The sequence below is a fragment of the Peromyscus californicus genome, unplaced genomic scaffold (genome assembly GCF_007827085.1).
Source record: "Peromyscus californicus insignis strain IS unplaced genomic scaffold, ASM782708v3 Scaffold_14__1_contigs__length_90479793_seg_2, whole genome shotgun sequence".
Lineage (NCBI taxonomy): Eukaryota > Metazoa > Chordata > Mammalia > Rodentia > Cricetidae > Peromyscus > Peromyscus californicus.
The window spans coordinates 51,601,834-51,746,012 of record NW_026294436.1 but is presented as its reverse complement, the minus strand read 5'-3'; the positions used below and the strand labels follow the sequence as shown (position 1 = coordinate 51,746,012).

At 44.5% G+C, this 144,179-nt stretch overlaps 2 protein-coding genes across 3 annotated transcripts in view; both read right to left on the bottom strand.

Moving 5' to 3' along the window:
- Tada1 (transcriptional adaptor 1) overlaps positions 1-9,574 on the bottom strand; it is a 14,861-nt gene extending 5,287 nt beyond the window's left edge. The window contains exons 1-4 of one of the 2 annotated variants that reach the window (XM_052737490.1): positions 9,377-9,574; positions 6,566-6,657; positions 5,948-6,013; positions 1,347-1,444 (exon numbers count right to left, since the gene is read on the bottom strand). In XM_052737490.1, the coding sequence (XP_052593450.1) occupies positions 1,347-1,444; positions 5,948-6,013; positions 6,566-6,657; positions 9,377-9,450 (330 nt within the window). In that variant the 5' untranslated portion in view covers positions 9,451-9,574. The other variant, XM_052737491.1, reaches the window with a different exon arrangement.
- Positions 9,575-63,611: 54,037 nt separating this feature from the next.
- Ildr2 (immunoglobulin like domain containing receptor 2) lies at positions 63,612-124,683 on the bottom strand. Its single transcript, XM_052737486.1, has 10 exons — positions 124,374-124,683; positions 108,328-108,660; positions 107,461-107,580; positions 90,004-90,060; positions 86,931-87,077; positions 85,744-85,920; positions 77,088-77,201; positions 72,718-72,931; positions 71,097-71,784; positions 63,612-69,752 (listed from the first exon to the last, which is right to left on the bottom strand). The coding sequence occupies exons 2-10, from the start codon at positions 108,656-108,658 to the stop codon at positions 69,717-69,719; spliced, it is 1,884 nt and encodes a 627-aa protein (XP_052593446.1). The 5' UTR covers positions 108,659-108,660; positions 124,374-124,683; the 3' UTR covers positions 63,612-69,716.
- Positions 124,684-144,179: the final 19,496 nt, after the last annotated feature.

The window sequence follows — 144,179 nt, the reverse complement described above, 5'->3', positions numbered from 1 at the left end:
CTGGAGAGATGGCTTGGCCATGAAAGGCTAGACTCACAACCAAAACTACAAAAAGTAAGTCAAGCACAAATGATGATAAATTCACACCTGTTACATGGTGAGTTAAGGGGCAATGGCTGTACACACAGCGGACTGTTGTTGGGCTTTTTCAAACAGTCTTGCTATACCTAATAACCTAGACAGGCCTCAAACTCACAATACACCTGCCTCAGACTCCCAAGAGCTGGGATTACAGCTGTGTGCCTACAGCCATTTATTATATTCAATTAATACCTTAGTGCTCACAAAATGTATGGCCTAATGCTAAAAATAACAATCAGGAGGGACTACATAGAAAAGTCACAGAAGTTTAATTGTAAGCAGATTCTGAAAGTATAGACATATAATTAATGCTTCAGTTAGGACTTACAAAGCCTAACTAATCAAATGATAGTTCTGACAAGTATTTGTCCTAATGCGATAGGACAGAAGCAGCTCTATATTGTGACTGTTTGCTTACATTCCTAACACACAGCCTTTGTTCAATTTGTAAACATTTCAGCATTCCTATGAAATTTATATACTCCACCATCACTGGGAGTTGTTCCTGGTACCTTTGAATTTGCAGTGGAGACAGTCTCCATGTATACATTATAAAATAATACTGGCATTTTTCCATTTCCTAAGTATAAAGCTGTCCCATACCCAACACATTTCAAACCAGGTATGCCTTAGAGACAGGGAAGAACCCCCAGGTTGAGTAATGTTATTGACACACAGCATAGAACAGGCAAGCCTAGGATGACAAACCTTTGGGAAACTTCTCTTCCTACCTGAAAACATATATTCCAACAGGTTTACAAGTTTATAACCATATGCTTTATCGTCTCCATACTGATCTCTAAAGGCTCAGAGCACAGCCTTTATCAAAACAAGCCTACCAGAGGCTCCAGGCTGACCCCTGACCAGGAGAGAACACAAGCCCAGCTTCCAATCATTGGGGACTCTGAAGTGCTAATCACAACACTTCCATGCAAATGCTGACAAGAATACATTGTAAGATGTATTTACAATCTCCCAGTACTTTTCCTTCCTAACTCATATTTTTCAACTCTGCTGGTGATATTTAAAATCACAGCTACTTAGCCAGGTATGGCGGCACATGCCTTTAGTCCCAGCATTTGGGAGGCAGAAGCAGGCAGATCTCTGAGTCCACGGCCAGCCTGGTCTATAAAGCAAGTTCAAGAACAGCCAGGGCTACACAGAGAAGTCTTGTCTCAACACTCCCCACCTCAAAAAAATTACAGCTACTTTATCACACTAGTACTTAACCCCACAGTTGCTAGCTCTATTGGAGAATTACCTACATCAAATTTCTGACGAACAGAAGACAGCTTTTTCTTGCCCTTGGGTTTTCCAGGCTTGGCTGCAGAGCCCCCCGTCCAGGGCAAAGATCCAGCACCTTCTACAAAACAGAAAAACAACAGCCACAGTGAAAAAGACAATAACCTGAGTGGAAAATGAAACAGCTATTGTTTTTTTCATTTGGAGATTAAAAGCATGGACTAGTCAGGTAATGAAAATTTAAATAATGAAGCTCAAATCTGAATCTTCTCTACTTCTCTGTAAATGAAATTATAACTCTCAGCAGGGCAATGGGCGCATGCCTTTAATCTTAGCACTCAGGAGGCAGAGCCAGGCAGATCTCTGTGAGTTCAAGGCCAGCCTGGGCTACAGAGTGAAATCCAGGACAGACACCAAAACTACAAAGAGAAACCCAGTCTTGAAAAAAAAAAAAAAAAAAAAACAAACAAAAAGAAAGAAAGAAATTAAAATTCTCAAATCATTGTTTTTCTAATTATAACTAAAATTATTTTTTGAGGAAAGCAAACTTTTTACTTTTTCTTTTAATATGTTCGAGCATGTGTGTGTCTTTGGGTTTGGGTGTTTGTGTGCACTCGAGTCCAGAGGCGAATGTCCAGTATTTTCCTCAGTCAATTCTCCACCTTATTTTTACGGCAGGGTCTCTCACTGAACTCGAGCTGGATGCCGGCTGAACTAGCTGGCCAGCAAGCCCCTCTCTTGTTTGCCTTCCCAGTGGAGATGATAGGCAGACGATTACAGGCAGATGCTGCCAGGCCTGGCTTTGACATGGACTGCAGAGGACCAAGTTCAGGTCTTTCTGCTTCCATCTCCCCAGCCCTATATTTTTAGTTAATGTTTTTAGGGGGAGTTTTAGCCCAAGTTGGTGAACTGGACACATGTATGTATCTCTTTTTCAAAACCTGGCTAAAAATAAAAGTAAAGGAAGGCAACTCACATGAAATAAAGAAATGAAGTCTTAACAAGTTCCAAGGTAGACTAACAAGGTCTTACAAAGCTTAGCCACAGAAGTGTGACCCTGCAAGGACAGGCAAAGAAGCCTTAACAGAGACCCACCAGAAGAAAGGAGGGCTTGGTAAGCCTAAAAGTCATTATTAATGCAAGGCCTATGTTCAAAGATCATCCATATACATGCTTATCCTCATTGCCATGGACTAGGTTCAATATGAAATAAAAATGTGGGGGAAGATTTAATCAAAATATATGCATTATGAAATTGTCAAACAATTAAAAAAAAATTTTTAAATGTGGTACTCCTTGTTCAAGATTCTAGAACATTAAGACAGCACTGGTGAAGTACCAAACAAACCATGTGTAGGTTTCTGTGCAGATGCAGTTCACACGCCCACAAAGCAGCTCTGCTCACTCTCATGGGACGGCACACAACAGGGTACATGTGACAGATGAGCTGGGTGGGGAGGAAGGGAAACAATTCTTCTCAAGTCACCTGCTGAGGTAGGCAGTATGGATGCTGGCTTGCTAGAACGAAGCTTTCAGCATATACCCCTTCCCAACAGCTGGCTCCATCAGCTCACTCTAAAGCAGGATCTCCACAGGTTTTTGCAACATACTGAAATGGACAGCACTGAATAGGCACTTGATCATATTTGGTACTATGGAATATTTGCCAATGGAAGAAACACACTCAAGATTTTTTGGGGGGGGAGGTGGGGGAGAGACAGGGACATAACCGAACAGCAAGTGAAAGAGATAATCAGTCAGGGGTTTGGCTTGTTCTCAGAACAGCCTGATTACTCTCCCAAGATCAGCAGTAACTAGCATGGAGGCACATGATCCCAACACCTTGGAAGGCAAAAAGATTCCAAGTTCAAGACCAGCTTGGGCTGTGCAGCTGAACTTTGGCATACTATTCCACCTCCCCAAAAATAAACTCAGGAGTTCCATGCAGCAAAACTCTTCATCCAGAAGAGAAAAAGACAAACAACCAGGAGTACTAAGATGCAGTAATCTATCTTGCTTCTGAAGATTGCTACTCCAGAACTTCCCATCAACTCACAACCATCCACAATGAAATCAAAGATCCCAACATTTAACACGGGTAGCAAACTACATCCAAACAATAGCACATGAGTAAAAAAATAAAAAATAAAAAAACAGCCAACTGAACATGCATAGTTATTGTAGACATGAAAAGTAAAAAGACTGACCATATCCATTTGGTATCTCCAGTAAAGTGTAAGAACACATGTATCCATCAAACAAGAAGACAATGCCATAAAAGCTGCTGAATTCGAGAATATATTCAACAGAAAGCCTAGGGAAGCTGAGGAAGTCTCAAAGGATGAGGGTAATGAGGTAAAGAGACAGACACTGAAGCCAACGTCTCCAGAGACAAGTGTAACCAACGATGAGGGGCACTGGACGAGTCACCGTAAGAACGCACTGGGATGTGGTGTACTAGTAAGGAGCAGCCTTCACCAAGAACTTTCTGGGCTGAGTTTTTTTAGAACTATGAACATAGTGTTTAATATTTATTTATTAAAAAATTACACTTGGAGCCAGGCGGTGGTGGCGCACGCCTTTAATCCTAGCACTCGGGAGGCAGAGGCCAGCGGATCTCTGTGAGTTCGAGGCCAGCCTGGGCTACCAATTGAGTTCCAGGAAATTACACTTAGAAAAAATATCTCCAAAATAGTAATTTCAAAGAAGTACTCCTCCAAAATAGTTTTTAAAGTTTTTTGAATATGTACTTCTATGTGTGTGTGACAGGGTGGGGGGAGGGGGAGGTAATGTGTACATGATTATAGGTGCCTGAGGAGGCTGGGGGCTGTCGATCCCCTGGAACTGGAGTTATAGGAAGCTGTAAGCCATCTGGCCATCTGATATGGGTGCTGGGAACCAAACTAGGGTCCTCTCCAAGAGCATTATGTGTTTTCAACTGCCAAGCCATTTCTCCAGCCCCACCACCAAAATCATCTTAAAAGAAAAAATAATACTCATAATTGTAGTAACAGGTTACACCAAGGTTTGCTTTTTGTTTTTTCAAGACAGGGTTTCTCTATATAGTTTTGGTGCCTATCCTGGATCTTGCTCTATAGACCAGACTGGCCTCGAACTCTGATCTTGATCTCTGAACAGAGATCCGCCTGGCTCTGCCTCCCGAGTGCTGGGATTAAAGGCGTGCCCACCTTTCTGGGCTGAGTTTTTAAGGTTTATTTATTCTTATTTTATGAGTATGAGTGCTTGCCCACATGTTCATATGTGCATCACAAATATGCCCGATGCCCTCAGAGCCCAGGGAAGGCATCAGATCCCCTGAAACTGTAGTTACAGATGGCTGTGAGCTGCCATGTAGGTGTTGGGAACTGAACTGGTCCTCTGCAAGAGCAGCCAGTGCACTTAACCACTGAGCCATCTCCCCAGCCTCAGTTATGACCATTTAATGGGTTAAGAGTTTTTGTCTTGTTCTGTTTTGGTTTTGGGGGATGGTTAGTAATGCTCTGGGTAGGGGAGTAACCTGGGTTCTATAGTTAAGTGATTCCCTAAAGAAACCTACTCCTGCAATTCAAACTGGATCCTAGGTACTGTCGCCACCGCCAGCAGAAGGGCTGACTGCAGGGACCTGAGGAAGCAGAACAGACAGCTCAGGAGCAAGCTGCTGTGGAGACAGCAAATGGAGCAAGGACACACAGCGAGGAAGATGACCCAGAGAAAGACGGTCCCGCAGCACTGAAGACCGCTTCTGAGCCAAGGCTACCTTAAGTAGACTGGGCCTGGGGCAAATTTGTAAGTTTTTGTTTTGTTCTGATGTCTGTTTTTGTATCTATTAAAGAGGCTAACAACACCCTGAAGGATGGCTGTTTAGATTAAGTTACCTAACATGCCGTACTCAATAAATAATATTAATTTAGGATATCCAGAATCACCCTAGGCTTGACCAAAAAAAAAAAAGTTGACAATCTACAGAGGCAGGAAGTACCCCTGAACCTCAGTTTTTAACAAGGTCCCAGACAGCTTTCTCACAAGGGAAGTTTTCAAAGCACTTACTTAACCTTTGCCTTACTAAAACTGGCTGAAGGACAAGTGTATAAACAAGTGATGTGCGCCTTAGCACCCGCAAGTTCTACCTAACCGGTTACACTCAGTCCTCGCCAGCCTTCTACCAACGACTTGCAGAGGTGAGCTCTTCCCTCCCAGGGGCTGTTCTGCGGAAGCCCAGTGGAAGCCCAGTAGAAACCCAGCAGAAGCCTAGTAGAAGCCCACTAGAAACCCAGCAGAAGCCCAGGTTTCTACAGATCTCATCCCCAGCCTCAGGAAGGTCCCCTCCTGCTGCCCATGGCCCTCCTCCCTGCCTTCATCTTCTGAAGCCTGGCTCCACCCTCTCGTTACCTCACCTATAATGTAGCAAGCTGAGTGGGGAGTAAAAGGAGTAAATATGAGGAAATCAGCAGTTAAGGGTGCGCGCGTGCGCACGCATACAATAACTGTCACCTACATAACTTTTTTTTTTTTTTTGGTTCTGGGTAATTCAGAGAACCTGAGCGGTGTCTGACAAGGAGGCCACATCCCAATGCTGCCCTGCTTTGCCAAGTGATCCACACTGGAAACATTCCCACTCCCTTACCTGGTGTAGAAACCAAAATCTGACAACGTGTGAGGATGGCCAGGAGGAAATCATTGTGAGAATGGACTAAAAAAAAGGAAGGTTGTCACAAGTCAGACAGTATTTTCAACACAAGGAAAACATTAGTCTAGCTTGTGAATACTTTAAATGTTCCCCCCTCCTCTCTCTCCCATTCTTTACAGTTAACTTTTTTTTTTTGGTTTTTCGAGACAGAGTTTCTCTGTGTAGCTTTGTGCCTTCCCTGGATCTTGCTCTGTAGCCCAGGCTGGCCTCGAACTCACAGAGATCCGCCTGGCTCTGCCTCCCGAGTGCTGGGATTAAAGGCGTGCGCCACCACCGCCCGGCTACAGTTAACTTTTTAAACCAATATTAAGATTATGGCCGGGCGGTGGTGGCGCATGCCTTTAATCCCAGCACTCAGGAGGCAGAGCCAGGCGGATCTCTGTGAGTTCGAGGCCAGCCTGGGCTACCAAGTGAGTTCCAGGAAAAGGCGCAAAGCTACACAGAGAAACCCTGTCTCGAAAAACCAAAAAAAAAAAAAAAAGATTATGTGACCCACCATCAAAACCAGAAGTCCTCATTGTAAATCTGGGGAAACCTGGAGAAATGAAGACCTACCATTGTCCTGTGTGAGGAGTCTGTGGGCTTCCAGGTCGAACTCTTCTTTGCTGATCTTCTGCTTGAACCACAGCTTTAAGTTGGCCCAGTATCTGCAGAAGGAAAGACTATTAAAAACCGCACACTTCTGCCTCTGCCCCCGGGTTTACTCAAGCTGCTCCAAACCCCCAGGGAAGAAAAGTTTATAGACCCCAGTGTCAGTGGTTGAGCTGTGGGAAGCCTCCCAGAGTTCCTCCTGGGAAGACCCAGTATCATGGCATGTAGCTCGTCTGTCTAGTCAGCACTGTAGAAGGGGGCAGACACTCCAGACTCCTGCAGAGGCCGCAGAAGTCTCAGAAGAAACCCACCCCTTCTTCGACACGCTGGCCTTGGATTTACAACCTCCAGAGCTGTGAGAAAATCAATTTCTGTGGTTTAAGCAACAAGCCTGTGGCATTTTGTCACAGCAGGCATAGCAAATGAACACGCCCAAGAGGCAGAAGACCAACAAGAAACATCCTTTCTCTCTAAAGGAGGCTGGTGTGGACTCAGGGCTGACTCCAAACAGGCCCAGCTGCGCCTTTCCTTCTCATGGTCATCTCTTTAAAGGCTGCCCTCCAGAACCCTACATGGGGTCTTCCTTCCTAACTGCACTTTTCCAGGGAGGAGAGTGGTCACCTGTGCTCTTTATTACTCTGGGTGCCATGCTCCCCTTCAGATAAGCTCAAGTTCTAATCTAAGCGGCAGACAAACTGAGTTCCTAACACCACCAAAAAGAAAATGTTCCTGGATATGAGAAACAGAAAGTCCTTGGTTTAACATTTGGACTGCTGGATAAATAGTAAACGGTTCACATCCATGCACTCTGTATAAGCTTCATTTACCCACTACCAAGGATCACATTTAAATGGTCACAACGTTCAGTGCAAAGCAAACTGCTTAGGAGGAAATATAAGAGACAAGCTTGTAAAACAAGCTTAACCAAGAAGCCGTTTTTAAATGAATGAGGACTGGAGACAGAAATGTAGAACAATCCCATACAATTCCAAACCTCATCATGAACTGTATCCCTGGCACAAAGACCTGTGGATTTCACATTACAAAGCAATAAAATTTAGATTCAGCACCCATATTTGACTAACAGCACATGGAGTGTTGGTCTTTACAAATGGAACAGGAGAAAGCCGCTAACTTCAAAACTATTTCTGTCGGCCCTGAATTTACCGTGTGACTGATGCATGTGTGATTCTGGAAGGTACAGTAGCTAACCAGAGTGAAAGGCAATCATATACACAAGCCATGTCCTTCAAATTAAGCACCATGTAAGACTATTCACTTGCAAAACCCTGTGAGCACTGTGTATGGCTAAGAGACAATCCCCCTGGTGTGCTTTTTAAATGTAAGTTTTATCACTCAGCATTACAAAAGCATAAAGCCATTCTAATAAAGGCTAAAAAAAAGCTGTCATTTTTACCTATTAAAATAATTTTTAATTTAGTTTCCTCCTTGCATCTCAGAGGGTCCTTCTGTGATACAATTTGGCTGCCCATGGAGCTTGGTGTGAAGGTTTTGAGGCAGGATGAGCAGACTGGAAACATAAAAAGGAAAAAGAGTCCCTCACCCCAGCCAGCTGAAATCAAAAATTCCAACACAACAATATCTGCCTTAAGACCTCTTTCTTCCTTCCAGGCTGTAAACCTGCAATTTTCTAGGCATCCCAACAGAAAACCCCTTGGGCAACTTTAATGGCTCCTGGTTTTTTACTTTATCAGATATAAGCCTGTCCAACTCACCAGCAAGAAGAGAAAAAAAAAAAAAGAAAGAAAAAGAGAGAAAGACAACCACTAAAATGCATATGCTAAGACACTTAGCTGTGACTCTCCATCCTACGCCTACACCTTATCCTTTCCCTGAGCATCTCCTTTAACTCTGATGCTTACAATCTACAAGTAATAATAATGATTTTTTAAAGCCTCTTACTAAAGCGGGGCTCGGGTGAGAGAAGCCCGCACCCACGCTCTTGAGTGCGCTTTCTTGAGAGCCTTTCTATCAACAGACGCCAGCTCTGCTTCACGGCTGCTCCAGACAATTTTCTGCATCAACGCCAGGTTTGCCGGAGTTGAGGTTCCCCAACAGACTGGAGGCACTTCCTCGGGCTGCGGCAGGCTGCAGCTTACGGCGCTGTCACTCTGTTCCAGTCACTGCTGGCAGTCTGGCTGGGCGCCTGGGGGTCCTTTGCAACCCCTGTGCAGCATCACACAGCCCTGGTCCCATCCTTGGTCGCTGGCTTGTGGGGAATAACTAACCTCTCTGGGGTCGGTGTCCTGTCTATCAGATGGGAGTAGTAACCGTGCAGATCTCACACCGGTTTGGAGGACTAGATAATACGTTTAGAGAGCTGGAAAAGGCGTCCTACAGCCGGCTAGGCTGCCGTCCCTGTGGATGCTGAGGTTCTGGGTGACCGACTGCAACTGGGGTCTGTGCCGAACCCGCTTTCAAAGCGCTTCTCAACGCGCCCCGCTGGCCCCGGAGCACCGCAGGCTTCCGCCTCCAGGAAGCCCTCCCGGCCCCCCGGCTCCCCGCCCCGGCGCACCCCAGTTCCGCCGACTCCCCGGCATCCAGGGCGCAGCTCCCGCCCCACGCGGGCATCCCCGGTCTCTGGGGCGCCCGGGAGGCGGTCCTCCTCCAGCGCCTCGGGTCCTCGGCCGGGAGCCGCGGCGGCCGCAAGGCGCCTCAGGCCTCCGGGAGGGGAGGGAGTCCAGGGACTACGGCAGCCCCGGGCCAGGAGCACGCCCACGCGCAGGCCCCGAGGCCGGCCCCAGAGGCTCTTACTGTTTCACGTTGTCCCCCAGCGCCTCGCTCAAGTTCTTCTTGGCCGCCTCCAGCTCGCTCACAAAGGTCGCCATTGCAGCGCGCGGCTCCCTCTCTCTCGCCCGACCGTAGACCGCGCGGCCACAGCGACCCGCAACCGTAAGATCAACCCGGCGGAAGGCCTGCGCTCGGGACTCGGCAGGCCCGACTCGACTTGTCGGCCCCGCCCCCTGCCGCTCGGGAGACGTTGCGTTTGTTTGGTTCCCGGCCCCGCCCGTCTTACAGTCGGGCGAGCACCGGGCCCAACTCCGTTCGCCAACTTACCCCGCCTCCCGGGTCACGTGACCCGCTTCACCTAGTAGGCGCGTGCCCAACCTACACCCGCCCGTCCGCCCGCGGCGGCGGCGGCGGCGGCGGCGGCGGCGGCGGCGGCGGCGTCCCGAGCCCGGCCTCGGCCGCCAGACCCCGCCCGCCCTGGCCGACAGGTCGGCGCGGAATTCCCACGCCTTCCATCCAGAAGCAAGCGCTCCGGTCGCAGCGTGCGTGCGCTGTCCAGTGGATTCTCTCGCCCTCGTTTCTTCTTCTGCCGAGCGCTCAGCACCTACTGCGGTGTGTAGTCGGTGGATCTCGTTTTCTGCCACCCGCCACGCAGACGTTAAGTTCCCTGAAGGCAGGCTTCTCTGTGGTTCAAGTACTGGACATCCGACATTTGCTGACCAAAAGACAAAACAATTCCCAAACGGGAAACCCAAAGCTCCTAGCGGGAGGTGAGAGGCGGGGACAGGGGGACCCCCTGGAATCTCAGTGGCCGGCTGGCCTGGCCTACGGTGGAAAAATGCAAAGACAGCCTTTTTCAAAATCAAGGTCAAGTGGAAGGACCCACACACTCCAGCTTGACCTCTGACCTCCCCGTGCATGCTCAAATTCACACACGAATACACACACACACACACATATGTGTGTGTGATATATATATATATATATCAGATACACGAAAACCATAGCTATGTTCATTTTTCAACTTTTTAAAATCTACTGTAAATTCTTGTATTATTTTTTGCCTTTTGTTTTCTTGAGACAGGGTTTCTCTATGTATTCCTGGCTGTACTAGAACTCTGTATATAGACCACGCTATTAACTTTGCCTTAACTTTTAGTGACAGCATATTTTTTTAAGATTTTATTTTTGCCGGGCGGTGGTGGCGCACGCCTTTAATCCCAGCACTCGGGAGGCAGAGGCAGGCGGATCTCTGTGAGTTCGAGGCCAGCCTGGTCTACAAAGTGAGTTCCAGGAAAGGCGCAAAACTACACAGAGAAACCCTGTTTCGAAAAACCAAAAAAAAAAAAAAAAAAAAAAAGATTTTATTTTTATGTGTATGTCTTTGTGAGCGTGAGCGTATGTCCCACGTAGGTGCGAGTTCCCCCTGAGGCCAGAGGAGGAATCTGGAACTGGGTGCTAGGGCAGTGCTCTGGTCCTCTGGAAGAGCAACAAGTGCTCTTGATCCCTGAGCCGTCTCTGCAGCCTGGTAATAACACAAGATGTATGCAATGACTTGTTTCCTGATTATTAAACTATTTTTTTCTGTATTAAAAGCAATACTGTGACAAGCATCTTTATGCAGAGTCTCCTCATTTGGAATTATGACTTAGGACAGAATCCCATAAAAGAATCATGGGACCAAAGGATGAGAATATTTATGAATGTCTTGTTTCTATGGTCAAGTGCCTTTCAAATTTTAAAACAGTCCTACAGATAATCAAAAGTAAGTCCCAATTTAAGCCCACCGGCCTTTCATGTGCTTGCAGAGTTGGTTGGGCTGCCCACTTTTCTTCAGGTGCATTAAATGGCTACTGCCATGCACCTGCTACACATCCCCTTTCATTAGTGTGGGTATGTCTTATTGGAGGCAGGTAATACTACTCTTACATATTGCCTATTTCCTGCAGTTTATTTCCATAGGCCAATACAGTACAAAGGGAAATTCCCACCAAAGTTTACAATTATTTTATTGATTTATTTATTTACATGTGTATATGTGTAGGGATTTGAGGGCCACAGCCCATGTGTGAGGTCAAAGGACAGCATTCGGGACTCAGTTCTGCCCTCCTACAGTGTACATTCCAGCAGCTGAACTCACATGATCAGGCTTGGTGACAAGCACCTTTACCCGCCATTTCACTGCCTGAGTTCTGTAGCTGTTTTACTTACACATTCATAAAAACTTGGCCTCTGCTTATTTCTCAGTGTTTGGCATTCTGTACAGCACCGTTTTGTTTGGGGTTGGGTTTAGCGATTGTTTTTGTTTTGTAAGAACACAACATGAGATCAACTCTTATTAACAAAGTTGTTAAGTGTGTGCACAACAGTGTGCAGCAGACCTCCAGAGTCTATTCATCGGGCTGGACTGAAACTATGATTACTAACTGCCCATTTCTCCTTCACCCGGTCCCTGCTAACCTTTGACTCTATGAATTTGATTATTTTAAATACCTCCTATGAATGGAATTGTGACTTGTCTTTTTTTGTGATGGTGGCTTTATTTCACATAGTTCGCACTCAAGATTCAACTGTGTAGATTCACAGTTTGTAGAATGTCCTGCCTTTTCCAGACTAAGTAGTATTTTGATATATATACATACCTCGTTCATCTGTCAATGAATGTTTAGGCTAGGCCACATCCTAACTATTGTAGCTATTGCAAGTAGTGACTTTTAGGCTAGGCCACATCTAACTATTGTAAATACTTGCTTTTAGGCTAGGCCACATCCTAACTATTGCAACTAGTTACTTTTAGGCTAGGTTACATCCTAACTATTATAAAGAGTGTTGTCTCTCCCTGAGCTCTATATTACATCAGTTATTTTTGGATAAATGCCCAGAAGTCAGATCCTTTGACCATATGCTGTTTCTATATTTAAGTTTTTGTGGAATCTCCAGCTTCCCAAGTGACTACATCATTTTTGCATTCTCACCCCAAGACTGGGACTCCAGTTTCTCCACATCCTCACTGACACTTGCCTTGTGTTTGCTGTCGATGGACTTGTGAGCTGGTCCAGCTGTGGAACCTGTCAATTATTCTTTCTCCAAGAAAGGCTGCTTGGTTTCCTTAAGACTCGTTAGAAACCACTTGCCCTTTACAGTGCCCGGTACAGGAGAAACACTGACTTCTCCATTTCACTAACAGTTTAGTGCACCTCACTGGCCATCTTCTCTACATGTTGTCACTAAGTGTGTGGGTTGTTTCCATTTCAGACATCAGCAGCTCTGCTCCGCAGGAGGGACCCTGACCAATCAGTAGTGATATTTTATTTCCTTGTCAAATTTACTGTGCTGTTAGCTCTCATTTGAAAGACTTACAGGGTATAATGCAGCACATGGTACATGCACATGTAAACTAAACGTGATGTCTATACATAAGATTACATGGTGGTATTTAGTGGCTCATACTCAATACAAATATCTGGTAAAATCAAATACTTTAGAGGATTCTGTATAATGTTCTTCTGCATATGACTGTATCAAACAATAGGTTCTAATATAGTTAAAAGTTATAGACAGGTTATATTGGGCCCTAGTTAAGTTTTTGGTTTAAAACAAGTTGAGAGACATACCAACACCACAGAAAGGTCAGAGGCGGGGTTTGTTTTGTTTTTGTCTGGTTTTTTGTTTGGGTTTGCATCATGGACCTTGTTGGCAGTCTGGTGATGTCTTTGAAGTCATTCTAAGACTAATGTTTTTAAATGCCTACATCCATATGTTTACACTTGACACGGTTTTACTGAAACACAGTTCTACCACAGACCCTTTAGAAACTGTGTACCCTATAAAGCTTTCAGACACTTGTCTTGTTCTACTTAAGCTACTTGCCAGCATCCCATGTGGCTTAGATCCTGGAACCCTAGCTAGGAGCGGGGAGGGGACGAGGAAAGGACAGACACACACGTCCAGAAAAGCCTGGGTCAGGTTTGGTTCTCATACTTTTGAAGACCAGAAGTCCATAATCAAGATGCTCATAAATCTGCTTTCTGTGATTGCTCTTTCCCTTGCTTGTAGATTTATCTTCTCCCTGTGTCCCAGCCTTTCCCCAGTGAGTTCTCAACATGAGAGAAAAACAGGAGGCTGGTGGTTATTCTTGTAAGGACACTTGCTGGTTGGCCTTTGTCAACTTACAACAAACCTAGACGTATCTGGGAAGAGGGGGAACCTCCATTGAGAAAATGTCTCCATCTGATTGCCTGGACAAAGTATAGGACATTTTCTGACTAATGATTGATGTAGGAGGGAGGTCTCAACCCACTGTGGGCAATTGCCACTCCTGGGCAAGTGGTTCTGGGTGGTGTAAGAAAGTGGACTGAGTCGGGCGTTGGTGGCGCACGCCTTTAATCCCAGTACTCGGGAGGCAGAGGCAGGTGGATCTTTGTGAGTTCGAGGCCAGCCTGGGCTACCAAGTGAGTTCCAGGAAAGGCGCAAAGCTACACAGGGAAACCCTGTCTCGAAAAACCAAAAAAAAAAAGAAGAAGAAGGAGGAGGAGGAGGAGGAGGAGGAGGAGGAGGAGGAGGAGGAGGAGAAGAAGAAGAAGAAGAAGAAGAAGAAGAAGAAGAAGAAGAAGAAGAAGAAGAAGAAGAAGAAGAAGAAGAAAGTGGACTGAGCAAACCACGAGCTGAGCAAGCCACGAGGAGCAAGCCAGTAAGCAGTGTTCCTGCATGGCTCCTGCAGGACACAGGAGTCTCTGTGCTCACAGATAAGTGGAACCTATAATGTTAAGTACACAGGGTTGTTCCTTCAAGGGAAGGAATGCAATACCTGTTACCCACTCAGAAGGCTGGGGGTTGACATGTTGCCTGGTCCTTTGTTCTACTGTGTCATTAGAGACTTTGCCAACACCAGATCCTCTCCAAGAACCTTCTCATAAATTTGTTTTTCCAAGTCAATCTATAAACCTTCCTTTATGGACTTTACAAAGGGTTTCAATGTAGTCGCACACAATTATACTTAGTTTAATTTGTTCCTCAAAGAGATGTATGTGTGTTTTGTTGTGAACATGGGATTGAGTTGATTATCAGCAGAATAAGTTTTTACCAAACTGTGCTGTGCTTAAATATGCCTAAAATAAATTACTAGGGGTCAGATTCTTGAGGTTTGATCCAACACCAGCTTCTGAGCACATGAAATTAACTTAATTATCACCAGGGTATTTTTCACCAAATTGTGTTGTGTTTAAATATGCCTAAAAGAAACTACACGGAATCAGACTCTCAAGACTGAACCTACAACTGACCTGTGTTGAACCAATTGCCCAAACTGCCTTCTTGCCTCGCTGAAGATCATCCCTCTGCAGGCCTTGGAGAGAGCATCCCCACCCTAACCCCACACCTCCCTGAAGATCATCCCTCTCAGGCCTTGAAGAGAGCATCTCCACCCCACCCCCATGCCTCCCTGAATATCATCCCTCTGCAGGCCTTAAGGAGAGCATCCCCACCCCAACCCCAACCCACCCAGCAAGTTCCTGCCTCCAAATCCTGCCTTGTGTTCCTGCCCCGACTTGCCTTTGGGATGGACTACAATGGTTAATCTGAAATAAACCCTGTCCTCCCCAAGATGCTTTTGGTCACACAAATGTGTCACATTATATCATAGCAATGTAGAGCAAACTAAGACAGACACTAACCCTAGCATATCAGAGACCCACCTTAATGACCTCATGTAACCGTAGCTAGCTCCCTAGAGGCCCCATCTCCAAATATAGATAACCACGCTGAGGGTTTGAGCTCCGCCGTCTACATTTGGGGACATGCAGTGAGTTTATGGTGGAAATGATTGCAGTTTTGGTTTCCTTTTCTCACTCTCAGAGGCCAGTTTCTAGGACTGAGACATGGAAGGCCCCTAGGGATTTATAGAATAAAAGACTACACAATCCCCAGCACTGAAAAGTAAGCCTGTCTTCCAGATCTGTCCTGTTACTATTGTGATCGTAGTTAGCTTGATCAAAACATCTTCTGGATTTTTGAGTCTTAAAGGGAAAGGCATGATCTCCGCACGTTGAGGTTATTAGAAGTCAGTCAACCACCCAATCCTGATCCATTCCAAAAAAATGCAAAGAACACTACAAATTGGTGAGTCTTTTCTGTGTTCTTTAGGGTATCATATGAAGTTTTTCCTGCCAGCCAGCGAAAGGGAAGCAGAGATGCACTTGCATTTTCTCAGCTAATGGGGCAGAATGTGGGGTGAGCTGGGATGCCAAGTAGCTTCTGAGGACACAGACTTAGCTAACTGCTGTGGTTGGGGCTCAGCATCCCCCAGGGGCCCACATGTTAGAGGTTTGGTCCTCAGCTTCATGCTACTGGGAGACGGTGGAAGCTCTCGGACATGGGGCCTTGTGAGAAGTAGTTAGGTCACTGAGTGTGTGCCTTTAGGAGGGATACAGGGTCCCAGCCCCTTCTTCATCCTTTGTGTTCTCAACCGTGAACAGTTTTGCTCTACTATGAACCATGTGCCACCCTTCCTGCTAGCCCGAACGTAATGGACCAATTAAGTATGGACTGATGTCTCCAAAGTTGTGAGCCAAAATAACATTTTGTCTTTTAAGTAGTTGGTGTTTGGTGCAGTAATAGAAAACTGATTAATGCACCAGTTGTAAGCACAGACCCTTAGGTCTCTCAGACTGTGTCTGAGAAGTCAGTCTCAGAAGCAGCTTTCTACTCCACCTTCTCACAATGGAAGCCTGGCAGCTCACATCTCCTTGGTGTGGTGATATTTTATTTGTGCTGGAATGTGATCTTCTCTTTGTAAGTTAATAAAGTTTTCCTGGAGATCAGAGGTCATAGCAAGCCATAAACAGAAGTCAGGCGGTGGTAGCACACGCCCTTAATCCGATCACGTGGCAGGCAGAGTCTCTGTGTGGTCAAGGACACAGCCAAGCATGGTGACACATGCCTTTAATCCCAGTACCAACCATAGAGACCTGGAGGTCTGTATAGACAGGCAGTGATGAGGAGGTAATGTGGCTGGGCTCAGAGCCAATGAGAAGGCAGAACAGCAAGGTAATAAAAGTGCAGGTTAGACAGGAGGAATCTCTCTCTTGGGAAGTGACAGCAAGGTGGTAAGTTAAGGTTAGTCTGTGGCTCTTCACTATTTCTCTGATCTCTTTGGCTGTTACCCCTGTGTTTAGCTAAGACTATTTAGAAATTCGTCTACACCTCAGTCCTACACGATAGTAAAAACACCACCATCTTCAGGGACGCTGAGCAGATGGCATCAAGAGCTCCAGGTAAAGTTGTCCCTGGACATGATAATGAAAGATATTTATGAGGCCTTAAAAAACTGTTGCAAGCTAAGTTGTTAAACTGCACCTATTAGAAAAGAGCTCTTTCCTGCCTCTAAAACATTTGCAGTGAGCTAACACCGAGACTTGAAGAAAGCCATAAACACTAAAGCCACTGTTCACCGTGTGGGTGAGGGCTACAAGGTGCTCAAACATGCTCTGTGTGGTGATGGTGTCAGTCACTAGGAAGTCGTCTGGCAGGGGGATAGCCCAAGCTTTCAAACTGCCACGAGGATTGCTCGTGATGTGGGAAGACTCTGCCAGACGCAGAATGAGCCTCTAAAAATCACCTTCCAGGGAAGGAAAAGGCCCCTGTTTGGCCCAGAAAGATGAACTGCTTTCTGGTGTTCCCCAGGAAAATCTAACCTCTGGGAAGGAACATGGTAAATGAATTTCACAAGATTTGGTCAAGGCTCATTGACCAAAATCAGGGAGGCGGTTTGCTGCCTGGAGTTATAGCTGTGAGTATATGGAACAGCCTTGCCATCCACCTGCTACTGAGTTCATGTGTCCTTGAGCGCTAGGACAAAAAAGTCACTCTTACATTTCTGATTGGCTTCTTGCTTAATTTCTTTTTTAAAATTGGATTACTTCTATAAAGATGTCTTCTTGTCTGTTTCTTTCCCCCGTTACAGTGTCCACTTTATTTCGTTACAGTACTGGAGAGAAAAGAGTGTAGTGTTAAAAGGCAAACTCCAGGGATCTTTTGACTGAGGTTGAGTTTGTGTTTTCCTATGTTTACTGTTCCTTAATCACTGTGCCTCAGTTTCCACATCTGCAAAGTGGAAATCATAATATTGCTTACCTGAGGATTGTTGTAAGAAATTATTCTGACAGATAAGCATTCATGTAAGTTCTTGGCACCCTATGAGGCACAAAATAAAAATCAACATGTGGGACCCGCAAGATGGCTCCGCAGGGAAAGGGGCTTGCCACTAGACCTTTGGACCTGGGTTCAATTCCTGAATCCCTCGTGAGGGAGGGAGAAAACAGACTCCCACAAGTCGTCCTTTGACCTTCACACAAACACAAGGGCACACATGCACCCACACAGACGCATATTAAGGTGAACATAAAAAATAAAATGTAATAAAAAAAAAGTAATCATTGTTAACCCTCTACTCTTTTATCCCAATAGTCCCACTGAAGATTTTCTGAGATGTTTTATGTTGTTTATTACATTGTCTGCCAAAAAGAAAACCCTGTCCTGAAGTGCGAGTTCTGGGGTTAATAGCTATTTCCTAGAAGGAAAGACAGACTCACAGTCCACAGTCCAGTGCTGAATGAACCAACAGGAAACTCCCGGCCCACAACTCCGACTGGGCTAGCTGGTGTCTCCCCGGTAGCCACCAGGGGGCGCTGCTTCCTCACCTTTGCTCCGGGATGCGCAGATCCTGGAGAGGACCAAAGCTCTCCAGCCACCTCCGGACCCAGGATGGCTCCAATGGCCACCAGGCGTCTCAGATGAGACTCCAGGAAGCCCTGTCCTTTGGACTAATACACCAGGCAATCCAAAGATGAATTTTTTGTCAGTCTTTCCAAAAATAAGAATCCTGGAGTTTAACTCAAAGCTGAATTCTACAGGAAGAAATCGAACAATTATTCGTATTTGGGAACAACCTAGAAGAGGCTTTGGTCAGTTGAGTGATGAAGACTGGCGCCTACAGAGGGGGTCTTACATATGTTGCCCCACGTGATGATGGGAAATAGCAGAAGCCTTTGTGAGGGCTCATTCTCATCAGGCCCTGTGAATAGAGATAACACATACTGATGTCTACAGCGTCACTCCCACTACCCCAAACTGTACCACACAGTTTAAACTTCTGTTATCTTTGTGTCATAGCTGTCCAAGATTATACAACGAGTGACAGGAGTACACTGGGGAAACTGAGTCCGAATGACACCAGAGTCCACTGACTTATCTCCTCTGACATTTTAACCAAGCCAACAGTGGTTCATATCTGCCAAGCACTACACTGACTACAGTCGTCCCTCAGAGTTCACAGGGGACTGATTCCAGGATTCCCATAGAAACCCAATTTGGAATTGAAGTCCTTCATATAAGGTGGAGTCATATTGGCATGTAACATACACATCCACCAAATAAACTTTAAATCTGGATTCCTTATAAGATGTAATATAATGGAAACAATAGGTGAATAATTTTCCTACCGTATTGTTTAGGGGATTAAAAATAAGAACATGTCTTTACTGGTCAGTGAAGGTTTTTTTTAATCCCTGCCCGTGTGTGTGTGTGTGTGTGTGTGTGTGTGTGTGTGTGTGTGTGTGTGTGTGGTGGTGGTGGTGGTGGTTTGAATAAAAATGACCCCCATAGGTTCATGTGTTTAAATGCTTAGTCATTATGGAGTGGCACTGCTTGGAAGGGATTAGGAGATGTGGCTTTGTTGGAATAGGTGTGATCTTGTTGGAGGAGGTGTGTCACTGGGGGTGAGCTTTGAGGTTTCAAGGACCCAAGCCAGGCCCAGTGCCTCTCTCTTCCTGCTGCCTGCGGACTCTGGTGTAGAACTCTCAGCTACTTCTCCAGCACCATGTCTGCCTGCATGCTGCCATGCTTCCCACCATGATGATAATAGACTAAAACTCTGAAAACTGTAAGCCAGCCCCAATTAAATGCTTTCCTTTATAAGAGCTACCCATGGTCATAAAACACTAAGACTGAGTGTGTGTGTGTGTGTGTGTGTGTGTGTGTGTGTGTGTGTGTGTGTGTTCGTTCATTCCTGTGTGGGTGCAGAGTGTGTATTTAGAGATCGGTGGTCAATCTCACATGTTTCCTCAGGAACTGCCCACTTTGTTTTTAGAGACAGAGTCTCTCACTGCTGCCTGGCTAATGAGCCCTGGCATCCTCCTGCCTCTGCCTCCCCTGTGCTGGGATTACAGGCTTGTACCACCATGCCTTGGCTCTTTACATGGGTTCTGAGGGTCAAACGCAGGTCATCCCACTTACTCGGCACTTTACACGCTGAGCTATCGCCCCAGCACGTTTTAAAATAAAAATTTCAGGTGAGCATATAAAGCAATAGATTTCATTATGGCATTTTCCATACATACATGTCATCATATTTTTGCTTTCTATTATTCCTCTCCACCATTGCCTTCCCATGTGTCCTGCCTGACTCTGGCTCGTTCCCTACATTCCTCCATAAAGGGTTCCTTCTGCCTCGTGACACATGTATTCATTACCATCCCCACCTAGATCTCTTGCTCCCCTCCAATGACCCCCTTCTAGTTTGGTGATTTACACACGTAGCTGTAAAGGCAAACACACACGGAATTTTAAACCTAGATACTGCATATAAGATTGAACATGCTTAGCCGGGCAGCAGTGGTGCACGCCTTTAATCCCAGCACCCAGGAGGCAGAGCCAGGCAGATCTCTGTGTGTGAGTTCGAGGCCAGCCTGGTCTACAGAGCGAGATCCAGGACAGGCACCAAAACTACACAGAGAGAAACCCTGTCTTGAAAAACCAATATATATATATATATATATATATATATATATATATATATATATATATATATATATACACACACATACATATTGAACAATCTTGTCCTCTGAGTCTGCCTCATTTCATTGTACATAATGATTTCCAGTTCCATCTAGCTCCCTGAAAATGTCATGATTTCTTTTTTCTTTACAGTGCATAAAATTCCATTGTGTACATGGGCCACACTTTATTCATTCATCTGCTGACGGATATCAAAGCAGATTCAATTTCCTGGCTACTGTGAACAGCGTAGCAGTAAGCATGGGTGTGCAAGTGTCTCTGTGATGATTGACTTGGAGCCCTTCCGGCATGTGCCCCGAAGTGGTACAGCTGTGTCATGTGGCAGATCCGTTTCCGGTTTTCTTGAGGAACCACCTCAATTTCCATGATGGCTGCAGTAGTTTACATTCCCGCCAACAGTGGTGCCACACCCTCACCAGCATTTGGAGTCAGCCAGTGTGTTTTGGGTTGGGTTGGGTTTGTTTGATTTATGATAGCTGTTCTGACAGGGCTGAGATGGAATCTCACAGCAGTTTTCATTTTATTTCCCTGATAACAAAGGATGTTGAATGCTTTTTAAAGTACATAATCCGCCATTTACATTTCTTCTTCCCAGGACTGCCTGTAAGCATTACAGCTCAGATGGAAAGGTATCCAGACAGCTGGGAGCCAAAGAATACCACAAAGTCACACCACACAACAAACCTCACATGAGAGATTTATTGGGAGGGAAAAAACCAGGAGTGTGGCTGCCTCTGCTCGGGCAAGAAACAGCAGCAAACTGAACAGGGTAGAGGGCTTATATAGAGCTTCTTGGGAAGGGAGAGGAACTTCTCAGAGTGGAGCTTTCCAGGATGGAGATTGGTGGGATGTCAGTTAGGACAGTTAGAGTATTCTGTGGGTGGAACCTGGCAGTTAGGGGTCCTGGGGGAGGGGCCTGGCCACTCGTGTGGCTCGAGGGGCTTACACTGCCCATTCAGATTATTAATCCATTTAATGACTGGCTGACTTGGAGGGGGGTGGTTTTAGTTTTTACAAGTCATTATCTAGGCGACACTAATCCCCTTCAGATGTGTAGTTGGTGAAGACCCCATCAGGAGATGTTTAGACTCACAGCTCTCGTCACTCTGGTGGTGGTTTTCTCTGCTGTGCTGGAGCTCAATTTCATGTTATGCTGTTTGAAGTCCTCGCCTGTGTCTAAATCTTGAGTTGTTCCATCTGTCTTTACCTCTAGCCTTCAAAGTTCCAGGTCTTACATTAAGGTTTTTTGATCCATTTAGAATTGATGTTTGGAAGGCTGAGATGGGTCTTTCATTCTTTTATATATGGGAATACAGTTTCCCAGCACCATTTATTCATTCAATAGGTTCTTTTCTCAAATATGTGTTTTAATTGTTTTGTCAAAAAATAAGTTGCTCAGGGCTGAAGAGACGGCTCAGTGGTTAAGAATAGTCAGAGGACTTGCGTTTGATTCCCAGCATCCACATGGTGGCTCACAACTGTCTATAATTCCTATTCCAGGAGATCTGCTGCCCTCTTCTGGCTTCCAAGGGACCAAGCATGCATATGATACAGGGATATGTGTAGGCAAAACACACACACATAAAAATAACTTGAAAAAATAGGTTGTTATAGCTCTGTGGCCTTATTTCTGAGTCCTCTGATCTATCGCTCTGCATGTTTTTGTACCAGGACCATGGTGATTTTGTCATTATGGCTCTGTAATATAATTTGAGATCAGGTGTAACACCTCCAATATTGTCCTTTCTGCTAAGGAATGTCTTAGCTGCTTAGGGTACTTGGTGTTTCCATAAGAATATTAGGATTGTCTTCTCCAATCCTGTGAAGAATGTAAATGAGGTTTTGTTAGTGACTATACCAAATGTGTAAACTGCTGTTGATATTGTAGCCATGTTCATGATATTAATTCTACCTACCATTGAGCATGGAAGGTCTTTTCATTTTAGTAGTGGCTTCTTCACCTTCATTTTTCAGCATCTTGAAGCTTTCATTGTACAGATCTTTCACCTCCTTTGATTAACTTTATTCCTAGGAATTTTATTTTTTTTAAAGCTATTGTGAATGGGATTTCTTTTTTTTCTGATTTCTTTTGCACATGTTCATTATTGGTGCATAGGAAAGCTATTCATTTTGTGTATATTGCTTTTGTATCCTGTTACTGAGTTGAAAGTGTTTGTAGACCCAGTTTTCTAACTGAGTCTTTAGACCACTTTCCCTGGTTAATCTAGACACACAAAAAAATTCTCAATTGATCTGGCAAATCAAATTCAAGAACACATTAAGATCATACAGTAGGCCCCAGTGGTGAACCTATTACTATTATTTTACTAAATGGAAACAATATCAAACTGCCCCTTAAATTTATATTCCTCAACCAATAGCTTAGTGTAGCTCTCAGATCTCACCAGAGAAGTATCTCTGTGAAGTAGATCAACTGAGAAACTCCATGACCAATCAAAGTGCAGAGAAAGTGTCTGTGGCATGCTCAGCTACAAATGGGATGCCTGTACCACACCCCATCATTCCAAGACTCCAGGATCGTTGTGGAAGTAGGGGAAAACACAGGTCAGGGAAGACAGAAGCAAGCGATGTCACCTGGATGTGACAGGACCACTGCACTCATGAACTCGACAGCAGCTGTGATTGCACACACAAGATCAAGCCAGTCAACATCCAAGCAAGTGATGAGGAAAGACTCGTGAGCCCCCACCCCTAGCTAAGGAGCTACTGACAGTTGGCTTTGGGAGAAGAGTCAGTTCTCTTTAAGGACAGGGTCTCTGGTAGGTCAACCACATTCCAGTCGCTTGTCCCACACTTATTAGTATATCCACAACACAAGTCGGACTCAGTGAGCTATTTTTTTTTTAACTAGAAGATAGGGAATTTAGAAGGGGTGGGGTGAATCTGAGAGGAGCTAGGAAAGGAGTGAGTTGAATATGATCAAACTACATTGTATAAATGTAATGAAGTTCTCAAATAATAAGTAAAATATTATTTACTTTTAAAAAGATCATACACCATGACCAAGTTGGTTTCATTCCAAGGATGCAGGGGTTGGTTGAATGTATGCAAATCAATGAATTTAATACAGCACATATGTAGACTTAAGGACAGAAATTATATATTTAGTTCAGTTGATGCTGAAAAGAACTTTGATGAATTTTCACATGCCTTCTTGATAAAAGCCTTGAAGAAACTAGGAATAGAAGAAACATACTTCACCATAAGAAAGGCTAAATAGAATACACCTATAGCCAGTGAGTTGGGGCGAAGTGAGAACATTTCTTCTAAAATGTAGAATGAGATAAGGGAGCCTACCGTCTTCACGCTTTACTCAATGAAGTGTCCCAAGTCTTCACTATACCAATGAGACAGGGGAAAGAAGCCAAATTATTCCTACTCAGTGCAGACAATTTTCTAAAATACTTTTTAAACCTCAAGTTGATTGAATCTGTAGAAGGAGGACCTTCCCCCCTCCGCCCCCGACATAGAAAACCAGCTGTGTGGATTTGGTAGTGATCGATTTACTCACCACAACCTAGTGGAGTAGGTTGTGTTATCATCATCCCTAGTTCACACGGAGACTCTAAGCAGTCATGGGACATGAAGTTCTCCACCAGTGCACACCGGTAACTGGTAGAGCTGTGCTTCAGCCCAGACAGCCTTACGCTGGAGTTCACCAGGAACTCCGATGTTCCACTGTGAAGCCTATTTTATAGACGGCCAGGCACGCTTCTCACAGATTCCTCTAATACAAGTTGAGGCAGTGTGGTGTGCCACAATCAAATCCTGATCAAATTTCACCATTGAGACCAAGCAGCACACATAAATTTTTATTTAAAGGTTGGGCAGAAATCTTTATGGTGGCTGGAGGAAGAAAATGTGACGCACATCTTTAATCCCAGCATTTGGGAGGCAGAAGCAGGTGGATCTCTGAGTTGGAGGCCAGTCTGAACTACAGAACAAGTTCTAGGACAGCCAGGGCTACACGGAGAAATCCTGTTTAAACAAACAAACAAAAAGCCCCAGGCTCTCCAATAAACATCACAGGCAGAACATCAGGGCACAAGAACACTGCATATGTAATATGTGCTATATTGCATGATAATTCTCTGAGTCAAAGGTGATTCATTGTTCCCTAGCTGGGACAGCCATGAGTAACAATGACTTTTTAAAGTCATACTTGCTTTTAATCTGCATAGACTGTCTTCAGTTTTCCCAAAAGAGAACACTAAGGAAACGGGGAGCAATAACTTCGGTTTGCCAAGCAAAAGCATAATTTCGAAACGTCTGCACCCTGCCTGTGCACCTTTTCCGACATCCTCACCAACAGCGTCACACTCTCTCCAGTCATCATTCAAGCACTGTGCCGCCATAGTGACGGCTCAGGCCCTCGTTGTCATGGTGATTGTTCTCAAACACTTCCGTCAGGGCTTCTCCTAATTACCGCTGTCAGTTGTTGAATCCGGGCTTGTATTATGTCATCAGGACCTAGCACCTGGAAAATTATAGCTGGTCAATGTACTGGATAAACACGTCTGTTAAAGTAGCCTGCTCTTTCTGTCTCCAGGCTCCATCCTTTGGGTCATAATGACTTATTGTCTTCTTTGATTTACTGAAATTTTTAAATTATAGAAGCAAATGCACACTCATTTTAGAAAACTCACAGTAAAAATGCTTCCAACGTTAAAAGTAAATATTTCTCTCCCCACTAAAATTAGTGCTTGGGCAGATTAATGATTTCAGCATAAAAGACTTTAAATCACAAGAATTTATTTTCTGTGATGAAGAACTTGTTTTAAATTAAGAATAAAATCAGAAGTTACAAAAATATAATCAATGTATTTGTTCATACAGTATTTCAAAAAGCTGCATGGGAAAAATGCCCCCAAGTCAAGAGACTAATGACAGACTGGAACATTGTATCTACAAAATGAATGATAGAGTGTCAAAATTCTTCAGTTATCAAAAGAACCTTTACAGTCACTGTGAAAGGGACTGCCAATCCAGGAGGAGAACGGTTCAAGGCCTCTGAGAAAAATGAACATGACCTCACTCACTATTAATTGAACAAAACTGTGAACAGAGGGATTTTTTTTTTCTTGCTTCTCAGATTGACCAACATAGCTATAAGATGATGCCCAGCTGGGCAGTGGTGGCCCATGCCTTTAATCCCAGCACTTGGGAGGCAGAGGCAGGAGGATCTCTGAGTTCCAGGCCAGCCTGGTCTACAGAGTGAGTTCCAGGAAAGACACAAAGCTACACAGAGAAACTCTGTCTCGAAAAAACCAAACCAAAAAAAAAAAAAAAAAAAAAGATGATACCCAATGTTACAAGCCCAAAGGAAGTGCTCTCACAAATTGCTGGTGGAAATAGATATTGCTGTGACCTTTCTGAAGAGTTTGGCAATGAGTGTCAGAGTATAAAATGCGTATCTCCTACCAACAATCCCTTTGACAGATGCTTACCTGATAGATTAAGCTGGGTGTGATTAGCAAAAATGTACTCGCAAGAATGGTTTTGCTTTATTGCCTTTGCAAAAGTAAAATGCTGGACAACTTGCCTAACAGCAAAGTTCAGATGGCAGACTATAATGCCTCTGTGAGGACAATGGGTAGCTCAGCATTCTCAAGAGGCAGAGGAATCAGTTCTGACAGTGAAGAGGGATAGATAAATAGATGCATATATGAGGTGGCTGTATGCATTGCAAGAGCTTCTCAAATGAACACAGGAAACAGTTATCAGCGGGATGGAAGCTGGTACAAAGAAAAGGAAAAGGGTTGTTATTGTCATTGTGTGTCTTTCATTCATTAATATCTTATGCACGCATCCAGGCACAGCATTTCAGAGTCTGCCAGCAGAGGCTTCCTTTTCTTTACTGCCGTGGCCAGAGATTCTCTTTGCATTCAGTTTTTTCCTCCGTGTATATAATAAAGATGCAAATATGTATCTTTAACTATGCATAATTATAATTTTCATTGCTACAAGAATGGAATCATCTATAGTTCTGGAAATTGCTTTTTCTGGTTTACACTGTTCCTATCTTTTCATGTAAAGACATCACAAAAATTCCATAGTAAGAAAATGCTATAACTTCATAACTTTTATTCACCTTTCTTCTGTTCTTTCTAAATTTTACCTCTACAATAAATTCTGCAATAACTAGTTTTGCATAACTTATTTGTGTTAGGTTGAGTCCAAATATGGAACTCTAGTTAAAAGCATAGATAATGCAGCCCAAGGAGGTCAAGCCAAATCATATAAATCATCAAAAATGTCAACTCTTACATCATCTTACATCTTTTAACCTCACATTCCATATTACAAGTTACACTGAAAACCCAGGGTCAGTAACTTAGGGAATCATACTGTTGTGGCGAGGGCAGGGAACGAAAGAAGAATTTGGGGTATATAATATAATCTAACTTCCTTTTCCTTTAATGACATTAAATTAATGTTCTTGGTGTCTGGGGTGGTTTGAATGAGCATGCCCACCATAGTCTCATATGTTTGAATACTTGGTTCCCAGTTGTGGAACTGTTTGGGGAGGATTAGGAGGTGTGGCCTTGTTGAAGGAAGTGTGTCACCAGGAGTGAGCTTTGAAGTTTCAAAACCCCATGCCAGGCCCAGTCAGAGTCTCCCTCCCCCTCTTTCCCTCCCTCTCTCTCTCCCTCTCCCCCTGCCTGATTACTGAGGATCAGGATGTAGTTCTTAGCTACTTCTCTAGCACTTGCCTACCTGTTGGCTGTGCTCATAGACTAACCTTCTGAAGCTATAAGCAGGCCTCCAGTTAAATGTTTTCTCTTGTACATTGCTTTGGTCATGGTGTCTCTTCACAGAAATAGGGCACTAACTGAGACAGAAGCTTGTATCTCTGCGACAGGCCTGATCATGCTGCTGTTTAGAGGAGAGTGGAAGACTTGGGGTTTTGAACTAGAAAGGCAATTAAGCACTTTAACCAAGGCTTAATGGGTCATCCTAATAGTACTGTTGAAGACAGTGGTGTTGATTGTGATGTGGACCATGGGGCCCAGCTCAAGAGATTTCAAAGGAGAACAATATTAGCGAGTGGCCAAGACACCATTCTTGTGATATTTTGGCAAAGAATGTGGCTGGTTTTGCCCTTGTCCTAAAAATCTGCCTGAGGCCAAACTGAAGAGTTTGGGATTGATGCCATTGACAGAGGCGATTTCACGACAGTCTAGTATTGACTATGTCATGTGGTGATTAGTGATCACTCTTATACAAATCTACAATGAAAAGGAGCAAGCTGGGTGTCTTAGGGTTACTATTCCTGTGAAGAGACACCATGATCACAGTAACTCTTAGAAAGAAAACATTTAATTGTGATGTCTGGCTTACAGCTCAGAGGTTCAGTCCATCATGGCAGGGAGCATGGCGGTGTGTAGACAGGCATTGTGCTGGAGAAATGGCAAATGTCCTCCTACCTCTTGCAGGCAACTGGAAGTTGAGTGACTCACTGGGCAGTATCCTGAGTATAAGAAACATCAAAGCCCACCCCCACAATGACACACTTCCTCCAACAGGGCCATAACCATTCCAACAAAGCCGCACCTCCTAACAGTGCCACTCCCTATGAGATTATGGGGCCCAAATACATTCAAACTACCACACTGGGCAAAGAGAAATACAAACTATACAGTTTGGGGAGAAAAAGAGCACCAGAAAATATAATGTTGGAGCCAAAGCCTATGCTCAAGGGGAAAAAAAGTTTAAAGAAAGGCCTAATTGAGCAACAAGACCCCACCCAGCTAAGCTTGCAACTTGTGAAAAGGAAATAAAGGAATGCCTAAGCAGCAAAGGAAACCATTAACAACAGAAAGCTTATGCAAATGTAATTCAAGGAGGGGGCTGGGTTCTAGACCCAGCAAGCAGAAGAATTAGGTAGCTTTGCCCATGAGGTTCTGGATATAGAGTCAAGAAGGATTCAAGAGAGGGGTTGTGGAACCTTCCTCTATAGTTAAGAAAAGCAGCCAAGAACCGGCATAGCACAGGAGTTCTTGAATAAAGGCCCAGAGAGGCCGTTGTCTGAAGCTGTGAAGGTAAAACCTGGGTTGTATTTGAGATGCCAAGATGTTGGGGACATCAGAGCCATGGGATACCTGCCAAGGAAAGCTGCAGGCTGGGTTTGGAAGAGAGAGAAGTGTGTTGTAGCCAGCAAAGCTGAAGGACAGACTCGTCTAATGTTCTTGGATACTGACATAGAGATGCTGGGGTTTAATCTTTCTTTGGCTCAGTATTCCCTCACTACACTTCCTTTTCTCCCTTGGGAATGTAAGGCATATTCTGTGCCATTGTATGTTAGACATATGTGATCTGCTTTTTGATTTTGATTTTACAGGGGTTATAGTTAAGAGATTGCTGTGAGTCTCAGAAGAGACTTTGGACTTTGAAACAATCTCTTTTTTTTTTGGAGGGGATTAAAAAGTTTTAATAATTTTCTTTTCTTTTTTTGAGACAGGGTTTCTCTGTAGACCAGGCTGTCCTGGAACTCACAGAGATCCGCCTGGCTCTGCCTCCTGGGTGCTGGGATTAAAGATGTTTGCTACCACCACCTGGCTAAGATTTTAATTTTCTACATAAAAGTTTTATAATGTAGGGGAGGGGGAGATTTATGGAATATTGACCCTTGGAGGGCAAGCTACCTTTGATAAAAATGAAAACAAATGAACAAGCTGTGAAACAATCTTAAGATTGAAAGACTATGGGTATGTTTGAAGTCAGTCTGAATGCATTTTGCATTATGATATGACTACAAGCCTATGGGTGCCAGGGAGTGGAATGCTGTGTTTTGAATAAGAATGACTCCCCCCATAGGATCATATGTTTGAATGTTTGGTCCCCAATTGGTGGAAGGTTTGGAAAGGATTAGGAAGTGGGGCCTTGGAGTAGCTATGACCTTGTTGGAGAAGGTGCGTCACTGGGAGTGAGCTTTGAGGTTTCAAAACCCCATGCCAGGCCCAGTCATAATCTCTCTCTCTCTCTCTCTCTCTCTCTCTCTCTCTCTTTCTTCTCCTTCTCCTTCTCCCTTCTTCTTCTTCTCCTTCTTCTTCTTCTTCTTCTTCTTCTTCTTCTTCTTCTTCTTCTTCTTCTTCTTCTTTTTTTAAAAGATTTATTTATTTATTATGTATACATGTATGACTGCAGGCCAGAAGAGGGCGCCAGATCTCATTACAGATGGTTGTGAGCCACCATGTGGTTGCTGGGAATTGAACTCAGGACCTCTGGAAGAGCAGTCAGTGCTCTTAACCTCTGAACCATCTCTCCAGCCCCCCTCTCTCTCTTCTATCTGAGGATCAAGATGTAGCTCTCAGCTACTTCTCCAGCACCATGTCTTCCTGCCCGCCACCACACACCCCACCATTATGATCATGGACGGAAGCTGCAAGCAGGCTCCCAGTTAAACGTTTTCTTCTATAAGTGTCCTTGGTCTTGGTGTTTCTTCACAGCAATAGAACAATAACTAAGACAGTGCCTTACTTGGACCCTTATTACCTTCCTGTATAGGCCAACGTGTTCACCATAAAAACCCCGACTTTCTTCAAGAATCAAAATAACTAGTTGGAGGAGGAACCTAACATGCTGGAGCATCCACGTTCTCAGAAGCAGCTTTCAACCAAAGATAGCAGAGAGAAACAGGGGGTGGTGGGGAAGAGAGTCCAGATTCCTTCCTCACTTCTTAATCAGGGAGACAGTCCTACAGTCAAAAAAAAAAAAAAAAAAAAAAAAAAAAAAAAAAAAAAAAATCCTGCTAGGATTGTGTTCCAGTTGTGAGAAACAGTTTCAGTTGACGACAAACTCTTCATTGGTTCCCTTCTGTTCCTTGATTCACACTCCATCCCCAGTACCACCTTTCTCCAAAAGCTTCCTTCATCCTCACATTCTTATTTCAGGATACGCTCTGTGGGAAGCTGTGGTCGTTAGAATGGGAGATGCTCTTCCAGAGTCTCATGTGTGTGAACACTGGGTCCATAGTTGGTGCCACTGTCTGTGGAGACTCTAGGAGATGGAGACCTGTTGGAAGATATATGCCACTGAGCATGGGGCTTTGAGATTTTTAGAGCTTCATCCCACTCCCAGTTGGCTCTCTGACTTCTGGGTGTAGATGAAGATGTGATCTCTCAACTTCCTGCTCCAGCTGCCTACTGCATCCACCACCCTCATTTATGGACTCTCCTTCTAGAACCATAAGCCCAAATAAACTCATTCTTCCTTAGGTTGCATTTGTCCATGGTATCTTATCACTTTAATAAAAGTAATAATACAGAACCCAAACCAAGATGACTCAAAATATTCATGTTAATCCCTGTGTGTTGAGATTTGGTATAAAAATACTCATAACTAAGCTATGGCTGGTTTATTTCAGTACATCAAGAATAGGACACAAACTCAGTGCCTTTGTTTAAAAAAATCCCAGATGATTCCAAATATAATTTAAAATATAAATTCAAAATATAAATACTTCTATATTTGCTTTTTAGAGATGACACAGAATTCAAAAGTGTCCTTGTTGTGGATGTCTTTCTGTATGCTGTAAATATATGCTGTTCCCACTGGTTAGTAAATAAAGCTGCATTGGCCTATGGCAGTGGATGGAGCCAGGTGGGAAAATCCAAGAGAGATAGTGACAGGAGAAAGGAGAGCAAGGGGAGACCCCAGCCACCGCCCAAGGAGCAGCAAGATGCCAGCAGACTGTTAATGCCACAGTCACATGAAAGCTTATAGATTAATAGAAATGGGTTATAAGAGCTAGCTAGCAAAAAGCTTGAGCTATAGGCCATACAGTTGGTAATTAATATAAGCCTCTGAGTGATTATTTTATTTATTTTATTTTATTTTTTTTTTTGGTTTTTCGAGACAGGGTTTCTCTGTGTAGCTTTGCGCCTTTCCTGGGACTCACTTGGTAGCCCAGGCTGGCCTCGAACTCACAGAGATCCGCCTGGCTCTGCCTCCCGAGTGCTGGGATTAAAGGCGTGCGCCACCACCGCCCGGCCTGAGTGATTATTTTATAAGTGGCTACAGGACTGTGGGACCAGGTGGGACTGGAGAAACTTCTGCTACATGTCCTTTAAAAACAAAACAAAACTAATGTTTGAAAAATGTTAATAACCCCTTTTATTTTCACACAAAACTATAACAAGTATGCAAGCTCTGAGGAATGGCTTTGTAAAAGTGAACTAAAGATAAGTTGTCCCTTGTTTGGAGGAAAGCATGAAATGTATTCTTTGCCTTGACATCTGGCTTATATTCTTGCTTAATTTTTTGAAGTTAAAATATAATTAAATCATCTCCCCTTTCTTTTCCTCCCTCCAAATTCTCTAATATACCTCTCCTTACTTTATTTTTCAAATTAATGTCCTATTTTAAAATTAATTGTTGTTACAGACACACATATACAGTTAAATGTGTAAGCACCGTCTGCTCAGTCTATATCGTGTTACTTGTGTGTACATGTTTTCAAGGCTGACGAGCTGGTATTAGATGGCCAGCTGGTGTGCTCTTCCCCCTGTGAGACTGTTTCTCCCACTCTCAGCATTCCTTGGTCGCCCGTAGTTCTTTGTGTGGAGCTATGAAGTCACGGATCTCGGAGGAGAACCTACAACCACCACTGTACTAAACACACAATCCCTAACTACATGCTAAATATTTGTCCTTATAGCCACAGGTGAATGGAGTCCTCACCCCTCATCAAGGACACTTCTTTTAGTAACAGTCAGAGGCCATTACAGAACAATCGAACAGTCAGAGCCAGAGGAACAGGGAGCTTTCTGTGAGATTGTGTCTCCTAAGAATGTTAGAAGCTACACCCACACCTGGCTGCCTAAACATGAGTGGAACATGGAAGACATCCTTGTTCAATAGACATGCCAATGTCAACCAGTGGACATCCTAACATAGATGTGGGGAGAGCTCAGAGGCCTGGCTTACATTCTTATGAATTCTATATCCAGAATGTCTTTTATGTCTTTCTAATTATTTTCCAGGAATTATCAATTTAATTTTCATATTACGTGTGTGTGTGTGTGTGTGTGTGTGTGTGTGTGTGTGTGTGTGTGTTAGAAGTAATGAGTAGAAATATATTCAGTAACTCAGTCCCTTATTACAGGGTCTGTCAGGCATTCATAGTCTAGCTAGTAGAGGGGAGAAATGACCAATCCTGGAGCAAAGAGGACAGAAAAGAGGAATCAGTGTTACCAATAACAATTGTGATTGGATCCCCACCCCCACCCCTCACTGTCTGTGGCCAGTATTAGAACTCGCCCCGAGGTCATGAAAATGGGAGAGCTGTCCTGGCACCTCACCCCCTGCCACACTCTGGAGAGCAGGCCCTGCACCTCACCTGTGTGGTGATATTGTGTACCCCAAAATACTGTGCACCCTAATAAACTTATCTGGGGCCAGAGAACAGAACAACCACTAGATCTAGAGGCCAGAAGACGGTGGCGCACACACCTTTAATCCTAGCATTCCAGAGGCAGAGGTCCATCTGGATCTCTGTGAGTTCAAGGCCATACTGGAAACAGCCAAGTGTAGTAACAAGAGCCTTTAATCCCAGAAAGGTATTTAAGGTGTGAGGACCAGGAACTAGAGGTGGGTTAAGTTTTTAGGCTTTTGAGCAACAGTTCAGCTAAGATTCATTCTGGATGAGGATTCAGAGGCTTCCAGTCTGAGGAAACAGGATCAGCTGAGGAACTGGCGAGGTGAGGAAGCTGTGGCTTGTTCTGCTTCTCTGATCTTCCAGCGTTGACCCCAGTACCTGACTTCAGGTTTGTTTTTATTAATAAGACCTTTTAAGATTCGTGCTACACACCTGGTCAGCACAGTTGAGCTGCCCCTGCTGGCAGGGATGTAGGTGAGCGAGCCCTGAGAGTGTGAGAGATCTGGTCCCGCTCCTCATCAGGGTGGGAGAGCTGTCCCTACACGCCTCATCTTCCATGCGGTGGTGAGGGTAAGGAAAGATGCCCCCCTCTCACAGCCTGTGGCCGGTAGGGGAACTGGCCCTGAGGTCAGGACAGCAAGAGAGATGGCTTTGCCTCTCACCAGCCGCAGCACTTCGGAGAGTGGCCCCTGCACCTTGCCTGGACAACACAGTAAGTAGAGCTGGCCCTGGTGGTGTTGGTATGGGTGAGTCAACCCTAGGATGTGAGATAGTCTTGGGGGCAGTGCTGGAGAGCTCAACCTGGTGGTGAGGATGGGGAAGAGCTGGTGGGCTGACCAACCCAGCAACCACCCAGGCCCAGAACCAGGCTTATGATTTGGCCCATCCCAACATCCATCCCATCTATGGTCTACTAGAGCACATGAAGAGGCCAGTCCTGCAGACCCCCATCTCCATGACACAGGACAACAACAGGATATCCATAAGGAGTCTCAGTGAGGGCCTAATATCAATAGTGTAGTAGAAACCAGAGGCCTCAAATTAGACCAATGACTCATTGCAGTGAACACTTGCAAGTAAAGATGTATGGACTAAAGGGTGTACTGTGTGACTCACTGTGTCACACTACAGCTTCCATGACAAGATTTTTTCTTTTCTTTTCAATTTTGTTTTGTTTTATCTTGGGAGGAGGTTGCAAGGGCAGAGGGTAGATGTGAAGAGATGGGAAGATGAGTGGAATCAAAATGCATGATGTGAAATTCACAAAGAATTGATAAAAAGTTAAATTAGGAGAAAGAAGAACTGTGACTGGAGAGGAAATTGTGACCCCTGAAAGACACCCAACATCTAGTGCTTCGTACCTGTAAATATGTGCTTATCTGGAAATAAGATCTTTTAAGTGTATTTAGATCTAAAATGGTATCATCTTGGATTTAAGGACACCATTAGTGGTTTGGATTTTGGTTTTAAGGAGGTTTTGCTTTTGTCTTAAGATGGAAATCTCAATACATAACTGGGTCTTGGAACTCCTGATTTCAAGTGATCCTCCTGCCTCAGCCTCTAAAGTAGCTTTGACTACAACTGTACTCTACCGTGAATAGGTAGGACTTGTGATCTTCTAAGAGGAGGAAAGGATATTTAAAACACAGACACACACAGGGAAAAGAAATCTCAGATGGAGGCAGAGACTGATGTGTCTACCAGCCAAGGACTGCTGGAGGTTGCCAACAGTCACCAGAGGAATCTCCCTGAAAGCCTCCAGGAAGAGCCAAGAACCATTAACAGCTTGATCTCCAGGTCTGTGAACATAGCAAGTTCCTATTGTTTTAAGTCATCTAACTTGTGGTAATTGGCTATGATAGCCCTAGGGAGCCAATACAGTGGGGGAAGGCCTGGGAAGACATGCCTCTGGCCCTCCAACTTCTGCTGGACCCCAACAGCAAGGATCACAGAAGAAGCAGCCTGAAGTGAAAGGCCCACAGTGGTCAGGATGGGGTACACGGAGCACCAGCACCATGATAAAATAAAAATCATTGTGCATGACAATTAGTTTAAACAAGACGATGAAGGAAATCATAGTAGGAATAGCTGATTTGAATTGCTTCAGAGAAGGTAAAGACTCTGATGTTCCTTTGCCACGGGGGTCTGCTAAGTCACAATGACAAAGAGAACACAGATAGCACCATGCCAAGTGTGTGCTCTTTCTGTTCACAAAGCAGCAGGCTAGCTGCATTTGCAGATCGGCTTGCTTTCAGCCAGAGAGTGGAAGAACTAGACCTGACACACAGTCTCATTGGTTCCCCACTGACTAGTGTAATATTTTCTCTTTCCAGAAAGATTTCAGTCAATCAAGAATGCTACCATAGTGTATAATTTCTCCATCCTATGCTATCTCCAGAAAAGGGACTCTCCTTTTCAACTCGCCCGTCGTAAAGAACTCAACGCACCCCGGGGATTACGCCCCATCTTCATGGTTGAACACCTCCCCTGGAGCAGCAAGCATCAGTGATGCTGAGGACGCCACCTGATGAGCACACTGCACAAGGCGTACAGAGCCAGGCTGGAGTCAAGCAGGCTGCCTGGCAGCCAACCAGTTGCCACGTGTTCTGATTCCCTCCTTGTGCACACCGGCAGTCAGCACCACCAAATGTCAGGCCCTGTGCCGGGCAAGGAGGATGCAATGTTGTGGGATGCGGTGAGTGTGTACCTATTGTGCCTGGCTTGGGACTCGGAGATTTCTGGGTGATGGAGAAGGCTGCTTTTCCTCCATCACCACAGATGTTTACAGACAGGTGCTGTTCTCATTCCATACTGTTTATTCCTGTTTTGAATAGTCTATGGTTAGAGGAGTTTTCGGGGTTCCCTCTTGTCCGTATACCTCCCCCACTGTCACCCTGCCCAGAAGAGCAGCACATTAGTTACGATGAACCTACAAACCAAAGTCCACAGTCTATGTTCGTGTTCACCCTTCATGTTCATTCTGTGGACTTGGGCAAATGTGTAATGGTAGTATCCACCATAATCTTACAAAATGCCTTCACTGTCTTCAAAGTCCTCTGTATCTGCCATGCATCCCTCTTTCTACTGGCAACCACTGATATAAGTGGTCTTTGTGGTTTTGTCTTTTTCAAGAACGTTGTGTTGTTAGACTCTAATTGTATGTAGCCTTTCAGACTGGCTTCTTTGTCACATCATTTACGCATCCTCCATGTCTTAATCACTTACACACTGAACAGTATTCCATTGTCTAAATGTACTATGGTTTTCTTATTCATTTACCTACTGACAGCATCCTGGTTGCTTCCAGATTTGGGCAATTATGAATAAAGTTGGTATAAACATCCATGTGCAGATTTTTGTGTGGATATGTTTTCATCTCATTTGGGTAAATACCAAGGAATGTGATTGCTGGATCATATGGTAAAAGTATGTTTAGTTTTGTAAGAAACAGCCAAACCATCTTCCAAAGTGGCTATACTATCACACATTTTTTAAAAGATGATTTAATTTTGTACCAAGAAGCACCTATATGAGGTATGCTTTGAGTGACTCCAAAAAACCTCTCTGCTTCTCCAAATTCTTCCCTCTTATTGGACGATGCCTCTTCTGTGATTCCTATGCCATCTTCCTGTAAGCCTTTGAACTCTTGTCAAAATGAAAGCCTTATGTGGTTGGTAATCATTCTCATGGTCATCAATTGTGTCTTTCTTGAACAGAAATAAACAGTGTAAGAGTACCTTGGAACAAATGGAGGGAAGACTAGGAACACATAGGGTATGTAGCTGGTCTATGTACTACTTCCCCTAGAAGTATCTGCTGTAACCATGGGAAGAGTTACATGTAGTTTAGTAAGTGAGAAAAAGAGTCAATTATGGGCTGGGGAGAGAAGGTTCAGTGCGTAATGTGCTCATTGCTTAAATATGAGGGCCTGAGTTGACCCTAGCAACTTTGTAAAAAGCCAGGCATGGCTGTATGTGCTTAGACCACAGCACTGGGGTGTGGAGACAAGCATATCGCAGGCAGGGGGATTCTGGAAGTTCTTTGGCCAATCAGTCTAGGGGAAATGATGGATTCTAGGTAGTGAAAAACCTCGTCTCAAAAAGTGAGACAGGCCGGGCGGTGGTGGTGCACGCCTTTAATCCCAGCACTCGGGAGGCAGAGGCAGGTGGATCTCTGTGAGTTCGAGGCCAGCCTGGTCTCCAAAGTTCCAGGAAAGGCGCAAAGCTACACAGAGAAACCCTGTCTCGAAAAAAAAAAGTGAGACAGGAGAGTGACTAAGGACAACCTGACGTCAATCTCTAACCTCCACACATGTCCACAAAGGAAGTGCTCCCCTCACACACATATGTGTACATGAATATAGCACACACATGTATGAATATCACACACATATGTGCACATGAAATATAGATAGCACACACAAATGTGTTTATGAATATAGTATACACAGCACATGATTATAGCACACACACACATGCACACAAATCACACACACACACACACACACACACACACACACACACACACACACACACACACAGAGTCAGAGGTACTAAAAATCTAACATGGGATTTGAAGGTGAAGAATAGACAAGTTCTTGAGAAACTCATCCCCCAGGCGTGTATAAACACAATTCAATATAACATGATAAATACTATAATCACAAAACCACTTTCCCTGATTCTCAAATAGTCTGTCTAGTTGTCACTTACATGTCAAGTCATGTGTTGCAATGTTTGATGCAGAAAAAACAGCTTGCCATAACGAGGCACTGAAGCTCTGTGGACGCTCCAAGGGAACTCTGATGGACTGAACCTGTAGGATCCAGAATGTGGTCAAGAAGCAATAAAGCTGGGATTTAATGCTATTCAAGAAAGAAGAATACTTTTTCCTTCCAAGTGTGTCTCGGAGCTGGGGCTCCTCTAATGCAAGACAAATTAATAAGAGGGAAAATAGCCAGGCATGGTGGAGCATGTCATTAATCTCAGCCCTGGAAAAGGTGAGATGGGCAGATCTTTGCAGATTTGACACCAGCCTGGTTTACATAGCAAGCTACAGGTGAGACGGGACTATAGAGCGGGATCCTGTCTTGGGGAGAGGATTTTTAATATAAGTTTTACGAACACGGAAATTTTAGAAATAAGAGAAAGGCTTAAGGAAACAAATATGTGTGCTTTTATGTTTAGATTTGATGACAAGTAGACAGTTGAGACATATGATTGGAAAATAAGATGATATGATTTAACAATGACAAAGAAAGACTTAGCAAGGCCTGTTTGTTCAGGTTCTTCTTTGTGTGTCCCTGTGTGTGTGTGTCCATGTGTATGTTTGTGTGTGTGTGTGTGTGTGTGTGTGTGTGTGTGTGTGTGTGTTGGTCTTTGATCACTGTGATCTAACATCTGATATAAATAACTTAAAAGAAGAGAAACTTCGGTTGGGCTCACAATTTCAGAACTTTCCATCCATAATCAGTGTGCCCTGGAGCCTTGTAGCCAGTGAATTTTACAGTTTTACATTCCCAGGCATGAATTCCCTCCCGTGGATAGGCCTCAAATCCAATCAGAAAACAATTGGTTGCCCCAATAATCTTCACACCACTGTTTTACCCATGGCCAATGTCACCTGGCACGTCAGTATTATGGCAGGCTGGGTCCAGCACTGGGTAAGACCATTGACAAGTTTTCTTCCCCAGCAGCCTGTGTGGCACCTTCTGGCACTAGAAAGCTAAACATTGGGGGAAGTTCCCCAGTCAGTTCTAGATTGATTTCTCTCCATCCTGCAACCAAAGTGTGTGGTGTCTTCAGCAACAGGGCTTTACCATCCAGTTATGGTGGGCAACTAAGAACAATGGCCAAGAGCCTGTGTCATTTGGGAGCTTCTGGGGTCTTCCCAACCAGTGATTCATAGGGAGACAGCCTGGGTCTGGTCCCAAGATTTTCATCCAATATTCCATATTTTCTGAGAGTAGCATTGTCTTACTCATGCTCATCTGTAGCTAGAGTTTTCCTGCCTGGCCCACAGTCAGGACAAATCTCTGTCACCCGCCAGTCCCATAGCCTCTCAGACCCGACCAAGTAAACACAGAGACTTATATTGCTTACAAACTGTATGGCCGTGGCAGGCTTCTTGCTAACTGTTCTTTCAGCTTAAATTAATCCATTTCTATTAATCTATACCTTGCCACATGGCTCGTGGCTTACCGGCATCTTCACATGCTGTTTCTCATCATAGCGGCTGGCAGTGTCTCCCCCTCTCAGCCTTCCACTTCCCAGCTCTATTCTCCTCCTTGTCCCGCCTATACTTCCTGCCTGGCCACTGACCAATCAGTGATTTATTCATTGACCAATCAGCAACACATTTGACATACAGACCATCCCACAGCACTTCCCCTTTTCTTTTCTTAAAAAGGAAGGTTTTAACCTTTACATATCTCCAAAGTTAGCTTGGTATATTTGGGAATTTGGGCGTAGCTTCTCTTACTACTTCCTGCTGGAGGGGGGCGCTGTATCTTATGGGGACACAAAGAATATTTTAGGATTATGGAGTAGTCCATGAGGGTGTATCGTCTGAGCCAGTTGCTTTGAAACGGTTCTGGATGTTGGATCATCTGGGCCATGGTGTCATCGGACACCTTTCAGGTGGTCTTGGCTGGTCAAACCTGATGTGTCTTAATCTGGAACAAATCCATAGCCTCTGGCTTTCTGTGGGAACAAAAGCAGAATCTCCTTTCCAAAGCAACATATCCTTATATCCAAATTTTGAAGTCAAGGTACCTTTAAAATATACATTTTGGCATAACTCAACAGCTTTTGTAATCAAATGTTTTTCTTTAGTTATGAATATTAAAGAGAACATAATCCAGATTCTTTGTGTGGTAGCCATCTTTACGTGGCTTATTTTTTTATATTAGCTTGAGCCTATTGCTTTGAACTGTAGCCTTCTAAGCCTGAAACGGCGCTGGTGCTGTGGCTGCTGGCTCCGCCCACTTCAGCTTCCCAACATGGCGGCTGTATGCTTACCGCCAGCTCTGGGAGCCATCGTGGGTCTATGCTTTTATCCAAGCAGCGTGTAGCCCAGAAACCTCTTTTTTTGTTTTGTACTAGCAAAGGCTAAATCCACAATGTAGCTTAATGTGCCACTTGCAGAGGCCTCATTCCCGCCATACTGCAGGTCGAGCGCGCACGCCAGCAACCCGCCAGTAGCTCAAACCGGCAGCTGCCGCTCATTTGAGAGAGACAATTAGGAAGCTGTTTTTAGCTCCGTTTTAGAATCTTTTTTCTCAGTTTTTAGGTGGAAACTTTTGCCCCACGTTGGGCGCCATTTGTAGCTAGAGTTTTCCTGCCTGGCCCACAGTCAGGACAAATCTCTGTCACCCGCCAGTTCCATAGCCTCTCAGACCCGACCAAGTAAACACAGAGACTTATATTGCTTACAAACTGTATGGCCGTGGCAGGCTTCTTGCTAACTGTTCTTTCAGCTTAAATTAATCCATTTCTATTAATCTATACCTTGCCACATGGCTCGTGGCTTACCGGCATCTTCACATGCTGTTTCTCATCATGGCGGCTGGCAGTGTCTCCCCCTCTCAGCCTTCCACTTCCCAGCTCTATTCTCCTCCTTGTCCCGCCTATACTTCCTGCCTGGCCACTGACCAATCAGTGATTTATTCATTGACCAATCAGCAACACATTTGACATACAGACCATCCCACAGCACTCATCTACTGAGGATGCCATGAAACCAGCTGCCTGAAACTCCTGCCACTTTAATTTCCCCTAGAATGATGGACTACAACCTTGAATCGTATGCTAAAATAAACCATTTTCCCCTTAAGTTACCTTTGTCTAAGTATTTCTTCACAGCAACAGAAAAGATCTCTAACTTACCTAAATTCACTGAGTTGTAAAGTGGCAAATATGGGATTTGAACATAGCCTGGTTCTCAGAACTATATATTCCTCCTTCATGCTGGGATGAGATGGGGAGAGAATTGTAGTGATTCCTGGGACTCAGCTGAACTGAGCTAGTGAGGCCACAAAGAGAGACAGGGAAATGAGGTAAAAGGATGGATCTTTGTTTGGTGGGATAATATGGATGGAGGGTTCTAGGTTACAACCTTAAAATCTTAAAATTCTTTCCTTAAAAAATTATTTAGTCAGCCCAGTGGTGGTGGTGCACACGCTTAATCCCAGCACTTGGGAGGCAGAGGCAGGAGGATCTCTGTGAGTTCGAGGCCAGCCTAGACTACAAAATTGAGCTCCAGGAAAGTCAAGGATACACAGAGAAACCATATATATATATTATATTATTTATATTATTTATATTATATATAATATATAATATAATATATAATTTATATTATATATAAATTAAATGTATGTGTGTGGGTATGTGCTGGGAGGCCCTGCTGGTTGGAGGTTGCAGTCTACCATGGCCTGGCAGCTCTCTCCGAGCTTGGCAACATGGAGGACTCCCTTCCCCCAAGTGGAAGGTGCCCTGTTCTCTACCTGACCTTATTTGGAGATGGTCTCTAGGCCTGGATGCCTGAATAATCTCTAGTATGACCCTTGATGTAATTCCTTGCAGAAGTTTTCCCCCTGCTGCCCATATGGTAATTAAACATTGTGCTAGGAGTATGGGATGACTCATTCCTAACAGGCTTGAGGGCTAGCCAGCCCCAACAAGTAATAAAATACTTTCTGAGAGCCAACCTGGGTCTGCCTAAGGGCCTTGGCAACAGCAACTGAGACATGATCTGGAGATGACCTGGACCAATGAGAGGCAGCCACGTCACACCAGCAGATGCATATTCATCAGACCTTCCCCCAGGGCCAGGTGGAGGATATATATATATATATATATATATATATATATATATATATATATATATATATATATACCTTGCCTCCTCCTGAATAAACTGAGCTTGTTGTTTCAACATTCTCCCAGAGTCTGTGTCATTGACTCTGTGCCTACTTGGCCCCCTCCCCCAAGGGGAACAACCACACAGGACCCTACCACACTAGGAACTTTATGACAGGACCATGCTTCCACATATGGTAACTAGGACTCGTGCTAGGAGCCTTATGAGAGGAGCATGCTGTTTAATGCACATTGTCCCCCATCCTATATATCTCCCCTCACTCGGGGATAAAGTTGAGCTGACTCACTGAAGCTGTCTCCTGGAGAGTTATCTCCACTGTGTTCACAGGCCACACACAAAGCTTTCTGTCTCTGTTTCTGCCCCTTTGTCCTCATGGACTGGTGGCCAATGGACCATGAGGAAAAGGGGACCCCATAGGTATGTGCACATGAGCACAGTTGCCCACAAAAGCCAGAAGAGAATATTGGATCCCCTGGATCTAAAGTTAAAGGTGGTTGTGAGCCACCCAACTTGGGTGTAGGGAACCAAACTGGAGACCTCTACAAGAGCAGTACCTGCTCTTAGCCACAGAGCCATCTCTCCAGCCCTGTAATTCCCCAGTTATTTCTAAAGGATATTTTTTAAAATTGCCAACTTCCCATTTCCTACTTTCTTTGTTCTATCTTCATAACAATTAAACCTGATGTTTATTTTAATTTTATTTTGTAATAGGAAGGTATCTTTTATAATACAGGCATAGGGCTACTACATTATTCTTCCATGAGCAAGATCAGGCTACACTCTTGATTCTGACTTTTTTTTTTGGAGCTGAGGACCGAACCCAGGGCCTTGCACTTGCTAAGCAAGTGCTCTACCACTGAGCTAAATCCCCAACCCCACTTCTGACTTTTTAAGTTCAGTACTCTAAACTCTTTCTGAGGGAAGACAAGACAGTTGAGGGAGCACAGAAAAAGCAGAGGGAGCACTGATCCCTTATTCTGAGTGTTTAGTTCCTGCTCATCTTGGAATTAAAGGAAGTTCAGATTCTGCATATCTGATAAAAACTAATTGGATAGTAAATGTTCTGTGCCTGTGTTTTCCTGTCAGAAACATCCACAGTGGAATAAACTGTTCCCTTACTCTTAGGCTAAAGTCATAGCCATGACCCATATCAACCTGGAGTCATTTGATGCTCTGAGACCATCACGAAGGATGACTGAGACCTTCATCTTCGTGACTCCAACTGTCAACAATTTTGAATAGTTTTCTTATTCACACAATGACAAGCAAGAAAGATGCCCAGCCAGAGGACCATCCCCCTGGGCAGAGCAGTGAGACTTTTGATGGCCTGTCAACCATTGCTGGCTATTTCTTATCTCCTTCATCCTGCCTGAACCAATGCTTCCTTTGCCCTCAATGGCACTGGCCCAGTTTGGTTTTCATATCCAAGGTCTGACTTCTCAGAATGTCACCGAGCTGACTTAAAAAAGTAAAACTGTTTTAGAAGCCTTTGTGATCAGTCTTCAGTGCACCACATGCCTGCATTTCTATAGCACAAAGACCAGGGCCAGCAAGAGTTTTTATTTTGCTACCTTCTGCCCTGGTTCCCTGCCGAGCCACCCAGACTCATCAGTCACAGACAACACATCTGTGTCACCAAACATAGGCACCAGCTCACATTGGCTCACCCATATTGCACTCTTATAATTTATTTGGGTCACTTTGATGTAAAGAGTCTCTTTATTGGTGCCAATGAATTTGGGGGTGGGGGTTAGTTTTCTTCTGACAAACACAAAATCTGTATTCCTTCACTTCTACCATGTCTATGCATGTATCCCTTTCTCAGACTGAGTCAAGATGAGACAGGAAGCTGGTAATTGCAGACCAGTCTAGGCTATGTAGTGAGAAGCTCTCTCAAAAAACCTTGCCTTGCCTTGGAATCATTCCCAGCACACCACAAATCAAAAAAAAAAAAAAAATCAGCAACATGAACATAAACTTATAGTTGAGTGTATGAGTAAAAGTGTTTATGTATATGTGTGAGTGTGAGAACATGAGTGTGTATGATGTGAGTGTGTAAGAATGTGTATGTGTGAGTGTGTGAGCATGCAATGGTATGTGTGTCTGGATATGTGTATTGTCAGAGTTTGTGAGTGTGTGTGGGCATGTGGGCATGTGTGTAGATATGTGTCCAAGTATGCGAGTGTGAATGCGTGTCTGAGGATGAGTCTATGTGAGTGTGTAAATGTGAGTGAGTGTGTGAGTTTGTGTGTATGAGTATTTGAATGTGCTTGGGTGTATGAGGGTGCAGGAGCATGTCTATGCAATTGTGTGTGAATGAGTGTGTATTAGTGTGTGAGGGTATCTGAATGTCATTGTGTGAATGTGAGAGTGTGGTGGTATTTGTGAAATTGTGGGCGTGAGTGGGATAATGTGTATGTGTGAGTGTAAATGTGTACATGGTTGAGTCTGAGTGTGAGATTTTGTATGGAAATGTGTGAGTATGTGAGTATAAAAGCATGTGCAAGTGTGATTATGTCTGAGTTTGAGCAGATGTGAGGGTGTCCATGTGTGAGTGCCTGAGTTTGTAAGTGTGTATGGAAGTGTGTTTGAGTGTGTTTGAGTGTGAGTCAGAGTTGGTGGCTATGAGTGTGTGTGTATATGTGTATGTTTGTAAGTATGTATATGTGTGTGTTTGAATTTGTGAGTGTGTATATGTGACAGTGTGAATGTATGAGCTTATGTGTTTTGGTATGTATATGAGTGAGTGTTTATGAGTGATTTGGGGTGTGTGAATGTATCTGAGTGTGTGACTGTGTATATTGTTGTAGATTATGAGTGCAGTTCAGTGGGTGTGAGGTTGTGAATGTGTGGGTTTGTGGAAGGGTGTGTGTGTATGTGATGTGAAAGAGTGTGTGATGTTGTAAGTATACAAGTGTGTTGTTTTATATGTGTGAGTGGGGGCATGAATGTGGGTGTGTGAATGTGTGTAAGTGTAGGTGTGTGATTGAATATGAATGTGAGTCAGTGTTGAGCATATGTGAATGTGTGTGAGTGTTAATGTGTGACTGAATATGAATGTTTGAGAGAGTGTGAGGGTAGTTTGTGTCTGTGGAAATGTGGGGATATGTGAATATGTGTTTGAATGTGAAAGTGTGAACGTGTTTATGTGTGTGAGTCAGAGCTAAGTGAAAGTGTGTGTGTCTGGACATACACATGTGTGAAGTGTATGTATCTCTAAGTGTGCAAATGTAGGCAAGTGTTTGTGAGAGTGTTAAGTATGTGAAAGTTTGAACATGGGTATGTGAGCGTGTATTTGCGTGAGTATTGGTTTTGTGTGTGTGTGTCTGTGAATGTGTGTGTTTAACAGTGCAGATGTGAGCACATAGACAGGTGTTTTGTGTGAGCCTGTGAGCATGAGTGTGAATGTGAGTGTGTACAAGTGTGTGAGAAATTGAAAGCATGTGAGTCTGAACATCTGAGTGTGTCAAACAGTGAGCGTGAGTTTATGTGTTAGCAAGTAAGTGGTTGCATGTGAATGTGAGTCTGATAGTCTGATAGTCTGGGTGTGTGCATATGTCTGTTCAAGTGTCTGGTGAGTCTTAGTGTGTGAATGTGAGTGAGTGTGAATGGCATGTGTGAGGAGTATGTCTGAGTGTGTGTGCAAGTGTGGGAATGTGAGGATATATATGGGGAAGTGTATATTTATGTTAGAGTTTATTGTATGTGCCCAAATGTATCAGTATGTCTGTATAAATGTCTCAATGTATTTTTGAGTCTTTGTGAATGTGTGAGTGTGTGACTGAATGTGTAAGAGTGTGTGTGCATAAATCTGAGTGTGTGGTGTATCTGTGATAGTGTCAATGTGTAAGTATGTATTTCCATGTGTGTGCTAGTGCATGAGCATGTATGTGTACATGAGTGTGGAGGCCCAAGGCTGACATCAGGAATCTTCCTGGATTGTTCTCCACTTTATTTAGGTGAGAGGCAGCGTCTCCATGGAACCTGGAGCTCACAGACATGCCTGGTCCAGCTAGCCACTTCCTCTCCTTATTGTTTGTGCCAGGTTATGCCCAGTTTTAGGAGATGTTGAAGCATCACATTCCCTCTTCTGCGCTTCGTTTTCTACACTTCAGGAAATTCCACCACGGTCTCAGCAGTCATTCAAGGCAGAGACCCCAGAATCATAGCTGTTTTTTTTCTTTCCTTTCCCCTCCACAATTTAACAAATCAGCAAGCCTACTTGTTCTAGTGCCCAAACGTTCCTATTCTACCGGGCCTCTCTCTCCTGCTCCCACCTCACCCCATGATCTCACACAGCAGCTCTGCTCTCTTTCCACTGCTGGCTTCCTATAATCGCTCTCCGTATGGGAGGCAGAAGGCGCTTCTTAAAGCACAGGCCACAGCAGTCCTCTGGTTGAACGCTTCTAGCTTCGAAAAGGACAAATGTCTCATCGATTTAATTATAGTAAGAGCTCCATTGTTGTAATAAAAGCCTCAAAATACTGCGGTTTAAGTAAGATAATGTATTTCCCTCTCATCTAACAGTCCAGCCTGGCGTTCTATTTTCATTTCTGTGGCTATGATAAAATACCCTGACAACAAGCAGCTTGGAGGAGGAAAGGGTTTATTTGGTTTACAGTTCCTAGTTACGGTCCATCGGTTTGGAGAAGGCAAGGCAAGAATTCAAACCGGGCAGTGGTGGCGCACACCTTTAATCCCAGCACTCGGGAGGCAGATCTTTGTGAGTTCAAAGCCAGCCTGGGTTTCAGAGTGAGTTCTAGGAAAGGCGCAAAGCGACACAGAGAAACCCTGTCTGGAAAAAAACAAAACAAAAGAATTCAAACAGCTAGTCACACCACACCCATAGTCAAGAGCAGAGAGTGCACAGGCCTCCTTGCTTGCTTGTTCACTGGCGGCTAGCTTTCTCTAGTTATTTACATGTTTAATTTATTTTTTATTTTATGTGTATGGTTGTTTCCCTGCATGTATGTCTGTGCAACATGTGCGTGCCGCGCCCACAGATGCCAGAAGCGGATGTCAGATCCTCTGGAACTGGCATTATAGACAGCTGTGAGCTGTCATGTGGGTGCTGGGAATCAACGCCAAGACCTCTGCAAGAGCAGTGCGTGCTCCTAACCACTGAGCCATCTCTCCAGCCCAGTTTTCTTTACTCTTAGGCAGTTCAGGACCCGGTCCATGACATAGTGCATCCCACAATAGGTTGGGTTTGCCATCTGATCTAGTCAGTCCTCCATGGAGGCTCTCCTCGCAGATGACTCTAAGTTGCGGTGTGTCGACATTTAAAATTAACCACCAACCCTGGTAGGATCGTTCCGTGTAGTCATTTGGGAGTGACTTTCCTCCCATCTTGTCCTCCATCCCTTCAACTAGTACACTGTCTTTATTCGAATGGTTGTCACTCAAGGCAGGAAGAAGAAAGGAAAAACATAAACAATGGCCCTTCAATCAAGCGAGGGGGCTATAACACACATCTTTCCTGCTTACACTCCCCTGGTATTAGCTTTTGTCATGTGCTTTCACCCCACTGCAAGGAACGCTGGGAAATTCAGTATCTAAGTGCCCCTTCTCTTCCTAAGGAAGGAAAGGAGAATTGACTTGGGGAGAATGGCCAATAGTCTGTCATCCTCATCGTGCCATCACAGCCCGATTATTCAGACCCTGAGATCCCCTGGACACCTCTGACATCCTTCTTCTTTCACTGAGTCTGAGGTGGGGTGGCTTCCTTTCTGCTCCTTGCACACTCTGAAGTCATGCCCACTGCAAGTATCTTGCTTGCTCTTCTCCTGGAATGCTGCCCAGTGGTCCTTAATAATCTTCATTGCTCTTCCCTTCAGGTAACAACTTGAAAACACCCCCTCCTCAGGGAGGTCTTCCCTGACCCCACTCCTGTAATCCTGTTCCTTGTGAGCCAACGTCTTCATTGTACCCTCACTTTATTTTGTTCTTGGCACTGGGTTTTCATAAAACTGTTCATTTACTAGCTGGCTCCTCATTGTGGGCTGGGGTCTGTGAAGGGAGGCTTTATTTGTCTAATTCTTATTCACTGCTGTAACCTGAGTGCCGAGAACACCGCACAGACACAGTGGCTGTCCAACAAATACTTAAGACAAGTTAAATAAAAGGATTCTAGCCAATACACTCTCATCTTGTCCTGGTACGATCTTCTTGTAGATCAAAATACCAGACTTTGCCTTGACACCCCCTGATTTCATTTGGCTCCTTGTCCCAGTCTCTAGATCTTCCTTTGGATTTGATTCTGGCTCAGTCCACTGCCTATGGACTAGCAGGTCCTTCCCACGTCTCCTACTAGTTGGCAGCTGTGTGCCGAGTCAAAAGGCGTGCAAGGTGCTATGCTTCTTTAGTTGACACTTACTTACTGCAACAGCCTCTCACATGAGCTTCTATGACCCCTGTGCCTGTGTGCACACCGTGAATTAAGTGCAAGATGGTTGAGGAACTAAGGATTGAAGGATGTAGATGATAACTCCAAGCCTACTCAGCACTGCAAAAATAAATAAATAAATAAATAAACCAAACTTGAAAACAATGTCACTTCCCTGTTTGTGGTCTTGATGTTCTCATCTGTAAAACAGAGATGGCACCCTACCCTGCTTTCCTTGTAGACTGTGGATCAGATGACAATGTATGTGAGTATTCTGTGGAACAATCTTAAAATCCTATTGGGAGAATTCCAGAAAGAGCCAAGGAGAGCAGGGGGATATGAAGAGCATCCTCTGAAGCCTGTTTCCAAAACTAGCAATGCCTGTCGCCGTACACAATAGAACATCCTGGCTCCCTCCCTTGCCTTTGATGCTGAGCATAGACACCTCCTCAAAGAAACTGTGGAAGAAAAAAAAAAACCCCTTTTGAGCTAAATGAGAAGATAGAGGCCTTCCTAAAAAGGGGTGTTTTTAAATGCTGTTATAATCAGCTTAACCCAAGTGTTTCATCCTGACACAGTCTCCCAAAAAGGCCTGAGAGTGTGGCATTCACAACAAACAAACCCTTGAAATCCTCCTCATGCATTTCTTAAAGCCTACGTACATAAATGATGCTTATGCCTCAAAGCTCCCCATTCTTTTTTCATCTCCCACATCTCCTGATCCAGGCCTTACCCTCTTCTCTCCCACATTCTGCTGTTTCTGAGTTGATCAAGTCAGACCAGACCCCACAGTCTGAGCTCTCCTCCTCCTCCTTTAAATAGGAGGCCTTGGGCTGGCTGCTTCCTATCTTTTCTAATTACCACCAGATTTGTTGCCTTTTATATGTAAAGAAGTTGAGTTTCAGAGATGATGGAGGAGAGAAGAGCAGACTCCATGTCTGCCTGAGACTGAGTTGTTGTTGTTGTTGTGTTGTGTTGTGTTGTGTTATTGAAGTGTCTCAGTGCCTCCCCTCTGTCTGGGCATTTTCTAGACGCTCCTGGGTTGTCCAACCCTGATGTCCTGAATGAATAGCTTCTACCTTTTTGTGGTTCTCTATAGATTGGGGATTTATGAATAGTAGTTACTAGTCTAGGTGCTGATTAAAACATACATCACACACACACACACACACACACACACACACACACACACAGACAGAGAGACAGAGAGACAGAGAGAGGGAGCACACGAGCAAGTTGGCTTTTGGTCTCTGAATAGGTTGCCTCCCTCATGTTCCAATCATGTCACCACCAAGAATCTCCATATAAATTCTCAGTTGGGGAGAGAAACCAAGGTTGGTTGCTGATGTACCGCCCCAGGCATTGCCCTGCTATTACAGAATCTCTTGTTTATAAGAGATTGGTAAGTACAACTAAGACCCACTGTCTTAGTCAGGGTTTCTATTGCTGTGAAAAGACACCATGACCATGGCAACTCTTATAAAGGAAAACATTTAACTGGGGCTTGCTTACAGTTTCAGAGGTTCAGTACATTATCGTCATGGCAGGAAGCAAGGCAGCATGCAGGCAGAGAAGTAGCTGAGAGTTCTACATCTTGAGCTACAGGCAACAGGAAGTGAACTGTCCCAGTGGGCATGGCTTGAGCATATATGAGACCTCAAAGCTCACCTCCACAGTGACATACTTCCTCCAACAAGGCCACACCTACTCCAACAATGTTATGTCTCCTAATAGTGCTACTCCCTATGGCCAAGCATTCAAACACATGAGTCTATGGGGGCCATACCTATTCAAACCACCACACCCACATCCTGCCCTCTTGGGTCACTGAGAAAGCACATTGTCTCTTGTCAAGTCCCTTTGAAAAACTTTGCAAACTCTGCCTAGCACATAGCTAGGCTGAAGGCCTCAAAGTGTCTGTCATCAGAGGTTGAGATGACCTAGCTATAAAAGTGTCCGGGTGATCAATCTCTTTGAGTGATTCTACCAGTCCTTCTAAGATTAGGCTCTCAGGATATCATGAAATGACTTCATTTGGGTTGAATTAAGCTAATATGTGAGATCTATTGTGTGCTCCATACCATCACCATATGAGATTATCTGTTTTAATTGTCAATGTGCCACAATCTAGAACCATCAGGGAAGGGGGCCTTAATCAGAGATTGTCTAGGTCAGGTTGGCCTGTAGACACATTTCAAGGAATCTTTTTTTTTTTTTTTTTGGTTTTTCGAGACAGGGTTTCTCTGTGTAGCTTTGCGCCTTTTCCTGGAACTCACTTGGTAGCCCAGGCTGGCCTCGAACTCACAGAGATCAGCCTGACTCTGCCTCCCAAGTGCTGGGATTAAAGGCGTGTGCCACCACTTCCCGGCGGAATCTTCTTAATTGGGCTAATTGACATGGGAAGACTCACCATGAATGTGGACAGCACCGTCTCATGGGTTAGGCCATTAACTATATAAGAGTGAAGTATGGGGCTGTCAGCCAAGTGTGTGTGCGTTCATTTCTCTCTGCTCCTGGCTGCAGATGTCATGTGACCAGCTGTTTTCGGTTCTCACTGCCTTGACGTCCCTGGTGATAGATTATCACCTGGAGTTGTGAGCTAAAACAAACCATCCCCCCCAAAAAAATACTTTGTTTGGGGGGTATTTTATCTTCATCACAGCAACAGCAATGAAAGTAAAGCAAAAATAAGATTACTTTTAGAACAGCAAGGACAGAAACAAAAAACGAGTTTTGAATTCCTGTGTTGAACTTGGTGACAGAGCACACATTGATGTGGGAACAGGGCACTGGGACATTCAGCTGAGTCTGGTGGGATATGACACTTGTCTCAGTCAGGGTTTCTATTGCTGTGAAGAGACACCATGACCACAGCAACTCTCATAAAGGAAGACATTTAACTGAGGTGGTGGCTTACAGGTTCAGAGGTTCAGTCCATTATGATCATGATGGGGAGCATGGCAGCATGTAGGCAGATGTGGTGCTGGAGCTGAGAGTGCTACATCTTGCAGGCAACAGTAAGTCAACTGACTACCACACTGAGAGAAGCTTGAGCAAAAGAGACCTCAAAGCCTGCCCCCACAGTGACACACTTCCTCCAACAAGGCCACACCTCCTAATAGCGCCACTCCCTTTGGGGGCCATTTTCTTCCAAACAACACTCAAACTGAGCAGTTCAAGAAAATGCCAAAGACAGCACAAAAAAAAACTGTGCAATTCATTCAAGTTCTTTAAGTGTCCCTCATGGTACAGCATTGCAAGGAACTGGAAGAGAAGAAAAATGGATATAGAAACTGGTACTAAGCCGTGAATGCAGAAAGCTCAGATCACCAAGGTCCTTGCATGCACCCTAAGTCACTGGAGTGTTTCAGAAAGACTGAAGAGGTCCAGCAGGATTGCAGACAGACAATGATAAGTCAGACGTTAGTCTTTGCACAAAATTTACTGTCAGTTGAACTACTGGATATTTTAGTTTTCAACTTTGTGTGTAGGAAATATTTTTACTGTGTGTGTGTGTGTGTGTGTGTGTGTGTGTGTGTGTGTGTGTGTGTGTGTGTGTGTGTGTCCCTGGCTGTCCTGGAACTCACTCTGTAGACCAGGCTGTTCTCAAACTCACAGAGCTGGGATTAAAGGTGTGTACTGCCACTACCACTCAGCACATTTTCACATCCTTTACGCCATCACCGAGGGAAACTAAGGTATAACATGGTTGTGTGTGAAGTTAGGGCATGCCCTCCTAGGTGATGTGTGTGGTACTCTAGTTTCTCACCAGGATCCAGTGGGCCTAGTTACCCATCAAGTTAGAGCCGTCACTGCATAAGTGTCCAGGGCCTGAATGTTCTATGTAAATGCTGTCCATTGCTGGCCTCCTGCTGTAATCTAGTTCTAAGGGGCTGCCATCCTTGAGCTTCTTACAGTGCTGGTCCAGTCTTCCTTTTTAAAACACGAGGTGCAGTTGGCAACTTTATCAAAATGCTTTTCTTCTTAAATAAAATATTTAAAGCATTCAATTTCATTTTGAACTTCCTCGAGAAGCTGGGGAAACATATTGATTAAGTGCCTTGGAGTGAGAGATGCAGCTGCCGTGAGGAAGAGCTGGTTGTCAGTTCCTGAAGCTCATTCTTTCTGAAGCACTGAAGGTGTACACAGAGCCCTCAACATCTGGAGAAGAGGGACGAGCTGAAGACTCCCCAGGCCTGCTCTGAGCGCCTTGGGTTTGACTCTATGAAAACCCACTTTACTTCTTAGCTATTTGAATCTGAAGAGTCACTGTGGGAAAACGTCCGCTCTTCAGGCTCTCACATGGAAACTGCCTTGAGCACAGAATTCATTTCTCTTAATAAATGGCCTTTTCCCACAAGAATTTATTGCTATGGGTTTGTTAAAAATTGCCCAATGTGTTGTTTTAATTTCTAGAGCAAATGCTAGAATGGGAAGAAAATGTAGTGTTATGGAAAGCTTTGGTCAGATTAGTTTGAGGTTTTGTTTACGTGGAGGAAATGAATGAGTCTTTTTTTTTATTATTTAAAGGTCACGTCTATTTTAGAAGTCATATAAGTGAAAAAATACATAGATGGATAATTCACAAGTTAAATCATATGTGAGTTCAATTATAATTTACTAGTTAAGTCATATATGTTGTAATTATAGCAGTTCCATGGGAGGGAACTCACCGATGGATAAACCCCTTCCCAATACAGGGTTTCTCATAAACATGTGAGAGAATGAAGCTCTGCTCTAAAGCTGAGACACCCAGGAAGAATTCTGTCCAAGTGTGTCCTCCATGCGAGAAAAGAAAACACAAAGATGCCATTCATCTCTGAGAAGAAAAATAAAAGGATATGAGCCAGAGAGGGGAATACAAGGCGCAGATCACTCGCTTTGACACTGGAGCGTAGCACAACAAACCTCACACTCTCGTGGACTCAGGATGCCTTTCCTACATGTGCTGAAAAGACTACATGGGTGGGTGACTGTATTTGTCATTCTAGGTTGCTGGATCAAAAATGTCACAGATTCTATGTCCTAAACTTTGTAAGTTTATTTCCCACAGTTTTATAAGCTAGAATATCCAGGTCAAAGGTGTCAGTACATCCGTTTCTGGTGAAGGATTTTTTCCAATCGTAGATGGATGCTCTGTTGCTGAGTCCTCCTGTGACAAAGAGACAATAAGCTTTTTCCTGTCTCCACCATCATGACTTAGTTACCTCCTGTCCTGGCTAGCTTTAATGGTCAATTTGACAGATTCTAAGTCCTCAGACAAGGGGTAAAATTGGTTTGTGAGCGTGTCTGTGGAGAATGGTCTTGATCATTTGTAGCTAGAGTTTTCCTGCCTGGCCCACAGTCAGGGAAAATCTCTCTCACCTGTTAGTCCCACAGCCCTTCAGACCCAACCAAGAAAACACAGAGACTTATATTGGTTACAAACTGTATGGCCGTGGCAGGCTTCTTGTTAACTGTTCTTATAGCTTAAATTAATCCATTTTTATTAATCTATACCTTGCCACATGGCTTGTGGCTTACCGGTACTTTACATCTTCTTTATCCTGATGGCGGCTGGCAGTGTCTCCCCCACCCAGCTTCTTGTTTTTTCAATTCTCCTCTTTGTTAGTCTAATTTAAGCTATAAGAACATTTAACAAGAAGCCTGCCACGGCCATACAGTTTGTAACCAATATAAGTCTCTGTTTACTTGGTTGAGTCTGAGAGGCTGTGGGACTGGCGGGTGAGAGAGATTTGTACTGACTGTGGGCCAGGCAGGAAAACTTTAGCTACAAATGGCGCCCAACGTGGGGCAAGAGTTTCCACCTAAAAACTGAGAAAAAAGATTCTAAAACAGAGCTAAAAACAGTTCCTAATTGTTTCTCTCAAATGAGCGGCAGCTGCCGGTTTGAGCTACTGATGGGTTCCTAGCTGCGTGCTCGACCTGCAGTATGGTGGGAATGAGGCCTCTACAAGTGGCACATTAAGCTGCTTGGTGTATTTAGCCTTTGCTAGTACAAAACAAAAAAAAAATAGGTTTCTGGGCTACATGCTGCTTGGATAAAAGCATAGACCCACGATAGCTCCCAGAGCTAATGGTAAATGTACGAGACTGCCATGTTGGGAAGCTGAAGTGGGTGGAGCCAGCAGCCATAGCTGCTGCAGTTTAAAGCAATAGATTTCACAATAAGACAGATTCAGATGTAATAGTTTACAATGTATGTAAAATATACGTAGGCTTGAAAGAGACAAAAAAGGTGATATATGGTGGTATATACAGTTATATAAACAAATACATAGTTTTAAAAAATAAAATATTTAAAGAGACAGTAAAATTAATATAAAAAAATAAGCCACGTAAAGATGAATATTACACAGAGAATCTGGATTGTGTTGTCTTTGAGATTTTTAACTGCAGAAAAACATTTGATTGTAAAAGCTGATGAGTTATGCCAAAATGTATATTTTAAAGGTACCTTGACTTCAAAATTTGGATATAAGGATATGTTGCTTTGGAAAGGAGACTGCTTTTGTTCCCACAGAAAGCCAGAGGCTATGGATTTGTTCAAGATTAAGATACATCAGGTTTGACCAGCCAAGACCCCCTGAAGGTCTCCGATGACACCATGGCCCAGATGATCCAACATCTAGAACCGTTTCAAGGCAACTGGCTCAGACGATACACCCTCATAGACTACTCCATAATCCTAAAGTATTCTTTGTGTCCCCATAAGATACAGCGCCCCCCTCCAGCAGGAAGTAGTAAGAGAGAGACACTGCCAGCCGCCATGATGACAAACAACATGTAAAGATGCCGGTAAGCCATGAGCCATGTGGCAAGGTATAGATTAATAAAAATGGATTAATTTAAGCTATAAGAACAGTTAACAAGAAGCCTGCCATGGCCATACAGTTTGTAACCAATATTAGTCTCTGTGTTTACTTGGTTGGGTCTGAGAGGCATGGGACTGGCGGGTGAGAGAGATTTGTACTGACTGTGGGCCAGGCAGGAAAACTTTAGCTACAATCATTAGCTGATGTAGGACGGCCCGCCCACTGCGGATATCACCATGACTTGGTTGGGTGCTCCTGGGCAGTATAAGAGGGCTAGCATGATCCTGACAGTGAGTCAAAAAGCAGTGTTCTCTATAGTTTCTGTCTTCAAGTTCCTCTTTTGAGTTCCTGCCCTGACTTCCCTCAGGGATGGACTGTGATGTGGAAGTGTAAGCAAAATAAATCTGTTCCTTCCCTAAGTTGATTTTGGTCTGAGAACTTTATCACAACAGAAGGGAACTAGAACACCCTTCAAAGGTCTACATATCCAAAGACCACAACCATGACATCCAGGATTAGTGTTCCAACATATGAACAGAGGACCAGGGTTGGGGGCCCAAACAGTCCATAGAAAGAGAGAAACAAACAGTACCCCTGTTCTATGGGACTTGGGAAAGCAGAAGACACCTTGCCCAAAATCCAGTATTTGTCCAAAACCATCTAGCTACTCTGACAACAAAGCACACAATAAATATGTAGGAGATGAAGCCCGAGGTAGGAGAGGAGAGACAAAGAAGCCGGAACAATCAAGAGAAGAGATTAAAGGGCTCCTCTAACTAAGGTGCTGACGGGATTGGGTTTCTAAATTCAGACTAAGCTGAGTGACACCGAGAAGGTGTGTAGGTGTGCGGAAGGCTTTGGCGGCATTTGTCACTGAGCTGCAGTGACAACAGTCTCCATGGAGCCCTGGGTGTGGATGCTCTCTGTCTGAGAAGTCTGGCAGCAGAAAGGAGCTGGAGGGCTGCTTTTTCATGCTTTTATGACCACAGGAGAATATGGATACAGAGTGGACAACTGTTATTATACACGTGCTGTGTCTTTGCTGTTTCTATTGATATCCTTAACCTCCTTTGGACACGTGTTTATGTCCTACTGTGATAGTTAGATCACCATCACAATAATGAAAATACTAGTAATTATGAACTTATAAAGGGTAAAGGTTTATTGGGCTCATACTTTTTGAAGTTCCAGCCCACGGTCAATTGGCCCCCTTGTTTTGATGACCAGGACATCATGATAGGAACTCATGGCTGTGCAAAAGCTGCCTACATCATGAGGAAGCAAAGAAATGCTAAGCACCCACAATTCCCTTAAAGGAAACCCCTAATGATCAAAGGACAATTCCCAGAGGACACTGTCTCCCAAAGTTCCAGTGCCGTACAGTAGTTCCAAAAGCATTCGCTACTGGGGCCTTTGGGTGACAATCCTGGTCATGAGTGGATTTGCCTGTTTATGATCACCATGATTATCTAAAATATGAACATGTGACTCAATATGGGTAGATCACAGCCTAGGATTGCTCTCTTAATTAAAGTTCCTCTTGGACTGCTAGTGACCAGCTCCTATAGACCTTCCACTCCTCAGGTCACGCCAGGTTCTTTCTAATAAGCCATTTCTAACCCTTCTGTTAAAAAAAAAAGTTAGCCTGAATTGGTTTTCTACCATATGTAACCAAAAGATTATTTTAATGTTATTCTCTTTTAATTGAAAATAGATTTTTTTCATACAATATATTCTGGTTATGATTTCCCCTCCCCCAATTATTCCCAGATACTCTCCACTACCCACCCACCCAAATCAAAACCCCTTTTTCTTCTCTCATTGGAAAACAAACAGGCATCTAGAAAAATAATAAAATAAGATAAATTAAAAACCAAACAAACCAGAAGAGGACAAGACAAACAAAGAAACAGAAAAAAGAGCCAAAGAAAAAGCCCAAGAAATACACAGAGATGCATAGCCACATACATTCATACACAGAGAAATCCCATAAACACACAAAGCCAGAAATCATAATATATAAGCAAAGACCTGTAACGTTTAAAAATAAAATGCCCAAAACATCATGAGACCAAAAAAACCAAACCAAAACAAAAAAGTCTCCCAAAATTCCACTGACTTTGTACTGCTGGGCGTGGGGCCTGCCCTTCAGTGTGGGTTGTATACCCAGTAAGATTCCACTGGATAAAATTAATTTTTCCCTCGAGAGTGGTTGTCAGTTGGAGACAGCTTCTATCCACTTCCCCTCTCAGCACTGAGACCCCATCTGGCTCAGACCTGTGTGGGTACTGTGCATCATCCACTCTGTTGTGTCTCGAAGGCCTTGTTTCCTTGGTGTCTTCCATCACCACTGGGTCTTACAATATTTAGTTGCCTGAGCCCTGAGGGGAGGGATTTGATGCTGACATCCCATTTAGGACTGAGTGTTCCAAGGTTTCTCATTCTCCGCACACTGTCCAGTTGTGGGTCTCTGTACTTGTTCCCATCTACTGCAGGAGGAAGCTGCTCTGATGTTGGCTGAGCAAGGCACTGATCTATGAGCACAGCAGAATGCCTTTAGGAGTTGTTTTATTGCTATTTCTTTAGCAGAAAAGTAGTATTTGGTTTTCCTCTAGGTCTCCGGCCTTTCTATCTTCAGGTTCTTGGTCACCAGAGCAGTGCCAGAAAAAGCAAAGACTTTCTAAACAGAACACTAATAGCACAGGCACTAAGATCAACAATTAATAAATGGGATCTCATGAAACTGAGAAGCAGAAGCTTCTGCATGGCAAAAGACACCATCATTTGGATAAAGCAGCAGCCTACAGAATAGGAAAAGATTTCTACCAACTACACATAGGATAGAGGGCTAATACCTAAAATATATAAAGATCTAAAAAAAAAAAAAACCCAAATAACCCAATTAAAAATGGGGTACAGATCTAAACAGAGAGTTCTAAAAAGATGAAACATAAATGGCTGAGAAACACTAAATATTCAACATCCTTAGTCATTAGGGAAATGCAAATCAAAACTACTTTGAGATTTCACCTTCCACCAGTCAGAATGGCCAAGATCACTATGACATCTGATGCTGGTGAAGATGCAGAGTAAGGGGAACACTCATCCACTGCTGGTGGGAGTGAAAATTTGTACAGCCACTATGGGAATCAGCGTGGCAGTTCCTCAGAAAGCTGGAAATAGATCTACCTCAAGATTCAGCTATACCACTCTTGGGCATAAACCCAAAAAATTCTACATCCTACCACAGAGACACTTGCTCGTCCATGTTCATTGCTGCTTTATTCACAACAGCCAGAAAGTTGAAACAGCCTAGATGCCTGTCAATGGATGACTGTACTTTAAAAAAATGTGGTACACTGGCTGGTGGTGGCACGCGCCTTTAATCCCATCACTTGGGAGGCAGAGCCAGGCGGATCTCTGTGAGTTCGAGGCCAGCCTGGTCTACAAAGCAAGATCCAAGACAGGCACCAAAACTACACAGAGAAACCCTGTCTTGAAAAAAAAGAAAGAAAGAAAAAACAAAAGTTGTACATTTACACAGAATATTTACATGGAAAAGAATATTACTTGGTCATTAGAAGGAATGAATAAATAAACAAACAAACAAATAAATAAATAAATAAATAAATAAATAGATTCTCAGGTAAATGAATGGAGCTAGGAAAAAAAATCATCCTAAGTGAGGTAACCCAGACCCCAAAAGACAAATATGGTATTGCCTTAGTCAAAGGTCTATTGTTGTGAAAAGATACCATGAACATAGCAACACTTATAAAGGAAAACATTTAATTGGGGATTACTTACAGTTTCAGTACAGCATGGCAGACATGATGCAGGAGAAGGAGCTGAGAATTCCACATCAGGGTCCGCAGGCAGCAGAAAGAGAGAGACACTGGGCCAGGCTTGGGTCCTTGAAACCTCAAAGCCACCCCCCACCTCCACCCCCATCCCCACCCCGGTTATACACTTCCCCCAATCAGACCACACCTCCTAATCCCTTCCAAGGAGTGCCACTCCCTAATCACTAAGCATTCAAACATGTGAGCCTATGGGGGGCCATTCTTATTCAAATCAACACACACACATACACACACACACACACACACACACACACACACACACACACACACACAAGACTGGAATGGGAGGATCAAGTGGGGAGGGGAGGAAAGAAGGGAGTAAGGAGGGAATACGGGGTGAGATAGCTAAAACTAAGGGCTAGTCAAAGACTTATATGGAAACCTAACACGGTAGAAGCTTCTTAAAATACATACGTACATGTAACAAATCTACTGGAAACACCAAACAGGGGAGATGGAGCCCCAAGTGGCTTGCCACCAAATGAAGCTTCCAGTACTGGGAATGGGTAACATCTAATCAAGTTGTTGGTCAAAGGGGCCCCATGGACACCCCCAAACAAGCCAGGCTATTGCCAAAGATATTGGTTGCTCTCCACAAACTGATGGTAAGGTCCTAAGTGTTCCCATATAACATGGTTATTGAACATGGAGAAGGAGAGCTCGTGTCTACCTAGAACCTTGACTCCTACAGACTAGTGTTTATGGTACTAGAAGATGCTCTTCATGCTACTAGAGGAGAAAGATAAAAACCAACCCAGCCACAAACCCTGCAATCTATAAATGATACGTCTGCATGATGTGCTAATGTAATAGGGGCACCTGGACACATGTACCTCTGAGCAACGCTAAATGGACTCAGTAGGTTTATATGCATGTATGCATGCTTTATGCACTGAGTGTATAGCAATAGTGATTAGAGATCATACATTTGGGAGGGGGGATGTGAAGGGATGGAGAGGAGTAGCAGTGATGTGTGTACAGTTCTCATATATGAAGTTCTCAATTTTTTTTTAAATAAAATCTTAAGGAACATAGGTGAATTAACTTTTAGCAAATCATTTTATGTGCACCAAGAGCTATTCCTGTGGAGGTGGTAAGCTTTTCTGTGTGGTTTTTGAATTTAGAATTTTCCATATTATGTTTTTCAGGTAGACTGTTGTGATTAGCACTTGTGATTAGACATCCTATGTGGGAGCCTGTCCCTGGAGGAAACTAATTCTCCCTTTCTGGGAGTCTCCACTTTATCTTCATCTAAGGATGGTATAGATACAGCTTTTTTTTGTGTGTGTTTATGTACTTTGATCCATGAACTTGTTCAATACAGTCTCAAATCTCTAATTTTTACTTCTGTTTCTTATGTATTTGTATCAGATCCTATAAAGTTCAATCTCATGAAGCTTTTTGGCTAGGTTTTGTCCAGGAATTTTATAATTTCAACCCTTGGTGAGGGCTTTAATCCATTTTGTGGTAAGTTTTATATATGGTGCAATGAAATGTAACTTTATTCCATCACATATGTATTTCCCTTTCCCTGAGACCATTTGTTGAGTAGTCATGCTTTTCACATTTCATGGTTTTGGAATCCTTACAGAAGATTATCTGAGCTAGCTCCAGGATTAATTTGTGTGGTCTGTTCAATTTTTCTGTGCATACATGCTTATGCCAGCACCACACTGTTTAGATTACTGTTCTGAACTATTTGAAATTAGGAAGTGTGAGACTTGAGCGAGAATTGTTGAGACCAAGGTTGGATAAAGCACAGGGACAAATAGCCAAATGAATGGAAACACATGAACTATGAACCAATGGCTGAGGGGTCCCCACTGGATCAGGCCCTCCGAATGGGTGAGACAGTTGATTGGCTTGATCTGTTTGGGAGGCATCCAGGCAGTGGGACCAGATCTTGTGCTCATTGCATGAGTTGGCTGTTTGAAACCTGGGGCCTATGCAGGATTGTTTGGCTCGGCCTGGGAGGAGGGGACTAGACCTACCTGGACTGAGTCTACCAGGTTGACCTCAGTCTGTGGGGAAGGCTTTGCCCTGGAGGAGATGGGAATGGGGGGGGGGGGTTGGGGGGAAGGTGAGGGGGACGGGAGGGGGGAGAACAAGGGAATCCGTGGCTGATATGTAGAACTGAATTGTATTGCAAAATAAATTAATAAAAAAAAAAATAAGTGAAAAAAAAAATCACAAAGCTATTCTTACAGAAACAGCAAAAAGCAATTCTAAAATTCATAAGGAACCACAAAAGACCCCAATAAGATACAGCTTTTTAAGACCCATGCACGCCTGCCTCTGTCCAGCACGGTGACTCCTGGAAAGTTGAGAGTCAGGCGTTCCGGTGAATGTATGCCACTAGATGGCGCGTGGAGATAACTCAACATCCCTTCCCGGAGCTGGCCAGCTCCTCTACTCCTGCCATATTGGGTGAGTCATCTCGGGCCACCTGAAGGGCATTCAGGAAATGCTTAAAATCAATTCAGCAGAGAATGGAACTTTCACCTACATGGTATGATAAGAATTAGGATGTCTCTGCCAAGAGAATGTCTCTGCCAGGAGATTCTGAAATCAGCCTACTTCTTACTTCTTTGAATTAAAAGTATATAGAAACTTAGATTGGATTTAGCAGAATTGAAAGAAAATAGGTAACTTTATTTCTCCTTATTCTATCTCATACTAGTCTTTCCTTGCTTCTTGAATGAAATCTAGATCCATAATTCCTTTAGTCATTCCTCACAATGGATGACCCATTCACGTTTAGCCCTTAAAATAGTCTTATGTCTGCTATTTAAATAGCCATTCTTTTATAAAGATCCAATTCTGAACTACATGTAAAGTCAAGTCTCCCTACTATCCCGTTTTTATCTTATTAGAAATATGCAAACTTTACCTTTTTTCTGTCTAGCACGTCTTTACTCAGTCCCCCCTCAGAGTCTCAGGCTTTCTGGATGCTGGGTACATACAGATTTGGGCAGCAGGATACATTAAAAAGTAGGAAAGGTCTTTCATGACCGACACTAACATATTATGATATCCTGCCACACGTGTTCACAATTAAAAAGTAAAAACCACACAAAAATACAGGAAATAATGAGTAACAGTTAGCAAATTTGCAAGCTCCAAAATTAAAACTACAAACATTGGAGGAATTGAAATATGGGCTGTAAAATTGAGATGGATAGTTGCCAAGGAATAAAATGAAACTGTACATAAGGATAAGGTATGACAGTATCAAAATGACCACATAGATTTGTAAAAGGAGCTAAGTTGAACATCCAGAACTGAAAAATATATTAGAATCGGGACTGGAATCCGCTGATGAGAAAAATTAGTGACTGTAAGATAAACATGAAGAAATTGCCCAGAATAGAGAGCAGAAGACAAAGAAAGAGAAAAAAACAAGAACTATATTAAGACATACAGAGAGTAGAACAAAAAGATGTTAACATTTAATTGGATTTGTCAAAAGACAGTTCGAAGATGAAATATTTGATGTGTTAATAGCTTCAAGTTTTCCATAGTTGATGAAAAGCCAACCCACAGACTGCGGAAGCACAAGTTCCAGCTGAAATAAATAAGAGGAAACCCACAGTGACACGTTCATGAAAACCTAAGGACACTAGAGACAAAGGGAAACATTTTAAAGTGGCCAGAAGCAGGATGTGCAGGAAGAGTCCTGGTGAGGGCCCAGCAGAGACCAGTGCCCTGAACCAGACCAGTGACTCTTTGTGATGAACGCCTGTGTGTAAAGACGTATGGATACAGGGGTTTACTGTGTGAGTCACTGTGTCACACTGCAGCTTCCATGATGAGATTTTCCCTTTCTTCCCATTTCCCCCCCTTTTTTCCTCTTAAATTTTACTTTGCTTTATTTGGGGTAGGGGGAGGGAGATGGGTGGGATTGGGAGGCATGATCTGAAAGATACAGTGAATAAATAAAAAGAAAGCTTTCTTTAGAAAGGAGCCAGAAGACCAAGGAAGGTTAGAGGGTGACAAGGAAGAAGAGCTGGGGTGGTGACTCACCTCTCAAACATGACAGTGGGAGTCAGAAGGGAGTGAGATAACGGCTTCAGTTTGGTGAAGGAAAGCGACTTAGGAGTGAGATTCTCTCTCAGGGACAGCAAGACACTTGGATTGAGATCATCGAAGATAAACAGCGTATCCTACCAAGGGATCAGCACAAAAGAAAACTTCCTTCAGGAAGAAAAAGAGTTCACAGAGAAATCTAAAATGCAGCCAGAAAAGATTTATAGGGGGAAGCGGGGAGCGGTGATTCTAAACATACTTGAGAAATTAAAATATATATATTCTAAAGGCTGGGAAAACCAACATAGAGTTAAACAGTTAACCAAATAGCAGGAAGTCCAGAAGGGGCATAAGAGTCTAACTGCTTTAGAGTCTAATTTAAGCTAGATCTACATGGAAACATTTTAACAGAATTACTAAAAGAAGAGGGTTAAGCCCAAACATTTTCAGCAAGGACAGACTGTCTGGAATCCCTTGACAGGGCCCAGCCATCAAAGGGATTAATAGCTCCCCCGGGTACTTACCACCGTTTATGCTCACAAAGGTTTCTAATTGTCTTCCCTTAATTACAGTGCTGTGGAAGTGTCTCAAATCTCTTCAGAAACTAAAATATCCTCCCATGAATGGTTCCCCTCCTCCCTGCCCCAAACGTAAGTTCTGTCAGGCAAATGCTGACTCTCTTCTTGAAAAGGAGCCAGATACCATCATTATCCAACTACCACATCTACCTGTGTCCTGAAATACTACAGCAGTGAGTGTCAACAGAATTTACCTGGCCAGTAGCTCATTAAAACGTGCTAGAACACACAGTAGCTGGCAGCGTCTGCCTCTACAATATAGTATTTAGGCCATTCTCTGGAGAGTGTGTACTGTATTATTATTGTTATTATTATTATTATTATTAGGCTAGCAGTACTGGGCTTCACAATTCCATTTCCACACATTGTCACTTTGTATGATTCCTTATCTTGGAGAAAACACTTACTGTAAGATCATAACACACCATAATTATGCTAATTGAGTGTAACAAAAGTAGATGAAAATGCTTTATTTACTTTAAAACATTACAACCGAATGCACTTTGTATGTCTGACATAGGAAAAAAAAAATCATGGGTAACAGTGACACAAACATTTCAGTTTCCATGTCACAGACAAGGCACGAAACAACTGGGCAGGTGACTCTCAGGAAGCAGGCGTCTTCTCTTCACCCCACTGTCCAAACGTCACGTTCTTTATTCTCACAAGGAAATTCCTCACGGAGTAGTGTAACACCTCTGTTAGTAAACGTGCAGGAGAGCAGCTCTGGGCATCTTTCTCAGCCTTTTAGATAAAAGGAGTCAGACCACATTGATCCCCCGGTCCAGTTAGCTCCACCCAAAACTCTAACCAGACTTTCAGCTCAACTGCTACAACTTTCCCCACACCTTTGTCTCCCTCTAGATCTGGATCCTCCGTTCTACCTCTACAAGAAAAAAAAAAATCTCAAAATATAGTGAAGATGTCTGCTCCCGCTCACAACTCTGGAATTCTGAGCCTGGGTGAACCTGTAGCTTGGCTTAGACATTCCTCTTTGAGAAGAATCCAGAAAGTTGCAACACATCTGTCCAAGCCTTCCCCAACTCACAGCATGGTGCTGAGAATGAAACTTCTCCAGCCAAGACACCTCTCTCCCAGGGCAGACTTTGAGGAACATCATGCAGCTAGATGAAGCAGCAAATGCCTGTCTCTGTGGTGGCCTCTCCTCACCTCCTCGCTACACATCCGGCTGTGAAGAGAATAAACTGGAGTCTGGGCCTGTGAGGACTGCAGGAATCTGAAAGAACCCTAGACAGTCGGAAGGCCATCTAAAGACTCTAAACGCCTTTTAGGCAATAGACGAGTCACTTGGCATATCCAGCCTCAGCTCCACACTCTGTACGATGGGAGAACACCTAACCTGCCTCTGTCACAGGGTTTGCTGTGAAGGACAAACGAGAGAATGCTTGTGGAACCGGTCTGTAAACAGAACGCATCACAAGTGTAATGCACATAGCATTAAAAACTGACTATTACCCCAGCAATGCTAACCTCAGCCTGCTGCTTAAGAAAGCAGCTCAGCTTCTCTCTACTCAGCTTTGATGCTAACTGGGGCCTCTGAGCTGCAGTGATCATCCCATGTAGCTAGGAGGTAGGGTACTGGCAGGGAAAACCAGGCACTATTTTGCTTCTAGGACCTTAGACCTTCTATGGATGATTTCTAAACTCTGCACATCACTTCTAAACTCCCATAAGACCCTGGCAGCAATTAAACCTGATTTTGGAAGGGGTAATGTTGTACATTTTATTATTTTTTTTTCTCCACCTGCTTTTGGTCCTAAAATGAAAGTTATGTTATTAGCTAGGCTGTTAATTTGTACCCTTTAAAAATGATTTACATTTGCCATTTTCCCTGATGGCTCCTTTTTTTCTATTCACGATCTAAGTTTTATTCAGGATGGCATCAAGGGAATAAGAAAATTACCTGTAATTCCTGTTGTCTGATCTGAGCCTGTCACAACACATCACTATTCTGGGAGTTGGAACATATCAAGCAGGCTCCTGGGGAGGGATTCCAACCCTCTCCCTTTAAACGCTTCCTTTCAGCTGGACAGTGGCGAGCCAGTCTCCAGTGTCACAGCCAGACTGCTGGGTGTCTCATCAGTGCCAGTCTCAAAGGAGTCAGAGGTACCTCACCTTGATATCGGAATAAAATAATCCACAGCCCCAACAATACTTATGGCCAGCAGTTAGGGGTGCACCAGAGGTATGATTCAGTCTAACACTACCCAAAGGTATCTACCACAAGGCTCTCTGAAATTACATGTCCAGAGTACAAATCTTTACCCCAGATCGACCCAACTATTCTCCAAGGCACAGCCCAACAACACTTCTTGTCAGTGGCAGTCAAGTAATCCTTGTGGTTTTGATTTATTATTGTTTGGTTCTTGAAGACAGAGTATCATGTAGCCCAAGCTGGCCTTGAACTCATTATGTAGTCAAGGATGATCTTGAACTTTTAACCTCCTGCCTCTACCTCCCAAATGTTGGGATTGCAGGCATGTGCCACTACTCCTAGTTTGTACATTAGGGATTGAACCCAGGGCTTTGTGCATACTATGTAAGTACTACCAAACTGTGTCACATTCCCAGCCCTCCAGGCAAGTAATTTATTTGACCAAGTACTTTTAAATACATTACTTCTTTTTTATGAGTGTGTTTTGCCTGCATGTGTGTCTGTGCACCACACGTATGCAGTACCTGCAGAGGCCAGAAGAGGGTATTGGTTACCCTAGAACTGGAGCTGGGAGGCACCATGTGCTGGGATGAATGTGGGTCCTCTGGAAGAGCAGCCAGTACTCTTTTAGCCACGGAGCCATCTCGCCAACCCCCTTTCTTAATTTTTAAAAATGTATTTATTTTTATGTTGCAAGTATTTTGCCTACATGTGAGTGCATCATGTGAGTATAGTGCTCCCAGATGCCCTAAGAGATCATTGGGTCCCCTGGAATTGGAGTTAAAGACAGTTGTGAGCCATCATGAGGGTGCTGGGAACCAAACTCAGGTCCTCTGCTAATTCAAGTAATTCTTATGGCCACGCAATTTTGGAAAACACAGATCCAACAGGAAAGGCCTAAAGATTGGGAATCTAAAGATCGGACAGGTTTGTGACTTCATTTATGGGAGTGATGGTTTATCCATCTATTTAAAAAGGGGTGGAGAGTAGATGAACTAAAGCAGCATCCGTCCCGTTACTTCTTGCCTCTCAAAGACTGCTTAAGATCTAACCAGATTTATGTATGTAGTGCCAGCCCCTGCTCACCCTGGTGTGCCCAGCCCTACGCCAAGCGCATGAGAAAAGGGTGAAATGCCGTGTGAAACTTCTTACATTAGTGCAAGTCCTGCACCCCAAGCTGTCCTCGGTGCCTGGAGGAGCAGATGCTGAGCTCCCCAAGGCTTGCTTGGGTGGGAGAACTGAATACTGTCCTCAGTCTCCTAATGAGTCTACACCTGGCCTAGAGAAGAACTCTGAGCACCACAGGACACCTCCAGCCACCTGCTTTCCGAGCTCCCTCCTCCAGCCTGTCCCTGACTCAGCTGTGACTCACAGGCAAAGACAGGAGCTCCAGCCCTCCAGGGCCCCTGTCACTCATCCCTCTCCGTTCTCCTTCACCTCTTTTCAGTTCAGATTTTCACAGCCTGACTTTGCAGATCACTGCTCCTGTCCTAAAAAAACGGGATGGATGGACAAACAACAACACTTAAATATCAAAATATTCCCATTTAAGTTTTAAAAAATTTAAATCTCTGGGTTTATTATAATTTATCCATAGCACTATTTACTTTCATATGCATAAAATATTCTTATCCTTTCTTGGGCATGTCTCAGCTTCCTTATTCAATTGTAGGGACTCAAGTGGACGGAGATCACATCTTATGCCAGACTTACTTTATGCCCTAGGAAAACAGGAAAGGAACTAACATGTATAGGCACTTCCTATGCAGGACAGACTATTGGGATGTGTAAAGAAAAGTTGAGGGCACCGAGGACAGCCAGCTTTGCCTTGTCCATGGAGCACTGTCTCCTATCCACACACCCAGAAACGACTGCTTTCTCTCTCTACTGAAGGTCTGGAAACTCAAATGATTCATGCAGCCCTACAAAGAGCAATCTGAGCCCCCTCCCCTTTTCCCAGTTATTTCAAAAGCCTGTTATCATCTTTACGTTGATTTTTTTTTTTTTTTTTTTTTTTTTTACAATTGTCTGCCTATAGTCTTGCTACCTTTGGAACTTTATGTTTCCAATTTTAACAGGTTTTTCCTATCACCCGCCTCGGCTTTCACCACGCTCACACATGCCCCTGGTTTTACAAGGCAATCTATCTGGTCTCTGTAGCCTGTGCTATGGGGCTCTTTGGTGGAAAGAAGCCTGACACAGTGCTCAGTGTCACAATAGCTACCGCAGCTATCCACTATTCTTCAGAGGTGCCTGAGCAAGTTGAAATCAAAAGCTGGTGATTGAGAAGTGATGTTTTTGCCATGTTGATTTAGAGCCCAAACAGACAGACCAGACCTAGGCTTTCTGAGGCCAGGGACACTAGCAAGTCTAAAACTCAGCACCAGGGTTATGGCTTTTGTCTTCCAGCCCTCGGAAGTGCCAGCGCTGGGCTGAAGTATCTTCCTGTTCTATCTAGGGCAGGCCAAAGTAACTGTGACATCCTTTGGCAGGCCAGTTCTCCTCCAAGCAATGATATCAGCTTATCCTCCAAACCCTCACCCAGCAGCTTCTTACATCACACACATGGGACCTTTTTGGGAAATGTCATGAAGAACAATGGATGGTAGCAGAACAGACTTTGGAATTCCAGGCAGGCGGCCCTGGAAAAGTCTTGAGGAAATTCCGACCGACCTTCTTCAGAGGGTATACATCGATCAGTAAGAGAATAGACTACGGCTGGATTATGGGATAGCAAGCATCGTCTTCCCCCAGTTATTTCACCCAACCACATGTCTCCCCACAATAACGCAGACTGAAAAGTCTGTCAAGGAAGGTGAAGGGTGAGTAACTGATTCAGGGCCAAACATTCTGACATGCGAGAGGTTTATCCTTGAGGATAAATGAACACACAGGAGTACCAAACTTCTCCTCTCAAGTGGGAATCCGCCGTTTGGACTCGGCTCAGCTAGGCAGTTCTTTTGTTGGTTGTGGCTGGATGCTCTTCTGAGTCTGCTGAGTTGATAAAACTGTCACACACAGTGACAATAGTGACCAGGCTCTTCTCTCACCATGGAGGATAGATAGTTCAGGTACATTTGACAGGGTCTGAGAGCAGCAGGAGAGGACAAACTCCATGCACAGGAGTAATGAGAAGGGGAGAGTTCATGGCCACGTTGGCAGTTTAAGAACATTACAAAGTCCAGGACCTTCTCAATTTGGGACTTAGGCAAAACCAATTATTTCTGCAAGGGTAGGAAGAGGAAGTTCTTCTTGCTGAGAAAGTGGTGCCTTTCTTCTCTCCAAAGCATCTACAGTGGCAGGTCAGGGAGGCCAAGAGGAGTGGACACCACATCCCTGGTGCCCTGCAGTGGCAGAATCGAGATGGTAGAAACAATCCTTAAATGAAGTACAGATCCAATAAAAAAAAAAAAATCTGAGTGTGTTTGTGGGAAAACAACCCACACTCAAGATCCAACGAGAGGGCATATTATTTTCCTCTTAAATTCTTCCCCATTTCTCCTCTTGTATCACTGCTTTCTCCTTCTCTCGTCCTCTTTCACGTGTGTGTTTGGAACATCTGTCAAAGGCACCTGATGACAAGTTAGTCACACTGCAGAGTGGAGTGGGACACCCTCAGACGCACCAGCCCCTCCCTGAAAAGTTCAGGGGAGGAGAGGAGAGGAAGAGAGAGAGACTTAGGAGTTCAAGGCTCGGATGTCACTCTGCACAACAGAAAGATGAGACGCACCTTACGTCCCCCGAATGGAAAAAGAAAGACCACTTAGGCAGCTTTTCAAAATGCTATCCTGTTTGTCTAGCCACTTAAGAATTGTGAGTCAGAGCAGCAAATTGAAGCCATTTCTGTGATTGCCCAGGAGGTCACTGCCATTAAACTCAACAAAGGCCTTCTGATTTTAGCATAACAAGACTTGTTGACCAATGACTGCAAGTGATGGGGGTAAAAGGTACGTTTTACCTTGAAGTTCTCTCTCTTGTGAGCAGCAGGTCTTCTAATGGTAGTAATAAATTCTTCTGTCTCTAAGCACAGAACAGCACTTGTAGAAAAACATACCGCAAGCATAGGTAATTTCTAGAGGTCAGGGGTCCAAAGCTACCTGTTTCAGAACTGGACACAGAGTCTTGATTCTGCTAAGGAAATGTGGGTGGGGCAAGATAGACATCATTGTCTTCTTGGTAAGTTTCTCAAGGTAGATTGGGCACCAGGGTTTGAAATCAGCCTCCTTAAAGGATGCCTCCTATCTGTCGCCAAAGCAGAGATCAACAAATCTTCCAAGGTGGTTGCTGGCCAGAGAAGGTCCTAGGCTTGCTGGCTCTCAGATTTGTGTCTCATCTCGTAGTCTGTATCTGATTTCTAGTGATCCGGAGTTGTGTCTTGAAACCGTCAGACCACAAGGGACATTCTGGTTGGAAAGTCACTCTAGGGAAAAGCACAGAGCCCCACATTAAACCACAGACTGATAGAGCACCACACACAACTGATGGTAACTGGGAGAGTTGAGAACCTGCTCAAAACCAGGCCCACCTTGACTCAGGACTTTGTTAAACATGTGATGATTATTCCAAAGCCCAGAAAATGCTAAAGCCAATATACATCAGATGGAAGTGGGTCCCATGGCCAAAGAATAACTTTCTATTGTCTGAAGGATAATGATGGTCAACTCCACAATACTAAGTGTGGGTGGTGTAGCCTCAACCTGAAGTCACCTGGAAGCTTCTTCCTCCCTCATGGTACCTTGGCCAGGGCATTTCTATAGTTCAAAAATAACAAAAGACACCCAATAGCTTGGGAGAAATTAGTAATGATGCCAAACGCCTTTTTCCTGTCCATTGTCCTTCTCTCCATATTGCATATTCAAAAAATACCCAGAGCTGAGGATGTAGCTTAGTGGTAGAGTGCTTGTCTAGAATGGGCAAGGCCCTGGGTTTGAGCTCCACTGAAAAGGAAAGGCAGGAAGGTAGGCAGGCAGCCCCGCTTGGAATGGAGGAAACAAAACGCCCAGCAGGCAGGTTACCTGATGAACAGAAATTCTTGGACATGGAAAGCGATAGTCAAAGCACAGAGAGAGAGAGAGAGAGAGAGAGAGAGAGAGAGAGAGAGAGAGAGAGAGAGAGAGTGTGTGTGTGTGTGTGTGTGTGTGTGTGTGTGTGTGTAGGGATGGGGAGGGTCAGAAGTACTTTGGCGCCCCGCTGTGGACATGGGACTGTTCCCCAATGTTTCTGAAGTCCATAGCTCACTTTCAGAGGCTGAAGGAAGAACAGACTGCTCTCGCATTTACAAAAAAAAGCAGTAAAGTCTATGTAAGTCCATTAACAAGAAATCTGAGTGAAGGCAAAGGCTTCCTTCACATATGCAAGGTACTGTGCCCAGCCTACACCCAAAGTCAGGAGGAAGCAGGTAAGTTGTCCTTTGTTGGTGTCTCTGAGATGTGCGCTCTTTGGCAGAGAAGAACGCCCACACAAGCATGCATAAAATATTTTGCACGAAGACCACAAAAACCCAGGTCAAGGCCAGCGGGGACGATTTTGAAGGTCTTTCCTACAAGAGTCTACCCATTATCTACTCTTAAAAAATAAGTTTTGTGGCTGTTGCTGTCTCTGGAGGGGTCCCACCCTTACTTCCTCCATCTGACCCTGGATAGAGTGAGGTTGATGACTTGGTGTCTCTCCTGGGCCTCCAACCCCGTATTTCCCGCCAGGGGCCCTGCACCCCCCCCACCCCCACCCCCCACCCAGCTCCGGAGGACTCGGGGTGCACCCTCACAGCTTTCTTGGCGGGCTCCTTTTTCCTCCTCTTCTCCGAGTTGCTGTGGAAGGGCAGGTCGCGGCCGCGGTAGGACGGGGCCCGGCTCAGCTCCAGCTCGCTGTAGGGTGGCAGCGCGTCCTCGTCCGCCGCGTCGTCGTCGTCGTCCTCGTCTTCGCCCTCGCTGGCCCCGGCCTTGTAAGTGGCGGGCGGCGACCAGGCGTAGTAGGAGGCGCTGCGCGGGCCGAGCTGCGCACCCAGCTTGGACGGCGTCTCCAGGCTGCCGCCGCGGCTGGTGCTCTCGGCTCGCCCCTGGCGCTCCAGCACGCTGCTCAGGTACGAGTGGTCGTACTTGGGCGCCGTGCCCGGGGTCCGGCTCACCAGGCGCGGCAGCGGAGCCTCCTCGGGCGGCCGGCGACGCGCGGGGCTGTACGCCCAGCCGCGGTCCCCGTCCCCCGGCGGCGGCTCGCGGCTGCGCCCGCGCCCGTAGTACTCGTCCAGCGAGCCGTCCTGGTAGAAGGAGCCGTGGGCCCGCGACTCCGAGCGCTCGAAGCGGCTCCCGGCCCGCGCCTCGTGGCTGCTGCCGTTGGCGCGTCGCGACCGCTGGCCGTAGGAGTCCGCGAAGGCCGCCAGCTCGTCCATCGACACGGCCGGCACGCCCGTGGCAAAGTTCTTCCGCGACAGCATCTCGGATTTGGAGCGCGGCTGGCTGCGGGCAGATGGTCACTTGGTTACTGCGTTTGCGGGGGGGGGGGGGGGGGGGGGACCTTGCAAGACACCCCCCAGCGTTCCAGAGGCCCAGCCTCTGCCCTCCACCCAGAGGTATGAGTCACCTCGGCATTTTTCATGCCGCCTGTCCAGCAAAAGCAACCTAAACTCTTTCACGAGTTGGTGTGAAAAGATCAGAATGGAGTTGTGTACCTAGAAATAGCTTGTGATCGGTGTAGGGCTGAAACAGATCACCTTCTGATCATGATGAGACCCTTGGTTGACAGTCACACACTCCACCCATCCACACAGCCACAGCAAAGAGCAACACACAGCTCTGGTCCCAGGAGACTGGAATATTTGTTGACAAAGAGAGGGCTGTCCCTCCCTCAGAGCCAAGGACCAAGTGACCTATTAAGTCAGGAGGCCACAGAGACCTCGGCAGTGCGTAAAAGGAAGGTGGGGTCACTATCTTTTTGAGGGCAGGTGATGGGTGATGGTGCCAGAAGCTGGGGTACATGTTGTTAAATGGTGACTGGGCTTGGCTTATCACCCCAGGGAAAATTCCTTAGCATCTGGAACTTGGTGTTGCCTTGCCTTAAAACAGGGACATTAACAGTAGCTGCTTTTTAGAAGGGTAGGGATTAATTACAAGGATGTTAATACGATGCACGACAAACGATGAGGACAGTGGAGACGATGGGTGGGAATCTTTAAAGGTTATAGAATAAAACCTAGGGAGAAAGCAATGTCCGAGTTCATTAAGGGGCCGAAGACACACATTTCAACAAGCCTTCAGTGATTACTTCTCACACATGATGTCACAAGGGTGTAACGTACTTAGGAGAGAGAGATGCCGTAGCCCTCAGAAAGAGATGTGGGAGAATAAACTAGAACAGACACATGGTGGCCCCTGCCCACTGACAGCCATCACCTGTGTCTGAAGCTCTCGCGGTCCTCCTTGTTATACTCCAGGGCTGGCCCCCGGTTGTTCCCACTGTTGCCTCCCATGACACCTGACCAGTAGTCGGGGTTGCTCTCCACGTCCGCAGACATAGGGAACTGCTTGCTCCGCATCTGGTGGAAGGACTGGCGGAAACTGTTGTCATCGTCATGCAGGGAGCTGAGTTCTGAGATGGTGTTGTTATCTGCAGGGACAAAAGCGGCCGTCACAGAGTTTTCTACATGTTAGGAAGGGAATGCCGTTAAGGGCTGAGATTGGATACTCCAGAAACTCCTGCCTGGGGGGCCTTGGTCCTGACCAGTGTGTGTAGATTGCAGTGGGATCTGTGTTCCTAGCTCAGCGGGAACTGGCTCCAGCTCAGACCCGACTTGCTTACAGGGAGGGAGGCTTCCTGTGTGCTGTTCTTGGAACAGGGAGACAATTGTCTTTGTTCCACCTAAGGCAGGCTTCCCAGAACTCAGGCTGTCTGCGGCTGGCCTCCTGGTACATCACCCTTGTTCAGATGTTTTTCTCTGTCCTATATAATTTCTGTGATGAACTTCGACAGTCCCAGCCATATTGGGCCAAAAGAGACAAAGAAGGAAGAAAAGCCGTCAATCATAGCATCTTCCCGACTCCTGGCCCAGTCCCAAGAAAGGGGCTTTGGTACCACCACCATACATACCATTCTGCTCAATTTCCACCATTCCGTTCCCCAAAGAGCACAAAGTCAAGGTCAAGAGTATGTTAACATCTGGTTTCAGTACGCTCACCTTTTAGGCCATGCTCATGTAGGAGCCTAAAATATCCTGCCCACTTCTAAGGTCTGTTCCCCTCCCTACCAAAGTATTCCAGGTTTATGCAGTGGCGAGTGGCCAGGCTAGAAGTTTGGAGATAAGGAAGATGGCCTTGGCCTTTATGTCCTCTGAGCTATACCTTGAACTCTGATCCCAGTCTAAAAATGTAAGAAAGATGCCTAGTCACAGCTTTCTTATTTCCTAAGTAGCTTTGTGCAGAAGTGTTTATGGATATGGACTAGGACCAGAATTATGATCTGGGCTGGAAAAAAAAAAACAACCCAGAAAATTTGATTATTTATAGAACTTAGAAATGTACTGGATTTCATTTTACTTAAAAAACAAATCTAGTGAACCTATTTGTAATGTAACTGGATCCACTTGTTTTCTAAATCTTTTCATTGAGACTTCAAAAATATTATTAAAAACAACATTTACTAGTTTAAGTCCTTGTTGCCGAGTGAAAGGTGAGCCAAGATTAGATGCGGGAACGCAGAAGTGTGTATCTCAGGTTCCCTCTGCTTTCCCTCCATCCCCAGTGATCCTGGGAGGAGCAGAGGGATTCTGTACAACAGCAGGACCTCCTCATCTTGTTTTACCAAGAACACACAGGAATGGCAACTTACACAAGGGATCATTGGATTTTCAATTATAATAAAAATTTAAACTTATATTCCTCTTTAAGAAATTGACTGTCAATTTGTGTGTGTGTGTGTGGGGGGGTGCCTGGTGCATGCCTATGTGTGTGCACCTGGAAGCCGGAGGACTTGGTGTGTTCTCCTTATTCTCACACTAAATCTGGAGCTAGGCTGGTAGTCAGCTAGCCCCGATCATCTTGTCTCTGCCCTACAGAGCTGGGGTTACTGGAAACTGCAACCATGTCCAGCTTTTTTCATGGATGTCTGGATCCAAACTGAGGTCCTTATACCTGTACAGCAAGCACTCTTACCCTCCGAGCCATCTCTCCAGCCCTTATGCATACACACACACACACACATACACACATACACACACACACACACACACACACACACACACACACACACACACAAGCTTTAAAATGCACTTGATGAGACCAATGCAAAACAATATTGTTGGTTCAGAACTTTCTCTAAATTTCGGGGAATACTTGACATTTTCATTTCTCCAGATGGTAAGTACGATCACTACTTGACCACTCACAGTAACAAGCTGTCCAGGTTATATGTCACACTCAAACTTCTGCCAAGGTGAACACTAACATCAACATACCCTTTGACAGACGTCTAATAATGGCAGTTTAGGACAGGGATACACCAACATTTTCTGTAAAGGACTAAGCAGGGAACGTTAGGCTTTATGAGCCACACCATTCAATTCTGCCATTCAACAAGAAGTTATAGAAAATACATAAGTGAATTAGCCTGGCTGTGTTCCAATAAAACTTTTAAAAAACAGAAATTGATATGCCTGTGCCCGGAAGATACTGTTGGCAGACTCCTGCTCTAGACATTCCAAGCATGTAAACATCCAGGAGTAACCACCACTTAGAAGGGTAACACAGAGGAGAATCACAGTGGCCGACAAATTCATGAACCTGGACCTCAAACTCCCAATTCTTACAGATGTTCTAGACTGACCACTCCATGATCCGCTCTAGGATTTTCTCTGTTCTCCAGGATAAAACGAACCTCTAAAGAGAACTATATTCTGAGTCATTCCACACAGTTGTTCCACTGCCAATCTGGAGGCAATAGTGATCTGGGTTCTAGTCTTGACACTGGTGATTTTCTCTTCTTGGATCATTTCCTCCTCTGTGAAGGAGGTGGAGTCAACAATCACTTCAAGGTCTCAACATTCAACCACCATAGTCTCAGTATGTATCCGAGATAGGAGGCCAATTGTCTTAGCTCAAAAGTTTTTGTATATAAGTCACAAGATTGGGGACCATCTAAGTTCTTCTAATTCCCTTACTATACTCCAAGCGCTGTGCTACCTCATCTGAACACTGCACAGGTTGACACGGACCATCTCTAAGATCCCTTTCAACTCTAAGATTCCACTACATTGAGACCAGCCAGTTTTTGAACACCATTTGAATCCAGGTAGTCAAGCCCAGAGACATCACATACACTCAAGTTCATTCTTTACTTTTGATCTTAGTTATTAACTTTTCCTCTAAGCCATGACACTCATAGATTTCTTGCCCCAGCTTCTCCTGGATCTAGGATCTCTGTCTCTGTCCCCTTACAGAGATCCATGACAACACCATTACAAGGAGCTTGTCAAGTGCTGTGACATCTGCATTCCTGACATTCCAATCTGGAGATGGTCTTTTTATAGTCGGTTTGGTGGGAGGACACAGCAATGGCTGCAACAGACAGGATGAATTTAGAATTGTAAACTGGGTGGAATATGTTGTCCTTAATCTGAATAAAATTCCTCTAGTCTGGGACTGTTTTCCCAACAGCTCCATCAAGTCTGTTGTTGGTTCCAAGAAGAAGAGGGTTCAAAGAAAGTGTCTAGTGACCTCACAGCTAGGCTTGCCAGCGTCCTCTTGATAATTAGCCCATCCAAGTCAGACCTGCCCTGCTCGGCCTCCCGTGATAGACAGTAATTTGGAACCCACTCTAAGGACTCAGCAGTGTCAGCTGCAGTCTCCAAGGGCTGTGGCTAAGTGAAGGGTTGGGGCCCTGCCACCCACAGACTTAGTAATTAACGCGTTATTTCACAAAAGGCACAGCCTCCTTGCTCACCCCACCGTCTCCGTGGTTGGGCACCTCAGAGGGACTCCAGCCTCTTTTTCCTAGATTCATTTACCAGAGTTTCTTCCATTTTCGTTGCAGCCTCCAGGTGGTAAGTCAGCATGTGGTTGTTCCACACTGGGGCCCTTCAGGCTGGAGACAGCTGATAGTGAATAGTCACATCTCGGGTGTGTGTGTGTGTGTGTGTGTGTGTGTGTGTGTGTGTGTGTGTGTGTGTGTGTGAGGGTGCTCCTCTACATAAATGCAAGAGGTTGACATCGTACCTTCCTTGATCCTCTCCACCTTATTTTTTGAGAAAGGGTCTTTCACTGAGCCTGGAGTTCACTGTCAGGCTAGAATGGGTGCCCCTTGAGCTCCAGGGATTGGCTTGTCTCTGCCAGCTCAGGGCTGGGGTTACAGATGTGATCTGTTGGCCCAGCGTTTCCATGGGCACTGGGGACCCTGAGCATGGGTCCTCACACTTGCTCAAGCAATGACTTTACTGACTGAACCACCCCATATCTTAAGGGACTGTTTTGAGTATTACTTAAAGGGGGTTGTAAGGGGACTGTTCTAATGAAACATTTTAAACCCAGGGTCACAAAACCACAGCAATCAAGACCAACTGCCCCACAGGCAGACACAACATGAACCACATGTCACTGTCCCATCCTTCCCACAGAGGCCCTTCTATTCCCTTCCATGTCCCCAGAGGTCCTTTTGTGGGGTGGTGTCACAAAAACTGCTGGCTCAGAGCTTCCAATCTGATGACCCCCATGTCCTCTTCGGCTACCAAGATCCCGAAAGAAGCACAGGTCACACGAAACTAACAGATGCTCACATCTGCCTCTCATCCTTCTGGCTGGATCGAACTGAGCCAGCTCCTTCTCGACATAGTACAGGACCTTCATGGAGTCTCGCTCTTTGTCGGCTTGGATCCGGTAACCTTTGCGAACTGTTGAGGAAAGCACACGAGAGGGAGCTAAAAAACAGAAGAGCAAGCAAAGGAGGCCTCCACTCATTTTACCAAGCAGAAAACGTGGCTCTGTTAGAACAACTCCTTCGGAATCCCCCAGAAACAATAAACTACAGTTTACACACAGGAGGCACACTTGAGATCTTCTCCCAGAGGGTGCCATTGGAGCAAAGCCTGGGGGTCGACAACCAAACCCCACTGCAGGGTCCGTTCAGTCACTTGTGGTCTTTCCTTCCTGTTGTCTGGCCTTCTACAGCTGTACTGAAGCTCACCTCTGCGCAGCTTTTGAGTTCCACTGGAGGAACAAGCTCACACGAAACAGAAAAAAAGAAGACCTCTTTCGGTTTAGGGCCCACATCACTCTCCAGCATGAGGTCACACTGTCACTTGGTAGAAGTGCACAGACAGATTCCCAAGCATCACAGACCTTCACAAAGGCAGATTGAAAGCCTCCAGTTGCCTGGGAGATGGAAAAAAATCCCTTAAGCTGGATGGTGCGTGCCTAAGAGCTAATATTAGATTCTAGACTGCATACACAGTAGCACAAAACAAGCTGCACAACACATGGATTTCTAATCACACTTCCATTTTATTTCCTTAGCATTTTCCTTTTAGGAAAAGAAATGCCATATTTTAGATGTGACTAATTTAATTCAACCTGCTGCTTTGTGGTTAGAGACAGGTGTTATTTTCAGGGCTTAATAAAACAAGACTAAAACAGGGGAAATAATACCATCTCCTCCATCTCCATCACTCACACTGTCAGAGACAAAGGCTGCTCACTCCCCACAGCCCCTAAGTCTAGCCCAACATCAGCCCAAAGGGTGATAAGACAACAACAGGCATAACAGACAGATGGGGCGGGGGTGGGAATGGAGATGAGGAAGGGACGCTAGCGGTAACTGGACAATACTCACTGGACACTGACCATGTGCCAGCCACTATGCTGAATGTCTACAAGGAAGCTTGTTCCTCACTACCATGCAAGTAAGGACGGCCGTCAGTCGTATTTTGTGGTTGAAAAACTAAGGAGGATTTTAAAACATGACCCGAAATATTTGGCTTGGCAGCACCAGGCATGGAATCGTGTAGTCTCATTGACTGGAGCTTAACTGGATTAGGGCATCCTACCTCTCTAAAGTATAGAAGGAGATACTTTAGAAGGGTTTGCTTTTGTTTACTTGTTTGTTTTTAAAGAGACAGATGAAGAAGACAAGACAGCAAAGCCCAAGGTGAGCAGTGGTCTTGGGTATTCCAGAGAGTGTACGGTCTGAAGCATGGGCCTGTCTTCTAGCCAGCAGGAATGTAAAACGGTAGCGGATAATCCCACTCCAACATTCCCTGTTCCCAAAGCGGTGCACATCACAAAAACAAGGAAATGGCCGGGCGGTGGTAGCACACGCCTTTAATCCCAGCTCTCAAGAGGTAGAGGCAGGCAGATCTCTGTGAGTTCGAGGCCAGCCTGGTCTACAGAGCGAGTTCTAGGACAGGCTCCAAAGCCACACAGGGAAACCTTGTCTCAAAAAACAAAAACAAAAAGGAGACCACATAAATGTATATATATCCAATAAAAGTGACGTTTTATGTGTCTGGATGCATTCCTTTACTGACAAAGCACCCCCACCCCCCAGCTATTTACATGGAAGATTAAAATAAAAAATTCTACAGGGCTCTAATCACAACCCAAGCGCTCAAGAAGAAAGCCACCCACACATCCATTTGCAGGTGCACAGATTTTCTGTGTGAGAAAACACTGGGCAGGCCATGTCCATCTCAAATTGTGAAATGGCTCAGAAAAAAATTAACAAGTCCTCAGCACATACGTTTCAGTGGCACCTTCTCCCAGAGGTTAGGTCCATCCATAAACCCTAGGCAGAAGATATTTTTAGCAGAAATGATTTTATTTATCAAGCTACACATTCTTCCATTTCTGCAGAGGCGTTTACAGAGTAGTACAGACTGTTCAATTAAAATGCAACTATCCCACAGAAGTGCTATGTCTGCACTGAGGCAGGTATGTCTGATGGATAAGGTGCAGGGCTGAAAAACAGGGGTCCAAGCATCTTATAGGCATGCGGATACTGGCTTACTGAGGGACCTCCAGAGAATGGAGACCCATCAGGACTCAGTTTCCATGTAATTACTTCAAGAGAAGACAACTAAAAGCTAATTAGTGGAGCACTTGAGTGCTCTGTAATGAATTGGGGTATCTTAAATGCCACCTCATCCAAGGAGCTTCCTTTGGCTCTGATAATTTGGTCTCTTTCTGTTCCAATCTTTTTCCCAACTTAAAAATCATTTGATTTGAATTTGTATTATAGGCCTTAATATATTCTAGTTCGTTCCAAGTTCTTTATATAGATGAGTATAATCTTAAAAATTTCTGAAGATATTATAATTTAAGATTTCCATGTGCCTAAGACTGTGTTTTACATATAACGAGTATTAAATGTTTGTTGACTTTTTCCTAGCCTAGAAAGGAAAAGGGTTCATGGCTCTTTGGAAAGTATTCTTTGTAAGCAATAATCCATAGGCCATAACCTCCAAGCAGACAATTACAAGAGTTCTCTGTCCACCTACGTATCTCCAGCATCGAGCACAGGGCCTGGCACATTTTAGACACTCAAACCATGCACATTCAAATGAAGGGATGAAGTCATGAATGAACTGGAATTAGCAAGTGGTTTTGTGTGGATTACAAAGTATGGCATAGGAAGTTATGTGGGTGATTTACTGGAGAATTTTAACCAGGAAGGGAAGGCCTTGAATGGTAGCCTGAGGAAGCAAGAAGGTTTTGTGGCTGTCATTACCGATATCATTTTCTAAGGAAAGAACATCAGCATGGCGTTACGGAGGGGCTCCCTCTACCTGCAGCCCTGGCTCCTCTGCCCAGGTGTCCTTCATATGGAAAGCACTTTTACAGCAAATCTTCAGTGTCACCAAAATAAAGGTCACTGATTAGGGAGGGTTGTTGCTATTTGTAACTAGGTACCAGCTGTTCCCTAACAGAGAGAGAGAGAGGAGAGGGAGAGGGAGAGGGAGAGGGAGAGGGAGAGGGAGAGGGAGAGGGACAGAGAGAGAGAAAGAGAGAGATGCTGAGCAACAGCTGGAGGTGCTTGGACTAGAGTTTAGGTTGTCTTCAGTGTCATTAGGAAAAATTACACTCCTCATTATGATCCAGATTAGATTGTGCGCACGGGTTATCAATCTCTGAGAAGTCGCAGTAACTACAGCCTCGGGTGAAGATGATAGTTTTAGCTTTCAATACTAGCATCATAAGAGACTCCACTGCGGCAGAATCCTTCAGCTTTGCCTTCTCCATCACAGCAGCCTGGAGACGTCAGAGACTTAAATTCTTCTAATTTGTCAAAAGACACAGGCAAATGATTGCTCTTCCGACTTGAGGAGCATCATCTGTTTGGTTTTAGTTGCTAAAAATCAAGACAATTCTCCCTTTAAAGGGTGTGGCTATTTTTATATAAAATTAGAAGCTGCAATTTTGATTGTACAGCACACTAAATTCTTCTCTCATTTCCATAGAATCTGGCTCTGTGTCACATATGTGCTCAACAGCATTTGAATCACCAGGAAACCTTTTCTGATCCTCTCCAACAACATGATTTCCTTTCTGACTGCATTACAGTTTTTCTATATACTGTTCTGTATTTCTTATCCGTTTTATTTCCATCAACAAGACTCCAGCAACCATGCTATTAGACTATAATTTTCTAATTTCTTTGAGGGCAGGGGAAATTTGTAAAATTTTTTGAGATGGCGGTCATTTTTGCTATGCAGTCTAGTTTGGTCTCAAATTTGTAGCTTCTCTTGCCTCAGTCTCCTGAGTGCTGGGTTTATAAGTGTGTGCTACCAGCCCCAGTTACAGATTATCTCTTGATTTGAAGACATGTAGATTCACGTGTCTTGGCTCATGCCTATGATCCCAGCATACATGAAACTGAGACCAGAGGATTGCCCTGAGTTGGAGCTAACCTGAACTACATAAAACAGTTAAAGCCATCCAAGATCTTACAAAGTAAGAATATAATATACTTACTTAATATACTAATATATTCTATACTTCTTATAGTATATCTATATATATGTATATATCTATATATATCTATATATATTTAACATGCCCCAAACTAAACTAAACCAACCAACCAAAAAAACCTCACATGGAATGGTGTCAGGTTGGTTTTATCTATAATTTAAAAGCAAGAGAACTCTTTGAAGTGTGGTGATATTTTAGCAAAAAAAAAAAAAGTGTCCTAGACTGTTGGCCAAAGTCCAGCATATTTAGAAAATGACTTTTCTTGGTGATGTTTCAGCTCAGGGTCAAAGGTGATTTATTTATTCTGTTTTCCAGTTCAGCCTAGTCCAAGACTTTGGTTTGCACAGCTCTTCACACTTCAGCCCCTCTCCCACTAATCTTCTGATTTTAACTTTACTAGAGACAGAACATTAGAAAATTCCCAGGGATGTCAAACTATAATCTAGAAGATGTATTGCTGTTAAAGAATTTAAGCTGCTATTTTGACCTAATTAAGGTTGGATTATGTTTCGATCAATTTCCACATTTATATCCCGACTGTGACTTAGAAGCCCTGAGCAGGCAGTCTCCAAGGTGCACTTCCATGGATATAGGCTTGTTCTTCCTGCCCCATCCTAATGAGCTCAGCAAGGCTGTTTATGGATGATGGAACAGCTGCCAGATTCCACCCCCAGGGTGACGGCAGCTCAACTGTGGGAGAAGTGAGTCCTAAAATTTGCATATTCTGTGTACATACAGTAGGCATATATATAGGCACACACCTCTATTAATTTTAAAATGACATTTCAAGAGCCTGCTTGCCTGCTCACTTCTTTTGTCAGAAGGATGAATGGAGTCCAGGTATACTGAGATCAAATGGATTAGAGCAAGGCAACAGTAGGGGTCGGAGCCAATTCCACTCAGCAAGGGAGGGAGGGGGTCATGCAGTAAGGACCAGGATAGCTACAGTAGAGATGGAGGGAAATAGAACAATTCATGGTTAAGTATAGGCTGTATAGGCTAAAGGCCTTGGTGACCAATTGGTAAGAGAGTAAAGAATAAGGAATAAGAGAGGAATTCCTGCTTATGATTTGAGTCACTAGGCAAGCAACGATGCTATCCACTAAGATAGGTTATATGGACTCTGGTTTGAAATGGAAAAGCAAAAAAAAAAAAATTTTTTTTTTGAAGGGTAGACTGAATTCCTAGAGGCTAAGGTTTAAGTGCCTGTAAGACATCCAGCCGGAGACATTCAGAAACAGTTGGATATATGGGACTTAGCAGCAGAAGAGAGGTCAGAACAAATCATGACTGGAAACCATTAGCATATGGATGATGGCAGTAGACAGGATTAGCTGGAGAGTGGACCACAGACAAAGCAGCAACATTGAGAAGATGTACATGGGAAGAAAGGAGCATGGGTCAGAACAGGCAGGGAAACAAGCAGAAAGGCGAGGAAGGGCGGGGGGCGGGCGGGGCAGCATTTTAGAAAAGTCAAGGGAGGCTGAGGACTGACGCAGCATCAGATTTAGCCATCAGGCAGCTTGCGTGGAGTAAGATGGAAGTTAGTTGAGTTGGTGAGAGGGAAGGAAGCAGAGATACTGAGTATTAAAAGCACTTCCGAGAGGTTTGGCTGAGAAGGAGTAGAGAAGCGACATCAGGGTGTTATACCATAGGCTGCATTTCAGCGGGAGAGATCTGACCACGTTCTGAATGCCGACAGGAAAGAGTCACTAAGACGGAAGGTTAGAGCTGTGAGGTGGAAAATGAATGAAGTGTGGATATTCGACAGAGAACCCAAAGAGGATGGATCCAGAGCAGCCCAGGAGAAGCCCATCTTTTGTCGTAGTAACAAAGGGCTTGAGTAGCAGCTGTAAATGATGGAAAAAAGGAATCAGGGTACCCCTTATCCTCTTCCATTTGGTAACTAAAGGGCTCTTTTCTACATAACTCATCACAGATGCCTTTCCTAACTAACATTCAAAAAAGTGTTGTGTACAAATATAACCCGAAAATTACTATGGCTAGATGACTACCCTAATATGTATGGAGCAGCATACAGATGTAAAAAGGTGGAATTCATATTTTTATAAAACAGCATTTATTAACATTTTTAGTGTTCCTTAAAGAATAATCTACATTGGCCCAATCTATCTTCATTAAATGAAAAGTGGCCAAACACCATCACTAATGCTGCCCACGGGTCTAGGAATGTGCTCTTGAGAACTATAAAGAGCCCTGTCCTGATGCCACAAGACACACATATCATGATGACAGGGTTTCTGATTAGCTATGGTCAGCACTGGCTGCCATCTTTCCTCTATTTGCTGGCTAACAGAACAGACTCTGATTTTGCTCACTTCCAAGGCAAATAGTTGTTTAGGCCTGAGAGGTGAGTCTTCATGAGCTCAAGCCCATCTGGTTTAGGAAGAAGTGTGGGACATGAGTTTTTTCAGATGAAACTGTTGGAAAAGGGCTTTTTGGAAGAGGGAAGAGCTTCTGGGGAGCATTTTCTCACTTCGGGGAAAGTGGCATAAAGATGAAACACAGATTTCTGTCTCTCAAAAGGTATCTAATCCCCAGAACTACCGCCGTCATCAAGGGAGCCACCCAAGGGGGACAAAGCATGTGCTAAAAAGGACAGCACAAAAGACAGAACTGTCCTGCATGGGAGCCACCCAACTGTGAGCAGCCAAGTCAGCAACCACCGCGCCTTGGGATTCTTGTCATAATTCATTTTTCTGCTACTAATTGCAGTTGGTTAATATGATGGGGACAGATGATTAAAACGGCAACACACAGGAATGGAGAAAAGATTAAGGCCAGCCTGGTCTACACAGCAAGTTCCAGGTAGCCAGAGCTACATAGTAAGCCCCTGAGACCGTATCTCAAAAGTGGAGGGATACTTAAATACTTGCTAGTTAATTAATAAGACTTATTTTATTGTGTTAGTCCATTAAATAAAGAGTAAGGTGACGGAGTTCTGGTCAGACAGGAAAAGGAAGTGGGGTGTAAAGAGAAATTAGCAACTGAAAGCATGTGTGAAGTTCCCCTCAGTCTTCTTTTGCCCGTGCCTTCCTTCAGGGAAATGGACTGTGCTGTCCTTATCTCTTGCTTTCCCTGCACATCCTTGATCATTAGCTTTTCCTTCTCAGCTTGTGACTCATTCCCAGTCTCCTACGTCAGAATTCTACTAATAGTTCCAGGGAAGAGACAAACACAAATACCAATTACTCACTGAGGATATCCACTCCTGCCACAGCCAGGTATTGGGGGTTCAGTACGTGGGCTGGGAACCCTGCCTCACCTCCTACGTACACAGATGGAAGTCACTGAAATCAACGATGCCTACAGTCTTAACCTTCACAGCTTGCAGTCCTGTTCCAATGCCTCCAGGAAAGCTGTATTTCAACATCTCTCCACCTCTCCACCCGCCTTTGCCCCTCGGTCTCTACTCTGCACGAATTCATCTTTCCCTGAATAAAGCTGACTGTCCCTCTCACCAGCCCCCTTCACCAGTCATCTCATTTCTGATCTGTAGTACTGGACAACCTGGGCTCATCCTGAAGTCTCCCCTTTGCTTCATTTCTTGACATCTCATTTCTTTCAAAGTGTTTCTCAGATTTATCATGGCATTTCGACTCCCACTGTCTCCAACATACCCCAGATGCTCGTAAAGCACACCTGCACACTGTAGTCAGGGCTGTGTTCTCGGTCTCTGAGCTCCTCTCCACCTCACCACGTGCCGTCTCTGCACTCAGCATTCTGCCCCTGGTGGCTCCCACTTGTTTGCTCCACTAAGCCCCAGCTCTTCTGCAGAGGTATCAAGGCCCTCTGTAATCCCCACCAAACCCTTCTGTCTTCTTCCAGGCAGCTGGACAAGATGGACACTGACATGTTCACATCTGTGCTCTGGGATTTGACTGTATGACTGACCTTCCTTCTTTGGGACAGTCAGCAGCAGCCCCACAGTTTTCCTAACTCTTCCTCATCTCTCCTGGCCCAGTTCCGATCTCATCTCCTCCATGAAGACTGTAATAACTCCAGCTCTTTCGTCTTTGGACTCTAAGTACCGTATTCTTTAGCATCTAATTGTCTTAATAAGGATCCATTCCCTCCTTTGAGAAGCCGTTATTCTACAGTCTGCCGTCCCTCACAGTGCCTGGTACAGTCGCGAAATGCGAACACTAGGTGGGGATGAGATCACTATTTAAACACTTGATCATAGTTTAAGTAACAATCTCCTTCCCTTTATAGTTGCTAAGCACATTAAAAAAAGAAAACAGGGCTCAGAGTATCCTATAGCCCTTGGAAAGACTAATATGCACTCCAAAAGATAACTGCCTTAGCTAGAAGGGTCCCATTTTGGGGATGGAGATCACTGTTTCCCAAAGCTACATCACTGAAGAACTTGACTGTGCCTATCAGCAAGGAATGAGGGAGGGGCCCAAGCCAAGCATGGGGTGGGCAGTCTGGGACTACATTTACCACTGTGGCTTCCTCCAGTGGAGTCACTTGGTGCCAAGGGAGGTGGATGCGGCTTGTCCATCAGCATGCCAGAAGAGGGGGCTCCTCCCAAAGGGACAGAGGGGATGGAGTAGGGGCCTGGGACACCGGAGACAGAGGGAGGGTACCCGGCCTTGGCTGCCTTCCCTGCTTCATACACTGTGGAGGGAGATGAAGAGCAAGAGAGATTATGCAGTCCCACCCTCCACAACCCTCATACCCCAAATCCCTGAGGTTCCATTCTTTGAAGGGAGCACCTAGACACATATAAATTCATTCTTCCAAAACTTAACTAGTTCACTAGGACCATCAGAACCACTCTACCTTGGATTCCTTCGGCTCCATGAAAAGGGCAGCAATATGAGGAACTACAGCGTTTAGAATCTGGCAGCTGAGCATCCCTAGAGTGGATCTAATAGCTGCCATGGCAGCATCCCCACTTGGAACCACCTTGTCTATAAGCTACCATGGTCCGTCCAGAGGGGGCTAGCAAAGGGTCTTTCAGGGACGCTTCCAGGAGAAGAAAAGCAAACGCTGTGTATGTACAAGGCCCCTGTCTGTATTTTCAAAAGCAAAGCCAGTAACCCAGTTCCTTCTAACACTTTTATTCCTAAAGAGTTTAAAGATAGAATGTTCCTCTCTCTTTCAATAATGTATTTAGTTTATGGTTGGGATGTCAAACTCAATGCCTTCATGGGCTTGACTAGTAAGCTAAACCTGTGAATCCCCCAATGAGAACTGGTCCCTGTTTTGGCCATTTTCATCATATGAGTAAAGAAAACGGATGGGTGTCTGCCGGATGCTGCCCCAAAGTCACAGTTTTTACACTCCACTTATAAAAGGAGGACGTTCTCTGCATCAAAGGAGAATGACCAGTGCAGGTTTTCTCTGTTTGAATGCTCTGAGGAGAGGGTGCAGCTTCACCCCACAACTTCACCATTCCGATCCTGCCCTTCCTTTAATCTACAGTGTCCATGAGCATTAGGAATGCATGACAGGTGTGGATAAACAGCATGCAGATGTGCATGGAGCCGAGGAGGGAAGCAGGAATGGTCTTCCCCGAACCCAGAGGTAAGGAGTAGAGGAGGAACTCAGGGCACATGGCTGTCAGATGGAGAGGTGACATTTCTTCTGATCACTCCACATCTCCCCCACGGATCCCTACTCACAGGCCTGAGGGCAGCAGCAGGTATCTGGGCAGCATGGGCAGCGGACATAGCAGCAGCAGCTGTGAGGACAGCACTGGCACCAGCAGATCCCCACCAGCACGAAGAAGAGGAAGATCCCCAGGATCACCAGGCCGACAAACACCCACTCTGGAAGGATGCACAAAGAAATCTACTCGAGGTAGCCCTCCCTCCAGGGCACGGCATACACGGATGGGTGTCTCCCTGTAAAAGAGGTGAGTGGGAAGGACCTGGGGAAGAAAGGGTGTCTAACCAGGATGGAGGGGCCCCAGACTCATGAATAACTCAGGGGGGAGATATGCTAGGGCCCAGAGAAAAGAGAACCAGGCGACCTGTATCTCTTGAGGTACACTGAGTAGCCAGCCCTGTGACTGGAGACTTTGGGGTTCCTGACTGGAGGAAAAGGTTCAGCTACTGACTGTATCAGAATAAAGTGGTGGGACAAAATCTGGGGGTGGGGGTGTCTTTTGCACTGGGCTTCTAATGTGGATTCTGTAAATGCTTATCTTTTATAATGAAGTATATTGTTTATAAGCTAAAAGTTCTTGCCTTACATGGTGATCCATGCCTAAAGTTCCAGCACTCGGAAGGCTGAGACAGAAAGATCAAAGCAACCTGCACTACAATGTGAGGCCTCAAACAAACAAACAATATCTGCAAATCTGAATCTTGAGGGGCAGGGAGGCTATGTGCCTCCATGGCCTGCGTTGATGGTCTTTATGTCGTCCAGGCTCAGTGTGTATTCATTTACTTTCCCGAGACACCTTCCCTGTGATTAGCACCAGGGCAGAGATCCAAAACTCTTACTCAAACTTCAATATCTATCCACAGTTAGTGAGAAAAAAAAAAAAGAGGCATAGTTTCAAATAGAGAAGACACAGCCCCATCTCCAAGGTAGGGGCTTGGTTTGATCACACTCAAGATGACCATGCCAGCCAGCATAGCCAAGAATTTAGTGGCTCAGGGTGCTGATGAATGGCAAGCTGAAATGAGCATGGCTAATGTGTTTGTCAGCTTCTATAATTTTCATAGCTCTGTCTGAGGCTGAACATGAGTTTTCTTTAATTCGCTCATCCACAAGATTTAAAAGGCAGCAAATTCTATCTGGTTTACATAAAAGTGACTGTGACTCTCAGGTGACTTGTCTCAATGTTATGCTATTGGGCTTGGGAAGAGTCCACCTTGTCCCTGGAGACCTGGTCAGACTGGTATGACCCATGCTTTTCTTCAAAAGCTAAAAGACCAAAATGATTGACAGCCATCCACTCAAAATCCCTTCATAATGAACTTCAGTGCACAATGTTTTTCTTTAAGTTTGGTTATTAACTATCCCTTCCATTAAACAAATTATTCATTTGGAAACTTGAGAATGTGACTTTTACATGTAAAGAGTTTTATGACAGTGGTTGAATCATTTGACCTTTGGTTGGAACATCATCTCCTCAGAGAGAAAACAAACAGCTCATGTTTTCTGAATGTCCCCCACTTATCCATCTGCACTACATTCAAATCCAGGCCAACCTATCTTCAACTAGGGACTGAGAAGCCTTTGTGTCTGACTTGAACTCTGTGGGGGACACTCCTGCTGAGGATAATAGATAGCACGAGGCTTTAGACGGGGCCTTATAAGTAACAGAACTTAAGAAGGTGGAGTTTTCTCTCTGAGATGGTTTAGGTCAACTATAGGGAAATAGAAGCAATTAAAGATAAAAGACCAGCAGGTTATATTTGAGAAACAAAAGAACTCTATCTGAGCCTGGTTTGGCAGAGCATGACTCTAATCCCAGCACTTGGAAGACAGAAGAAAGGATCGCTATGAATTGAAGGCTGGCCTGAGATGCACACCAAATACCAGATGAGCCAAGCCTACAGTAGCAAGACCCCATCTCAATAAATAAACAGGTAAATAAATAAATAAATCTGTGAAAGTGTTCTTGGAATCAAAGGGAAGGAAATTGAGGTGAACAGGACTGGATATAAAATACAGAAACTCTTTCTTGGACTTGAGAGACCCATTTTTACTTTGAAACATTATATGTGACATTTTTACCTGTGTAAATAAATGCTTACAAATTGAGGGAACTTTTGCTAAAGGTGGTTACAATGAAAATGTCTCTCTGTGTTCTTGAGAGCAACATCAATAAAGAAAAAGTCTGAGTTAGGTCAGCCAGCTAAAGATAAAGGGCTGGATGAATTCACAGAAAACAATTAGTAAGGCTGGGTTTTGAAGACTCTGGACATTTCTTAAAATGTCAATCAAGCCAAAACCAATGGCTAGGGATATTTTATATCTCTCTGCTGCTGTCAGAAAGACCTTAAAGATCTGGCAAAAATCAAGGCTAATTATACACTTTGCTTTTCCTTCTATGGAGACAAACCTTTCTATAGGTCATTTTTCATTCTCCTTGAGCCTCCTTCAAGTACAAGCTACGGTGCAGCACCGGATTGGTCTGGATGGCTGGTACCTTCACCCGAAGCTGCATGAAAGGATGTAGACATGTATTTGGGGCAAGTTATCTTGACATATGGTTCATGGATGCCTAGGGATTTCCAGAGTCTAAATATACAAGTAATACAGGTCTGTGAACACATGGTTTGGCAGGAAGAAGGAGGACATGTCTTTCCTAAGTTTAAAAAAAAAAAGATTTTTGGTAATGTTACAAAAGGTACTTCTGTGTAACATGAGTGCACAATAGTGAATGAGTGAAACACATAATTGAGGAAATAAGGAATACAAATAAATAATACTTAAGGACACATAACTATCTGGGTACAGGTCAAATACTGAGATGGGCCTCAAGATAACCAATGGACGCTTCATGCCTGACAACGAGGGACTAGGTCCCTGTCTCCACTTATTCTTAATTCCCATTATTCTTTTAGGGCCTAGGAACAGAAGGCATACAAAAGGCTTATCCAAGGGGTTTAGTTCATCCTAGAAAAAGACAACAAACATTATACAGATAAATGTACCTTCCCCCAATCCAACAATTAGCGACTAATGCAGAAGCAGGCAGATGAAGTGATAGCAAATAAGAGTTAAATGATCGAATACCTGGCATGATCTCCACAGCAAAACTGGGCAAGAGATCAGCAAGCAGCCCTGTCCTGCCTAGAAGATGCAGAAGGAAAAGAAGAAGGAAAGAGGTTACTCCAAAGAAAATGCAGCCCAATTTCTGGCACCCACCAGTGCCATGACCTCGTAGGGCCATTGCTCTGTACGCTCTGTGGCAGGAGAGATGCATCAGGGCCGGGCTCAGTCAAAGGGAATAACTATAAGCAAGCATTTCTGGCAGCCATCCAAAGGAAGGCTAGGTGGAAGCAGAAAAGGAACCTTATCTCTGACTGTTTATAGGAAGAGGACATCTCTGCCTCCATGTGAGAAACCCTGCTTGAGCAGACTGACATACACCATCTTCATCTCCGTGCATTCACACAGCCTTCTCCACACACTTCAGTGGAAAGTCAAACCCATCTGTATCTAAACATTCCATCTACATTTTCATACAATCCATACACAGTCCCATGTCCACATAAAAACAAAAGTACATATTTGGTTTTAACTTAGAATTAACTAGCTACATGGTTCTATTTATGGCTTAAAGATATTTCAATGATTAAAATGTTCAAAGGCAATGAAGAGATAACGCTAGACTGGTTACACACTCCTCTACACTCCTTCTGGCTTCAGAAATACTCTGTACATATGTATATGGTATGGTTTTTCCATATGGCACCCACAGCTGGCGGTGTACGTACTCAAGTGCCTTCTGTGTGATATTGCGTAGAAGCTTCAAAGCTGGTGTCAAAGCAGGTGCTTCTCGGGGGGCTCTGGGAAGCAAAGAGCTACACAGGAAATAAGATGCTAGAAGATGTGAAGGAGGAGGTTAACCTGCCTTATAGAAGCTACTCTGCATGTTTTCACATTAGCAAACTTTCTTTGTCTCTGACTCGTGATGATAAAAGGTCACTGTGATACATCTAAGGTATACAACTGAATCCTCCTTTATTTTGGTGCATGGCAAGCATCTCCAGAATAGCACTGCTCAATGACGGTACAATGCCAACAACATAGGTGATTTTAGCTTTTCTAGCAATTACATTAAGAACATACAAACAAACAGAAACAATTAACCTAATACCTTTTTTTTCCTCACTTACACCAGCATCCACAACACATTGTCATTTCAAGGGCTCGGTAACCACGTGTAGATGTTGAACATCACACTTCTACGGGTCTGCAGGGTAGTAGCTTATACCCGAGATGACTTTCCATTATGAATCTAATTAATGTCTTGGACCACAACATACCTAGAGATGTTTAAAACATTGGCAGCCTTGAATTCTGAGTGGTAAATACAAATGAATCTTCTCATTTAACTAGATGCAACAATAAGTATATTTACAAGTACCATTAATCCAGATTGAACACACACACACACACACACACACACATACATACACACACACACACACACACACACACACACACACACACACACACACGCAATGCACACTATACCTTTCCATCCATCCATCCATCCATCCACCCATCCATCCACAGTCCTGTTTCCATATAAAAACGAAACTAGCGCACATGGATTTTGCTCATTGAGAAACAACTGTATTGCTTCCCAGCCTTTTGGCTAAGACCCAGTGTAGGAAACAAAATGTGTGGTTTACACTTTGAGTCTAGAAGTCATTGGTTCCTTATTCTACAAGGAGGTCCATGAAAAAGCAGTTCTGACAATGGTCAAAGGGGAAAGGCACCTCTGGGCCACTGCCAGCAACTGGGGAAAGACAGCAGTGAGTTGGGGGAGAGCCATCTTTGCTTGCCCTGTTCCTCTGACTCTCCACAACAGCAGGAGGGCACCATGGTAACACGTACCCTGGTCAAGCCTCTTGGAAGGGAGACGGGTCCACATTTGGAAAGCTACATGTGTACTCCAAAAGAATACTCTCATTGGCTGATGCTTTAGGCCAGCTCAGCTACAGCAAGCCTTGACAAGAAGGGCTCCCTTCTTGAACCTCCATCTTTGCACAACTGGCGTGGGAAGACAACTCTGAGGCTTGCAAGGTCCCTTGGAAGGAGAGCCAAATGGGCATTAAGAAAGGTGTCCTGAAAGAGACTTCTCATGCTAGACTTTGGCCCCTGCCTTCACAAAACACTAAGAAGTGCTCTTAACGCTTACACAACTCCCCAGGTAAGAGATGAGATAGAGTTTGGGACCAAAATCTGAGCACGTGATTAAAAGCACACACTGATCTCATCCGGAATGTTCTCTAAAAATACGCCTTGGAAACTCAACAAGGGAATAAACAGATGGTCAAGGATTTAAGAAATTTGGATCTTAGACATCTCTTTCACACATACTTAGTATTCATTACCATATAATAGGCAATTATCAAGGGAGAAATAGACAAGGTTTGTTAACAAAACAGTTATCAGATGCTTAATGGTAGATTTTTGTTGTGTTTCCCTCCCGCAGACAATTGGTGTGTGTGTGTGTGTGTGTGTGTGTATGATTTTGTATCTAGTTAAAAGAGAAACTGTGCTTATGTTCATTCTGCAGACCTCTAGTCTACCAGTGTTTAAAGCATCTCCAGGTGTGCTGTGGACCACATGACTAATTAGAATCATAACATAAATTTACTCTTTACATAAGCTACCAATTTGTAGGCTGTCTCATGATTTTAATTCTATGATTTATAGATGATAGATAGGTGTGTCTACATATATATGTGCATATACATTTTAATTATTTATTTATTCATTCATTCATTTTGTATTACTTGAGACAGAGTCTTGCTATATAGTCCAGCCTAGCATGCAATCCACAATCCTCCTGCCTCTGCCTTTTGAGTGACTGGATTACAAATGTGTGTCACCATATCTGGCTATGACAGCTATTAACTATAAAACATCCATATAGCCAAAGAGGATTTGGTTTTCATACTTATTCCACTTGTTATATCAGAAAAACACTGGGATACGAGTCAAAGCGGCCAGGGATGCTTGCCATTGATTTACTTGGTAACTCCTTCAGGCAAATCCCTCCCTTTCCTGGTCTCAGTTTTCTCATAGTAGATGGAAAGACTGGGATGGAATGGTATATGTATATCTTGATTTTTTTTCTGAGAGAGTCCTGATTTATGCCCATGACCTTGATGTAATTATTAATAGGCACTGATTTTTGTTTGCAAAATATTCTCATTTGGACAATTAATGGTATGGTCACCATATTTAGTTCTCAAATCTGAATCTCAGTGAATGGGATTCAAACCCAAATGTCCATAGGAACAAGCTGGTGATGGAAGTGAGCACAGCTGGCTATGAGTGAGACAATTGAGAACATGGAGGGGGTAACAAACTGCAGTGTCTTTAGGGGGCCACTACTGTTCCACTCTAGCCAACAGCTGCCCAGTGGAATGTAGTAGGTGATCCTCTACTCACATTCACCCCAGATTTGATGGTAAAATATTCTGATTTTAAAACATTAAGCAAATTAATTTGTATATTTTTAAAATAGTGGATAAGCCAAACAAAATATGTCTGTGGTCTGTACAGAACCCTGGGATCACAAGTTTGCAACCTCCAAAGGCACACACACACACACACACACACACAGAGAGAGAAAAAGCTGAATTTCCCCATAGGCTGTTTGGGTTACCTTGACAGTGTTCTAACATTGCTTTCACATGCAGAATGACAGTTCTGGTTACCAGTGTTCAAATTAAGATTTCAAAACAACAGTACTACACACTGCCTCCTTGCCTTTCTTCCTTCTGGGGGACCAGAATGGGCACCAAAGGAGAACATCGAAGAGACCTTTATTCTGCACTCTAGACTGTCTCATTTTTGTAACTGAAAACTATGAACTAAAGAGGGAATGTATCAGAAATGCGCATAGAAAATTCACAAACTTTGACACTCCAACAGGGAGGTCTACATCAAGTCTCTCATTTTCCCTGAAGCAACAGTCAATAGCTGAAGCTTCCAGAGGTAAAGGCTTCCCATAATGCATTTGAGTAGAGTTAGCCCCGGGGAGGCATGAGCAAGAGAGTCTTGCAGTGAAGTGGGCAAAATTAAATGTCTTTAGAATTCAAGACATAGTAAGAGTTTGGGGGCAGCAGACAACACCACTATATCAACAGCACGGGGGTGGGGGTGGGGGGGACAACAGAGCTCTCTGGCTTTTGCACCGCGACTCTGATTTTATTGGAGCGAAAAGCATTTTAAAAATTGAATTTATGCTGGAATCTTTATATTTCTGAAAACCATTTTAATTCCAGCTCCTTCCCTAACAATCCCTAAGAAATGTTACTACTGTCAGTTAGAAACGCGCTTTCGTTTCTTCTATTCTATCGCATCCAGTGAAGGTCTGCTCTTGAGAGTGTGGAAACAATAGCGGTAAATACACCCTGGGTCTCAACAGCGCTTCGTCATGCCTGTGAATCACTGTTATTCTCCCAGGATTCAGCTTAAGAGAGGTAATTACAAGTCACTTTAATGTCTGAGAGAAAGATGGGAAGCAGACCCTGTGGATAGAAGGCCATATTTACTCTTTTCAAATCAAAGCTCAAAGCGATCAGTAGAAAATATGGTTTTCATGTAAGCACTCAGTTTTCTGCAAGGCTTGCAAAATCCACTCCTTCAAGGAAATTTCCACATGAATAAGCCAAATGCATCAAGCACACCAAAAGCTTGTGCATGCACACATACAAGCACCAGTTTCGTAGCATGCTGGTCTACACTCCACAGCCACAACGTGGTCCTTGGGTTGAACGCTCAGAGTAGAAACACGCACTGTGAATGCACGATTTGCATATCTTACCTCCTAATTGTCAAATCCAGCTGTTCCCTCACATCCCCACTTTCAAGTATCCCCAGTTGAGCTGTTTGCACATATTCCTGGAAAACCAGCTCCCTTCCAAATGTCCCCAGCTCACTCATTCATTCATTCACTCAAACAAAGATGTGTATATTTTGTCAGGTGGAGACGGAAGCGGCAACAGAGCAGAGTCGCTTGTGAGGCTCATTTTTAGCCACACCTGTGAAGCTCGAACACCAACATAAGAACTTCAATTTAGTTACTTGCTTCTTCGTCTAAGACATACTAATCTCAAAGGACCTTCTTCCTGCTGTGTCTGTTTTTGCCAGCCTCCTTGGACTGTGTGTATGCCTGGGTGTGCACACATATATGCATACATGCTCAGATGTGCCTGGGCACATGTGTGTGTGCAGGTATCTGTGCATGTGTGCACACACACATGGAGGCCAGAGGTTGACATCGGGCATCTTACTGAATTGTTCTCTACCTTATTTTTTGAGGCAGGGTTTCTCCCTTGAGCCTAGAGCTCACTGATTTGGCTCACCTAGCCAGAGAGGTTCCTCTGGTGTCCTCTATCTCCGCCTTCTATGTGCTGGGACTATAGAAGTCTGTTCAGCTGGCATTTACAGAGATTCTAGGTTCTCATGCTTGCTCAGCAACTGTTTTGACCTGGTCGCCATCTCCTTTCTGTTTTGGACATCAGGATCCATCTGGTCAGGGGGCTTTAGCCAGAAACACAGTCCTTGCCACATTTTCTATGTCTCTGTTTCATAGCTTTGTCTTTGTACATTTCATAGTTCACTTCTTAGTGGCATTTCTCCCAGGGTGCTAATTTCTTTTCTTGCTAGCCAGGGCCCTCAAGGTAGAAGTTCATTGCTTTCTTTAGCAAAACAAGTGTTTGAACTGCCTTGGTCAAGAACTTATTGCTCAGTCTACAGGACTCCAAAATATGTTCTGACAGAGCCCTGGATGGCTGCTATAATAAGATGCTTCCTCTGCCAAGCTCCCCAGGAACACTGCACACACCTTCAGCAGAACATTGATCTCTCGGCAGTGATTCCTTAACATGTGCCTCCAAAAGCAGACTGGAAGCCCCTTTAGAACAAGGACTACGCCCTAAGCTTAGCATCTCAGCAACCCGGTACCAGGACCCCCTCCACCATCCATCCATTGGATCCTTTGAGGCTTTCCAATAGCAAATCCCCACAGTTTGGTAGGCTGGGTTTCTAGCTAGGCTTCTGTTATGTTGCTCAATATAGTGCCTTCTACCCAATCCAGTAGGCTCTTAATAGGAAGTATGAAGGAAGCGTTCAGTTGCCAAAGCATCCACGCAGCACTTTTCAATGTACAGCAAACCAAGAATGTACTCCAACCAACAGAACATCTTGCCATCTAAGAGTCGGGAAGCACCATCCCACTCCACACCAATGAAAATAAAGCAAGCTAGTGTATTTTTGAAGAGTTCATGATAGAGATGTAATCTGAATATAAATTTTACCCCAAAAGATTGCTTTTGTCCATGCCCTTTATACTTCCATTCAAGTTCTGATAGTTCAAGCCTTCCAAGTGTAAAGGAAGGCGAAGTTCTAGATTTCCTACAAACTTGTTTTCAGAAACTAAATCCGGCTCCTTGGCACACAATGGGCAAAGACAGGGTGTTGGGAAACTCATGGAAGGGTGGGAAAACAGCACTTCTTCCTTCCTTATGATGCCCAGAACACAGTGACCTCTATCCATTTCTTTGAGTAAAATAACTAGAGATGCTCTCAGGTGTGCCAACATACTGTGTGAGTGAACTTTCTCTTTAGGACGACAGCAAATGCCTTTCCAGTTCCTGGCAATTCCCTGCTCCCCCTTGTGTTTAGTGCACATCTTGGCTTCATCTGCTCCAAGCTTTCCTTAGATGCCCTGGATCCGTCTTCAGGGCTGTACTGTACCCACCCTCTGTGTGCTCTGCTCCAAATCCTCCAAAACGTTGCCTTCCTACATCTCTGAGGACAGCAGATGCCTTCCTCTGGACCTTGTATGTATGTGTAAAGATGTTTCTATGACTATGCTTTAAGGGTTGTTTCTATGGCTATTTAAAATGCCAAATATATTGGAAATTTCCCAGGGGCATACACATGCCTGCTTTTATTCTATATTCCCATGGCAACCATGCTTCCAATAAATATAGTTTATGACTATCTGTCACAAGTGTGGATAGAGCCTCCCTTTCCTTTACATATATTTATAAACTGTGTATTTAAGCATTTCGTGTGTTTATTTTTTCTTTTTGTGTCTTTTATATTTTAGTTCACTTTAAATTACAGACTTAGAGGAGAATAATTCTGACGGTGAGTTCTCTCTGTAAAATGACTACTATTGGATCATTTGCAATTAAGTGGTAATAAATGCTTCCAGATTTTTGGCAGTGGATTGTAAGCTTGGTCAAAGGCATTGACTTCTTCTATTTACACATTTTAAGTCATATTTTATTGCTAAAAATGGACCACAGAGGTTAGTCCATACCACAGCCCCCACCTGGTGTTTTCAAAAAACCAGAGAGGTTAAGAATCTGAAAGTCGTACAGCTGCCTAAAAATCAAGCCAGGAATAGGACTACTTACTCCACCTGTGCCTTTTACCCTCATGATGTCACTGAGTACCACTCTTGGCTTATCCTTGTTGTAGGGACGTATAGGAAGCTCTTCTTAGTCTCCTGGCATTTGAACTGAATGGCTGCAGTCAGTTAGTGCATCTGGAATTCCTCTACTTACATAACGAAAGTATAATTTCTGGATGTAGAAAATGTTGGAGATTGTTGAAACTCTCTGCACCTCTTACAGCGGCAACTAGAAAATGATTACTGGATACATCATAACACAGTGTGATCTAATTAAAAGGCATTCACCGCTGCTGCAAACTAATAAACAATAATAAAAATGATTGCAAAGGTACTTAGGCTGTGCAAAGTGCTGCAGTGATCCCACTTCCCACCCTGTGAGAGTGAATGGATGGAAAATACCATTAGTAATCCAGCATGCTTGACTTGGTCTGAGGTGAAATGCTAAAGAGAACCAGACTGACTTAAAATTGATGAGGAAGGGGCGATGCCACTGCAGGCGGAAATTGAGTTTTAGGGGACCGGTGTGATTTCTTGCACTTATTTGTGCTGGAAACAGACTAGCACAAAGACATCCCCCTGCCCCCCCCCCCCCCCGAGACTACATCCAATATTCAGGGACCACTACTTTCCTTAGTGGGAGGCAGGGGTGGGTGCAGAGTTGCGGGGGAGAGGCCCAGAGGTCACAGGCAGGCCAACAGGGTACACAGCTTGAGAGGTCATGCAAGGCCAGAGTTCCTGCTCTTTCCTTGGTGGCCAGCCCTCTCTTAGTATAAGGGGCTTCCATCGTGGACCTTTCCCAGAGCCCTCTCTGGGAAGCCAATTCAACAAAATCCGAGGCACAGTTCTCAATAGCGGCAGCTGGCTTTGAAGAAAATGGAACTGTCTCCTGACCGGCTTTGAGGGGCTGCCATTCTTTCCTCCCCGGGCTGAGCCGATTTCCCAGTACCACCCACTCCAGCGCGGGGGGGCCCCCGCATCTCCGCCCCCGCGCTGGCGGGCGCTGGCTCTGCAGACCACAAAGCGAGCTGAGCGCGCGGGTTGACCCAGCTGCTCCAGCGCCACCCGGGGTAACCACGGCAACCGCGGTGGTCAGGAATGCACGCTAATTGAAGGGCCCGTTCCTCCCACAGGGATGAGCAACAAGTGAGGCAAAAAATAGTGAGCTGGGCTGCGTGTGAGCAGGGAGGGGAGGCGGGGCTCAGCTCCAGCCTTGGCCCTGGTGGATGAGGGACCTGGGACCGTGAAGAGCGCCTGCCAGGCCTCATTTGTTTTCTTAAATGACGCAGGGCAGTGAAAAGCTGTGACAGGTCAGAAATCTTAGAACATATTTTCCAACCAACTACCACACCGTGAAGGCACCATGCTTTCGCTGGGCCGCAATGCTTGATTCATGTAAATGAAGGGAGACATAACATCCCTAAGTCCGCATAAATGAAATGCCAGCAAGCTGTAAGGGCTGGGCTGGCCAAAGGGAGCAGACAGGATTCTGTTTTGTTCAAACCACAGGAGGCTCTTGAGATGGGCGACCACCATTAGCCGGTTCTGGAAAATGCCAGTGTTTGAGCCTGGACTTGCCATAAATGACTTCTGGCGTTCCCCCTCACCTTTCACTCTTAAGCGTATCCTCGTGTAGATTATAAATTTTGTCACTGCCTTCCCAGGCCCACTCAGATAGCTCCTAATCCAAGTCTCCTCCAAATGCCACTAGACATCACTGAATAAGCTCTACAATCGAATCCTTGTAGTTAGCTAAGAGCCGTCCTCTCAGAAAATGGGAGGCTTCCAAATAGCAACCAAAATGAGGCAACCCAAAGACAAAATGGGTGTCGGGCCAATGGGGCTCAGGTGTTACGGAGAAAATATGAGTCTGTTCCTAATGGGTCAGTTCACAAGGGGCCCGTTAAATCCCTAAGTGCCCATGGACTGTGCTGAAGGAAAACCAACTGTTCAGCAGGAGTGAACATAGACGTCCCCAACACAGATGTCTCTAAAGAGGGTTCCCTTAGATTAGGAATGGTGGGTCATGGAGAGGACGGCAGGGTGGGAGGAGAAACTGGCGTCTGCTGAGTTTTAGTCACAACAATAGGTCTTAGGGGTAACTTTTATGACCTCTCTCCTACTTCTACAGATTGGGAAACTGAGTTCGTACTCGCACACCAAGGGGCTGTCTGGCCCCCAAGCCTCTGCCGTTCACATTGGACCATGTCCCGTATCCAAAGAGAAATGTACTCTCCACCACTGGCGCTTAAGGGTACAGATGGAAGGGGTGAGTGCCAGTGACTCCGCCTGTATTAGAGGAGGTTCCAAAGCTTCCCCGGCCTCTACTCACCGGGTTCATAACTCCTGGTGAGTGTGGCAAGTAAAACCAGACAGCCAAATGTCTCCAGAGGGCAAATCACCCCTCTACTGTGAATCAGCGGCCTAGATACTTACTATCCAAGCACAGCTTTAGGTTTTTCTTATGCTGCTCTTCCATCACAGCCAAACTGTAACTTTTATCTTCACAAAAGACACAGAATTTTAATAGGGACAAGATGGCTATTTATGTATTTTGTATCTTCCTTGTGTGGGGTCCCGATACAGCTAAAAATACTCATTACATTTTTATCCTCATTTAAACAGAAGTCATAATTGAAGCAATACTGATCCACTCTGTGGTGTCTATCAATGAGCAAGACTAGAGTTATGCAATGAATTCTTGAGGCTAAGAGAAGTCCTTTCAGAGCATGAAAGGCTTGGCCCCATATCTCTGAAGGAATCATATCTCTTCTCCTCCTAGCTACAGTCACTAAGGGGAGGCAGGACTCCTCCTGATGCCTGAGTAACTCCTCTGGCCCTTCTCTCTCCTCTATCCTTTCAACACATTTTCTCATATCTTATAAAAACAAGAACAACCGAGATGCCTAAGTAAGTTTAGGGCAGAGCCACCCAGAGCTCGGCCAAAGAGGTTGGAGGAGAGAGATCAGGGAATTGCCTAGAAAAACCCAGTCCTCCTTGCCTGTCCCTCTGTTCATGGGAGTCTGTGGGGTTGTCTCAGCCCCTCTGGAATCCTGCAGGTGCAGGTGCATGCTGAAGTAGGATGTTCCCACATTTGCTAGGGGTGAGTCCAAAACACTGAAACGTGGTCAAATCTACAAATGAAATGTGGACACAGCCCAGCCCTTAAGATGCTCCAAAAGTTCTCTCCAGACTTATGGCCAAAGTGTGGCTCTCTCTGTAATTCTTTTTTTTTTTCCTCTTCCCTCTGCCAGGAGTAAACTTTTTTCTTCTCCAATTCTTCTGCCCTTCTTCCCCTGTTTGTAAATCTTCCAGAGAGAAACAGCAGCAGCCACTCTCGGAGATCAAAGTTTTAGCAAGCAACAAAGACCTCCAAGGAGGCTGTTGCCATGGGAACTCTGGGAGCTGAGGCCCTTCTAATAGGCAAATCTCCTTGGTTAGCAGCACCAGGCTGTGGCTGGCAAAGAGGGAGAGAAGGGGGAAGGGGAGTCTTGGCAACAAGTAGCCTTTCTGAACAGCCTGAACTAAAATCACTGGGATGTGGGACAGGGTCCAAACTGGAACTGCAGGAATGCAGGGGTGGGTGCTAGGACATTCCTTCACAATCTTAGGAAATACTTCCATTAAATATCCCTGGAGTCACCTCGTGGGAGATGTCCCCCCACCCCCCGGCAAAATTTCATTGATTACTTATTCAGTTCGTAATGGCTTTTTAAAATACCAGTGAACAGAGACGTTTATTTATACTAGGCATAGGACTGTGAATAGCTTGAATTAAAAAAAAAAAATCCATGCCCGCCCATTCCTCCACTTGTCTAGGTAATAGATGCTGTACTCTTGGGTAAGCCACAGGAGGAGATGGAAGAAATAATAGGAACATGACAAGAAAACAAAGGTAATTCTGCAGCATTGTATTTATGGGGGGGAAAATCAATCCCAAATTAGTGCTTACTCACAAGGACCTGCTGAGAGCACACCTATTTCTGGCCTCCTCAGTTAGCACTACATTTGGCCCATAAAGAAGCAGAAACTGATGATGAATTCCACAAAATGTTAACAGTGTGTGTTTTTGCCTGCCTGGCATTCCTTTCGTCTTCATTTGGAAACAACTGCCTGGTTTCCTTTAGGAAACTGCTTCTCTTTCCCTGTGCGGCCCCAAATGGGGGTTGACTGTATCCCTTCAACAACAGGGTTCTTGCAGGAACTTTGCAGAGAGAGCTCTATCCTCCTGAGGTAGGCGGAGGCGGGGGCCTGTCCAGGTCCTCTTTGCTTCATGGGAAGAGAGCCTGCCTGAAAATGATGCTGAGGAAGGAGCAGAGCAGGAGGTGGAGGCAAAGAAAGACCAGCTCTTTGGCACACTGATCCGCCACGAGGACTCATTGATTGAAGCTGGGAATAACCCTGGGGTTTGCTTGTTACCTAAGCCAAAAAGATGCACCTACGTTCATTGGAGCCTCCATCCTTTGCAATCAAAATAATTGTGGAAAACCTGACAGCTCGAAAGAGTGGGCTTTTCAGGGATAATTTCTTCTTCTGTACTTTACTCTTTGGCTTAAAGTATGATCAATAAGCATGATCATTTTTTTTTCTGAGACAGAAACAGTATTAAAAACAAAACAAAGCATTGAAGGGTATTGGAGGAATTGTCTTCTATGGAGAATTAATTTTGAAATCCGGGGTCTTTGAAATGGAGTAGAAAAAAATCATTGAAAGGTCTCTGGAATGCCATTTTGTTTATCCTTGTGTATCTAGGCAACCTGGATTGAACTTGTTCTATGTGTTAAAGCTCATCAGAGAAGGAGTTTCTGTGATTTCTCCAAACCACCCATAATTTCATTATAATAATGTGAAAAGCCTGTTATTTACCATTAGGAATGTCTCCCTTAGCTTGAACCTAAGCACCCTCTGGCTCATGACCTCTTATTCTAATGCCAGGCTAGAGGTAGGAGTGTTCGCTCAGCCTCATTTCCACAGAGGCTCTGTTCCCCCTTTTAAAATTAAAGGCCTTTAAACAACAAGCCTCCACCAGGGACATCAGAAAGAAAAGGTCGGGCCCTTATACTGTCCATAGAAAGAAGTAAGAACAAGGTGAGCTGCTTTTAGATTTTAAAATAATAACTTCCCTGCATGAGCCTTCCTGAAATGGTGAAGTCTTTTTCCTGCCAGCTGGAGCTGCCCCAGGGAACTTCATTCCTAACCAAACAGTGGCACCATTCCAGGTTATAAACAGCCAATCCTTGCCACTGATCCCAGACCAATGTCTAACCTCAGGTGGTTTATTTCTGGACACCCCCAACTTCAGTGACTGTCTGCTGGTACAGCTCTACCATCATCCACCCTGTCTAAATATTTCTAAGGTATCTGTCACTGTCATCTCAAAGCACCAAAACACTGTGTGCTTTTCCAACTTCAGAAAGACTTTACCTTCTGAATCATCAAAAAGACAGCAAAGGGTGTTTGGGATGGTTTTCCTGTTTAATGTCGAAGCAGTGGTTGTCCTCCAGTTTCCATGAATCACACGTCTTTGGGTATTTCTGAAACCTCTGAACGAAGCATCCACAGCCACTGAGGGAGGTTCAGGTGTATGGGGTGGGAAGAGGGGTGAGTCATGCTCAGCAGGGAGGTATTCAATGGAGACCAGAGCAAATGTGCCTTTGAAGTGAAGGCCTAGGTCAATGGTTATACAGAGTTTAAGGAAGAAATGTAGAGAATCAAGGAAAGAAGCCCAGGGCAAGTAGAAATCATGCCCTACACCCCCTAGCAGCAACCACAGTTTTTATTACCTAGCTTAATCCATAGTGTCTCAGTACACATAGGATTTGTGGTACTGTGAAAGCAGATAAAGTTAGAGACCAAGACAATGGGGTTTAATCATCAACACTTTCTAAAAACTAGTGTGCAATCATAAAAGCAGGGCATTGATTTTCTTTAATTTGGAAAATGAAGGGAATAATTCCTACTCTCCTACCCCATAAAAGTATTACAGGAGAGCACTGTGAGTTAATTTCAGTGTATAGTAACATTAGTGGTGGTCACAATGCTGCCATCACTTTGGCTGATACCTACTTGGCCAGGAGGAGGTGAGGCAGGAGGAGGTATTCTTGTATTCCTTCTCTTTATATTGGGGCACTACCGCCAGGAAGCTCTGATCTCCAGTGCTAAGCAGTGGACAACTGACCTAATGGGTCGTTTGTGTTTTCTCTCTTAAGGCTAATGTTTTTTGTTGGGAAAATACAAGAATGGAAAATAACATTTAAGTTGTTTGCTTGGTTTTCTTTTTTTCTACCAAGGGAGCCCTAAAGATATTTTCAACAATTCCTGCAGCATAAACCCAGGAGCCTTGGAGCATCTCTGACAGTGCTGAGAATAAGTGCTGTGTTAACAACTGTTATTTTTCTCTGGGGTGTTTACAAAATGACTAAAGAAGTGCTCCATGTCACTACCAGATCTAGATCCTAAAAAGCCCGAGAGGACCATTCATCCATTTATCCATTCTCATTTTCATCCCCTATCCACACTCTTCCTTAAGTTGGGAACAAAAGTCTCCAACACAGCAGAGCTAAACAAAAGAGAAGCCTAGAACCACGTGCCACCACTTGGACAGGAACTGCTCATCTGACTACAGCAAATGTAGAAATAAACTTTTGGGCAGAAAAGTCACTGATGTTTGTGTAAAAGCTAATAAATTTTTTCCCAGAAAGGTATATTCTTTAGCTCTCTTTTCAATTTTGATATCTTCCAATGCATTTTTTTTTTGCTTCAGTTCACCAGAACCAGTACTTTCAACCATGGTTTCTGATGGATCCATCACTAATAATCACTTAAATACCTAGATGAAGATTGTGACCAATGAAATCAAAGCATCTCATCTCACTTGTAGATGTCTATTGTGTCAAGTCAACAAAGACACATGCAGTATTCAGTAACATTTAAGAGGCACAAAGTAAGAACCATCGACAGATCCTGCCCTTTGTCATTTTAAAGTATCTTTAGGGTAGAGCCCTCCTTGATATAAACATGGAGACATACTGGTCCTTGGCTCTGCAGAGCCCGTCATTCAATGCTACTAAGGAACTCTCAGTTTTGTGAGGAATCAAAGACAAGTACACATATAGTATCGCTATTACCACTCTCACTAGGTCAAACTAGCACCCGCCACCAAGGGCTCTATTCTTGGCCTTGTTCATTTTATAGCAGTATCTAGGGTGACGCATCTACTCTCACATGGCTCTGCCTATCTGTTGGTCATGATTCTTAGACCCACTGTCCCCTGTTTTCGCTTTCCTCTGATTTCCAGACTTACATTTGCAATTGTCAGTGAGCAATTTACCATGGACAATTTTGGGTAACACTACTTACGTTACTTACTTAAAGGAACTGGATTTCAATATTCATGAAAAATATCCTAATGAAACATAGACCCTAGAGTTCTGTTGGTGTCCCACAGGCGTCACTGGTGACCATTGTCATCCAAGCCTTCCTTAAATTCTATATGTCCAAAGCTAAAGTCATCCCTCTGCTTCTATACCTGCATGCCCACCATGTTCTCTTAGTAAAAGGGATGGCTGGTTACCCACCTAGTTAGAAATCCTTATATCCTGTTTTACTTACCTCTCTCACGGCCTTCTATACAGCCCCAAGATCGATTGCTTTGATCTCAGAACTGTTGTTAGGGTGTCTCCATTTCCTATTCTGGCTCAGAATCTCATACCTTTCATCTGTGCTTCGGCAGACTCCATTTCCAACCCCTGCTCTGCTCTCCTACCACTAATGAACCACCTGCCAGGCATACAGAGTATGTTCCAATACCTCTTGTATAAAACTTCATTCCAAATATTTGAAAACAAGTCTTTGGGTCTTCAAGTGCTTTTTTTACTTGAATGAACCCACTAGCCATTCCTCACAGAAAATTCAATAACCATTAGTTCATGTTGTTGTAATTAGCAAACTGTGAACCCCAGAAATCTTTCCAGGCGACTCCATTCTTTGACAGAGAACCAAGAAATCAGGTTGCTTTCCTGGTCTCACAGAAAAAGAAAAAAGACCGTCAAACAAAGTGGCCTGCAGAATATAACAACCAAACAACTAATTTTTTTAAATGTGACAGTATTTTGAAAAATTTTATGAAGAGCTGTCAAAGATTAAGACTCAGAATTTTGCATTTAGTACTTTAAAGCACTCAAAAAATTTCATAGATTGAAACCAATTCCTTTAAATAATTAACATAAGTAATATTGCCCAAAATTGTCCATGGCAAAACTATGGCAGTTTGGACATTTCTAATTAGTGTGGAGCGGAACAGGGCAGCATGTGTTCCTTGGGTGCATCGGTGTAGAAGTCCTGATCGTATGCAGAGCTCTGATGACATTGCTCCTCGTTTTCATTCAGGGTTCTCCTCAGAGCAGTCCTAGTTTCTGCTCCTCATCTCTCCTCCCATCACTGGTGACCACTGTCGTCCAAGCCTTCCTTTCACTCACCATCTGCTGACCCCTTTTGGCCCCAAGATCGGTATCCTCAACCCACAGTTGGCTTGGATTTAATCCAGAGGGATATCCACCACCGTGTATTTGAGCTCATCCTCAGATGGTACAACTTTCCCTCCATCCATTTCCCCCAACATCTGCTGAAGTGGAACCAAATTATCTCGAGTGGTTTTTTTACCTGGCCTCCTTTTCCTACACACACAATTACTTCTCTACAGATGGCTGCCTGAGTCAAATCGCTGTGCTCACAATTATCTAACTGCAGGCTCAAACTAACTTCTTGTTCCTACAAACTTGGCTGTTAAGAGTCCTGAGATTAGGCAAAAATGTATCTCTTAGACTCTGTCTGATTTAAAAAGCCACTGCAGATCTCAAGTCTTACCTCACCGTGTTCTTGACATAGTCAGTAAGCCTTTCACTCCTTTAATTTCCATTTTCCTACAAGCCACAGCAGTTATAGTTTATATGTTGGCCCTAAGGATTATGTTTAAGTCAACCTTCTAACAAGGAAGACCAATATTACCTCAGTTCAGTTTGTAAAATGTAAGACCAAGACATGAGAGCAATTGCTTTGTCAAAGTCATGACAAACAACTAAAAATTCTAAATAGAAAATGCTACTTTATCCTTGGGTATTGAGTTTCTCACAGTGAGTGGGTAAAAATCAGTTTTAAACTTCATTTTCCTTTCAAACAAGGAATTCTTGCATGTTCCCACAAATCAGTGTCAGCTAACTATTAGAGACTACAAGGAAAACAAACAAACAAACAAACAAACAAAAACGCAATGTCTTCTCAATGATTTTTTTCCCCCTAAAAAAACCTATATCCCCATTGATATAGGTTTTTTTTCTTGTTTTCTGTGTTGGTTTAATCTAAACTTGTTTGTTTTAACTAACCAACATTTATAAAACACAAAATATGCACTCAGTTTTCAAGGAGACCATTTCCCACTAACATATTCCTCCAATCCACAAGAAGAGAAGTAGCCAAGTAAGGAGTTTCCAGTTATGAAGCAGTTAATATTAATAAGGTGTATTTGCTTGAAAATAACTCAGATGCTTCCCCCTCCAGTTAAACTAGCACAGGTCTAAATAGCTCTTCTTATGGGATGCATTTTATTACTAGACTCTGCAGTTTACAGCCATCTTGCCTCCTGATTATCTTGAGTAGAGACAATTGAGTGTGAAAAGACTCCTGGGGTCTTCAGAAGTGCTTGCACACCAGTGGGTTCTGATCTCTCTTTAGGCTGTACCATACTTCAAAGGCCTCTGGCATTTTCTTGAACAATTAATTACCACATAAAAAAGACACGAAAAGGATAAGGGGAAAGAGGGTTAAAGATGAAAGTAGGAAAGAAAGGGGCACTGAGGAAATGAGAAACATTTCTGACAATGCTCCAGAAAGAGTCATAGCCTTCCAGAAGCAAGACGTGATAAACACAGCTACTACTCAGAAAGAGAACACCCTACAACAGGCCTGTCTGTGCACAAAAGATGAAGACCATGTATGCAGTCTGCAAATACATGCAGGGAGAAAGGGGGCACAATGCAAGCAGTCTAAAGATGAAAACGTTGCCCCTGGTTTCCACTTACCCAACACCAGCAGTTCCACGGAGTCCTCATTTTTGCCTTCCAGGTCATCCGGGGTGGTGATGATGCAGTAATAGAGTCCGCTGTCTCCCCACATGAGCTTTCCGATCTGAAGATCTGCATCTGTTATCACAAAAGGGAAGAGAGGCACTGAGCCCCCTTCTGGGACATCTACACAATTCTGTTTCTTTGCCTGGATAGTAGCTGGAAAAGTGCTCGCTTTATTTCGAACAAAATAATACAAGCTAGCATCCTTAAGGTAAGAGAAGCAGAGCATAGCCACAAATAGATCTAGTTTCAGTCCACTTTCAGGAGAAGTTGATAGCTTTGAATTAGGCCTACAATGGCGCCTAAGAATCGGGTAATTTCCCAAATAATTCTGGGTTCCTAGAAATAAATTGATTTCTTCAAATAATTTAATGATCAAATAGGTCATGAGATCTGTGACATTTTCTTATCTAAAGCTTTAGGGAACTGGAGAAAGGGTGGAATTGATTCCTCTACCTGGCTCTGTACCTTGTATGTACACACCCCTTCCCCAGGAAAAGGCATCTTTAGGAAAGTCCACTTTTCAGAGCCACTAAAGGGCAATGTCCAGGTACAGAATGTCTGCCTCAAGTTCTTCCACTAAAACTCACTTCAAATAGTTCTGAAAACCATCTCTAAGACTGGAGGTCAGGCTCTGAAAGGCAACTCCGGGGCTTATGTCTGTGTTCCCGACATACTACATCGTCTACTCTCCCCTCCCTGTCATCCAAAGCAATATGCCGGGACTCCTGACGCTCCCATCTCCCACAAGATCAGATCCTTGAGGAACTGAAAGGCTGACCTCCCTCCCACTCCCTAGGTTCAGGACAAGGGCACCAGTACCATGAACTATGGTGATCTCTCTGCCCCTGTAGAAGTCTCCCAGGGTAACGGTCGAGCCCTGCTTTGAAGCTACCACTCGGACGGTCCTCCTGCTGTCTAGACAGTCCAAGTAGGGGTCCCATTCTAGGTTCCTCTTGCTGAGAGCTTGGGCCCTGGGAGAGGACATGCCCAGGGATTCCCCCGTGCGGTCCTGGCAGTAGGACTTGAACTTCCACTGCACCACCGCAGGCTGATGGGAGGATGTGGAGAAGTGGCAGCGGAGCACGGTGGGCTGGAAGAGCATGGCCACCTTCTTCTTGTCAGGCACTGTGACCTGCAGGCCTTCAACCATGGCTGCAAAACAGAAAGAACAGGTCCAAGCCGTATTCATATCACGGGCGTGATCACATCATCCCTCCACACACCCTTAGTCTGCATTCATCTGGGCTCACAGTTTCAGGTTACTGTCTACGGTGGTAAGGACGGCAGAAGAGCGGGAGCTCGAGGCAGCCGGTCACACCGCATCCACAGTCACGAAACAGAGCGATGAATGTGTGCACTTAGCTCCTGTTCTTCTTTTTATACAGTCCAGGTTCCAAGCCCAGGGAATGATACCGCCCACAAGGAGTAGGTATTTCCACCACAACCTAAACCAGATAACCCTCACAGGCATGCCCAGAGGCTGTATCCCAGGTTATTCTAGACCTCATCTAACCACCACATTGCCAAGACATTCCAATATCAATCAGCTAGCTTCTTGCCTCCAGCCTCATCCCTTTGACATAACTCTGTGTGAGCACCGAGCCTCACAAATACCAACAACTTAATGTGAGCTATGTTAGTCCACATATCCAGGTCTTTGCACATGATAATCCTTGTTTCGGGAATGCTTTGCTTCACTTCCTGGAAATTTGTTCTCCATCATTCAAAACCCAATCCAAAGGCCTCTCAAAAGGCATCCTTTGACTGGTTTGTCCCTTCCTCCCTCATGTAAGAAACATATTCTTGTGTACACAGTTATTGTTAACGATTCTGTGAGGATTTCTTTTCATGCCCTTTCAGGAAAGGATAGTATATTGTCCTGCCATCCTGGATTATGAAGCCCAGGGGTGCTGAGCAAATACCTGATAAATAACAATGAAATCAGGAAGTATGACTTCAAGAGCCATTGACTTCCCTTCCAGATGTTGACCCAAGCGAAGGGGAAGAAATAAAGGAGAAAGGCAGTCTCTTCACGGAAAGGAGATCTCAGCTCCAAAGCAGTAGACTAGCTTGAACAGCTTTTAAGAGTAATCAAAAGTAGAAAAGACACAAAAATCAGATGAGAAGGGACGCTAAGAAAACAGGGTAATTACAGTGAATGAGAGACCAAGGAAATTTGAGAGACAAAGAGCCTGTGCAAACTCACTAATAAAATCTAGAAATTCTAAGCAATGAGAACACAGCTCCTTAAGTGATGGGAGAGTCTAGAATTTTGAGCCTAGAAACGTGTTAGAAGCAAAAAAAAGGGGGTGGGGAAGAATTGTGATGAGAAGCAGAGAAAAGGAGTATAAAGGTATATGGAAAAGGTTCCGGGCTTAATACAAGAATCGCCAAGTTGACTTCAGGTAGCTTGGAGCAGAAGGCTTTTCTTTTCTTTTTTCTTTCTTTCTTTCTTTCTTTCTTTTCTTTCTTTCTTTCTTTCTTTCTTTCTTTCTTTCTTTCTTTCTTTCTTTCTTTCTTTCTTTTTTTTGGTTTTGGTTTTTTGAGACAGGATTTCTCTGTGTAGCCCTGACTACCTTGGAACTCACTCTGTAGACTAGGCCAGCCTTAAACTCAGAGATCCACCTGCCTCTGCCTCCCAAGTGTTATGATTAAAAGCATGTACCACCGCACCCAACACGAGGCAGAAGGTTTTGCCTTAGAACTGCCGCATTGAGACAGGTGAGAAAGGGTGCTTTTTGGTTGACAACTTTCTCCTCTGTGTCTACAGTACACAGCACTCACTCTCATAGCTCAAACACACTTCTTAGGAACAGGCCTCCTTACCGAAGCAGCCTTGACAAGGGTAAGATGTACTCATGTAGCCGGGCGGTGGTGGCACATGCCTTTAATCCCAGCACTCGGGAGGCAGGCAGATCTTTGTGAGTTTGAGGCCAGCCTGGTCTACAGAGTGAGATCCAGGAAAGGCACAAAGCTACACAGAGAAACCCTGTCTCAAACCCCCCCCCAAAAAAAAAGACGTACTCATGCCTCCTGATTTCCAGACCCGTATCCCTCCTCCATGAGAGGCACAGTGAGAAACACAGGCCCTAATTCTCATTATGAGAAAATGATTTCTTCATTCGATGGAATTTGGTAGTGAACACAAGAGAGTGTTTTGAACCAGCCATGCACTTGGAGGCTACCCATGAATAAATAAAGGAATGGATGAGCAAATATATGACTATTAGTATGAGAATTTTGAGGGCTTTGCAGAGGAAAGTAGTAAGTGAGTCATAGATCGCATAGTATATTAAAATAGTGTTGGCACCAAACAGGAAGGGCTTGGAATATCATCTGGCAACATACTAGTAGCAAGGCCTTAAAGTCTGTGTAGCAATCTGAGATTCATTTTCCTCACCTACCCAGTAAGTATCATAATGCTTTCTCCCAGGGACACAACACAGACATATCTCCCTGGGCTCCTTCAAGGAACAGACTTAATAGAGGTTCACTGAGAGGTAGATCTCATGTGACAATCCCCTCGACATTTTCACCTTTGTCCTTGCTCCCTGTTCCGATGCCACCACATCTCAACGACCATCTCCTATCATGGGTTTGATCATACATACCCACATTCCGTAGACCAGCCCCACGGAGGGGTAAATAACAATTCCATCTGGAAGCTCAGTTGCAACCTCCCACCCCAAACGTTGCTGTAGCTAATTTCACTCTCCCTGACTCATGTTGCTACAATAGGCACATACATTACTTTACAGTTACTCCTTAAATTACACAGCACCAAGTTTTGGCCCTGAAATACTTCGAATCTTTATTCATATTCCAGTTTTCCAGGAGATATAACTGGAGCAGAGAGGTGACATGGATTCAATTAATAATCTCTGCGTTTGGATGAGACACAGGCACTATTGCCAGGATACACCATGCACTTGACCATGCCAGTTCTCTGCTCTGTACCCTGCTGAGACTCTACTTGAGGAATCACAGTCCCTAGCCTCTCCAGGGTAAATTAAATCAGCAAGGGGGAAGAGTGCACCATAAAAGCATTGTTGAGGTTTTAAATGTTAGGTACTCTTATATTTTTTTAAGAGTCAAGTTTGGGGTTTTGTTCATTAGATGATTGCTGAGAATAACCTCCTCAGCAGTTCTGTCCTCTGTTAATGAGATCAGCCATTTGAGCAAGCCAAGCCATTGAACCCTCTTGACCAATTATTAATAGAAGTTAGTCAGTTCTCAGCTTCTTCCATGATAGACACACAAACTCATGCTCCAAAGAGTAAGAACTACATTCTCAGACACATTTGCCTTTTTACAGCATGGAGGTTAAAGGCCTGGATTTGGGAATCAGTCTTAAATTAGAATCCAGCTACGTAGCCTTAGGCAAGTTACTCAACTCATGAGCTTCAGATTTCTCATGAGTAAAACCATAATAATAGTAACAGTCTTATGGGTTGTTTAAAGGTTAAATGACATTTTTTCCTAAATACTGATGGTAGTGGATGATATATAGTAAGCACTGAAAAGAAGCAACTGCTGCTTTGTGGGAGACTGTGGGAGTCCAGCTCCGACCTGTTTCTACCTTTTGAAGGGTTCTTAGGTGGAGGAGAGAGGAATTAAGAAATGATAGAAAGAGAGACCTAGCTGACGAGAAGAAAGTCAGAAACTCAGGATAGCTTTGGGAGGGCCTGGGTCAATACCCAACAGCCTCATCCTTTATTGAAAAGGGCTTTTTATAATATGCCAGGGGGAAAGGCAAAAGACCTCCTCCTTGCAAGATCAAAGCACACTGTACAGCCAAGTGTAGACCCTTCCAAACACCTGGTAAACACGCCCGTGACCAAATCATCTCCTTATGCAGTCCTGCTGGGTAAAGCAAGTTTAGATTCTCTGACCCTAAGTTCTCACTAGGAAGCCTCTGTGGCTTCCCACACTGCTTTTGTTGCCATGACTATCAAGAAGTATCTATTGGCTTCTGTGGAGCTGTGGTCCCCAAGCTAGGCAAGTGCAGATAGCCAGGCATGAGATGCTGAGTGTGAAAAAGGCAGAATGGGCAGAAGCTGGATTATATACAAGCATGCTGGAATATATCATTAGGAGTTCCACAGGGATAGTGTCTGGCTGTGCTCATCACTTCACTAGTCCATGTCCTTGAAGTCAAAATAAAGAGTGGTGCATGCGTGTGTGTGTGTGTGTGTGTGTGTGTGTGTGTGTGTGTGTGTGTGTGTGTACACATGTGCACACACTGTATGGGCATAGATGCACATGGAGGCGCAATGGGACCCTGTACTGAAGACAGAGCTGGGTCATTTGAGAGGACAGGACCAGGAGTTCTGAGTGTCAGTTTACTAGACTTTTGAGGACCGGACGTGTTAAGGTTTAAAGCTAAAAATGACAATTCCTGTCTCCACTTTGTAGGTTTCCAATGGTAAGGTGAGTACCATTCAACTCCCAAGGCTTCTCTGACCCCATTCATCAGGAACCCATCCTCACAAGAAGATGAAGGTCTAGAACTGCTTTTCTGGCCCCAACCCTAACGTCTAGGGTGAGAGATAGGATTCCTTGTGCCCACTGGACAGCATCTCTTCTCCTCATCCTATGTTTGCCTCATACAGAACCTGTTCCCACTTCGGTGTGCTAGTCTGCACCCTAGCTGACCTGCCCAAAACCTCCCCTTGTTTTTCCCAGACCTCGATGGCAGCCCCTTCTCCGAAGGCTTGGCTATTTTTCCTGTGTCTCATCATGCATAGTTGAGTCCCATCTGAAACCATGACGGCACTATCCTCCATGCCTTCTCTTCCATGATGAACTGGAACCCGACAAAACTGTGAGTCGTTGGGAAGTGTGGTCACAGTGAGTCAAAAGTAACTAATACACCCCAGGTAAAAACTTCAGCTTTGACGATTTGTTCTCTGCCTTTGACCTCATTCAGTTAGTCACTAGGTCTACATACCTCTCAAACTTGAATTTTCTCTATTCCCACTATAACCAGGTCCCTAGTTCCTCCTACCAGGTAATAGCTGTGTGGCACTATGTGCCAAATCCCTCTCTTCCAGCATTTTAATGAATTCTTTCAAAAGCCTATAAAACAGGGGTTATTATCACACTCATTTTACATATGAAAAACTGATGCTCCAAGAAAATGCGTACCCTGTCTACTACATACATCAGGGCAGTAGGGTGACAGTAAGGTTGAGGCCCAGGCTGACTGGCTCCACGGCTCTGGTTTTTTTTTTTTTTTTTTTTTTTTTTGGTTTTTCAAGACAGGGTTTCTCTGTGTATCTTTGTGCCTTCCCTGGATCTTGCTCTGTAGCCCAAGCTGGCCTCGAACTCACAAACATCCACCTGGCTCTGCCTCCCGAGTGTTGGGATTAAAGGCGTGCGCCGCCGCCGCCGCCGCCGCCGCCGCCGCCGCCGCCGCCACCACCACCACCACCCAGCTGCTCCACAGCTCTTAACCATCATTTTACATAGGCAGCATTACCACCTGTGTATGAGAACAGTGTCCCGAGTAGCCTCCCTACTTCGAACCCAATCTACACTCCACATTTTTTTCTAGAGCGTTCTTTTTTAAACACATTATATCATCCATATCAGTTTCATTATCAAACATTCCAGTTTCTTGCTTTGAAAACTACTCATTCCTCATTCTCTCCAGGATACAACCCCCAAATTTCAGTGCCTTGGTATGATATAAGATCCCATTCAAGGGTCTCAAGAGATGGCTCAACAATTAATAGCACATGCTGCTCTTCCAAAGGACCTGAGTTCAGTTTCCAATACCCCTACATTGAGCAGCTCACAACCACCCATAACTCCAACTGCAGAAGATCCAATGCCATTTTCTGGCTTCTAGGGGCACTCACATACACATGTGGTATGTGCATGTGCGCACACACACACACTAAAATGTAAAGACAGATCTTATCCATAATTTGGTCCCACGTACACTCCAGCTATACATTTTTCATCCTTTGTCTATAATGAAAGGACACAGAGCTGAAAGATGTGCCTGGAGCCAGAGAGAAGCATTGAGGGAGGTGTGGCAAACATGGGAACTAGCACTGGCACACAGTGGGAAGGCAGGCGTTCTGAGCTTGGGCACTGGCACACAGTGGGAAGGCAGGCATTCTGAACTTGGGCACTGGCACACAGTGGGAAGGCAGGCATTCTGAGCTTGGGCACTGGCACACAGTGGGAAGGCAGGCATTCTGAGCTTGGGCACTGACACACAGTGGGAAGGCTGATGTTCTGAGCTTGGGCACTAGCAGTAGGAAAGCTCAGGCACTTGTGTCAACTTAGGGAGCTTGAGTTTTGAAGTTTTCTTAATCATTTTAGCAGTACAGAAAGAATCAGTTCCACCCTCCAAACCAAGGTAGATAGTCCAGAAAACTGAAGAGGGGCAGAGGAAAGTGAGGAAAAGGCAAAGGAGGAGGAGAAGCATGGGATGGTGTGTGTGGTACAAGAGCACACCTGCAAAGTTCAAAAATCCCTTAAAAAGTTGAACACTGGCTGAAGGAAGCACCACATGGCTGTCAACGCTCACAGGTCGTACATTTGCAGAGGAAAGAGTCGTCATTCTCAGACTATCTATTCTTGCGTGTACTTTGTCTCCTGGTCTCCAGAAAAGAGTTGACCATGAGTATTTTAATCCTGTCAAATGTATTTAAAATACTTCATTAAGCTCTAGCAACACCAAGAAAAGAAAAAAAATCCCAGATCTTGGTACAATCTAACCTTGCTTCCATTATTACTCTAAGGTCCCCAAGGTGAGTGGCCAGAATTTAGTTGAGTCTGTATCCCCAACACATAGCAAAACCATAGAATATAGCTGAAGCCTAAAAACATGTGGCGTGAATGCGCAGATGAACGCACACACGAACCTGTGAGTATGAATAGCTTTCTTAGCAGGTGGGCCTCAGCACAGAGCATGGATTCTGGCCAACACCTAGGAAGCTGCCTGGAAGTAGATGTGAGTAGTGAGAGCTCAGAACAGCAGCTACCCTCTTGGCTTATTTCCAGACTAGGGAAAGTCAGCTCCAAGTACAGACAGTGTCTGCAAAATAGGGTCCTACCCCAATTCTCGTGTGAAGAAAAGGAGTCTATAGATGACAAACTGTGTTCTTATGGAAATAACAAAAGCAGATTCTAAAGCAAAGCTGTTCTTATTTTAGCACCTTCATTTTTTTTTTCAAGTTCCTTTTCCCCACTTGTTGTTGTTAGCTATTCCTCCAGCATCTTTGAGAGGCAGCTCTATAAGCACACCCCCATTTTGGAGAAGCAAAATTGCTGCTAACAGTCACAAAGAAGTACCCTTGGAGACAGGCATCTTTAGAAGCTTTGTACAAAGCTTACCCATCACTTAACTTCAAGTCTCCAAAGCAGACTTGACAAATTTCTCATTCCACAGAGTATCCCACAGACTACTAAGGTGTGCCTCTATTCAGTATGGCATTTCAAATCTTCCTTCTCCTGCCCTCAGGTTGTCCTAAGAAATTTATCATTTGTTTCACGTTTTAAACATGTTGTCTTAATCTCCCAAGACATTTTTTAAAGAGACAATTGATGGGCAGGCTTTCTAAATGTAGGCAATGAATAGAAGGTATGCACATATCTCCAGTGGGGTTAGCCCCATAGTTCAGCCAAGTAAAGAATGACTGTACATCCCTGAGTATCCAGGATGGAAGCATTTGCCCAGTGTCCAACTGCAGGTTAAAAGTTTAAAGACAAAGAAAATGCAGCTTGATAGTTTTCTTCTAGAAGTAGAAACCATCTTCTTGATCAACTAAGGACAAAAAATAAAGTCTTTACTAAGAGTAGTAGGCATTACCTTCATACCTGTCTGTTTTCTGAGCTTTGTTCTCTAAGTTTCCCAACTGACTCCCCAAGTCAATCAGATTCTTTCCAAAAAAAATTTCTTCCCTGCTTGATCTGGCTAGAATCTGTGTCTCTTCTTTGCTAACTCAGTACCTGAATCCTTCAGCTATATTAGTTATGGGGTAAACAGATAGACCATTTGAAGTTTTTTTTTTCTTTTATGCTAGCATTCTAGTATGTTTTCCTTCTAAGAATCTCAAAGGTCAACACCATGTGCCCATTTCAGACAGGATTGTGCTCAATGCCACCCGGGGGCGGGCTTTGCTCATGGCCTAGTTATCATTTGCTGCCAATAGCTCTGATGCCTGTGCACACAGAGCCCGCCACTCATTAAGCATACTTCCTATGTCTCCAGCTGGGCCATGCTTTCTCACTCTGCCACCACCGTGTAGATAAAAAAAAACAGACATCTATCTCCTTTCTATCTGATTGTTTCATCATCCACAGATCTGAAATGAACTATGGGTGACGTCTAGCTGGCTTATGTGCTGTTCCAACGGGACCAAAGCAGTACTGAAAGGGATCAGTCTTTATCCTGCAGTGCAGAGGAACCTTAGAAACCATCCTGGTTCTTTCAGATGGGTCAGACGTCAGCCATTTAGAAAGGGCAGGGAACATATAAGAAAGTTCCTATCAATCTTTGTCAACGTGTTATTTGTATTTCCTGTCTAGATCTCCCCTGAACTCCAGACCCAAATACACACTATTTTAGTGTTACATAAGCATATTCACACTCACTCTGTTAAAGAGGGAGACACATCCATTTCCTCCTTTTTAGTAACAGAACATTCCAGGTTTTCATTTGGCCAGACAAACCACCAAGAACTACACATTTCCTGGACTCTCTTGCAGCTAGCTGTGACCATGTAACTAGGTTTAAGAAGTGAGAAGTAAGGTGTACAGCTTCTAGGTCATCTCTCTGCCAGCAAGCTGTTTGCCTTCAACTCTACTTTCCTTGTTCCTCATACTGAGAAAAGCCTATAGCTAGGAGCTACATGTTGGAAATGGTAGCCCTAGCCCCACAGATTCGAGTTGTAATCAGAGAGAAATAAAGTATTTTATATTAGTCACTATGTGTGATAGTTAAGATCATCAACTTTATAGGACCAAAAATAACTGAGACGGCAAGACTCTGGACATGTCTGGAGGGAATTATTGAGATGAGGTTAAGTGAGGTGGGAAGACCAGACCTAAATGTAGACTGTATCATGCCATGGGCTGGAGTCCAAGACTACATAAAAAGCAGAAATGGCTGAGCCCAAGCATTTCTTTCCCTCTGCTTCAGACTACAAATACAATGTAATCAGTGTCTCCGGCTCCTGCCACCATGACTCCCCTGCTATGGTAGACTGTAGCCTTGAACTGTGAGCCAAACAAACTCTTGACCTGAAGTTGCTTTTATCAGGTATTTTGTCCCAGCATTGCATAAAGTAGCTAATGTTTTAGGGTACCTTAATCATAGCAGCCTAGGCTATAATATACTTAGGGGAAAGAGATGGAGAGATTTCCATGCCCCTCCTTTATGTGTTTCCCCTTTCATATTAATTCATGTCCATAGATGGTATCCCTAGAAATTCCCAGGTAGAAATCTGGAGGCATCTTTAACATTCCTTCCCCGTCAACCTCCACATCCAGCTAATCCTATTTCCACCATCCTGTCAGTCTGTCCATGTCTGTCTCTCAGCTCACTGTACCATGTCGGTTCAGGTCCCATCACACCTTCTCCTACAAGGTTTTTTACCCACATCTAATCTATTCCCCACCTTGAGCCCAAATGTTCTTTCTAAAATGCACATTTGATCATGGCACTCTCCCGCCTCTGACTCCTTTTTCAAGAGTCCCTCTAGCCTTCTGGAGGACAAAGGGGCTTCTCGTCTGTTTGTCCCTGCAGCACTAAATGCTTCAACCACAGATAAATATTTTTAGTTTTCACAAAGCATCATGTGCTCCCTTGATTCTCAGCCTTTCCATAGCCTGTTTCCTCTGCACATGTATTTCTCCCCCACAGCACCCCTTCCCTTCTAAACTCCTACTTATTCTCCAGGACTTCCTCAAGTACCACTGTCTCTGGAAGCTGCTCCCTGTCCTTACTGCAATCACCACAGCCCGCAGAATCACATCTCATTGCCTGAGAATTCCCTTTTTAGTCATCTGGGGCTTTTGCTAACAACAGTTCCATTCTGCAGGTTTCGAAAGAGTCTGCTGCACAGTAACAACATTACGGTTGGTAGATGACTTAGTTCCTCTGATAGACTGCACTGTTTGCTCGCTTGCCAATCTTGCCTTTGTGCTCTACCGGCAAGGGTACAGTTCAAATTCCACAGACAACGCACTGGGCCACAGAATTTCCTTTGCCCAGTGTAATATGAGCAGGTAAGTCAGAAGACATGTCTAAGTAAAGGTTTTGAAGGCACTTGTGTGGTCTGGCTCTATACACTGCCTTTATACTCCCACCCAATGCCCCACGCATTTGCCCTCCACTGTGAGAACAAAATAATCAGTCAGTGTCTGTTCCTTCATACTGGGGATTGGAAGACAACTAGTACTGTGTCAAGTCCGCCAAGTCTAGCCAGCAGCCAGCTACCCACAGCTGACTGCAGCTTCCCTGTGACATGATTAAGAAATAAATACCAACTACAGTGAGCTACTGAGATTTACTTCTCAACGTTGGGTCAAAATGCTAATGAATATACCTAGTTGGGTTCAGGAGAAGGACTGAGTTATGACTTTGTGCCAAACACTGTTCTGAGAGTTTTACATGGTTTAATTTTAGTTATCTGACTAGCATTGTGAGATGAGTTAGCTTTCTATGTCAAAGCCAATGGAAATAAGATAAAATGCTAATCTAACATTCAAATCCAAGTCAGTTAGTGCTAACCCCACCCCTAAACACACACAGAGAGAGAGAGAGAGAGAGAGAGACAGAGAGAGAGAGACAGAGAGAGAGAGAGACAGAGAGACAGACAGAGAGAGACAGACAGAGAGAGACAGACAGAGAGAGACACAGAGAGGGACACAGAGACAGAGAAAGAGACAGAGAGGGACAGAGAGACAGAGAGAGAGAGACAGAGAGACAGAGAGAGAGAGAGACAGAGACAGAGACAGAGAGAGAGAGAGAGAGAGCTGCCTCTGACCTGCTTCCGCCTCGGTATCAGCCCCTTGGCAAGCCCCAGTACAGAAGGAGTAATAATGTGAGGGCCCAGCTCCTAAGCCAGAGCACAGCATCCTGGAAGCTCCAGACACGGAAGGAGAACAGAGGAAGTAGCGTGCTCTTCTGAGTTCTTTCTTGTTTCTTGGCCCATAAAGAACTCCAGTCATCCAAAACGCTTTCTTTCATTTTCAGAGAGCCAAAAACCTATCTCAAGCACCAGGATTTGAAGCCCACATATAGCACAGCCCCATCTTGCATGGCTCCTGGGTGTATGGCACCAATGCCCAGTCCCAAATGCTCAGCAGTGTCTTCTTCTGTCCCCGGGACACAGCCTCTGCCTTTCCAGCGAATTCCCCATTCCCACCCCCACACCTCAAGACTTGATTTAGGGAAAACCAACAACCAATCTTTCTCACTTTCCCCTCCACTATTTTCCTGAATTCCATAAACTCTAAGCCTCAATACCCAAGGTGCCACAATAGTCATGTATATTCACTTAAGTCGAGAGTTATAGTTTGATCCACCTTAGCCAAAACAGAATGATTCCCTTGGACTCTGGCACTTGTGATGTGGGATGGTCTATATGTCAAATGTGTTGCTGATTGGTCAATGAATAAATCACTGATTGGCAGTGGCCAGGCAGGAAGTATAGGCGGGACAAGGAGGAGAATAGAGCGGAAAAGTGAAAGGCTGAGTCGGGGAGACACTGCCAGCCGCCATCAGGATAAGGAAGATGTAAAGTACCGGTAAGCCACAAGCCATGTGGCAAGGTATAGATTAATGGAAATGGATTAATTTAAGCTGTAAGAACAGTTAGCAAGAAGCCTGCCACGGCCATACAGTTTGTAACCAATATAAGTCTCTGTGTTTACTTGGTTGGGTCTGATGGATGTGTGACCGGCAGGTGAGAGAGATTTGTCCTGACCGTGGGCCAGGCAGGAAAACTCTAGCTACAAATGGCGCCCAACATGGGGCAAGAGTTTCCACCTAAAAACTGAGAAAAAAGATTCTAAAACGGAGCTAAAAACAGTTCCTAATTGTTTCTCTCAAATGAGCGGCAGCTGCCGGTTTGAGCTACTGGCGGGTTGCTGGCGTGCGCGCTCGACCTGCCGCCGTATGGCGGGAATGAGGCCTCTGCAAGTGGCACATTAAGCTACATTGTGGATTTAGCCTTTGCTAGTACAAAACAAAAAAAGAGGTTTCTGGGCTACATGCTGCTTGGATAAAAGCATATAGACCCAGGATGGTTCCCAGAGCTGACAGTAAGCATACCGCCGCCATGTTGGGAAGCTGAGGTGGGCGGAGCCAGCAGCCACAGCAGCTGCAGCTTAAAGCAACAGATTCACAATAAGACAGATTCAGATGTAATAGTTTAAAATGTGTGTAAAATATACGTAGGCTTAAAAGAGACAAAAAAAAGTGATATATACAGTATAGAAACAAATACATGGTTTTAAAAAATAAAGTCTTTAAAGAAACAGTAAAATTAATATAAAAAATAAGCCACGTAGAGATGACTATTACACAGAGAGTCTGGATTATGTTGTCTTTGGGATTCTTAACTACAGAGAGATGTTTGATTGTAAAGGAAGCTGAGTTAAACCAGTACGTATATTTTAAAGATACTTTGACTTCAAAATTTGGATGTAAGGATATGTTACTTTGGAAAAGAGTCTCTTTTGTTTCCACAGAAAGCAAGAGGCTATGGATTTGTTCCAGAGTAAGATACATCAGGTTTGACCAGCCAAGACCCCCTGAAAGGTCTCCGATGACACCATGGCCCAGATGATCCAACATCCAGAACCGTTTCAAGACAACTGGCTCAGATGATACAGCCTCACGGACTACTCCATGATCCTAAAATTTTCTTTGTTTCCCCAGAAGATACAGCGCCCCCCTCCAGCAGGAAGTAGTAAGAAAAGCTACGCCCAAATTCCCAAATATACCAAGCTGACTTTGGAGATGTGTAAAGGTTAAAACCTTCCTTTTTAAGAAAAGAAAAGGGGAAGTGATGTGGGATGGTCTATATGTCAAATGTGTTGCTGATTGGTCAATGAATAAATCACTGATTGGCAGTGGCCAGGCAGGAAGTATAGGCGGGACAAGGAGGAGAATAGAGCGGAAAAGTGAAAGGCTGAGTCGGGGAGACACTGCCAGCCGCCATCAGGATAAGGAAGATGTAAAGTACCGGTAAGCCACAAGCCATGTGGCAAGGTATAGATTAATGGAAATGGATTAATTTAAGCTGTAAGAACAGTTAGCAAGAAGCCTGCCACGGCCATACAGTTTGTAACCAATATAAGTCTCTGTGTTTACTTGGTTGGGTCTGATGGATGTGTGACCGGCAGGTGAGAGAGATTTGTCCTGACCGTGGGCCAGGCAGGAAAACTCTAGCTACACACTTGAAACAGCCAACTTATGCTAAAGTGGTGACACACTGTAGCTCATGCATTTTTCAATAAATAAAACCCCATGGACAGATACGTCCCTTATTTCCTCTTAGCCTCGGTCTTCTTGAGCACAAGGATCACTGAGATAAGGTAGATGAAAGTCACCCAACACAGACAAAAACATCACAGCACAAAATAAAAGCCACCACCACAAGCCATTACTTGTCTGTATATTTCTGACGAAAGCAAAAGGATAAATGCCCAAAGGAGTGAAAGACAGACGGGTCCTGGAAAATGAAGGGATAGTCCAGGGCCATGCTGGCTGTAGCAGGATTCAGCCCACCTAGTCCAATGTATTTGCCTTGCTCTACCAGTCCCCACGGTGACCACCCAAACCTGTCTTCCAAAAACGTAATGCTAATCCATTTGTTCTGAGAATCTAAACAACAGCTCTCCCTTCCTAACTGGTAGTTTTCATTCTAATCACTGAAGAGAGCGGAGATTGCCTCGGTTTCCTTCACTGGGTGAATTATAAAAGGACGAAGAGACAGGTCACTCTTGAGCTTTGATATCCAGCTCATCAAAATTAAATGGAGAGAGAGTTTAGACTCAGAATCACACAGCCAAAAGAAACCCTAAGAATCACCTCTTCTAACAGACTATAAGATCAAGACATAAACCTGCCCAGGGCTATCCAGCTCTTTGTGGAGGAGCTAGTCCTTGAACTCAACCTGCAACTCCCAGGTCAGGGAGCTTTCTACCCACCAAGTTCCAGTACTAAGACGGCTAACATCGGATCAAGCACTAAGTACTTGGCGCAAAGCTCCTCAAGCACAGTAGTCCAGAGCTTACAATAACACAAGTAGTACTAAGACTTGGATCTTTGCAAATCAGCCACTCAGCAGATTCATGCGTCTGAACTGTAGGCAGTGATAAGAGTCCAAACACAGCCACCTTCTTCTAATCCAGCGAGAGGCATCCAGGCTGGGGGACGGTGAGTGTGGGAACAGCTATGATAGAGTAGTGAAAAAAGTTTGATATAAACAATGTTGCTTCTGTGGAAGAACACAGAAGGGAAAGAGTGTAGGAGCTGCACAAGATGTGAAAGGGATGATGGAAGTTGAGGTACCAGCAATCTCTGAAAGAAGGTCTTCCTTTTCCAGAATTAATAACACTCTTAAGTCTCCATGCCCACTATCCTTCCATGGTCGTCAAATAGCAACGTGGCCCGGGGAAGAGCCATGCCAGTACCTCCCTGTCTCCTCCAGGCTGGGTCAGGAGGTTTTCTGCGGTACCTCACAATACTCAGGGAAGATTTCTCTTTCTGCTTCTACACAGTGCTAGTACTGTTGTCCACAGCTGCACAGTCAGTGTCTCTGCCTCCAGACTGGACGCGTTGAAGGCAGAGGCTGTATCTTACTCATTGTATTATTAATCCCAGCGCAATGCCCAGGACAAGGCAGGAACTCACTGACTGCATTGGGGCGGGGGGAGTCTCGATTCGGCCATCACCTCTTCAGAAACTTCAGTTCCGAGTCAGTTTGGGTTGGAATCCCCTGGTTTGGATTGAGTATGCCTCTTCCCTGTGCCACGGCACCCAGGTAGCTCTTACAGAACCAAGCATCCTAACAAATTACCTGAGTGTTTGTTGGAATCACCAACTAGATTGACCCTTCTCTGAGGGTAAGAACTGTGTCTTTGGGGGGCTTTATTCTCAGCACTTATCATCACACTTAGACACCACGGGGATCAAGAACGTGCCTTCAGAATGAGTTAAGTGACGAAAGCGTGCCAACAGACATGCTGACGGAGCGTAGAGTTCCATCACAGAGACAATCAAGAGTCCCCAGGAAAACCTACAGCTAGCTCATGGAGTGGACCCTCAGAGTTGAATCACCATGGCATTTCTCACAGCCTCTGCTGCCAGGGAAGAAAAAGAAAGTCACCGGTACCGGGGTGGGGGGTGGGGGGGAGACAAAGACTGAATGGGCCGTCCTTCAAGTCTCAAGTCTCGTTGCTAGATGGCACTTGTTGCTAAAATAGCAGCTGGTAAGCATTTGGTTTTGTTCAAAACAACAACAACAACAACAAAGCCAGTCTACTGCAGGAAGCAGCACCGCAGTACAATGAGAAATCATGAGGCTAAATATGTAGCAGGAAGAAGTACAGAATCTTAGCAATGAAAGACAAGGAAGGAGCTGTTACAGCCTGAGGAAAAAGAACCCAAGTGTTGATTAGAAATTGCTCAGCCTGCCTCACAGTGAAGCAGGGGAGTAGAATGGTGGTGAGAGCATGGGGGAGGGGGAGGGCGGGAGAGGATGAATGTGGTTTGTTCTTGGCTCTCTGTCTCATTTTTAATCTGCTTACCACCACCACCACCCCTTTCTCTCTCCCTTTTTACCATGTCTCAAGAGAGAATTCATTGATTGGGCTGGACCGGAATTTCTTACCTTTCCTCGTATGGTTCCTGTGTGAGGAATGAGTCTAAATCTCTCTCATCCTTCACTGCTCCTCTCTCCTCAGGTCCCCTCTCTGGCAGCCATTGTTAGCCTCTCGTACTTTGCAGGGGGCTGAGAGGCGCCTTGTCCATCAGCACCTCTGACAACAGGGAACGGGGGTGGAGGGGGGTCAGGGGATGTCAGGGGGTAGTCCATGGCATCACAGAAACCAGCCTCATGTACAGATCCCCCCTGTCATCTGACAGCCGAGACACCCTGATAAGTAACCTGTTGCCTGTTTCCAGGCAGAGACAGCTCTCCAGGTGCGGATGGCAGGAGGCACAGACAATGCAGCACCCCCCTCCAAACAAAAATAAAGCAACGGAACCTCCCACAAGAAACCCATGAAGCAGGTGGAGCTGGTGCAAATAAGATTGGACTGACCTCTAGCCCCAGCCACAAATACATATATTGTTTCTCTGTCCGTCTATTTCTGTAAACCGGGGGTGCTGAACCAGAGTTCCTGTGGTCCCTCCACTAATAGGATTCCATTTCCTAAGAAACTCTTAGCCATCTAGAGAGACCATATGTTCTTCTCCCACTCTCTGAGTCCCCAGAGTACTTCTCTTGAGCAGACCCAATCGGGGGGTAGGGTCCAGAAAAGCACCTCTGACTCATGGACCCCTCCTAAGACGCCTGGCCGACTTCAGAAAAGCCTGATGCGACGGGCTGCAGACCTAAGTCCCCCTTGAAGATGGCAGCTGAGCAAGAGAGACACTCAAAGAGTTAGAATTTGTGAGGGTGGCGGTGGAACACGCTGGGAGGCCAGAGGAGGGAGAAGCGTGGATCAGCCAAACCCTGGAATTAGATGATTCATATCTGAATAATGTGGGAGGGATGAACTCAGAGCAGCCAAGATAAGAGGCTAACTCTGCTGAGGGTGCCCCCCCCCCCCACCAACCACCACCTCATCCCAACTGGGGGCAAAAAACAGTGTTAGGGCCTATCATTTGCTACAGGGAAAGAACTCCAGCCATTGATAATTTCATTCTGAAGCTAGAGAAGATAGGGACATTTGCCTCTCTTCCTCCTTAAATGTATTTTCTCCCATTTCAGTGATTTGCTTTGGGTGTTTTAAGCTGGTTCCCATTTCCCTAGTGTCTTGAGTCCTGTGCCCCCCACCCCCATCCCCACGATCTAGTGGATGCCCTGCAGGATACAAACTTTTTCCTTCTTGCTGCTATTTGCTCTCTTCTCTTCTGCCCACCACTGCCCACATCCTGTCCGAAAGACCTTTTGACACCTTATTGTGTTTCCTTGACTCTATCTCTTTGGTTGCGTCTGACCCACCCCAAGCCGTGGAAATCCTGCTCGCTCTGCCCAATCTATCCTTCAGCAGGGCTGCTCTGTGAATCTCTCTGAGGTGGCCACCTCAGGGCCACCTTGTTCCTTAACCCAGAATCGCCACATCGGACAAAGTGTTACAAACAAGGGCCTCTCCTAGCACCAGAAGATGGGAAGAAAGTTCACAAGAGGGGGAAGGGATGCACCAGAGGCACCATCAAAGTTCAGTGCCTCTGAACCTCCATTCAAATTAACCTTACTGGGGGGAGGGGAGTTGATCTATTATCTTCTCCAAATGGTTCCAGTGAGACTTGTCAGGCCTTAAATTCCAGGACCAATCAAGCCTGTTTTCACTTTCCCAAGCCCCCCTAGCCACAGAGAATGCCCCAGGGTCTCCCTCCTTCTCTAGAGAAGTAGCTGGTGAACACTCCCCCTGCCCCCCGCCTCTAGAGGCTCTAGAAAATGAGTCCCCTTCATGAATCAAAGCTTTTCCCAGGCATTGCCCAGGACTCACAGCCTAACAAACTCAGGGGAAGAGTGAGGAAAAACCATTGTCTGAAGCGGATATGTACATCTTAAAAACACCCTCATAGCGCTGGTGAGTCCAACACCTGCATCTCCATCCAGCCGCTTTGCAATCGGGCATTTTCCCTGCCTCCCCAACCAACCAAACACACACACACACACACACACACACACACACACACACACACACACACACACACACACACACACACACACACACACACACACACACACACACACACAGCAGCAGCAGCAGCAGCTTTAACACAGTCAAAAAGGAGGAAACCGAAGGTGGAGTGGAACACCACCACTGTGGGAATACATATTAAAGTATTCCAAGGGACTCTTACCTGTTAACCAGAAGACAGCGGTCCACCCCAACACGACCCTGTCCATCTTCCCCAACTTCCCATGCAGATCCGGAGTGGGAAAAGTGGGCAGCGGCTGGCACCCGAGGATCCGGATGACCTCGCGGCGGCAGCAGGCGGCGGCGGCGGAGCGCGGGCCCCGCGCGTCCCTGGCGCCGCAGCCCTCGGGGCTGGCCGCGCAGCCCGGGCCCGGGCGCTGGACGCCGCCGCCTGCGAGACGCGCGCTGCCGCCGGCTCCAGAGTCCGCTCGGGCTGCGGGGGCTGTTCCCGCACGCACAGGCAGCGCGGCGCGGGGCGAGCGCCTCCCCGCAGCAGAGCTCGCCGCGCGGGGGAGCTCGGCCGCCGCCCGCGCCACCGCCCGCTAAAGTTTCTCGGTCACGTGCCGCCTCTCGGGGGGTGGGGGGGGGGGCCGGAGGTCAGAGCCCAGCAGCGAAGTCCACCCCGGAGGGCGGACCATGCGGCAGGGGCTGCCATCCGCGCTCTGCCCACGCCACTCCGCAGGCTGGGACTCTTAGGTCTCCGGATGCTAGAGGCAGTTGGCACCTCAAGTGGGTAGCAGGGACAGAGAGGCAGCAAGGACTTGGGATAACTTCTCATGGGGCTTAGACTAGCAACGCCTGTAGGCAGAACAGTGTGTTTTTTGTTTGTTTGTTTGTATGTTTTGTTTGTTTGTTTGTTTTTGCTGTGCTGTTTATCTGGTTCAAAGAACCAAGAGGCCTCAGTCAAATTGGAATCCATAGTGGGACAAACCCACTGTACAACATTTTCCTAAAGCATGGTGTAGTTTAAGGCCTTTTTAATAGAAAAATAAATAGAAACGAGATTGAAATGGCCTATACCTATACCTTTGCCGTTTGCAGAGCACATTTACATGTATGCCTACTTTTTAAATGGAGTTATCTCCTGTCTATTGGAAAGGAGTCACACATATGTTGAGAAATGCGTGCCTGGGTTAAAAAAAACATATATATTAAGGCTCTACTAGGTGCTAGGAACTAAGGCTACAGGATTTGAGTAATAGTATAGCCTTCCTGTCTTTGAGGAGCCTCGTCGTGGGTCCAGGAGACGAAGAAGGCCAGACTATTAGAGGTATAATGCATATTCATTGTAAAAATTGGGCCAATGTCATCTTGGGAGACATAAAGGGAAAGGGCCTGGTGGACAGAGGAAGTTAGCCCTGAGGTAGGGCTGCAGACCACAACAAAAGAGATGTCTGTGTTAGCACTTGAAAAATGGAGCAAGACTTGGAATGTTCAGGGTTGTTGGTGGTAAAGAAGCAGGCACCCACATTCTGGCTAGAGGAAGGGAGAAAGAGCACTGAAGGACCTAAAACAGCCCTTGAACTCCAGAATTAAAAACCCTCACCCTAAGAACGGATGTATGTGAAAGCAGAGGTGATATAGGGCAGGACACGTGTGGAAGAAGAAGGAGGTCCTGGATGGCGGCCTTTCGCCACAACGTGCCTTCTGAGTTCTTCTCGTTTATCTGAACAGTTCCAAATACAGAAGCCAGAAAGTCTAGTCACCTCCTAACCACCAAAGCTGGAGTGTAGGCTCTGCCCCAGCAGGGCCAGGGTGACCTCTAACTCAGTTTTCTGAATGTGGATCAAGCGGTGTACGCAGGGGCCACTGGAGAAAAGAGTCGGTTTTGCCATGAGGCATCTGGGGGGCGGAGCAACGGAGGTCAGGTGGGCACACCGCTCATCGGTTTTGCCATGAGGCAGCAGAGGCATTGGGGGGGGGGGGGGCTGGAGTCAGGTCCAGAGATGGTGGAGGTCGCGTGGGCACACTGCAGGTCGCGTGGGCACACTGCTCGGGAGTGTGATCTGAGCGGCAGTCTCAGAGTGGCCTGTCTGGGTTCCAACCTGTCTCCTGCATCTGGATCTTCAGCATTCTTCATAAGACTTAGAGCTACTCACTCCGTTTTCATAAACGGTCTTTTACCTTAATTCAGCCTGAGTTATTTCTAATGTATGCCATTAAGAACCCTGAATAAGCAGCTCCATTGGAGAAAATCAAAAATTATTCCCTTTAGCACCCAAGAAATTAAAAATAAAGGCAGCATTTAACATCTGTAGGTTTCTTAGTAGAGTCTAAGCATGGTTCTGGATGTTTTAAAAGATTCCTCATTTAATCCTAATGAGGAAAGTTGGACATAAAGATTGTAGCTAATGCCTTTATGATCAAGTAGCCAGTAAATGGCAGAGCTAGAATTTGACCTCATCTTCTGACTCCAAAATGTATGCTTTGCACTGCAAAAAGTATGTCTACATCAAAGGGTTGAAGTATCAATGTATTTGTATTATGCTCTGTTATTTACTGCATGTCTATGTATGTACATACAATGTCTGGTTGAGCGTTTTGTGCACAACATAGACATATGAACGAGTTTATTCAGAGGGGAAATATGGGATATGGGTTGAACTGAAAAGTGAGTGCTGACAGCAGAGAACTTTGAATGTGTGCTCAGAGTATGTCCCTATGTGTATGTCAAGGAATCAGGAGTCTTGCAGAGCTATGTCATAGTGAATCATAGACTGCAGGTGCACTGTCTTTCATCCTAGGAACGATTTTCAGTATATCATACTGTATGTTTACTTTACAACTAGAGAGATAGAGTGGTCTATCTCAAATATTCCTGAGTGGGTGGGGCCCCAAGCTACATTCTAAATTGAACTATGTGCTCCTCCCAAATGCACGTCATTATCAAGGTGATAAAGGTCAAAATGAAAACACTAAGGCCACCCCTAGTGATCCAAACCACGCAACCTAAAGGATAGAGCCGGAAGGATGCTGCGACAATGGCATTATTTTTGTCATGTTGGTGGTGGATGGTAAAATATGGGACACCCAGAATCTCAATTAAAAATAATTACATCAAAATCAACATGCAGCCTGGGGATCTGCATTTTAACTCCCTTCCTCAAGCACTTTCAATAAACTTTAGTTTTTAAGAAGTGATACTTTTTCTCTTCCCAGGAAGCTGTTCCGTTAGTGTCTTCAGACGAGCCCATGATGTGACTCAGTTTCCGTTGTCCATTTATATTAGCCAAGCAGAGCAGGACTCTAGGTAGAGACTGGTTGATCACAACGAAGGGTGGGGCTTGATCCCCCAAATGTCACACTTTCTCTTGCAATGAGCCCAACATGTCAGAACAAGAGTAGGAGTCTCAGAAAGTCACGACTAGGATTGGGTTTGGAGAGGAGAGGGAATGGACGGTCTACTTTCTTCAAAGCTGCATACTGTAGAACAGAAATCAGGACACAGAATAGAGACATGAGCCACCACAAGGAGACATGCTGGGAGCTGGGAGCTGGGAGCTGGGAGCAACACATAGTTATAAATATAATGCAGCTGAATCCTCTTTAAAACACGATTTCATTGCAGGCACACAGGCATGCATGCACATGAATCCTGCTTAACGTGGGTCTTTTTAAAGCACACAGATAAAAACCGTATTTCTGCCTCTTTCTGCTCTTTGTTCCAGGAGGAATAGATGAGGTAGGACTTTAAAGCAAGGGCCACATATTTTTAAAAACCTAAGTTTGCTTTATCCTTCTTTTTTGTGCTACCTATTGGGTTTGTTATCATCCCCAACCTCACACAGTGAAAATCACCCTCAGTGATTCTGAGTTTAAAAAAAAAAATAAATAAACCAAGAACTCTACTGGAAATGGAAGCATTTTTCAATCTGGAAGCTCTCTTGTAAACAAGGGATACATTGTTTCATTTTTTAAAGCTTTAAAGACTAGCAATGTAAATGAAAAGCTCATGATGCCCTCCATGTCAACTGCCTCGAACAGTGGTAATTATATCCTAGGCAGAAGACTGGGAGGATATGCTGTAGTTCATGTATTTGTGTTGCGTTTCATCTTAGAGCCTGCTACCTCAGATTCCCGATTTGGGGGATGCAGGACGCTAAATTAAGTGGTGCTTTTGTGCCCTACCTGGGGTCAGAACCTCCTCTTCCTGAATTAGCTTCCTGAATACTTTTCCCAAAAGGGTCCATTCAAGGATAATGTGCAGAAAAAAAGAACAGAGCAGCATGACCTCAAATATGGGGGGGGGGGATCTTTTAAAAAGACAGAGGAAACAACAAAAAGATAAGATTTTCATTCATGTATACCTTCTTTATGATTTTCTATACACTGTTATTTTTACAATGTGGAAAAGTTTCTGGCTAAAGACACGCTCCTCCCCAAATTTATTCAGCGTCTAGTACTTCCCTGGAGGAAGGGGAAAGGCAGAGAGGAGTGGCAGGTGTTTTGTCAGGCCTGTATTTTTAGCCAGATACAAAGCTCCCAAATGTACACCTGCTCTCATTATGTCTCAATTGTGATCCACTAATCAAGTTAATTATGAGGATTTGAAGTCCTGGGAACCCTTACCGACTGATACTTCAACCCCTAAACTGTTTGTAATTTACAGGGCTAGAGATGAAGTAAGGCTATTTCTCTGTTATGAGCCCTGATTCTGATTTTGGCTTGTGTTTTAGTTTCTGCTCCAATATTAGCATCTTTTGGAAATCCGGATGACACTGGCAGCTCCTGAAATGGGGAACAGAGCAATTCTGAGCCCGGTGATGAAGCAGTGTCTGACAGACCAAAGGAGGAGGAAGGGGGCCTGGCCAGTTGGGTTTCCCAAGTCCAAAGTGCCTTGAGCACTGGATCTTGACAATTAAGCTAAAAGATTCTTGCTCAGAGGTCTTAGCATTTTCTTCAGAGGCTTTCCCTGTCCTCAGTCACAGACAGAAAGAACCCAAGGGATAGAAGTGAGCTTTAAAAAAAAAAATAACGCAAGCTACACAGAGAAACCCTGTCTCGAAAAACCAAAAAAAAAAAAAAACAAAAAAAAAAACAAAAAAAAAACAAAAAAAACAAAAAAACCCACATCATCTGATGACCTCACTCCCAGAGTATGGATCGGTGCTTCAACCAGCACAGTTCCAAGGTCAGACTGACTGGGGGAGTGAGGGAATGGAAAAAAGACAGACACACAGAGACACATGGACAGACATCTTAGATGGGCTGGATTGGGCTCTCTGATGGAGAAACCTCAGCACACTGGAAGCCCAGCATGTTTATTGTATACAGTTGAACACAGAGGCTGGGTTCTTAAATATAGACACACAGAAGGCAGGGTTTATGGCTTACTGCTGGATCAAGAAGCCAGGCTTAGCTCAAACAAGTGAGAGTGTGGCTTGCTTCCAAGAGCATGTGCTCACATGGGCACAGGAGCAAGAGCGCTGCAGGTGAGCCGAAATCAGACCAGGGAAATTGAGCTACACAGTCTTGACTTGGTAGAAGTAGTCTCCGTAGGGGAGCAGTCTTTAGGCCATAAATGTCCAACATCCCTCTAAGCCTCAGCTTAGGGTGTTGGGGGAAGGCTTTGCCATTTTCCCATGGGTCCGAGGGCATGGTCCTTGACATGGCCAGGCCAATGTCAACAACACATATTCACTCAGGACTTCATTCACTCAGGGATTCCTCTGTTGCTCACACACGGAGATGGTGAGATGGAACACAAAGGCAGAACACTGAGCCTCCTGAAAGGAAGCCACTCAAATGAGCAAAGGGCAGGTGAACTGTCAAAGGCAGTATTAGAGAGCATCCACCTTGACCTTCACATTGGAATTGTGGGGAAAGGGTGTCTCATACAAGTGTTAATGCACTGTACTCCTCTTCCCCAATCATAGATGCCTTACACACAGAGAGAAGCAATATGGATTACCACCCACTCCAGGATAGTCTCCTTCCCTTTACTTCCCTTCTTCTTCTTCTCTCTCTGTGAAATCATTCACTTATTAAGTGCCTACAATATGTAGAAATTCGAGATGAATAGGAATTCAAAGATGAATGAGTCATAGCCCTTCAAAGAACGTGCAGTTGCATGACAGTCATGTGTGTGGGGAAGGAGGCAAATACGAAGGTGTGACAGGGACTATGTTAGGAAACGGGTCAGATATGATGTGGGAATGAAAACAGAGGGAATGGGTCATTTGCGCTGCTCAGTAATGTTTTCATTGGAAGGTAAGCCCTGATCTAAATCTTCAGCATCATTGGGACAGAATCTCTGAGGGCAGACAAGAAGCTAGAGATACAGAGACAGAAGCAGCAAGCGGAGGTGAGAACGGGGCTTGCTTCCCAGAGTGTGTGCTCACATGGGCAGAGGAACAGTAACGCTGCGATCACACCCAGGAAATTGGGTTACCAGGTCTGGATTTCAAAGGAACTTGTGAGAACTTCTAAGCAGCAGAACATCAGGCTTGTGTTTCAGCAAACTGTGCTCCTGGCCACAGAACATAGAATGAGTTGAGGACAGCAAGAGCCGATAGAGGCCTTTTCCATGGGGAGAGTTTATTTCAAGAGGCCAGGAAGGGACAAACCACCCAAAGTAGGCCATGGCACACCATGAGCAGGAATTGAGAGAAATGGTACAGGACAACACAAGAAGCAAAATCCATGTGACCCAACAAAACATTGAAGGTATATAGACTCATCAGGCAGGAGGAAATAAACAGTTGGAGTTGATTTACTCAAAATGTGGGGACACATTCAGGCAAAGTCTAGAAGGAACTCAGAAATTCCTGGTTTGGCTTTGACAAATTTTCAGAACATAAAAATCTTAGCACAGCTATGATAAACATGTTGATATGAGAGTGCTAAAGTGTCATGGATCCCAGAGTCATGGGCAGTGTCTGTTGGGGAAGTCAGTTTTCTACCGTAGGCTCCAATCTCCTGGTCTATGAACAGATCTAACCAAAGAATCTGTTTCTTACAGTTGTGAGGGGGATATGAAATACCTCTCATGGAGTTTTTAGCAGAGGCCAATATAGTACCTTTCAAAGAACGTTAACTGCCATTACTTTATCAGAACAGGGTGGATGACATACGCAAACAGCATCAGGTAATTAACACAAATCAGTATTGGTGAAATTATTAAGGCCACTCCACGTAGTTAAAAGGAGATTTATTTAATGGCGTAACTTAGAATTGAAGGGATAGGTAGGTTGAAGGTTCTGGGAAAGACGCAGCGTAGTCCGGCAGTGTTCTCTGGAGCTCTTTCCTTGGTCCACCTCTAGCCGGGCTCCCAGCAGCAAGAGAACGTGGTTCGTGGTTCGTCCTGATCTAGGGTCTTCAGGGCCCTCCCTTGGCCCCGCCTTATAGGTGTGACAGTTACTGAAGCCTCAATGGGGGTTGGAACTTCCAGACCAAAGCTGGAATGACTACCCACTACAAACCAGCACTAGGAAAAACTCAGCCCCATTTTCAAGAAGCCACTATGGTGTTCTTGGGTGCTTTTCAGCACACTTTGCTGAAGATTACACCTTGTATGTTAGAGAGAGAGAGAGAGAGAGAGAGAGAGAGAGAGAGAGAGAGAGAGAGAATCCACCAAATCTCAGTGGCTTTCCCTCATTTAGACTAAAATCTAAGTCTTTATGGTGGCCTTGTAAGTCCTATGTGGCTTGATCCTCACTCACCATCTAACCTTCCACCTTATTCTAGTTATAGGAGTAGTTTTGCTGTTGTTCAAACACACCTAACACACCCCATGTCATCTGCACACTTGCTGTTCTTCCTGCCCAGAATGATATCTAGGACTGTCATGGTTTGGCTTTTCAATTGCTTCTAGTCTGTTCACACTTTGTTGTCTTAACAAGGGGCTTTTCTGACCACCCTAATTTTCAAGCTTTGTCCATTACAATTGCCTTATTCTCTTTTTCCTCATTAGATTTGTGCAATACAATGTTCTGACACCTAATTAGACACATAATTGTTTATTTCTTTATTGCTCATTTTCCTCTTTACAACCTTTGTTTTATCTAACTTATTCCTTTGACTATAACAGAACTGGTATCAGGAGGCTCTTTTAAACCTGTACTGAGTAAATGATCTGCTGCCTGGTGGGGTCTCTCATCCCTTGGTTTTCTTCCTTTTCTTTCTAATTCTCCCTATATTCCTTCTTAGCCACCTTTACTTGGTATTCTTCATATGACTTCCAAATGCTTGTGTTCCCCAGCACTCCATCTTTGGTCCCTTTTTCTCTCTTTTTCCCTCTCCACTCTCTCCTTGGGTTGTCACATCCATTTCCATGAATTTAAATTCCATCTTTATGTGGCTTACTTCCCAATTCTGTCTCAAGGCCGGAACTCCAAACTTATATGGCCTCTTGCCTGCTTTATATCCTCACTCGAATAAATAATGGGCATCTAGAAATTAACATGTCCATAATGGATCCCTTAATCCCAAGACTACCGCAACCAAACAAAGTCTGCCATTCTCTAAAATTTCTGAATAGCACAATTGATCTGGCTGAAAAATAAAGTTGTTGTGTTTATTTAGGACTTAAGAATGAAAAAAATGTATCAAAGAATGAGATGAGCCGGGCGGTGGTGGCGCACGCCTTTAATCCCAGCACTCGGGAGGCAGAGCCAGGCGGATCTCTGTGAGTTCGAGGCCAGCCTGGTCTCCAAAGCGAGTACCAGGAAAGGCGCAAAGCTACACAGAGAAACCCTGTCTCGAAAAACCAAAAAAAAAAAAAAAAGAATGAGATGAACAGATACTAGAAGTTCCTCAGGGCTTTGAACCCTCCTTGGCACCAATACTGTCTCCCTGTACCCAGTAAAAACTGTCTTGCCTCTTGGTTACTCAAGCATATACCTTTAGGTTACTCCATTTCTCTTTTTACATGCAATCTATAAGTTCTGTTTTATACAATTCTAGTCTCTCCTTGCTTTCCTTGACTGCCAGTGCAATTTCTGTCTAGGTTTTGTCTAGGCTGATATCTAGGTTCACTTGTACCTAGACTTTCTTCAGTCCCCCAGGTCCTGGGAACTGAATCCTAAGGATCCTAAGGCCTTGTGCATGCTAGGCAAGAACTTTGCCATTAAGCTACATCCCCAGTCATTTTCACTTTTTGTATTTTGAGTCTAGGTCTCAATAAGTTATTTAGGTTGGCTTTGGGCCTGTGATGCTCTTACCTCATGTAGCATTCACCTAGACTCTCTTTCCTCACCTGGTGATACTAGGGACCCCAGGAATGCTGGCAAGCACTCTACCACTCAGACACACCCATAGCTTTTACCACCTTGACTCTTGAAGGAACCTCTTAACAGAGCTTACCCTGCCAATTCTTGCTGCTTTTTAAAAACATTTATTTAGTGGGGGAGGATGGCACAGTGCACATGTGGAGGTGAGTGGACAGCTTGTAAGAGTCAATGTTGTTCGGATCTTAAATGCTTTTTTAATAAAAAAAAAAACCCAGAGCTAGATATCAGGGTGAAAGCTGAAAGATCAGAGAAGCAGAACAGCCAGCCACTAGTTCTTACCTCTATGAAATCCTCAGTCTAAAGAGACTGAGTTCCTGTTTCCTCACGCCTTATATACCTTTCTCTGCCCTGCCATATTACTTCCTGGGATTAAAGGTGTGTGCCACCACTGCCTGACCTCTATGTCTAATGTAGTGGCTGGCTCTGTCCTCTGATCCTCAGGTGAGTTTATTAGGGTACACAATATATCACCACAAGCCAATTCTTTTTTTTTTTTAAACCATCATGTGGGTTCTGAGAGTTGAAGTCAGGTTGTCCAGCTTCTCAGCATCCTTAACCAAGGAGCCATCTCGCCAGCCCCCATTCTTACTGCCTCGAGTCATTCAAAAACATTTAAATAATAACAGATTTCTGTTCCAGAGAGATGGCTCAGCAGGTAAAGGTGTTGGCCACCAAGCCTGAGGCCTGCATTGGACCCTCAGGACCCACATGGTCAAAGGAGAGAATGGGTTCCCTCCCACAAGTTGTCCTCTCACTTCCCATACATACCATGGCACATGAACAGCTCCCCAAACAAATACATGCAATTTAAAAAAGAGATTTAAGGTGTTCTCAACACAAAGAAAAGTACAAAAGGTAACACATATGTTAATTAGCTCAATTCAGCCACTTCATGGTCTGTGCATATATAAAAACATCATGTATATACAATAAATGTATGTGTTCTGTCACTTAAAATAATAAACATAACCCCTTAAATGACCATTTTATTGAGATTACAATTTGAATTCTTCATAATGGCCATACCCAGGTCCTTGTTCACTATTCCAACCTCAACATATACCATTCTCTATCTGAACAGAATCATGATGCCAATACCAAGCAGGCTTTCACCTGTACTGAGGACATGCCTAGATCTTTATCATCTGAGCCTTTGTGTATCCCATTCCCTTTGTCTGGAACTCTTTTCTCTCTGTTCCTTTCTCTCTCTCTCTCTCTCTCTCTCTCTCTCTCTCTCTCTCTCTCTTCGCATTTTAAAAGTCACCTACTCTTCCGGGTGATCCTGACCACCTATCTAAAAATTTAGAAGTTGAGTAAAATATTGTTCTTTTTAAGTGTTAAAATAAGAGCAAGTCATTTGGATCAAGGTGGAGGAACAGGGAACACAGATTCTTCCGACAGCCCAAAGCAACTAAAAACCTGGCCAAATACTCGGGACAATGACTTCAGACACTGGGCATCATCAGGGAGCCAAGGTAACTAATGGTCCCAGAAAGAAGAGACACAGGGCAAGCTCTGGGACTACACCAAGGGCTGCCGGAAGGATCCAGAATGCAGCCTCAAGAAGGACAAGCCCTAGAGTCTCCTTGGGTTGAGCACATGGAGCCGAGTGTCCGGGTTGGCCAGAGTGAGAAGAGCTTGCAGGCAGCGTACCAGGAAAGAGGAAGCAGCATGAGGAACAGAAAGCCAAAAGCACCCTGGCGCTCTGGTGAGGATCTCCCTTGAAGCTCTAGCTGAATACTGATGAGTGCCTGCGTGGGAGGAGACTACATGGTGCCAGGGAAAGAACAACTTGAAAGGACTGAAAGAAGGAACAATCCTTGGAATTCACGCAGGGCTAGAAATAGTTGGTGTGCTTGTCAGCCCAAATGGAAAAGCCTCCAAATTCATGGGCAATCAGGTGGAGCGCTCAGAAGGGTGTCACATCGGTAGAGGAGAAAATTCGTCTTAGCGGTTGCTCTGCTCTCAAATAACAAAGCCTGAGAGGAAGGAGCCAAAGCGAGCACTGAACTGTTTCCAAGTAATAAACCACATCCTAAAGCAAAGCACAAGAATACAGAAATATACAGCATTTAACAAAGTCAAAGAACTGACATCCAATCAAATACTACCAAGCAAAGACATAGGACGCTCACTCACAATAAGAAAAATATCAACCCATTGAGACAGACCCAGAAGTGGCTCAGATGACGAAATGAGTGGACGGTGACAATTAGCTGTTACTATAACTTTTATATGTTATAACTCAACTCCGTGTGGAGGAGAGAAAAGAGCTATGTTGAGTAGAGAGAAACAGGAGATATTTTTAAGAGATTCAATTAACTCCTGCTGATAGAAACGGAATAATCTGGTATGAAAATATACTGGTGGGATTAACATCAGATATAGAAGAGAATATGAGTGAACATGAGGACACGGCGGTGGGAGAAGTGTGCACAGTGAGACACAGAAAGAGACTGGAGGAAAGAGGAGTGGAGAACTGTGGGAACTCCGTGCGCTGGAAGGGGGTCATGAGGAAATGGGGAGGGGTGTGTTCTTTGGCTTGGGTGCAGGCTTAGTTTTACAGGCGTACAAATGTCAAAACTCATCAAACTTCCTATTTCAGATATGTTGTTGGTTGTATGCTGATTATTTACCAACATTGGTTAAAAAAACAAAAAACAAACAACAAAAAAAAAAACACACGAAAACTCACAAAACCCTGAAACTGTCACAAGTGATTGGCTAAGGCTCTTTTTGCTTTATCCAAATACAAGTGCAGGTGGCAGGGAGCGGCTCCTTTAATGCTGAGATGAGTTCTGGAAGCTTACAGATGGGGCTCCTAATGCAGATCGAAGGTAGAGACTGAGAGCTCTATGCCTTGAGCCAGAGGGTTAGGGCTCCAAGCCTTTAAAGACAAAGGCTTATTGCTGGATGTGCTCAAAATGAGCGCTCTTCTGGGCTAGAGGACCAATACTCAGAGGCTGGAGTTACAGTTTGACTCTTTAACCTTTAGTGGGTGTTTCAGACTCCTCTAGTGACCAAGCCTTGCTGTCCCACTAGCCTTGACTTACAGCAATCTCGTCATCCAGAGACTTTACCCCACTATTTCTAACACTCTTCCTAGTACGAGCTTATTCTAGCTTCAACCCTTGGGGATTGTCTGGAACACTCAGATGCCTCCCGATAACTCAGAGCTTGGATGCCAGGCAGGGCTCTCAGCTCACCGTGGCTTTGACGGGACCTTTAACTGCCTCTTTTCTGCTGGTGCTATTGTTGAGGCTGCTCTTCATGAAGCCTGTTCAGCCCATTATAGCAATGATCAAGATGACATCTCAGCCAAAGGCCATTCAGAGAAGCACTTACTGGTCTCAATGCTGCGGCCCTGGGGCAGGACATGGGGGAAATCCTCCTAAACGAACTTCAAAGGCATGGCAATCATCCTGCTTATATCACTAATGATAGGCGTACCGTGCCTATGTGCAGATTCTAGTCCCACCTAAGCTTTACCTAAGTACCAATCACAAGCTTTACATAAGCACCAAATCACAACTTTTCTTTCTTTTTTTTTTTTTCTGAGTCACCATAACTTTCCCATCCTGAGTGAGAACAGCTGCAGGAAGAGAAGCCCTGTCGTGGCTGATTGATGTTCCTGTTACTGATGTAAGCTGGTGCAGCTGTACCGGAGCAAGACCTCCTGAAGGAGAAACTGTGGCTTCAGCAGCAGCCATAACTGCAGCTGGAGGGTAGTCTCCTCAAGACATCTGTGAAGTCTTCTGCAGTGGGAGTACCATGGTGGCAGCCCATCCGGTCACCAAACGTGAGGAGGCTTCGTTAACAGCTCCCTCCAAAAGCTGGCCAAAAGAAAAGGGACTATAAGCTGTCTTTCAGGAATGGGGGCTGGAGAGATGGCTCAGCAGCAGGTAGAGATGTTTGTACAGGCCTGATGACCCAAGATCAAGCTCCAGATCCCACATGGTGAATGGACTCCTGAAAGTTGTCCTCTGGCCCCCACACCCTATCTATGGAATGAAGAAAAACAAAATGGGTAACTTTGAAGTCAGCAGAAAAGTAAGAAGAGTAGAAATACTGATCAATCCAACTAAAGCAGAAATGAGAGAAGTAAACCTATAAAAATAGACATTGGAAAAAAATAAGATATTTTATTTCAGAAACTGGGAAAAGAAATGCAAAACAGGCTGAAGGCTGATGGCTACATTTACAGCAGAAGGGTGAAAAGAAAAACATTAAAGTTTCTCAATAGAATAAAAATTCAGATTATTTTATGATCAAAAAACACTTTAACAAATACTTTAAGAAGGCTTGGAAGGCTTAAATAATATTAGGAAGAAAACAAAGGAGACAGAATGTAATTTTTAAAACTATAAACTAGTGTGAGATTCATTTAAGACAATCTTGTCTTAAAAATTCATTTTCTTGCCGGGCGGTGGTGGCGCACGCCTTTAATCCCAGCACTCGGGAGGCAGAGGCAGGCGGATCTCTGTGAGTTCGAGGCCAGCCTGGTCTACAGCGCGAGATCCAGGAAAGGCGCAAAGCTACACAGAGAAACCCTGTCTCGAAAAACCAAAAAAAAAAAAAATTCATTTTCTTAAACTGTAGTTTACATAGAATAAGATGCACACAACTTGACTCATTAGGAGTTCTTACTGCTCTTCCAGGGGAGGTAGGTTCAGTTCCTAGCACCCACATGGCAGTTCACAAACCACCTGTAACTCCAGTCCCAGAGGACCCAATGCCCTCTAAGGGCACCAGGCAAGCACATGGTGCATAAACAGACATGCAGGAAATACACCCACACACATAAAATAATAACTTTTGAAAATGCATACGTCTCAAAATACAATTTGATGAATTTTGACATGTCCCGCTTGTCACCACTAACACTACAAGGCACAAAATAGTTTGCCACCTCCAAGGTATTCTATGTTAGTTCCATTATTTCCCCTACCTCTGAGCCTCAGGCTGCTGCTGATCTGATTTCTCTAACTATGTATGGTCTTACCTTTCTCAAGGGTTGTATCCATCGTGTCACAGAAAATGCACATTTTTATGTATGCTTTTTTCCACTCAGTAACATTACAGAATTCATGTTGAGTGTCAGGACGAGCTCATTTCCTTTTAGTTCCCAGTAGTCTACCATATTATACACCACAATTTACCAATTCAACTGTTGATGACTTTGAGTTATTCAGCATGGGGCTTTTGAAGAACAGAGCTGTTATAAAATTTCCTCTACAAGCCTTTGTGTAAGTCCGCTCCTCTTGAAAGAGTGAATTTGCTGAGTCACTCAGCTAAGTACGAGATGATCCAGTCAAGCTGTTGTCTTATCAATATTTAGAAAAGTTTCAGTGGCCTCATCTCCTCATCAAATTTTATACCAGTATACTTGTAATCCCAAATGTGACATAGTTTCTAGGAGAAATGACTGAAGACAACCCATGCCAGATACTGACAAGGTTCAGCCCCCTGCTGCCCTCTGAGGGTTGTCAGTATCAGAGCTTAAATAAGAAAATCTACCTAATTTCCAAAGAATCAGTAGTTCTTATCTCTTATTCAATTCTAAAAAGAGAAAAGGGGTGTTCATTTTACGAAACAATAATAACCTTGATACCAATATTTAGTAAGGAAAGCTGCCCAGTCCTGCATGGCTTGGGTCCTGGAACCCTTCCTAAGTAGGGGCAAAGAAGGAATGAAGAAAGGACAGACACACGTACAGTGAAGCTGGGATCAGGTGAGTTTTCTTCCCTTGCAGAAACCTGGAATCTTAGCAACGTGTAGATGCAGAAGACAGGGAGGAGTTAGGGAGTCTCCATGGGAGGTCTCCGTAGATGAGCAATCTCCACTGAAAACATCCTGGAGGAGGAAGCCACAGTCGTTGCTCATCTTTGCACACACTGATCAGCATTCATAAACACTCATTCTGGTACTCTCCACAAAAGCTGTGTCATTTCTCTTGAGACTGCCTAACAGCTTTGCTGGTTTCTCACCAGTTGGAGATCTTGGGACTGTGACCCTGTCCATGTCAACAATGCACATTCTTTCAGAACACCACTCACTCAGATCTTCCTCAGATCCCTACAGCAAGCACCACAAAATAATAATTCCATATCTACTAAGAAAGCAAAACTTTTTTTAAGTATCAGCAATGCCTCATGATCAAGAAGTATTTGTCCTTATAAATGTTAGGCTGGCTCTATACCAGGGGAATCTAGCAACATTATTAGCAACAATAAAGAATATGGTTATCCGTATTGGCACAGGAAACAACTTCCTGAACCGAGGACTGATAGTGTAGACACTAAAATTGGCAATTAATAAATGAGACCTCATGAAACTGAAAACCTTCTGTAAGGCAAAGGACATCATCAATAGGACAAAATGGCAGCCTACAGAATGGGAAAAGATCTTCACCAACTCTACATCTGACAAAGGGCTGATTTCCAAAAAATATATAAAGAACTCAAGAAACTAGATCAAAAACCAAATGATGCAATTAAAAGCTGGAGTGCAGATCTAAACAGAGAATTCTCAACAGAAGAATCTTAAATGGTGAGGAACACTTAAAGAAATGTTCAACACTGATCCTTAGCCATCAGGGAAACAACTCTGAGATTCCATCTTACACCTGTCAGAATGGCTAAGATCAAAAACACAAGTGATAGCCCTCACATTTATTTACCCCAGGAACTCTTGAGGATTGAGGGGTAAGAGACTTAGTTAGAAATAGAAAGTAAAGAAACAGAGAGAAAGCACAGGATAGACTCGGGTGGGTCTGGATCCTTATCCACCAGCCCAGAACTTTATTCCTAAGGTCTATTTATAACAATTCCAAGGGATGGAGCAAAAGGCCTCCCCCTTGCTAGTTACAGTTACCCGGTACCCAGGCCCATGTTCCAATCAACCTCTTATACAGTCCTGATGGGTACAAGCACTAGGAAACCTAGTGGGCTCCAACAACAGCTCATGCCAGAAAGGATGTGGAGCAAGGGGAACACTCTTCCACTGCTGGTGGGAGTACAAACTAATACAAGTACTTTGGAAATCAACATGCAGTTTCTCAGAAAATTGGGATTCGATCTACCTCAAGACCCAGCTATACCACTCTTAGACATATACCCAAAGCATACTCAAACACATCACAAGGACACTTGCTTAACTATGTTCATAGCATCTTTATTCATAATAGCCAGAACCTAGAAACAATCTAGATGTCCCTCAACTGATGAATGGATAAAGAAAATATGGTACATTTACATAATAGAGTATTATGTAAAAATACTGTTAAAAACAGTAATTTTACATAATTTTTAGATAAAAAAGCTGTTAAAAAACAATGACATTATGAAATTCGAGGGCAAATGGATAGAACTAGAAAAATCATCCTGGGTGAGATAACTCAGACCCAGAAAGACAATCATGGTATATACTCACTTATAAGTAGATATTAGCTGTAAAGTAAAGGATAACCATGCCAAGAGGGCTCAAGGGGGAACACTTGGATCTCTCCGGGAAGGGGAAATAGAAGAGATCTCATGGATGGACTGGGGCAAGTGGGAATGGGAACATTAGGGATCAGGTGGGGAGCATGGGGGGGTACTGAAAGAGAAGACTGGAAAAGGGGGGAGATTTCCAGATCAGGCAGAAACCTAGTGCAAGGGAAATTCCCTGGAATCTACAAGAGTGACCTCAGCTAAGACTCCCAGCAATAGGGGATATGTAGCCTGAACTGACCATCTACTATAAGCAGACAAGACTTCCAGTGGAGGGATTAGAACACCAACCCAGCCATATAACCTCCACCTACAATCTGTCCTGCCTACAAGATGTGCTGGGGTAAAGGTGGTGCAGAAAATGTGGGAGTGCCTAGCCAATCAATGGTCCAGCTTGAGACCCATGCTACAAGAGTGAGCCCACCCCCTGACACTGCCTGGAGTGCCAGGACCCAGAGGCTGGACAGCTCAGAGACCTAGGATAGAACCAAACACAACTGGAAAAAAAAAGTCAATGTAGTGGTGCTTAGTGATATTCTGCTATACTCACAGATCAGTGCCTAGCCCAGTTGTCATCAGAGAGGCTTCATCCAGCTACTGACTGATGAAAACAGACACAGAGACCCACAGCCAAACATTAGGAGGAGCTCAGGGAATCCTGTTGGAGAGAGGGAAGAATTGTAGGAGCCCAGAGGGGTCAACAACACAAGAAAACCCACAGAATCAATTAACCTGGGTTCACAGGGGCTCACAGAGACTGAACCGACAACCAGGGAGCCTGCATGGGATCAAACTAGTCCCTCTGCATATATGTTACAGTTGTGTAGCTTGGTCTTCTTGTGGGACTCCTAACAGTGGGAACAGGGGCTGTCTCTGACTATTTTGCCAGCTTTGGGGGCCCTTTTCCTCCTACTGGATTGCCTTGTCCAGCCTTAATATGAGGGGAGGTGCTTAGTCGTACTGCAACTTGATATACCATGTTTTGTTGATATCCATGGGAGGCCTGCCCTTTTCTGAATAGAAACAGAAGGGGGGGGTAGGG

Coding starts and splice junctions, on each gene's coding strand:
- Ildr2 (XM_052737486.1), bottom strand. CDS start 108,658: ATGGTTGAAGGCCTGCAGGTCACAGTGCCTGACAAGAAGAAGGTGGCC. Junction 85,921..86,930: donor CTGCTGCTGCCCTCAGGCCT/GTGAGTAGGGAT, acceptor CTCCCTCCACAG/TGTATGAAGCAGGGAAGGCA. Junction 72,932..77,087: donor CAGAAGGATGAGAGGCAGAT/GTGAGCATCTGT, acceptor TTGTCCCTGCAG/ATAACAACACCATCTCAGAA.